Consider the following 113,358-nt stretch of genomic DNA (forward strand, 5'->3'; position numbering starts at 1 on the left):
AATCAATACATTTACAGTAATATCATACAGTGACGCGAAAAATACACATTTATAAATACACCAGCCAATACCTGGGTAAACATTACATTGTCAATCTTAAAAATAAATAATTGCTATAATATATGGGACATGTATATTAGTCTCACAACGGAAAATAACACCCTAATTTAAATACCTCTTCCCGTCTTTACTATGTCGCTTACAAAAAAAAAAAATGCCGCGCGATTCGCATTTTACTTTGTGCCGTTACTATTACCAAAGATAATTTGAAATACAGCTGGATTGTCAAGGAAAATTTTGTAATCAGTAATTTTGACGACCGGTTTGGCGTAGTGGGTAGTGACCCTGCCTACGAAGCTGATGGTCCCGGGTTCAAATCCTGGTAAGGGCATTTATTCGTGTGATGAGCATGGATATTTGTTCCTGAGTCATGGGTGTTTTCTATGTATTTAAGTATTTATAAATATTTATATATTATATATATCGTTGTCTAAGTACCCTCAACACAAGCCTTATTGAGCTTACTGTGGGACTTAGTCAATTTGTGTAATAATGTCCTATAATATTTATTTATTATTTATTATTTTAATGCCATCTTTAGACACATGATTAAAACTTTTAGAACACCATTAGACTTTGATCCTTATTCACTGATATGTGGTAAATTAGTTAAATATCCAAAAGTGGCGCCATCTAATAGATCAAAGGCCAAAGGTATGGCGACATCGTTTCGAACGATGGCTCCACAACTTTTGGCCTATGCCCGGTAAGATTTGATATTTAACCGCCACTTTTTTGATATTTAACAAATTTAACACATATCAGTGAAAGAATAAGGATCAAAGTCAAATAGTGTTCTAAAAGTTTTAATCATGTGTCGAAAAATTGTAGTATATTTACTGTGGCTACAAAATTTTCTTTGACAATCCACCACTATTTCACATTATCTTTGCTATTGCGTATGCGGCATCACCTTCTTTGTCGTATCTTCATGACTGAGGGACGTGACGAATGTGGACACTCCACCAGTGCTCTCCAAGCCGCTCTTGGGCCCGATAATGTGACTTGTCTCTCACGTTATTCTGTCCGTCTAACGCGTTGCCATACGTCCATCCCTACGTTTCCTTACCACGCGGCCAGAGATCATGAACTTATTCAGACTATTTGGTCCTGTTCTGCTCAGTACTACATGCCCCTTTGATGTTAAGTTCCTCGAGAATAGATGCATTTTTACGGCGTTCGGTCCATGAGATCCGGATCATTCTTTCAACATCACCTAATAATTTAGATCCATGCCCCGTGTGCTGGACGTCTTACGATCCCTTCGGAATTAGCAATATTTCAATCAGCGATCATAAAAAATATTTCTACTATTCGAATATTCAATTAATTTCTATCACTCGAAATTAATTCAAGCGAGTACAAAACGGTATTTGATAGAAACTTGGTCTGATTTTATATTCCTTAGCATTTGGTTAGCGTGACTGATCAAAAGCAATTCGTATATTAAAACCACGTAATTGTGGAAACGGAAACCAAATGCTACCTATTTATTAAAAGAATGCACGGTTGAAACGGTCATTAGTTGCCAACGTAGTTATTAAATATTGAATGTAATCAATCGATTATAAAATAAGTTTCTCATAGTTAAGTCGCCAAAAAGGAGTATAACAAATAATAAAGGTTTCAAGTTTCCAAGATATCCAAGGATATAGTGTGTTGACGTCGTGAAATTTGCATTTATCCATTCCGCCATTTTCATATTCAAAAACATCATTGATATATGTTAGCAACTATAAACCTTACTTGAAATCATTATGGTTACTTTTAGAAGCATTCTTCGCGTAATCACAACAACCCGTGACGCCTAAAGTATTATATCAAGTGGCATGTGTCGTTTCTGAGTTATTGGAATTTTGATCTTATTTCAATTAATCAAATTTGAAATTTAAATGACATAATCGGTCGGGAGTCGACGGCCTGCCACTTGAGTTCAAAGGTGGCAAGGTGATACAAGCACTCATAGGTTACTTTGTCCGCTTACTATAACGTGATTTTTTTATTTGCAACCATTGCGGTATAAATAAAATCAACACATGTCAGCAAATAAGTGTCAGTTCCTCTCGTAGAATCTCATAACTAATATTCTTACGAGTGCAAATCATAAGTGTTTCTTAGAAGTAAATTACAAACATCACTTATTTATAGTATTGGTTACCTTTCAATCTAGTGCGTGAAGTGAAAGTACGCAACGTCATACAGGAAAACCCCATTTTTCTTCAATGATTATGCGTTGCGTGTGCAATCGCACTTTTTTGCTATTACGAATTGCTTTCCATTTTTTCTGATTTATAATACTGTTTCTACAATGTATCCGGATTATGGTTGGGCGCCTGCTCGGCATTCGCCGTTTCGTCATCGGATTAAATAAGTAGTACATGGGCTGATTGTAAGATGACTTGTGTCGTTAGATTTTTTTGGTGAAAGTGAAAGTTGGTGATTCATTTATTTAGAAAATGTTTATAAAGTTGACGGTCGGTAATAGTATTTTAACTTAAGTATTACACAGTTATTCATTCGCAATTAATTAAAGATGAATTATTCCAACGGTTACAGATGAAATACTTTCTGATTGTTATTAACTGAACGTTTTTATAGACGAGATTTTCTGCTTTGAAATAAATTGAATGAAGCCTTTATTTAAAATAAGCCATCCTATATTATGACTCATGTAATAAAGACTTTATGATTGCTGTGATAAGATAGAAAATCAAATATCTGCCAATCACAACTAGTCTGTAGAGGGTCTGTCACCTCGTGACCGGAATAGAAAACATTAACTAATTGTTATAAGTGTTGCTTATAAGCAGGTGCTGCCCCCTACAGTTTAGCACGCTCTATTGCGCGTAGTAGGATCTGCCATCTAGTGGCTTGAATCTAAAAATAATAACATGACATTATGCTTCACGCCAATAGAGGGCTTTTGGTAGGAGGCAGCACAGGAGCCGTCAGATTTTTGGCGCAAGGTGTAAATATGATGTTTATTGTTCCGATGTAGCCCACAAGATGGCAGAACCTACTATGCACAAGAAAACACGTGACGTGTAAATGTACATGTTTATGGTTTCGATTCAGGCCACAAGATGGCAGACCCTCCAACGTGCACGGTCCCTATATCATCGTTAGGATAGTTAGGTTTCTGGGCACTTACCGCAACTCGACAACCATTGTGCCCATTTCGCGTTACAACGGAGTAGCACTACTCTGCAACCCCAGCTATCTTATAGTTGGATTCTGGACTATGATACTACTTGGGTTTGCCTAAAACTCTTGCATGTACTTAGATGAAACGTTATATAGTTGTGAATGGAACAGCTTTTAAAAGTATTAGCAATTTTTAGGTCTTATGTATTTAATGTAAGATTTAAATGTTGTTATTTCGGATAGTCGGAATGGTAAAAGGGTCCCAGTGGTAACCGATCAAGCATTTATTATTTATGTATCACGAAAATTATATAAGGTTATAACAAAGAAAACGTGTTTGCTAGGGCTTGTGGCTTTAAAATAAACATTTTACACACAGGACAGATTTCATCTTTAAATACATTATACTATTGGTAGTCCTAATTGATATGCCCCAAACATCATTCAACTTGGGCTTCTGGCCAATAATTTTCCTATATATTGACGTGAAACTTCTTCAAAATGGGTCAGTCAAGGATGGGTCACTTAAAACCCAAATGTAACGAAAAGTGTGAGCTAGTAATGTAAGTCCGGTTACGTACATCCGTGCGAGTCCGGATGCGGAGTCCGGACTCTTCATAAATATTTCACGATCTTTTGGTTATCAAAATAAATATTTAAAAGGCCGATACTATGTTTATTCTCTCTGGTACTCTCATATTTCGCTTTTACCACCGTCTCTTTGCCATTGGTCCCTTTTGCAAACACTTTTTCTCACACGAATTTCGTCAACTGTATTGTAATGTATAGCCACGAAATAGAACCAAATAAATATTTTTGTAAAACGTTTTATGTTCCTGAGTAAATCTTATGTGATTATCGTATGTGTGCGCGATTCGCTAGTATTTGATTTGTAGTGTTAAGTAGTATTTATTACCTGGCTAGCAGAAGAAAATACTTGGAAGTACATAATGTGAAATATTTTTAACAAAGTCTAAATTTTACCATAGGGACCGCTGTTAATGTTAAGCAATAACTTATCACCATATACCTTTAGACCGTCAAGTAATTTTGACTTTGATAGAAATATAATGTAGTCGCTAAGTCATGCTGACACTGTTATACCACCATGGTTATACTTATTTCTCAATAGTAATACAAAAAGGCAATTTTTTTATCAGTTGGGACAAGTGCACCCATTGAGGCAAACTACACCTGTATAGTTTTTTTTGCATTATAAAAAAGGAAAGCGATTTTGACGTTTATTTTTATTGAAAAACACTTAACAAAAAATAAGTCTCGGCAAATATGTAACAATTATATACATTATTTTGCTTCCATAACTTCCATGTGTTACTGATTTTTTAAAGGCGTTTTTCAAAAGACGTGTTTGTTTACCATTTTTCTAATGCTAAACAAACGAACTATATATACATCCGTAAATAAAGGGTTAGAGGCCTTCCCATTATGACCACGGTGTGTCTTTTGCATTATATTACCGAATGTTATTTCGAAACCAATTGGCAGATGATCAAGTTGTAACTTAACACAATAATTAGTTTGATTTCCCAACCTAACTGTTAGCAACTGTATGGCTAACAACATAAAAACGACACATTTTAAAACGTTTTTGGTAGCACAATCATTTCGTAAGTGTAGTACAAAATATAAAAGGTTTATTTTTGTAATTTAACATCGTACGATGCAAACAAAAGTCGGTTCTGGCGCTCGCCGGCCGCTGCCGCAGCCAGGCTTTCGGATAAAAATCCAATCATTAATAAATGTAAGAAGTCGTGTTGCACCATTTAGTTCATTGTATGAATTGCTTTAGATATTATCCTTATCTTCATATATTACTTGTTTATGTCAATACTTGATGAAGAACACCAGATTTAGATACCTGTGATGTCACTTCGTCATTTGTTATTACGTTGCATCACTGTGTCACTGTTTTACATATTAAAGAAAGGGATGCAACCAACGCAACATGATAAAAAACAAAGTAAATTAAACTTTAAAGTAAGTATAAACCGTGGTTGTATAATAGCTACTACTATACTAAGATTGTTTATCCAAATCAATAGACGACTTGCAATAATCAGCCTTTTAGAATAAACAAATGCATATAAATATATTTTACATGTTAGCAATAATTCCGGTTTGCGTTGGTTTTGATGTCGCGTTCGCTAGTGTAGAATGAAGTAAGCTTTTAACATGAAATATATAGATTTCGTTGTTAATTAATGTATAAATGCGATCGGTCCGGCAACTATCGACTATTTTAGAATTATGATTTGACATGTTGTAGCTGATGTGACAGCGTTTAACATACTATTCAAAAGGATATTCAAAAAACGCCCGTGCAAGTGTTATTTTAAACGTCATAATTTCATACAAGTTTGACGTTTAAAATAACACTTGCACAGTCTGTGCTATCAAAATCGCTGCCGAGTTAACTTGGTCTGACTCTAATAGTTATCAACCTTCTATTTAAGCCTAGCATTTAAAATAAAATATAATTTTATCTATGTCCATCCGATCTAGTTATTTTAGATACTTGTCGTCTAGATAACGATATAAAATGAGGAATAAAAAAACCTAAACCCTTTAAACGTCCTTGACGCACATACGAGTCAAACAGCATTGAGAGATTTTGTCTATGCAGTCAAACAAGTCAACTTTGCCATTGGATACAGAATTTGCCCGCTAACCTAAAATGATCACATAGGTGTTCGGTGCATTGCACCTTCAACACGTTTATAGCCTCGTGCGGCGCGTGCATGCGCTGTCAGCAAAACACGCGTAAAGCAACAATTTACTTTAACCCATTTTTAGTGTACCTTTAGGTTCCATCGCGGCCGGGGGCATTCATTTAATTATCATAACATTAACATTCATATAATAACATTTAATAATAACAATTAATAAACATTTTCGCTACTTTCTTTCTGACTCTTAACACTCAACGCGAACCCGAACCCGCACATGGTCCTTCGAACACCAGGACCTCGCGCGTTTTGATACTGTGGTTGAAAGTCGTGTGAGGTGAACGAACTTTTTAAAACAACGAGTGAGGGTTGCAGCGTTTGAAGGAGAGGAGTAGCAGAGTCTCAACAGCAACAGTGGTGGTATTGGCAGTAACAGAGCAGCGCTAAGAGATATTCAAGTAAGATCTTTCCTTATTTTACTTAACCTTCGTCGATCAAGATGGCTTACATTCAACGTCAAGGAGAGATTCAGCGGCTTATTGAGGCGTCTTTCTCTAACTTTAAAAAGGATAGTTCAGATAGGAAGACGAAGCTTGAATATTTTAAAACGCGTTTAGATACGTTAAACGAATTATGGAACGAGTTCCAGTTTAACCATGAACAGATAAGTATGGTAGAGAGTCGGTCTAATTCGTACTTTACTAACAGGATTTATGAGAGCGCTAAGGAAACATATTCTACTTTCCACAAGAAGCTAACAGCAGGGTATCAAGCATTGTTGGAAAAGAGCATTGAATCTAAGATCGACCTCAACCCATCAGAAGCAAACACGTCTACAACTCTCAACAAGGACCAGGCTGAAACATCTGCAAAGGATGATCAACCAGCATCCGTCACCGAAGTTGGAGGTAACAAACAGCAGAGGGGGACAGAAAGTAAGATGGACGAATTGATGCGAAAGCAACTACAAAAAGAATTAAACATTATATCCGGTCAGCTTCTAAGCGACCTTACCCTACCAATCGACAATACACAAACAAACCTTCAAAACATCTACCAAGTATTAAAAGTTAAAGCAAGAATGACTGACCAATATATGATATTTGAGATTCGCATTCCATTAATAACTCGTGATCGTTACGATCTTTATGACATTATTCCGGTCCCGCATAGCTCAGACAGAAATATGATATCCATTATCCCCATAGAAAAATACGTAGCAATGAACCTTCAAAAAGACACATACATGCCATTACAGGAAAAAGATCTCGAAGTTTGTATCATACGAGACACGTTTACCTATATGTGCCCGCTAAAGGTCCCTATATACAAAATGAACACCGACCAGGATTTGTGTATAAAGGACGAAAAGGAGAATTTAAAATGCAAAACAAGCATAGCCGCGTGCCAGAACAAGTGGATTAGTTTAACCAAGCCAAATTATTACTTATATTTTTGTTGCGATCGGTGTCAGTTTCGAACAATATGCACAGATCGAGTTACAGCACAAACATTGACACGCGCTAACATTATTTATATCGAAGAGAATTGCATTGTAAAAACAGATAACTTTGCAATTCACACGCATATGAATATGCAAAGTAAAGCAGATTTAAAATACAACATACCTACACCAGAAATCGACCCAATAAACCACATATTAAACATTACAGTCGAAAAATTCGAAAACAACAGCTTGAACTTTATGAAAAGAAACGAAGATAAAAACATACAAGAAAAAATAAAAGCGCTAAAAGAAAGTCAACTACCTGACGAAAACAACTATTCTATACATGATGTACACCACTACACTGCCATATACTGCCTTTGGATCACAATGGTCATCATGGCAATTATACTAATTTGGCGGAAAAAACGGTGCCAACGGAGGCTTCTAAGAGCTCCGCCAAACCCAACAAATCCAGAGGAAGCAGCAGCATCGGATAACATTTTCGAGAGACGCCGACCGAATCAGCCGCCGCCGCCGCCGCCCCGAGCGAGCGCGAGCGCGAGTGCAGCCTCCACGCCGTGCAGTGCACGTCGCACCAGCACCGGTGACACAACCTTTAGGGATGATAAGTGTAGTGTTAATGCGCGAAATCGCGCGAAAAGTGTCAGTGAAGGAGAAATAAATAGTGCGCGAGTGCTAACATGTCATACACGCGAGATGAGTGGAACGAAACATATGGACAGGGGAAGCTCCCCAATTTTAAGAAACATATCATTTAATGAATAACATTCTAGTTTTAAGTCGATTGTACAATCACCTTGTATCATTATTTTAACATTCTCATCTCATCTTATCGTTTGCCCCCCGCAAGATGTTCGGTGCATTGCACCTTCAACACGTTTATAGCCTCGTGCGGCGCGTGCATGCGCTGTCAGCAAAACACGCGTAAAGCAACAATTTACTTTAACCCATTTTTAGTGTACCTTTAGGTTCCATCGCGGCCGGGGGCATTCATTTAATTATCATAACATTAACATTCATATAATAACATTTAATAATAACAATTAATAAACATTTTCGCTACTTTCTTTCTGACTCTTAACACTCAACGCGAACCCGAACCCGCACAATAGGTAAATACATATGTGAATAATCCGTTCTAATAATAATCTTTTTTTTTTACGGAAACGTCCTAACGCAACGTGTCTATTTCAATCGGTCTCAGTACAAAAAGTTCTGAGGTTGACTGAAGTAGCATGGCAAATACCAACCTAGAAAATACGATGGAAAAATTTTTTCACTATATCTGTAAGTCAATGATGTATCAGAGTTCTACCTAAACAAGTTTTGCCTTATGTCGCGAGGTATGAAATAACCGAAATTGAGCTTTAATACATCAATAACTAGGTACAAATCTTTTTTGCATTTCACTTGTAGTCGTTAGTAGCCGGACTGTTTGCGTGCGAAGCCAGAAGGACGTATACGCATTTTAACGACGAACATAATATGACCTTTATGCTTAGTACGATAGTGTAGTCACTCTATACTTGTATCGTCGAATTTGAACACAATGACGCTAAGGCCGTTTTCCCTTGTCAGCAGTTAAGCTAGTCATACACACAAGGGAATGCCTGTGCAGTTTCCTATACAGCTTTATTGTGCAGTTGAACTGTACAGGCAAAACTGCGCAGGCATACCCTAGTGTGTATGGCCAGTTTTATGATATGTCTACACTTGCGTTTGTAGAATCATATGGTTACTTAACGAAACTGTCTTAATTGTGTATGATAGCGTTTAACTTTTATAGATACTTCTACAGTTAAACTCAGGGATTTTATTCCATATACTATGATTCTATTGTCCAATCTACTATACTATCTGCACTAAAATGATAATTGACATATGCATATTGGGTAGTAGATTAGTTAATCTGTTATTTAATAAAAGGACACTTAGCACGAGGAATTTCGCACATAGATCCGCTAGTTCCTATCTCTATCGCATGCGAGTAATTATATCCCTGTCCCGCTCCCACATTGTCATTGGCCGGCGGCATCATGGGCGGGACAGAGACAGGTGGGTCAATATCCGAAATTCCACATGCTAAGCTCTTTCTTTCCACATGCTGAGATATAAAGACAGAGCTTTAATTGTGCAGAGAAATGGCGGGCATGTTTTGTTCAGTGCGCAAGCGCAAGCGGTCTTAGAGTTAGTTTATAATATAACGTACGCTTAAGTCTCCATACGCGGTACCTGCAATTTCTTTTCTAACAATATACAACAATAGTAATAGATTCGTGTAAACAAATGTATGTATTTTAACGTGCTAGGTATTTATTGTTTGTATTTTCGCGTGCTCAACAATATAACAGACCTATCTCGAAATAACAATTTATTTTCGACCATATCTTTACCTATTCAAGGTTTAATTTGGTATGTCTTTGTATTACTGAGCGCGTGTTTTGTAGATCAATTCGATTTGACTGCGTCTAGGAGATTAACATAATGTAAGTAGATATTTTGCACCTTAGTTTAAGGGAAAGTAGCCTGCAGGAACATAATCAAAACTCCGTGAAAACGTAACGCCCTTAACATTGTGATTAGTATCTCAATAAAAATCTCATTTTAATATTGTCTTTGTATCCAGTAGTGGTTTAGATGGGTTTTACTATTATAATCCAATTCATTACAGGTATGCAACGGTATTCAATGATTTATAAGTACCTATTAACCCCTTTAGCGCGCATATCAGGCTATCCGCTATCTTATATATAATACTAGACCGCCATTCGCCTTGACATGCGCGTAACCAAAACGGTGCTTATTTTCGTAGTCGACATCAAGCGTCAAGTAGCAGATTTATCAGTACGGTTACTTGACACTAGATGTCACGAGTGTCGCGACTAACTGAAATTGCTCAACAATGTACAACTAATATTACAAGCGGAAGGAGTTGAAAATAGAGATCTGGGCTCCGGTTATAATATTAGCAGAAAACTGTTGACCATTAGACTTTTTGACACTCACGACTTCTAGGGTCAAGTAGCGGTAGAGCGGTACTGATTTATCAGCTACTTGACACTAGATGGCGACTGCGAAAATAAGTAGCGTTTTGGTTATGCGCATGTTAAAGGGGATTGGTGGCGCTTTAGTATTAAGTCTGATGGCTATGTTGAATATCTAAAATTATGGTGTATGTAGCGAAAAAATCTACGATATACCTAGATGGCCTTGATGCGATGTACCTATAATCATGCGCGCTGAAATAGTTAATTGTATCAAAATAGAATATCCTAAAGTGTGTAACTTTGCCCGGTTACTACTCGATATGTTTTTACCTTCTGAGGGCAATGTCACGTGACATTTTGAATTTCTGATAAAATTAAACACGGTTCTATCCTCGTATTATGGAGCTTTATTGCTATAAATAAATGATATGATGATGGTAAAAATAAGAAATTTAGGAAATTGACCTGGTCAAAGGTAGACCATATCCTCTCTTTGGCACTTCAAATTATTAATAAAAATAGGGTGCCGTGGATATTTTGTACAGAAGTACACGATAATACTAATTGACATTCGCTGGCAGATTGCGTAGAGGTGTGTGATGAATGAAATACCACATTGGCGATTGATTGACGTATTAAAACTTATCTATCTTAAGTTGACACTTCTTTGAACATCCTTGTGGCTATGATTTGTTAGCTGGCAAATAAACTCACGTAAAACGACATGTGTCGTTTCTAAGCAAAAAGTCCCATTTTGTCGCTTGCCATATCCTTATCCAGGTTATTCGTATAAAGTTACAAGCAAATCTCGTCCTTATGGTAAGCGACAAAATGGGACATTTGACTAGACTTCGACACATATTACTTAGTATATAGCATATGTTACTATACGTACATTATATACATTTAGTTTTTCGTCTATGTATCCTTTTTATATCGTATTCGTAACAAGTACCTAATGGTAAAATTTTGTAGACAAATTATTAATAGTTATATTTAAGTTTATCAAATGAATTCCTGATCAATTTGTGCAAATAATGCGAGTTATAATATAATTCATCTCTGCGTTCGGACATTATATACCGAAAACCTACGCATATAAAATGTTGGTTTAAACCTCAATACAGACACTTATAACATTTTGCACGAAGTGCACCGAAATATACTCTGGCAAGACAACTTAGTAGAGAAAAAAACGCATTTATTCGATTTGCAAGACCGAAGAGGTCCCATAAGAGCTCCGTCAACAAAGTTTTGTACGGAGCTCTAAAAAGCGCGAAATTAAAAATTTATATGGAAAATCGATCCTTTGCGCTTACATTTTTCAAATTTGTTAACTGACTAAGCTGGCTTGCCAGAGTATATCTTACACAAACTTATTCGTCACAGGAGCGTGTCATATATTTTGCACGTTTTGTCGTCCGAGAAATTGGAGGTGACGATGAGAAGGATCTGTGTAAACATGTTCAAGATGTTAGCGTCGACTATCGAAAGTGTTGTAGGCAAATAGAAAATTGTACTAATTAGTGTCGGTGTCTACTTGTTTAGTGTTTCGCGAGACAAGCTCGTAAAGGAAGTGCGAATTAAAATTAGAAAATTGCTACCTCTAAATGCCTGTAAAATGATCACATTTTGCTGTCCAATACGTGTTTCGTGATACATACCACTAATGTTAAAAGTGAAATAAACATGAAGAAGTTTTGACTCTTACTACTCAACTTTAATTATTTCGTATGATTTTAAATTTTTACCTAGAGCATGAAACGTTAGTTGAGATCTTGTATTTAATACTTGGTTTTAAAATCGGTTGTAGATATTTAATCCAATCCCACTAGCCTTTAATCACTGACTCGTTTATCGTTCTGTTATGTTACGTTGTCACTGTTTTTAGCTGTCTGTCAGGTTGTCGGGGTTTGCGACAAAAGCCTCTTCTAAAGCTTTCTAGTCTTCTCTGTTCCGAGCGGTTCTTATCTACTTTGATGGGAAATCATCCCCCCATCTCATTTTCGGGTGTCCATGACCTGTCTTGTCGTATACACCGTGTTTTTATTGAATGGGCATAATTAAAAAAAATATGTCTTTATAAAAGTAATTAAATGTTACATATAGCGTTGTTGTAACACGGGTATTTCATTTAACTCAACCAAACAATTGAAAACGGTGACATATCAATGTCATTTCGAACATCGATTGTCCGAGATAGTACTTACGTTTAGTGGCAAATGTATTAACTCGTACTAAACACTGATCCATATGTAAACACGCACTAAGGCAAGTATACACGCTCGTAGGGGCCTTATAAGGTAAAAATAAATATTGATTATCTCCGAAATGGAGTTAATTAGAGTACCGGTGTCTTTGAGAAAGCCATAGACTCAGGAACGAACCCTTGAAATTAACGGCAAAAAAACACGGTGTACAGGGAACCAATTAGTTATATTTTATATCCATTTGTTTATTTTCGATCTCCACATGTGACCTATCCACCTCCATTTTATTTTTCTTATTCTTGAATAAGATGTTTAATCTTATTTGTCTACGTACATATTCCATTATCTTGAGATCATGTAACTTTGGCCGGTCCCCATCCCTTTCAGATACTTAATCAGATAGAGTCACGCTAAGCTAACTCTGCAGCGTATTTCAGTTAGCGTAGCCTGACTAGATTATCTACTTCATATCTTTTTTTTATGATTTATAGTTTGTGAGGTACTAAGTATAATGACACGTGTTAGGTTAATCTAATGGGCAATGACCGGTTGCTTTTATGCTATGTATATGGAAATGTTTCATTACAAAAAGTATTCAAAACCATAATTTTTAATGTTGACATGCTTATGTACACTGATCAGTTCTTCAGCGTACTAAAGGTTAATTAATATTGTAGAGTATAGACGTCTCTAGCGCTTACGTCGTGTCGTTCAGTCGATGTTAGACCGGCGAGCAGCGCGGTTGTACCGCGGGTTGTTTGTGTTGGCGAACCGTTGGAAATACATTATATCGTATGATTTACTGAGGTACATACAGCACATTACAAATATGACTAACCACCCATTAGTGGGTCAGAGGGATTTTCCCTACAATCATTAGTCGATAGGTATGTCTAGGTTACGATTAAGTACCTACATATATTTATTTTAGACATGGTTTCAAGGTATCCATAATCCTTATCAAACCCTAATTGCTTAAAAGTAGGTTAATACTTACTCTTTATTATGATTTTTTACAATAACGTCTGGGCTCATTCGAATCATCTTGATGTGTAGTAAACATACCCCGAATTTTTGACTTACACTAGCCAAAAACTAGGTTAACTGTAAAAAAAGAAACTTTCTGTTTTTATTGATATTTATATTTTACAATAAATAAAGTACCCACTAGGTCAGACCGGTCGTCAAATGATACCTTTTTCAAGTCAAAATCTACATTCGAATTTGCCTCCCGGTATTGTTCAGTTCTGACACTACTTACGTAAATATGTTCTCTATATGTGAGTGTCGAGTCTCAATGTTAACTGCTACTAATATATCTCGATGACAAATACATTCCTCATTAGCATCCAAAGGGTTAAACGTTTCTAAATATGAGGCAGGTGTGAAAATATATTTTTGTTGTGTTGAAAATACCTTTGGAACATTCCAGTATTAAAATATGCGATATTTTTGTGACAGTTTGTGCTCTTGCTGGAGGTGCCCTAGTTAGGATAAAAATAAAATACAGGTTAGGTTTCAGAATGTTTATTATTTCTATTTAATTTTTTACTGGTTGTTATGCTGCGCATGGGATAATATAATACAGCATACGTCGCTTTCTGATATAAGTACCTACAAATACCATGCGTTGCAGACTTGTCATGGTCTGACTCATAAATTTTATGATTTTATGATGTCCAGTCCAGCGCGATAACAGGTATTATTTTGTTCACTGTTAAGTAACATATGGATATACTCACCCCCTTATACATAAAACTTTACAAGCCTCAATTAGTTAATCTATGTTTAGGTCCCTTTCTTACAAATACATAACTAAGGCAAAATAACACATTACCTCAAAATAATGACATTTATTAGCTTAGGTATCTATTAAGATATGTAGGTTTTATTTAGGAAGTAACTTAGTGGTGCCAATGACCGACAAGAACCAATAACCGACGTTTTTATTTTTTATTCAAGATAAATACGGGTAGGAAATCGATTACTTTGCTTTTGCATGCAACTACTTCAAGGTAGTGCCATATTAAGAAATTTGTTCTAACTTATTTGGTCATGGATAAAAAATATGATACAAGTATCGGTTATGAGTTGTTGTCGGTCATTTGTGCCATTACGTTACGTAGGTACTCGTTGTACCTGCTTTCTATTGTAAATATGGTACATACTAGTATTTGTCATTGTCAAGCTAGGTTAGTCTAACAACCCTTGTAAGAGGTGTAAGGCTTACTTAATAAGTATTTATAAACGAAATAAAGATCAAAATTCGTATTAAGAGCCCTTAATCCTTGGAGCGTTCTCCGATTTCACGAAATAACGCTCGATAGATGGCGTTGGCGCTCGGTACGCGAGCGCCGGCAACGCGACGCGCGTTTCAATGCAGACTAGAATAATCTTGATAGTTTTCAATATAATTTCAAGCAACATTAATTTTAGTGTCATATGATATCATATGGGCACTCTTTATTTTATTGTATATGCACAGTAGTATTTTTTTTTAATGTACACTACTACTAAGTGTACAGACTACAGAGTGTACTATAACCCTTGCTCTTTATTCTGTCTCTTTCACACCAATGGAAAATGAAGAAGTTACTAAATGACTGCAGGTATAAATAAAGTATATTAGTGCGATAGAGAGACAGATAGTGTTTCGTTGTCGTATCGTAAACGATTGGCATGTTGGCCACACACTTGCTTAGTGCCTAGCCAAAATACCAATCGTTTGCGTATATTAGTGCGATAGAGAGAGAGTAGTGTTTCGTTGTCGTATCGTAAACGATTGGCATGTTGGCTACGCACCCATGATACCTAGCCAAGAAGCCAATCGATTGCGCATATTAGTGCGATAGAGAGACAGATAGTGTTTCCTTGTCGTATCGTAAACGTTTGGCATGTTGGCTACGCACCCATCCTGCCCAGCCAAGATGCCAATCGTTTGTGCATATTAGTACGAGAGAGAGACAGATAGTGTTTCGTTGTCGTATCGATTGGCATGGTGGCTACGCACCCATGCTGCGTAGTCAAGATGCCAATCGTTTGCGCACATTAGTGCTATAGAGTTTCAGTGTTATTTGAAATCACGTTAGGGTTTGTATTATTATTTTTGACCCGAATGAAGTCCATCCAGGTTCTTATGATGGAGTCAGGAGTTAGTCACCAGAACTCCTAATCTACTCATTATAATTCCATCGTGCTTGGGCTCAAAAGATTTGCCCTGACGAACACCATCGATCTAGATGAGGTCCAGGGTCTCATGACGGAGTCAGGAGTTGGTCACCAGAACTCCCCAGAACTCCTAATCTACTCATCATAACTCCATCGAGTTTGGGCTCAATAGATTTACCCTGATGAGCACCATCAATCTAGATGAAGTCCAGGGTCTCATGATGGAGTCAGGAGTAGGTCACTAGAACTCCTAATCACTCATTATAATTCCATCGTATTCGAGCTCGATAAATTTGCCCTGACGAGTACCATCGATCTAAATGAAGTCCAGGGTCTCATGATGGAGTCAGGAGTTGGTCACCAGAACTCCTAATCTACTCATTATAATTCCATCGTGTTTGGGCTCAAAAGATTTGCCCTGACGAGTACCATCGATCTAGATGAAGTCCAGGGTCTCATGATGGAGTCAGGAGTTGGTCACCATAATTCCTAATCTACTCATCATAACTCCATCGTGTTTGGGCTCAATAGATTTGCCCTCACGAGCACCATCAATCTAGATGATGTTCAGGGTCTCATGATGGAGTCAGGAGTTGGTCACTAGAACTCCTAATCTACTCATTATAATTCCATCGTGTTTGGGCTCAAAAGATTTGCCCTGATGAGTATCATCGATCTAGATGAAGTCCAGGGTCTCATGATGGAGTCAGGAGTTGGTCACCAGAACTCCTAATCTACTCATTATAATTCCATCGTGTTTGGGCTCAAAAGATTTGCCCTGACGAGTACCATCGATCTAGATGAAGTCCAGGGTCTCATGATGGAGTCAGGAGTTGGTCACCATAATTCTTAATCTACTCATCATAACTCCATCGTGTTTGGGCTCAATAGATTTGCCCTCACGAGCACCATCAATCTAGATGATGTTCAGGGTCTCATGATGGAGTCAGGAGTTCGTCACTAGAACTCCTAATCTACTCATTATAATTCCATCGTGTTTGGGCTCAAAAGATTTGCCCTGACGAGTACCATCGATCTAGATGAAGTCCAGGGTCGCATGATGGAGTCAGGAGTTGGTCACCATAATTCCTAATCTACTCATCATAACTCCATCGTGTTTGGGCTCAATAGATTTGCCCTCACGAGCACCATCAATCTAGATGATGTTCAGGGTCTCATGACGGAGTCAGGAGTTGGTCACTAGAACTCCTAATCTACTCATTATAATTCCATCGTGTTTGGGCTCAAAAGATTTGCCCTGACGAGTACCATCGATCTAGATGAAGTCCAGGGTCTCATGATGGAGTCAGGAGTTGGTCACCAGAATTCGTAATCTATTTATCATAACTCCATCGTGTTTGGGCTCAATAGATTTACTCCGACAAGCACCATCAAATTACCATTATGATGAATAGATTAGGAGTTCTGGTGACCAACTTCTGACTCCATCATGAGACCCTGGACCTCATCTAGATCGATGGTGTTCATCAGGGCAAATCTATTGAGCCCAAACACGATGGAGTTATGATGAGTAGATTAGGAGTTCTGGTGACCAACTCCTGACTCCATCATGAGACCCTGGACCTCATCTAGATCGATGGTGTTCATCAGGGCAAATCTATTGAGCCCAAACACGATGGAGTTATGATGAGTAGATTAGGAGTTCTGGTAACCAGCTCCTGACTCCATCATGAGACCCTGGACCTCATCTAGATTGATGGTGCTCGTCAGGGCAACTCTATTGAACCCAAACACGATGGAGTTATGATGAGTAGATTAGGAGTTCTGGTGACCAGCTCCTGACTCCATCATGAGACCCTGGACCTCATCTAGATTGAAGGTGCTCGTCAGAGCAACTCTATTGAGCCCAAACACGATGGAGTTATGATGAGTAGAGTAGGAGTTCTGGTGACCAACTCCTGACTCCATCATGAGACCCTGGACCTCATCTAGATCGATGGTGCTCATCAGGGCAAATCTTTTGAGCCCAAACACGTTGGAATTATAATGAGTAGATTAGGAGTTCTAGTGACCAACTCCTGACTCCATCATGAGACCCTGGACTTTATCTAGATTGATGATGCTCGTCAGGGCAAATCTATTGAGCCCGAACACGATGAGGTTATGATGAGTAGTTTAGGAGTTCTGGTGACCAACTCCTGACTCCATCATGAGACCCTGGGCCTCATCTAGATCGATGGTGTTCATCAGGGCAAATCTATTGAGCCCAAACACGATGGAGTTATGATGAGTAGATTAGGAGTTCTGTTGACCAGCTCCTGACTCCATCATGAGACCCTGGACCTCATCTAGATTGATGGTGCTCGTCAGGGCAACTCTATTGAACCCAAACACGATGGAGTTATGATGAGTAGATTAGGAGTTCTGGTGACCAGCTCCTGACTCCATCATGAGACCCTGGACCTCATCTAGATTGAAGGTGCTCATCAGGGCAACTCTGTTGAGCCCAAACACGATGGAATTATAATGAGTAGATTAGGAGTTCTAGTGACCAACTCCTGACTCCATCATGAGACCCTGGACCTCATCTAGATCGATGGTGTTCGTCAGGGCAAATCTTTTGAGCCCAAACATGATGGGATTATAATTAGTAGATTAGGAGTTCTGGTGACCAACTCCTGACTCCATCATGAGAACTTGGACTTCATCCGGGTCAAAAATAATAATGCAAACCCTAACGTAATTTCAAGTGAAAATGCGTTTTTCAGAAAATCGCAGCCAAATAACACTAGACCTTACTCATAGTGTTGTGTTCCTGCCGGTGAGTAAGGTTGCCAGAGCTCAACGAGGGGCGGGAGGGGGTTAGGGTCGGCAACGCGCATGTAACTCCTCTGGAGTTGCAGGCGTACATATGCGGGCCGTATGCTTGTTTGCCACCGACTTAGTATTAAAAAAAAAGTAACACTGAAAATCCATCAATAAGCGAGTCTGTTAGGCATACTGTACAAAATGAACTTTTATTAAGATTTTCTAATCGCAGTATATAGCACTTCTCGGAACTCCGTAGCTGATTACGATCGCAACGAATGCCTGACAATCGAGCACAGGTCCGTCCTCTAAGCGCGCTCCGCGCGGACTGAGAGCGGGGCGTCGCTGCTGCGTGATTTATACGTGTTTTAAAAAAATATAAATTTACGGCAATGTAGGTCCCATAGTTACGATTTTTTTTTATAGGTTAACATAAAGTTACAGTTTGCTATAATATTATTTTTAAAGCAAAATATGCGTACAATTTGCGGTAATAAAATATAATAAAACCCTGTTTTCGCCAAAAAAATGAAGAAAACTCGGAAGGTATTTTATCAGTTTTTTCAAATGAATCTTCGATTGTTAATCATTCCAGCCCCTCGTACGAGATATGTTGAATCAAATTGTAGTCATTCATGTACCAAATGATTCTTGTTTATAGCAAAATTGAGAACCGAAACGCCACATCTCACTGCAAAATTTGGAAAAGACTCCCAAAAAACCTCATTAAAAAAGAGGTTTAAAAGAGAAAATGAAAATTTGAACTGTTGGAGCCCCTAGTTTAGGAAACGATTATTTAAGTACGTTATCAGTTTTTGAATAAATACTAATAGTTACGTCGTAATCTTGAATGAAAAAGGAAGCATTTTACAAAATACGCTCGTCTGTAGGAATAAGGACTCTTAAAACATGTGGCAAACATGTCTACCGATTTCATAATTAAAACACACAACAATATTAAAACAGGCTTAAGTAAATTGGAAGTAACAGAGCGGCTTCCAGAAAAGGACAGCACTCAGCCTGTGTTGCAGCACGTGAGTAGTTACGACACACACACACCTGCCGGGCTAGCACATGCTCTTTTTAATTTACATAGAAAAAGACGAGTAATCTATCGCGCCGCGAGATATTGTCGCGCCAATTATATGCTAGGCCTACTGTTACGACGATGATTTTCAGTGTACCTATTGTCCCATTTACATCTACAAGAAACACAAAACATCACAGAACATAAGCAGAATATTTACAACAAAATGTGCAGTGTACAATGTAATTTATTTATACGAAACCAGAGATAATGATAGATAATTACATAATACATACATAAATAATCTTATGTACGTTACTATTTACCAGACGCTTTTACCAGGAAAAAATCTTGAGGAAACCTGACTAATCCCAATAAGTTTCCCCTCTGGGTTGGAAGATCAATTGGCAGTCGCTTTCGTTAAAAACTAGGGCCTACGCCAATCTTGGGATTAATTGCCAAGCGGACCCCAAGCTCCCATGGTCGGGACAACGCGAGGAAGATGATGGTGATGACATAAATAACTATGTACATTTTGCCGTTGAAACTAGGTCCATGGGATCCCAGCGCGCACAAGTTGTCTGGTTGACGTAACTGGTGACCGAAGAGCTGGCGGCTTCTTCGCAGAACGTATCAGCATTGCAACACAATGAGGAAATGCCGCCAGCATCCTTGGCCTCACAATGCATCAAGGGCCTATTTTAGATTTAAGCTAGTTCTAGTAATCCTCTGTATACATCCATTTTGTATATTGTTATAAATAAATATATCTATAAGTATGTACATCAACAATATATACTTATAGATCCAACACGTGGTAGTGGACATGCGTTGGCACCACACTTGGCTCACTTCCTATAAATGCACCGAAGGTAATGCATATTTATTTTAGTCTGAACGAGTGGCAGAAAGATGTATTTCATAGTCGAACTAGCTAACATGCACTGCAAATAGACTTTATACATAGTATCGTTTAGTCAGCGTGCAGAAATGCCAAGGACAAATGCAGTTATTTGTTTATTTGCTTTATTAAATCTCGAATAAGTAGGTACTTGAGAAAAATGAGCTTGACTTAGCCTTAAGGCACATGGACACACACACGCACATACATAACGGTCAAATTTATAATACTTATTGCGTCAGGGGTTAAAAACTCATCATCACCATAGAAAAATAAGTAAGCATAAAGTGCTCACTCTATACATCAGTTTTCTTACCAAAACGCTTATTATCGTAGTTAATATCTAGCATCAAGTAGCGGATTTATCAGTACTGCTATTTGACAATAGATGTCGCGACGAAAGAAAAGTCTAATGCTCAACAATTTTCAGCTAATATTATAACCGGAACTCTATTTTGAACTCCGGCTTGTGATATTAGTCGTAAATTGTTAATCACTTTCCATCAGTCGCGACACTTGTAATATCTAGTACTGATCAAATCGCTACTTGACGCTAGATGTCGACTACGAAAGTAATAAGCGTTTTGGTAAATAAAAAACTGATGTATGGAGTGAGCACTCTATGCTTACTTATGTCACTTAGGTAGGTACTTACAATACAATAACCCGGGAATATCGTCAGGGAATGAAGATAATAACTTGATAATAATGTAGTAAAGCCCAGCTGCAAAAATGCATGACCGCTTTTATATGAATGAATTCCATTCCAATGTCCATGCAGTTGCAGCTCGCTGTACAATATTACTTTCATCATACCTTCATACTTCAAAAACTTTCTTTCTTAGTTGCTGGCTGGTAGAATATGTTTTACAGTTAGTATTTTCCTCGTGTTGATGTGGTGACAAATGTCCTTCACTCAGCAGCAAAGTTTTTTTAACCGTCCTGTCTTGAAACCCAATTTTGGAATCTTTCACTTCCTCGGGTATCAACATTAGCATGAAGGTTTAAACAACTTTGCTTCTTATAAAATAAATAACTATTATTAACACATGTTTTTCTTGAGAACGTTGCGACTCGACGTATTTATCTAAGAGTGCACTTGCTCCATCCTAGGTTACATGTACCTTGGATAGTGAACGAACGCACCCTCATTACGACCGAAGTATCCAACGTGTCCTATGGTCAAGTTGATTTGGACACAACGCGGGGGCAATGCAGTTACTGGCTGTAAAATGGTCACAACAACCAGCTAACCACACTGCCAACGCGGCCAGTCCATTCAGTCCAGTCCATATCTTGAAAATAGGAGAGCTGTTGTTGCTAATGTTGCCGTCGTCTTTTGGGTCGAAGTCAGCATTGCAATCAAGTTTCAGTGTGTTTAGAGTTCCAGTTGGCACAGGTAATCCGGCGACTTAAAAAATATTGGATTTTTATGGGAAATAAAAGCTTTATACAGACATTAAGTTATTATTACTATAGAGAAGCCTTACTAAACAATGAAATTGTCGCAATCCTACGACCATACCTACGACCGAATGAGATAATATTTTTCACAGAAAGTTAATGATGTCCTATTGATTAGGTGAGTTTTTGAGAATTAGGGAACAAATCAAATTATTTTTTGAAATATTTTTTGATTTGTTTTTTAAGTAGTCGAGTATTTGAGAATTCTAAATGCCTCTTTAGACATTATGATTTGTTATTTTGGAACAATAAAGAAATCTTGGAATCTAAGCGTTTTACTTTTTTTTTAACAAGCGCTAGTGTATATCATTGAGTAGAGTGTTAAAACTTACAGTGTATATGGATCGAATTCATTTTCTAACATAACCAAGTGCCACTGGTGAAATCTATTTTTCACCACTCCAGCTCGTAAAGGCTCTCTTTACACTTCAAAAACTGATTGGAAAGTTGAATTTCATCCACATGAGTGGCATCGTAAGTTGATGCAAATTTTGAGTTATTTCATTTTAACTGACTAGACTAGACTTGACTTTTAAATGATGATCTTGAATGATAAATATTTAATAGCCTTCATTTTCATTTGATTAGTAATGTCTTACAGTTAGTACTTTCCTCGAGATGGTGTGGTGAATAATGCTGTGTTAGCTACGCTCGTGTAGGTACCAATTTTGGAATTATTCCCTTGCTCACGTATCAATATTAGCAAGAGGAATTAAACAACAACTTTGCCCTGTTGTAAACCAAATAACTATTGTCTTCATGCCTATCGTTCTTTATTGTTCAGTTTACCAGTATGATGGGGCCCATATGGGGTCACAGGTACCTAAACGGAAAGTGTGTTACTTCCTTATACCCTATATTGGCTTCTCTTTCTAACAAATATTGTAGTAATAAAATTAATGACGCCATATATCCCATGACTGGAGCGAAAAACCATAGTTTTAATTGGTTAATAATATTGAAACCAATTGCAGTAGCATTCATTGAATACATAGAAAACCGAGGAAGATTTGGACATACAAGGTTTAAAGCATAAAGAAGCGGTATAAATTTTTCTCTTAAATGTCTCATGCTTGATGCCGTTAACATAGAGGGCCTACCGCGATCACGGAAATTCGCAAATTTTAGGCATCATTCTCTTTCACTCCAATTAAACCCTAATTAGAGTGACAGTTGCTTGAAATTTACAAAATTTATTTTCACGGATATAACCCAGTTTCGTGTCTTCAATTAAGGCGTGCAGTAGAACGGCGACACAAACTAGGACTTCCTGCCGAGCATGCTGCCATCCGCCAGGAGCGAAGGCCGGACCACGGACCTGAAAACAAACAAATTGCTCAGTTTGTGGAATTTATTCCTATGTCTGTGGAGCCCTTAACTAATAGATTTAGCCGGTCAAACAACTTTGTCAGTAGATAAAAACGAGAAATTCAAATTTTCTATTGGACGATAACCCTTCGCACCTACATTTTTTTAATTTTTTTTTTTCTACTGACGAAAATGGCTTGACAGACTATAATTCACCATAGAAATTAAAATAAACTATATCTGTGGTAAGCCGTCAAATGTCAAGTACTTAGTTACATCACCTATGTTTATTTCATTTCGTTTTTATCTTGCTAATTATTAATATGGTAAATAAAAAAACATTTTATATATAGATGTATAAACCAAGCACTTTCATTGGTACCAAACTCATTCATACTCTCTTGCAAACATGATGACCCCTGCTGATAATGATGAGATAGCGACACCCCTGAATAGCTTTTGGGCCTTCTAGGCTCTTCTAGCTCCATAACCCCTTGATCGAGTCAGCTCATTAATTCATGAATAAAATATAATGGTCCCAACTACACTTTTACCTAATTTCATTTAAATTGGAACAAATTTACTTAAGTTATTGAGTAACAAACTATCCTCTGATTGGTGGCAACAATGAACCCGACCAAATTACGTAGGTTATTTTTGGCATGTTGTCAGGAATGTTAAAACGTGTTTTTAATTTTGTCGCATTGCGTATGTTCTGTCCTTTACGGGCGAACCTAGCACATCTATACGATCTTACAATCTATGGGTCAAAGTTAGCTTAAGGCTGGCGTCCACTAGGCTCGCCGAGGTGAATCGAATTGCAATAATTCGCCTTCTATACATTTCTACTATGAAGGGCAAATTCAATTCAGCACGCCGCGGCTCTTCGTCAATAGACGCGTTGAGTAGCGAAAAATATTGTAACCGCAATTTCAACGGCCGAGATATAAATATAGCTACGGTACGGTAGGTAGGTACGGCCGTGTAAAGTTTGCGGTAACTAGGTTGTTAAGTCCTAACATTTGAAAATCCATTACATTTTCATCATTTACCCAGTACCATTTTGCACTATATAGTCATCTTAGTGTTAGGCATTATTCTGTCTAGCTTTTAATCTAGTCTAGTCATTTAGTTTAGACCCTATAAAGGGTGTTTATGTAGTTACCTGCAATAATTTACGGGCTGAATATATACGTCATGATGAGGAACTTTTACTATGGGACCAACCCCGAAATCGCGAAAAAAAATTGCAGGTGACTAAATAAACATCCTATATACTACTTACTTTACTCTTTGGTCACGTACAGAGCGAATATGTACCTACAGGTTTAATAAGTGTTAGAACAGTATAAACTAAACAGGTTTTAAACCCAATGCTAGAAGCTATTTTATTTTGTCTGTGGGTTTTTATTTTGTCAGTTTAAATACAAGTGAATACTTATATCATTATGCTGTCTGCGACAAATAATGTGTTTCTCTGATCAATCCTGGTAGGATTCCACTCCTAACCCAATAATAAGTTCCAGTCGAGCTGAGATAGTTAGGTATACTTATATTTATAGCACATTCATTAGCTATGATTTCCCCTGAGTTACGCGTGCCCCTCGCCATTACCAAGCCTGCAATTAAAATGCATCTGCACAACAATATTTGATGACGTCAGCAATCTTACGACTTGCTTATAGGTATATCGAAGAGAATTGATTGTAATAGAGAGAGAGGTAAAGTCTAAAAAAACGTGCCCATTAGATAAACGCTGTACTGCGCCATATATTTGCAGTTACTCAATTGTCAAACGTCAACTTTTGACAATCAGAGTTACCGCAAAATTTTTATGGAGCTGTACAGCGCCATCTCGTTTACCTGTCAAATTCGAAGCACGAAATTGTCTTAGATCTTACGCATCTTACTCAATCAATGTATCTTTGCTTATATCTGATAATAAAGAGCATGTACTGTAGGGCTAAGATGGTTGGCTCTTTATCATTTGTCACCATGCCTGTCACGTTCTAACAAGTATGTAAGTGCGAAAGTGAAGCATGACATGATAGGTGATAAAAATGCGACCATGATACCGCTGCTGGTAGTCGTGGTAATGTTAGGCAATGGTTTTTACTCCACTACCCCTAGCCGACAAGTTCATGTGATTAGGTACAGTTAGGTGTAAAAATATGACTGCACTCATCTTACTCAATAATATGTCCCTTAAAACTTATGTCGGCAAATTAAGAACTATGGAACTTTAAGAACAAGGCTGTCATTCCTATTCTGAGGTGTAGATGAGCTGAGGCGTGCGGAAATCAACTAATGGTTCAGATGGTTGGCTCCGTTGTTTCCTGCACATCTTCTCTTCTCTGTTCAGTTCCACCTCAGTGGCCTCAGTCTATGCACCTATATTTTTACACTGGTCTGTACTATAAACTCGATTGAAGAGATGCCTGATTCCTGTGAGTAGAACTTTTTATGCAGGAAGGAATCGAGGCTAAATGATTCCTACGATACTTAATTATGCGGAATCTGGTTCAAAGGTTTATGTTTCACCCACAAGATATATGTTAAGGTACAGTTCGTATTATCCACGATGACACGCAGATTTGTCAAATCTAACCTTTAATAATATGATAATCAGGGGGGCGACACTTAGAAACGTAGTTAATATTAGTAAAGATGGCGGCGGTTTCTATTAATGGCATCCGATAACCTACTTTTGCGTAAAGTTGACTACCGATTGTGCAAACTACGAGTACATCACCAGGTGTCACTATAAAATTGGTACAATTTAAAGGCATGAATACAACATTACGAAGGTTGCATATACCTCGTATGTCAAGACCTATCTTTATTCATAATGTCAAGAAGACCTAATATTATGTAGTACGCAAGTACCTACACATACGGATGCATAATATGTAGATGTGCACGCACACATACATAGCTAGTTTCGGATGCAAATCAGAGATAGCGCTTCGAGATTAGTTTCCTTAAAATGCTTCAAGAGGGCTCTCTTTTCCTATATATATATACTTACTTTACTCTTTGATGATAATACTCGTACGAGTCAAGGCATGTGTCGTCGTGAATGACACGATCACATAATTTATTTCTCTGGATGTTTAGAACTTGAGGTTGCGTTCTTATTACTACCTCTTTTAGGTTTAAAAAGGTTCTACTATTACTTGCAATAAAAGAAAAACTTTAACGTCAGTTTGTAAAGTGTCAGTAATAGTCAGTGCTTTGCATAGTACTTAAATATATATTATTATTGAATGAATATTCAACACAATAATCTCACCAAAACGCTAAATCCCGCGACCCGCGTGTTCCCTTTCTTTTTACTGTTTAGTTTCAGGTCATTTTAGGTTTACAGTGAGAAGTGTGTACGCACAACAATATGTCATGTGTAGAACGTTTTATTCTACAGCGAAAGATGTTTTTTCATCTTCTCTTAATTTAACAGCACGCGAGTGTCATATTTTAAATGATCTCCTACGTTGCGAATGGAACCTATACAGTGTTTCTAGTATACAAGCTACAGGTTAGGCTAAAATTTTTTGTCTAACTGGTGTAAGTGTACATATATTATTTTGTGTGGGCAAGAAGGATTTAAGAAGTTAGCCCCAGGGAAAAAAGGCCACAGATCGGAATAGAAGTAAGTTAATGTCTTCTCTACTCTATTCTTTACTTCGGTATTCTCCTAAAGTTAAGTATTTAGTTGGAACGCTATCTTAGCCTGCGTTGGTGTACGTCACTTGGCATCTTCCCTATAATGGAACAGGCACCAGGAATGGGCTGGTATAGACAAACCCTGGAAAATAAGTAATTATCATCAGTTTTTAAACACTGGCAACATTTTACTATAAACAAAAGTCATAGAGCTGCTTAAGTTTGATGTTTCATTATTTTAATATTAATGGCCCCATACATCTCATGACTGGAGAAAAAAAAACCATAGTTATAATTTGTTAATAATATTGAAACTAATTGCAGTATCTTTCATTATATACTTTGAAAACATAAAGGACGAATAGAACATTCAACTTTTATGCATAGCGTGGTAGTGGTGGAGGTGCCGAGAAAATATCAAAATACATAAAATTTTCTCTAGTGTCCCATGACCGATGCCGTTAACATATATCAAATAGATTTCCACTCCTCCTTAACATACCTACATATACCTATATGCTCGGTCACGAAATAGAATAAAAACTATGCAATAGTTAACGTTTTTTAAATAACATTATAGACACTGAATAGGTACCTATAGCGTGACTACGTAGAAATAATTAGTGTTAAACAAAGATACATTGATTGAGTAAGATATGCGTAAAATCTAAGACAATTTCTTGCTTCGACTTTGATAGGTAAACGAGATGGCGCTGTACAGCTTCATACATTTTGCGGTAACTCTGATTATCGTTTGACAATTCAGTGACCGCAAAACATATGGCGCAGTACAGCGCCATCTGTTTTGGATATCAAACTAAGGGGCACCTTTTTTACACTACTTCTCTATCACAATCAATTCTCTTTCGTTTTAAATGGCTGTAATGATTGCTACCTACATTTAGGTAAATATCAGCGCGCTGCATACCTAAGCAATTGCTATTTGCTAACTTAGTAGCAATTTAAGAGTTACCCGAGTCACGCGAACACAGAAGTAAGAGCGAGTTGAATGTTTCACTTTTACTCGATTTAATTTATTTATATTACATTTTCGGCACAGGACCGCTACGTTTACAATCCTATTTCGTCACCTTTTTAAATCGTCCATAATGCCATGTCGTCAGCATAAAATTCCTAAAGCGTCACCTTCCTAACTTGTCCACATTACTACTTTGACTAACAGTCCCATGTCGTCTACATTCCTATTTTGACCACAGTACCAACTCGTCAGTTGCTCGCTGTCGAGGTGGTGGCGCCTTCTATAAATAAGGCAACATCTGCACTACACTTGTCATTTACTTTTGTATTACTTTTTTCCAACTGAAAAGTTTTGTTGGCCTGTCATTTTTACTTCCACCAATACCAGCAATGTGGACCATATAGGAATGTGGACGAATCAAGGCGATCGTCAAGGTCATATCAAAACCAGTTCAACCCTGTAACAAGTTATTAAATCTGAATCGGGCTCTTGTTTGTTGTTTCCACTTAATAAAGGTAATTTTCATCACACTTGCTCAAAAAAGATGCAGGTGCCCTGCGGGAGTTATGGATTAAAAAAAAGCTATAACTCACGTTTAAATGATGTCACTAATTCGTACGAACCCAGTAGGTATAAATGAGCTTCACTTTAAAAGTACTGACGTGTTTAGAAATATTTAATTTGATTAATTTAATACCCGTTTAAAATATTGTAACACAATTTTCAATCATGGCTGAATGCCGGATGGGTATGTGCCTTCGATGCCTCAGCTGTTAAAAAAATTACAAAATGGCGGTCGAATGTTTGTAACGTCATCGTAGGTATTTAGGAACTATTTCGTTTAAAATTTAGTTTTTTCTTCGCAAGTGTGATGAAAAACATTGTGTGTAACTCGGGGGGGTAAGAATATTACACAGACCACTCATCCTAGGATATATTGTCTGTGGAATAAAAAAAAAATTGAGTCTTTAGTTCCCTCGTTTCGTTTCCAGTATTTCACTTAAGCCCCTCGTTGCACAATGAATGTTCTTGATTATGGTTTCCAACTTGTTACCATTACCTATTCTGGATTTCACTGTGGATGAATATTATAGATCTTGTCATTCACAAAGACGCCTGCCTTGACTCGTAATGTCATGTTATTAAAGGTTAGACTTGACAAATCTGCGCGACATCATGGATGACACGAACTATATAAGTATATACTATCATCATTCATAAACGCGGTTCAAGTCTCAATTAGCTATAATAGTTTGTCTTAATCTATCATTAATGTATTTGTAAGAAAAGGACAACATTAAGTAATTGAGGTATATATTTTTTATGAATAATGCGGTTAGTCTCTATTATGTATTTGTCTGCAAACAGAGTATACAGCTGATGTAGAATTCTATTTGCTGTAACCCTGTTAAATTCTGTTGTGCGGGAGCAAAGCAATTTAGTTCGTTTTAATATTTATGATTGCATATAAAGGGCTACGAGACTGAAAGTCTAGACTTATTTGAAAATGTATAACTGTCTTAAGTAGTATCTTTATATGTCTTATGTGTCTTAAGTAGTATCTTTAGTATTAAGAGAGAAGAACACCACGTGATCGCCCATACAAAAATAGAAAACGTTTTTCCACTTCTAAATATTTTCCATGATTTTTTTTAGTATTTTATTGACACAATGAAAACCTAGGCTTAAATTTTTATCCTTTTTTTTTCAAAATTGGCAATACATTTTTTTTTTTATTAAAGCGTAACCTATAAACCTAGTATATAATTATGTTGAAGCGATCGACATCAAAATCAATGTGATTTATTAAGATTTAGTTAGTGGAAAACGTTTTCTAGAAAAATTACCGTTATTTCGCTAGGATCGCAAAGCTACTCTTCCCTTTAAAAATATGTACAGTCACGGACTTTAATTGTTGAGCCATTTAGTATTTACTTTACATTGGACATTTCATACCGTTATTGACAACCAAACTAGCTTGAACCCTAAATGACTCCACAATTTTAGTCCATGACTGTACCTACGTAGGAGGGGCGGGCGCAAATCGACGTTATTATTTTAAACCGTGACATGACATTACAAACTTTTGACGTGGCCATGAAATCTCCTATTTGATCTATTTCAAATTGACATTGGCTTTGTTGAAGAGAACTTTAATTGTGATGTAAAAACTTATTATAGCAAAAAAACATATTCTTATGCGGTCATTTTTATTACGATAAAGTACCCATTTGTTACGGCACCTTAAAAATAAAATAAAACAAAAAATAACACAAACATATTTATTGTATAAAAAAACTTAACTAATAAAATACAATCATACTATTCATAAATTGTTTGAGGAATGAGAAGTGAAAGATATAAAAATATATTGATAATAACGAATATTCCAAATTAAATACAATATAGATCCACAGCGTAGGCTTCGTCATAGTTCCTACACACAAAAATAGTATCCACAAATATGCTTAGTAATATAAAAGCTAAGTATTCTAACAATTAAGCCTCGAACTGTTCCCTGCCTGACCCAAACGTTCCAAATATGCTAGCAGCATTGCTTCGCGGAATAGCTAAAGATATTTGTTGGACTAGATAAGAGCCAGCCCGGGGCTCGCAGCCCCTGTCCCTCAACCGGCGGCGTACAATCTCTCTAACCAGCTTCTTGGCCTCGACGTACCATGGCCCAGCCGGTTCGACAGCAACAGGAGCAAAGTCATACGCTGGTCCAAGATTGGCGTATTTACCATGCTTAAACTTAGCAGCTGGACAGCTAATAGGGAATATCACAATCTGAGGGTCTACCGTGAAACAAGAAAATCGAAATTCCGTTATATAACCTCTCTATCACTTGCATATGCGAGCGATGAAGAGGCAGATAACCAAATTTCGACTTTCGCATTTCCCGGTAGGCCCTTTGTAAACGATCCGCCTTGATGCATTAATGTCATATTTTATTATGTGTGAAAACTTATCAAAAAACAGTTTAAGGCACATTATTTATAACTTACTCTATGGTTTATGAAAGGTGCTAGTACTGCACTCTGGCGGCAGAACTTTGCAGTAATACTCCCTATACTTATACTCGTAGTACAGGCTGGCCCAAAAATATATTAACAAAATGTATACCTATGAAACGCGCGGCCGGCTGACTGGCCATTTTGAGTTTTATATATTAAATCTCATTACACTATGATACTGATCATACTGATGTGTCAGTGTCAAAAGTGACTTTTTTGGATTCGAGTTTGAGTTTTTATTACATCCCATTCGGTTTTCGTTGAGATTGAAGATGACGAAGACGTCTCGAGAATATTGTGTTTTGCTCATTCATGTTGTTTAAAGTGTAATATTGATCGATTATTAATATTATGCAGTGAACTATCGTGGAAGTGTGCAGCTATAAAAACTAATCTTGAAACGCGTTTAACCATGTTTTAATCAACACCCGGCAATCCATCGTGGCTTTTAGTAAAGCCCAGCTATCTCTTTACTAAAAGCAACTACCGAACAACGTCATGCTCTACGAACATTCTTAGAAGTTACCACTGAATAAAACACTTGACATTGGCAAAATCATCATAGATTTAAAGGAAGCCATATTTTAAAAGAAGAAGATTTCATTCCAATATGATACTGATATATCACTGTCGAAATTGACGTTTTTTACACGACTGCCTAATTACTTGCAACAATTTAGAAGGTCCTCAAAAGGAGATTGGAAGTTGGAACCATCTCATGTTGGAATGATTTTAAATCAGTATCACATTGTTGGAATCGGCCTGCAAAAAGTCACCGTGTATGACCTTCTTTACATCTCGTCTGCAATCAATAACTCTTTTCTAATATTAACCTTTTAACCGCCGTAGTCTGATATAATATAAGACATAAGCACAATATCCAGTTTAATCAGTTTGTCAGGCGTTCTACACTAGCCAGCTGTGGTACCATTTCACGAAACGATCGTTCAATAGACTTCGAGTACAGTACAACAACGCGTTTCGTGCAATGTTACGGCTACCGTGGCGGTGTAGTGCGTCTGGTATGTTCGCCGAGAACAGAGTAGATGACTTTTACGCTATAATGCGTAAAAGGCACTGGTCGTTTGTCGGGAGAGTGAGCGAAACGGCGAACAGTATTGTTAAAGTAGTGTATACAACCTGCTACTGTATGAGCAAGGTTTCCCCGCTGCACCTATATAATTAGTCTTAATTTTAATTGTATATTTTATTGTATTGTTGCGTTATTGTAATTTAATGGGTTAATACCTGAATAAATAACATTTTTATTTATTTATTTATTTATTAATTCGCCGCAGTCTGATAAGTAAGACAAAATTTCGTGTAACTTCGTACTGGCGGCGACACGAGCACACTCGATGAAAAATTCTAAGCGGTTAAAAGGTTAAAGAAGTATCTATCTGAAAGTTACTTGATAATTGTTTCTAATACTTAAATAACAGTAGTTGATCTTTGATTAACAACATGAGACATGAGATTCTCTCAAAATAATAACGATATTTGATGTTTTCTGCCTAAGTCAATTTGTGTAACAATTTCCTATAATGTTTTATTCTTATTTATTTATTACAATAATACCTATAATATTTTCGCTTGAAGTAATAAATTGGCTCATTTCCGATTTAATCGTATTGTTGTATTGTAACCCTTTATTGACAAAAAATATAATGTATTACCGACTTATCTCTTTCACTGCTACACTACGCTCGTAGCGCTACGACGTAGCCTGAGAGCGAAATTGGTTTGTAGTGGCGTAACGACAATGGGTCATGATCACGATTAGCGCTTTGTGGGGGGTTATTCCCACTAGTTACCATCAACTTGTTACCAGGGGTAACTACTGGGATTTTTTTTCCCGCCTTTTATCACTCTTCGGTCGGTTTGGTGGTAACTACTCAATTTTTTCCCAGTAGTTACCAACAAAATGTTTTTAGAGTTCCGCAAGAGTACCACTGGTAACAACTTGGTGGTAACTAGTGAGAATAACCCCTTTGTCCGTTTCACAGTAACAAAAACGAAAGAATGTCTTAATATACAAACATCAGATTTTAGGGGGCAAAATTAAATGACAGGTAGGCTATATCGATAAGATTAACTATCGATACTTTCCCCACAAACTAGTGACCTAAAATGCGATGTATGCCTATATTTATTCGCCCACAGCGTAGCAGTCAGGTACATCTCGGGATGTACCACAATTATTAGAATTGGAGGTCATACATAGACTGGTCCGCCTACTAACAGCACTAATCACTGGTAGAATTTATATATCATTGCTTAGGTACTCTTTGTACTTCTTTACTATAGCACTACTCTACTCTGTGAACTGCAGAGCCCGCGATCCGAACGCAACGGTCACAGCCGCACTAATATGGAAGAGTGATAGAGAGAGATGACTACGCTACGCTACGGAGCGTTAACGATTGTAACGTTGGCTATGTGCCCTGGTGCGTAACCAACGTGCCAATCGTTAACGCTCCGTAGCGAACGAAACGCAACTATCACCGTTGCACTAATATGGAAGAGTGATAGAGAGAGATGACTACGCTACGCTACGGAGCGTTAACGATTGTAACGTTGGCTATGTGGCCTGGTGCGTAACCAACGTGCCAATCGTTAACGCTCCGTAGCGAACGAAACGCAACTATCACCGTTGCACTAATATGGAAGAGTGATAGAGAGAGATTACTACGCTACGCTACGGAGCGTTAACGATTGTAACGTTGGCGTTTCTGATCCCCCCTCCATTGTGAGGGTGCCCTGGCGTTAAGCTGGGGCTGCCGGAGGGCGCCGTGGTGAATGTCATCATCGATCCCAGTGCGCCCTCATTAACGGCAAAGAGGGTGAAACGCCGGAGTGGGTTTAGTGGGTAGGGCTAAATTCTCCCCCCCTCTTCCCTGGAGAGGGGAAAGGAGTGGCGAGTCCCACACACCGTGCGTAAATGCATTCCCACTCCGTCAACAAAAAAAAAAAAAAAAAAGGGTGCCAATCACGCAGGCAGCATTTGCGCGCTGTATCGCGATGGCCAGCCTTTGCCCGAGCAAGCTGCCTGCGGGAGGGTCCCCGTTGCCTCCCTCATGTTTCCAAGGTCCCTGAGGAGCCCACGCGCACCTTTGCCCAACGGACCAAGTGTCTCGACACCAAAAGCTACGAATTTGTAGTTGGTGCCGAGACAGCTATATTTATTAGTTTTATTTTATATATGTCTACGTTGCAAATTCAAGCAATAGACAGACAGATAAAGAAATTTCGACTTTCGTTTATTAAAATATGACTTAAAATGCTTTGCGTTCACTTGGTCAACTAGAGGTATTACCTATCTGTGGTGATGGGCTAGCCTAGAGTAAAATGAGATTATAATGCAAGGCCAACATATGGCTTCGGTCAGCCTACTGCCACACTTATTTATACCGCTAAGGTTTAGCTTTTTGTTACCGTGTTGCCGTACCTAATCTTAGGTCAATCGGAATATCTGTACCTATAGTTCTATCTATATAGATCGTGTCATTCACGAAGACGCGTGCCTTGACTCATAATGTCACGTTATTAAAGGTTAGATTTGACAAATCTGCGCGTTATCGTGGCTCTATGGCAGTTCTCTAAGTCGCTTTTGGATAGGGTTAATTATGGATTGTACGCGCAAGTCGACTTTGTATACCTAATAACTACTAGATTAGATTTAGTCTTAAATACGAGTATATATTATCGACAAAAAATCACGTGACGTCACGTGATCTATTTTTCCGATACATTGTTACTTTTCGTTTGTCTGTACGAACGGTTGTCGATGTACGATTGTCCCCAGGACACAACTTTTCTGATAAAAGAGGAAAATATCAGCGTATATACTTTATTTCACGCAGCAGGCCTGCTTACTTCTACTATTAACTAACTACATAAACCATTACATGACCACGCACTCTCTACGTGTAAGGTCCACCGGGAATAGTGATGCACGCGTATTATTATTAATATCGATTGTTATGCATTATCGATCACTATTCCTAGCGCTGCTGTCATATCTCGCGCATGCCTTGATTACAAGGTTAAGATTATTGTTATTTAAATTACCTCCGCTTTACGCATAGAATCCTTTAAGAGGAAATACCAGCTGAGCCCATTCCCAGATTTGAGAATTTTAGGTAAATATCTCCGTCGCGCTGGCGGGGGCGGCTCCTAAAATTAGTGTGAAAAGGAGAACTGCGATTCTGCGTCAAAATCTCAGAAATCGAGGTTTCGATCTCGACATTTTCGTCCTCCAAAACTTAACCAATCGTAATTCAATATTCGGAAAGAAATGAGAAATAAATTATCCGGTTCTGACCGTTTCGATTTTTGAGTTTATTGATGCCGATTTTGTATGCTAGGCGCCTGTTTACGGCGCATTTTTTGGCCTTTTTAGCACTGTTTGAAGTGACCTAGTTCTTATAAAAACCGGAATAGCATAAAGCAAAGCATACAGACTTTACAGACACATGTAATGTAATATTGAACTGAACAAAAACCAGAGTGGAAAATGTCGAAAACGTTTCTAGGGAAAAATTACCACTAATGTTTTTAATTTATACCACGTCGGTGGCAAACAAGCATACGGCCCGCCCGATAGTAAGCAGTCATCGTACTCGATGGACGCCTGCAATACCAGAGATATTATATTTGCGAGCAATTTCGGCTTAAATATCGTTGAGGAAAATCAACGTTTTGTCCTACTTGTGTGTGATTGATTCTAGTCTTATAGGGTATACGATAAAACTCATTGGTTCAGTAAAAATTCTCATAATACAGACGGCAGGAGATATTCTCCCTTAGCCTAGCCTACCTAAGTCCTAAACAAATGTTGGTTTGAGTCAGTAAAAAGGTAATTATAGGTACCTACTAAATATTGGGGTATAGGCTTTAGACTTTGACCATGCTTACTTTGGACACACTCGGAATTAAGAATGCATACATATCCCTATTAGCTCCATACTTGACGTAGCACTTGGCATGAAAACTTAGCGTGTTACGACTCTACTAAGTTATAATCATTATCAAGATATTTTCAATTGAGACTTGTGCCAAAATTTGAATTTATAACTAAGTTTGAAATGAACTTGTGAGAACAGGTGAGACTAGAGTCAGTTGTTGGACAGTTTGTATTATAGGTACATACTAAAAAACAAAACAAGTGGCCTTAAACCATGTAACCTATACCCACTTATCTAAGAATTTCAGACGAACGAGTACTGCATGACATCCTTTGCTAAATTCTATTACAGTGTCTTGAGCTATATCGCTTCGGACACAAGGCCGTCCCAGAATAGTGCAACACTAGCGACAATACTTCACCTGAGTATTTCCAATCTTATCCTTAACACCTTTAGGTTCAGAATCCAATGGCAGCTGGTTAAATGGTAGGAAACGGAACGTCTAGTGCCGGTTAAAATTATCTGTAATTATTTTATGCCTATTCTTTGTAGCATTGGCAGCTGTTTGAGTGGACACACTTTGTGGTTTTTTAAAGCGATGTTCAAAGAAAGATCGGATACGACAAAAAGTAGAAATATTGCGTGTATACTCCATAGGAACCAAAGTTTACCCCATAGGCACCGCGTCATAAGTATTTTGACGTAATTTTTTTATATCAGTTCTGTAACTAACAACACTCAAAATCAATAGAAATTGGTAATTTACTTAGTATGAATACTTCCTTGAGTTTTCACACAGTAGGAAAACACCTGAATGCCTACCTAATCAGCAGTAAGTATTCTGGTTTTTTAAAACGGATACTTCCACGTTCTACAGAATTTGAATATTTTGAGCCAAATTTAATACTATTGGTACAGGATTTCACACAAGTATAGAAAAAGTAGGAAGTACTCCGTAGAAATCTGTACAGTCATATAAACATATTGTTTTTCCTTATTCTGATGAATTAAGTAGAAAAAAATGTTTGTAACCTTGAAAATTTCCATAGGTATCCGGTACTTCTTCTTTATTACATGGAACTTGACAATATCTGTTCAGTAAAACTACCCAGTTTCTACGGGTAGAGTACCTACCTATATCTACTTTTCAAAATATACCAACCAACGTGAAACCAAGGCTATGGCTACAAGGCGGCACTAAGAGTCAGCGATGACAGACTCAGATGACTTAAATGTATTGTCGCGATTATTAAGTCGATGTTTTGACCAAAATAGTACATTTCGATGCTAGTGCGGAAAGAATGACATTTTCGCACGTGTATCGAACGACGTTTTTTAATATAGTTGCGAAAAAATAAGAAAAACAACAAGTACTTCTTTAATGCATTTCTATAAGACAGAAACAATTGTAAATATAAAATATTATACTATTATTACCTAAGTATCGTTATTTACGATTATTTGTGTATCGTATATTTAAATTGTATGAAAACAATATCGAATGTGGCCTTTGGAAACTTAACAGTCTTGTAGTAAGAAAAACGCCTCTGCTTTGACAGGCGTTTCGGCAGCTATTCCGTTCCATTCAGACGGTTCCGTTAAGAACGGTTTTTCAATATTCAAAATTAAAAAATAAACTTGTTATAATGAGGAAGAGGTAAGCAATAAAATATTAAATATGCTCATACTCGTATTTATTATTTTTACCTTAACAGTAGGTTTTTATGTTGATTACAACTTTTTAAAGGAAACTAACGTTAACACTCATCAATAAGTAGTCATGAATTGGAACAAGTGGAAAAGTAAAAAGCACTAGTTCGCGAAATCCAACTTTCCGCACGCTAAACAGCTACGTAAAGTAGCTCTTTTTGAGCAACTGTAGTAAAAAATGTGTTATGCGCTGCAGTAACGGCCAATAATAGTATTTATACTTTATGCTTGAAAAATCTCAAACAAACAATGAGCCTGATGTTAACTACCTCTCATTTAGGTGGTACCTATTTAAAAACTTGTTTTGTAAAAAATAGGTACCTAGAATATCATACATTACGTTAAGACTAGCGGGTAAGTACCTACACTATGTCATAGTCATACTTGAACTACATGCATTTCCGAAATACTCATGTATCTTATATCAATGAAAGCAAAGGTTTTTAGGTCCTATTTTTATGTAGGTTTTAATGACACTGCCCCAATTAATTAATTCTGTCATTTGTTTCTTATGTGTGAAATATTACTTAAATAATTAATGAATGAACATTTTCAAGTAAATAACTATTTAATTAGCTGTTTATTAAAGCAAGTGCCAAGTCATTTACATTCATTATTTAAGTATATTTCCTTATTTATTGTGTCAAAAGGCAAAGTTATGAATGGTAATTAGAGATAAGACTGCATTACGTATTACCACTTAGCATTTAATCCTCGATAAAACAGTGATGTGATATGATACGATGTTTATTTTATGTTTTTTCTAAGATGTTAAAACAATTGGTTAATTTTATTGCTTTTGTGTTTTATTATATATTGATTCGTTTTACTGACTTTTTTAACGTATCACATTCCCTCCTTATAAATTAAATTCATAGGTCTCTTCTCTTATACTAATATCTTATAGGTATAGCCTAAACTCAGTAGCAACTGATTATATGTGGTGGCATTAAACTGCAATAATATGCTAATCTACCTAATTGTTGAAACAACCACATAGTTTCAATATTGTTCTTTAGAAAATGCTCCATAATGGACAAGTTGAATTGAACAACTACCAGAGAACCGCGAAGCCATAATTAATGCTGTCGAAAGTCAACCGAGGGAACCGGCGACACAATGCATGCCATGATTATAGTCTTTTTTATTTGCCAATGAATGAAAATTAGTCGTTTACGAGAATTCTTGTAATACTTTAACAGAATAGTGAATACTTTGTGTCATAGAGCATTTTCTCCTAATATCACTATTTTGCAAGGGTTCTAATATAGTGACTTAAAATAAAACAAAAAAATATGAAGAAAGCTGTAATAAAAAAACATCAACGAAAAACAATTTGTACAAAATAAATGCATAACAACAAGCATAAATAGAAGAAATGGAAAAGATAGAATCTTAACTATTAAAATATAATTTATAGAATCCATACACAAATAAGGTACACCAATAACAAAACAGTTAATATACGTCTCAAATAAAAATAAGCAAACATTGAAAAATTTAAGTCAAGTGACATAATTGTAAATAAAACGGTCACGTAGGCCTAAATTAAACAATTACTTTAAAAAAATAATTATAACATTAAAATAAAGTATCACATACGAGTAAACATAATAGAAACGGAAGATAGGAAATAAAATAATATCACTTAAAAGTTCGTAACATAACAGCGTTGCAGTTCCGTTTGGCAGGTCAGAAGCGTCGCATACCGCGCCGGGGTGTCGTACCAGATAGTGCATTTACAGTTTCAACTTTGCCAAAACGCAAACTTGTCGCGTGCTGTGCAAACGCACTCCTGGCACGACCCCCGGGGCGAACAAAACGTCGATATCGATTCACGAACGCTGTGGCGCATCACTAGACCGTCTTTGCACTACGAACGGAACGTCTATGCCGTTTTCACTATAGTCCACATACGTATTTATAGTGAGTGAGTTTTTTGTTAATAAAGCGTGTTAGATATATGAGCGCATGCGTTAGTATGGCCCTCACATTAAGATGTGCATGTGCGTTGTTGTGTAACACCGCGCAATAAACTCGTGTAACCATTAAGGAAGCTAATAAGTAATTCCTAGTGCTACGTCTGAGTGTCACCCGTCGACAGACAAGGCCGAATAGATAACGTGGAAAGCATTGGAATTATATTTGTAATAATATTAATTTTCTTCATTGCGATGCTATTTATAATTAAATTAGTAATGAGCTTGGTTTTTACAACGCCTATTAGTGGCCAAAAACCGACCTAAAAATAGAATTTATTTATAAGTAGCTATGTTGTAATTACTGAAAGTTTGTGTTAATATTATATTTACATTTTTTTGTAATTTGTATTTGTTTTACCCTCTTACTTTTTACCTATCTATATAATACTTTTAACTGGTCGGTTATTCATTTGAAAATTATATTATTTTGATGGTTCAAATAAAAAATGGACTTAACCGCAGTCTAATGTTAGAGGAATATTTTAATTATATACTAAACTAATAAACATGTTTTTTTTAATAAAGTGCGTTCGCAGCATGTTTTAAAAATACGCACATTTTGTAAAGACAAAAACAAAACATTTCTCACGTCATCTCTCACGAACGTCCACTGTTCTTAAAATATTCAAAACGAAAGTGAGAGAAAGGTGACATTTAAATAATGCGTAATAATAAAGCCTTTCTTTTTTCATTGCCCGTTAAATGTAGTATTGTGCTTCTAAGTGAGCAAATTATGTGGTGATTTGCTGTAGACATTACTCTCAATTTGATGTTTTACTTTACATTATTATTTGATGCTTTTCATAAAACTGACCTTTTTCAGCCAGTACTCAAGGGAAAATATTGATGATAACGACTTTTACATTTAAACTTTAAAAAAGTAAAGATTGTATAAAATTTTAGGCACTAAATATACTTTTATGTAAGGTATGTTGGGGTAACTTGAAATGCGGCGTAATTTTGAAAATCGGCAATATATCTACTGAAATAAAAGCACTTTCTACTGTAGCAACGGTAAGCAAGATGCCTTGGTGGTAAGATTTGCGTTGCCAAAGTATGTAGAACTTCTGGTTTCACGCATTCGAACTTATCTCAATGCACCGTCTAAAATGTAATTCACTGAATATACATTCTTATTCTTAATATAATTTTATGTTCTATTATATCGAATGGCAAAGTTGTAAATTATCGGAACAGAGCGCTGAGAAGACAATATAGGGAAAACGTTTAAAATTACCATCTGAGATCATGATGAAGGCTCGGTCGTTACTAATATAGCTATAAATACGTAACTACAGCAAATTAACTCATGTCATCATTGAGTGCCTAGTCATTAAACGTGGCTGCATAGATCAAGGTACAGCTGTGTACAGATAAATTGTTTAGTAAGATTGAATGCACTTTATACACGTATCAGGCAGTGAGCGATCTTTAGAAATGTTACGAAATGTGGACAAAGTTGCGTTTTGTTACTATCACGCGGGTTTGCACCCCTTATACCTTGTTTTAACTTTTAAAATATTAGACCAAGATTAGATTCTGAATATTTGATACTACTGCAAAAGGTACTTAATTGATAAGAAACATTTTATATTTAGTTTATGTTAAAAACTGTTTTTTTTAAACGGCCTTCAATATTTGATACTACTGCATTAGGTACTTAATTGATACGAAACATTTTATATCCAGTGTATGTTGATAAAAAAAAAAATTAACGGCCATCACATTTCAAGTCCATGTTTTATAAAAGTTTATTTGTATTTTTTTAATAACGAAGTTGTCATCACCTGGCTACTTATGTTTACTGACATTCAATTATGCTGGCAATGGTTCAGTAACAGACCTTCAGGCACGTGTAACTTCCTCTACATTGTATATATGCATGTCTGTGTGTGCGTATACTGGCTACATAATTCCGGGTAGGTATTTATACTATGCACACCTGAGAGCAAGTTCTATTTATGATTCTTAGTAGCTTGCAATGGGCATTGCATTAAATTAAGATCAAAATGTCAAAGGAACTAAGTGCTCGTGAGATATTAATTTGTAGAATGCTTGAAATGGACTATATTATGGCATTCATGGTCTATTAGTAAAGCTTTAAGTATGAAAATTTATTTTAGAAACATTTGTTTTAAGGTTGGGTTCAAAAAGAGGTAGGTAGTGCATTTTTTATAAATACAAGTTTATTTCGTCATACCGCTTAGTTAAAATTTAAACCACATTGCTCTATCATAAACAAAAACCTACTAGTTCAGAAAGGACTGTAATTTAGTTCAAATTATGGGCATTTGGGTCATTAGACAATCATTGTAACACGCAGTGGCCATACTCGGCTATCCTATTCTAGCCCTAAAAGCCGATGTACGTTCGTGTTTCCAAGGCTTTTAAGCCTTTTCGTTAATAGATTATATTTATCATGCTGTGGCAACATCGGAAATGACAATTAAAATCATTTAAGATTGATGAGCCTGATATCTCAATGAAGAGCTCAAATAACCGTGAAAAATGGAAAATTGCAGGACGTACGCGTGGTTTTACGACTTTAGAGTTCAGTTTTCGGTAATAGATCTGATCCAAGAACTTAAATCAGCGTGATTGTGTAAAATTTTAGATAAAGTTAGTTAACAGTTGTGGTTAGAGTTGAGTTTAGCGTGTCAGGAATGTGAAACAAAGGTGATCGCAAGTAGGTCATCCAGCGGCCTTGTGCTGCGCAGTGACTGACATAGCCCTCCATCCACGCTAGCGCTAGATTAGACTGCGGTTATGAACTAGTATGCGACAAATTTACTCCTACTATATTAACAGTCTTTGTCAATGTTAGAAAGGAATATATTTATTCATCGGACATATTGAACACTATATTTTCGAGATCTTTGGTTGCTATAATACCGTATTCATCGAGATAAGGTGGTTACACGGTTTTAATTTTCAGTATTTTGTCTTGGGCGAAGGGTATCATTTTGTTTTTGTTTGCGACGATGTTTCCGTAATTAAAAAAAAACAGTATTGTAATTGAGTCATCATTAAATTGATAAATAGATACTGTAGTAGGTAATAATCTACTACGTTTACATAATGAATTAAATTTTGATAATATCTATTCAACTCAATTTAAAACTCCATTGTGTAGGTATCCAATTGTTCTCAGTGATTATGTGAAACTATTTTTATCATTATTGTCTACTTTTTTACAGCCCTAGTCAGTTATAGTGTCTCTTCAGACTATAATGAGAGAAGTCTTCTTTATAATGTCAACGTTAAATATATGGATAAACTATTTCGCCTTAATATTATTTTCCACCTAAAATTGCAAACTATATATTTTATACACACTAACATCGACTGAACAACTTTTTATCGCAACTAATACGAGCAAACAATAAACATGCAACAAACGAGTACAGTTATATCTATCGTATCTATAATTACTATTAGAGGTTTTGAAGGTATTTGATAAAACTTAGTACAAGTCTTTTCGTGGTATATTCTCGGTTAATTTTTGCGATAGACTCCGGGGAAAGTTAAACAAGATGGGCAAAGTTACACCGTTAACGTATTTAGTACTAATGGATGTTAGGTTATGTAGGCGGTCCGATAAGCTATTGGGCGATACAGAACGCCTATGATCGCAAATGCAGTTGACGTAACGCTGCACGTCCTGTGCAACTGCGTGCATGACGACCTTATGGCGACGTGATAAGGACTATATTATCATGGTTTTGACAGTCTATTATGAGATTTGAATATTACGAGTTTTATAGAAATAGTTAAACAGCTCAACTTGCTACTCTTATTCATTATTGCTATTTTAACAGTGCACTTGTTCATTTTTGTTTTTATTACATTGACTTATATATTACTTCATAAAGGCCGGGCCTTACGGGCACTACGAAGTGGGCCAGTTTGTTGGTACGCTAATCTCGTTTGTTACACATGTTCGTTGATGCGCATGTTCGCTCACCATTATATGAACGGGCCTATCTTTACTTTTCAAACCTTTGTTTTATTAATAACAAAACAATCCATTACAAAGATGTCCCATCGACTGACTTGGTTATACGTTAGTTTTACAATTGTTTTGGTTGCGAGACAAACATTTTATACAAATTACGTTTTTGGTGGGATTTGTATTTTTTTGAATGATTAGTTAGTAGCTTAGGTATTCAAAAGTATGCCAGACCTAGTTGTAGTGTAAATGTCAGTCTTAAATTCATTCAATGATTAAGTACCTAAGTTTAATTGTGCCTACAATTTATGAATGATTTTAACTGTCACCATACCCAAGCTATGTAAAAATTCTATAAACTCGTCTATCATATTTCTCTCTAAAATAAACGTGTTCAAAATACGAATGTCTCGAAAATGTGATTGTAAATAACTTGTTTACGTCTAACGTTATGTCACGGATTGAAAGTGTTCACGTGGACGCAAGAAAGTGGCACAAGTAATAGTTAACTAGATAAGCTGACCGTCTATCGCTATTGCTTACAAAACACTTTTTTTAAATACCTATTTTTTAAGGACCGTGTGACCGGAGATCAAACTTGTACAAATTTTGCAAATGGAAATTTGTTTGTTCCTTTTCAGCCACAGAAATATAAAGAGAAGAGAATAGAAATTGAGAAAGATGATTTTAGGTATGCATTTGGAATATTAGTAGCCTTTGGCCTAGCCCTAATGGGTCTCTTGCACATTGTACAGTGGCAGTCAAAAATATATCTACACTTTTAAACCAAGTCCCATTGGATTAGGACTTACAGTACCTATATGTACCTATTTTGGACATTACTGTCCAATCTATTCGTCCTTGCGTAGATGAATATGCCTATAAGATTTAAATTGCATGAATTAAACATGAGTTTAAGCGAGGAAGCCACGGTTCGGCGCGTACTTTCCCTTTCGGCTGGTATATTACAATTACAAAACGCGAATGATAATTTGAAAGTTTCATGCTAGTGACGTGGTCGAGTCCGGGTATATCTAAACTGAAAGCACCTGTCAAACTCGCGGTTGCGACACCGCGGAAAATTATCTCACTACACGTGTGTGACAGAAAAGGGACTTGTTTTTCATGCAATTTAATAAGCGAGGAATAAATGACAGTTAGAATAAGCATGCATGTATGATTGTATGTGGGTTGCACATGATGCATAGTGCAGCTACACGTAATTATCTAGTTTAAAATAATCCCGTAGTGGGCGTTTGCGCAACACTCAATTCCAACGTTCTAGAAGCACTGACACGGTAGGTACACTGGGCACTTCACTGCTGCGCGTGTAGAAGCGTCGCGCGCGGCGGGACCACTGCGCGCTCCGTTCCACTTTTCCTTCCGGCGAGTTGGCACCGGCGCGCCTTGCATAACACGGGGTTTCGCAAAGCGTTCGGTGCAGCAAGGCTCGAAATACGCGAGCCAACGGGGCCGCTTCGTTGACGCAATGCCCACCTTCTCTGCTCCCTCCACGGCTGATTTCACGCATATCACTTTCGCCGAGCTCGCTTTCATCCATAGCGCATCCACGTTCCACTTTGTGGAGAGGGTCTGCGCGTGTGATCGCGCGATATCGCGACAGACGCATGTGATGCATCGTGAACTGGCGAACTAGGCCGATCGAACCCGCACTCTGCTATGTTTACCTACACATTTTAGTAAGCTTCTATTTGATTTGAAACAATGTGGATTTGTTTGGCGCTTTCCACGTGTTCCGCACGTGTTTACATTCTGAAGATGCATTACCGGAAACTCGTGGTATAAATTTGCATAAGATTAAAAATTTAACTAATCTCGACCTCTCTATATATGACGTAGTATAAAATGATCGATATTGCACGATTTCTTTCGCTTTCTAAGAGCCCTTAAAGAGTGGTGTCGGTTTTAAATGCGATATTGTCGCCGCGGGCCTCGGTCTAGAAATAGATGTTCCATTTTGTCGGCCAACTCATACGACACGCAAATATATCGGTGAAAAGTTACTATCAGGTTCAACTGAGAAATCGAATCGCGCAAGTTTATAAAATATGATTGGCCACAGTTTTATAAATAATCTGTGGAATTAGTTGATGAGAAGAATCTTTCATTTGAAAAATAGCCGGCCTCGTAGCTGTCACCGTTGGGAGGTGAACTAATAAATAATATTTTAACGTTTCGCGGCTCCGCGTTCGCTTCAAATGCCCAAGGCCGAGTGACTCACGTGCCCGTCTAATGCCACGAGCTAAACTGACTCAACCCAACGTCACATGGACGAAACCCTCGACGCATCACGGGAGGAAAACTGCAGGGATTCCTGATTATGACTCAACAATGAGCAATTTTAAGACAAAGCCTAAAGGCACTCCAATTGAATGAAAGTAAAAAGGGTCCATATATTCCACCTCAAACTACGAGAGTGACAATAGTTTAGGACGCTTTAGTTTGCTGTATTACCACGAAAAAAATATTGAATTGTTTGCGAATCAATAAGACAGGTATGCATCACTGCAGATATTCAGAACATTTCGCGTTACCTATTGTGGCGGTTGGTCCTGTCAATCTTGCACGTAATCGAGCCCAACAAACACATAAATAACCGGACGGATTTGCCTGTTAACCGTTTGGCTCCGTCTCGAAATAAACTAACAATTAATTAGTACCGTAATGCACCGACCTAAAAACCTTAGGTGTTATTTGCTCGCTCGCAAGGTGTATTTTCGGACTCCTGGGCTCACACGTGTGATCTACTGTCTTAGCACCTACATAACAACTCAAGGCTAGCTGTCATACGTTTAACTATCGCAATACTATTTAGTTTTACCTGAACCTTTTATAAATTTAACAATGCAGTTAAATATACCGCTTTAAACTAGAGAATGTTTGCTTAAATTCCGTACATGCACGTTAGATTTGGTAATATGGCTAGTTCGATTATTGGTGGTAACAGCAATATCCCGAACGCTCCCGGCCGCTGGCAGGCCGCCCAAGGACGTCTATGCGACCTAGGACTTACGGTCAGGGTCAGGTCGAAGCCTAAACTAGGCTAGAATTTGCTGCAATGTTCTTGAAAATTATGTACAACGAACTATCTTGGCCTATAAATTTAGGTTACAGTAACGCTAAAGCGCTTACATGTCAGAAAATCTGCCACCGCGAGGCTTCTTTTAGGAGCTCGAAATCGGTTCTCCGAAGATTGGTTCCTCCACTTTTGCTTGATTTAGGAATTTTCATGTTGTTTCTACTCAAAATCACGAGCACTTTGCAACCAATATAGGAGGTTTTCCTCCCAAGTGTCTCAAGATGGCCAAGGATCCCAAAATGATTAAACATGTTTCGTAAGTACCTATCAGCAATTATATTCCGTCATACAAAGTTTATTTAAGAGTGGGCACTTTGTATACATTTATGTATGTTTATAGAAGTGAGGAAATAAAATTTGGAAGCTATTTTCTTCTATTAGTATATATCGAAAGAGCTCATAATTCAGAGCCAAAACAAATATCAATTTCCCGAATCAAATAAAAGTGGGAGCTACAATCTCATTTGAGAGGGTCTCAAAAGTGAAAAAGAATTTTGGGCGCATTTTTAGAAGATGCCATATTAATGGTGACTTGGTAACCATAATGTCCATGTAAATAAACACGCTTAAAACAATACAAACAGTTAACGACCTATCCATAAACAACTCAAACTTTCAAATTTGCAAAAATGTTACAAAAAAAGAAGGTAATCGCATCGCGTGCCCCGCCGAGCCGTGTCGTGAATTACAATGGCCAATCGCTACGTTACGACATTTAGAAAGCCAGCCACGGTCAATGGTCTTGCGGCGAAAGTTGCAGCGTGTGGAGCGGACTTAACGTATGGCGCAATCTTGTGCGAACAGCTGTCGGTGCGATTTTTGCTTTGAGGTTTGTTGTGGGTTCAATAGCTTTTTATATGATGCGTTATAGTTTATCCCAACTTCTAGCGTCTGAAGAATTGTAATTGTCGATACGCTTTCCCATATGGTTCTTCGTTTCGTCTTATGACGTGGCCAACATATTTTGACGGCCGGAATATGTAATGCATTAAAAATGTCAAACTTTACATTTTACTAAGCCATATCAGGAGATGTCAATATCGTGCGGAATTTTGCTCCAAAGTTTAGCTTCTCGCGACCTTTCATAATTAATTTGTTTAATGACATGTCGAAGACCGACATCTTATTTTTCCGCATGATCTTTCTTAACATATTATTAGTGTGTAATTATTCAGTTATAAATGCTAATTTTTACATCCCTGATCCCTAAAACCAGAAGCATGAGAGACCCATAACCATTCGGATTCTAACTAGATGACAATCGTAGTTCATCTCGCTTTGTTTACTGTGTGGGAGTGGGATAAATAGACAGACAAGTAGTGGCCTTATACAGCTGATCAATATCTTCCTCTTCCAATTGACATATTTACGACTTTCGATCACATTGATAACGTCAAGTCTGGTTATACTCGTTCACTTGCGCTCAGTCAGATCAATCATGGTTAGGTTTCGTCAGCGGTTGTAGAGAATTTAAACCTAGACAGCCTACCTATATGAGGCAGCTATCGGTTAGAGTAGACTATATCTTGCGAGACTACAAGTACAATCATGAGAACTAGGTATTCAAATATACTTTTATTAATGACATTGATAAAAAACAAAAAACAAAAGACATTTATATTGGGATGCCGGGTCCTTCCAAAATACAATGTAACCGTGATAATGTTAAAATTAAGTAATTAAAAGCGAAATCACCTATTTAATTAAATATGATAATTTAGTACTGGGATACTTTTAATCCCAGAATTTACCTTTGATCGAAGAGGGTGGTATAATTTATTTGAAGAGGGTGAAATTGCGAGTTTATACGTAATGTTTTGAGTTGTACGCGGACGGAATTGCGGATAAATATCGTATTGAGTGGGTTTTAGATGCATGAAATTGAATAATGGTCTAGTTAAGGCCATAAGGACCCTTTCAAACGAGGACCATAAAACGCTACGGTCCATAGTCCGCCTGTCGGTTACAAAATTTATGGGTCATTCGGAGATTAAAAGGAAGCGTGAGCTGTTCGTACAAAAACTTCAATTTCGTGACCCGTTATTGACTGTTTCCTCTTCGAAAGTAGAACTTTTGTAAGTACATGTAAGTAGTTAATTGTTTGTATGTTGTTTAGACGATTTAGACGTTATCTTTTTCGATTTTTAATGAACTTTGGATATAGAGTTAAACCAAGCTAAGTTGGCAGCGATTTTGATAGCCCAGACGGTGCAAGTGTTATTAAACATCATAATCTCATAGAATTTTGACGTTTAAAATAACACTTGCACCACCTGGGTTATCAAAATCGCTGCCAACTTAGCTTGGTCTGACTATAATCATGTATCGACGGATACACAATTTTTTTATATAAGTGCACAAGTCCTCAAAAAGTGCATCGACTTCAATTACTTAATATTTGTCGTTTATTTTGCTCTTTCGCGACAACCTTACTCTCCGCTCCATTACCATTTTGCGTGAATGTACATATGTAAATTTGATATACGTCGATAAATAATAGGTATATACTATTTAAAAAATTGCGGGGATCCGTTTAAAAGCATATTCGGCATCGTGTCCTTCCTTACTATGAAAAAGAAAAAACATTTTTTTGACGCGAAACATTTTTGGCCTTTGTATGAGGGGTTGGCCGACTTGGATCATGGACAACCTGAATTTTTCTTCTACTTTTTCCTAATGCCGATACCGAATATTATGCCCTAAAACTAATCCCCGCTTACCTTATATAATTTACTTAGCCCGGGATATTAAACAATAGTATTTAATATATTAACAACCGGCCCGAGTCCGCTATCAGTATATTCAGTATGGGGCAATGTGTTTCGGTTCACAACTGTTCCTAATTTATTTTATTAGATACCAATGTAAGCAACTGACATTTCACTACTAATGAGCGCGGTAGGAGCAAAATTTTGAATTTTATTAGAAAGATTAGGTAGACATAAAAAATCAATGCCTAATGTCAGCGCAAATTTCAAATATCATACTTATAGTCTCTCAAGATCAATGCCAAATTTATTTTATAAATATTATTGTATATGTCGTTCATCAAGCTGCACGTAGGTAGATTGCTAATGTAGATTAGCAATCTAGTTCATTAAATTTCTATAAGAAAGTACCTTCTGTATGTTATTTTATGTTTTTTTTTAGTTACATATTCATTTAAATTGTATTTATTTATTTTATTATTATTTTATTTCGTTTTGAAAAGATGTGTGTCGCTAAGTTTCTTGCCGGTCCCATATTGGGATATCCTTCTACAATTTAGGAGGGATCAAAATCTTCTCGAGTCAGAGGTGTAGAATTAGGGCCGGCGTAGCTTTATTTGACGTCTATAAGCGCATTTTAATATGCCTACTTGAAAAATAAACGATCTTTATCTTTATCACGACCGAAATGATGAGCTAACGATGCAACTATACACCTAGACTAGATATTAACATCTAATTCTAAAACATCTACTATCCGATACCTTTACAATATGACGTGGCGTTACATGTGACATTTTTAAACGAGTGTATTTTAACGAACCGATTAAACAAAATATTCAATTTTGAATTTGCTCGCAGGATAATATACAATCACTGTATTTTAAACTAGTATTTTTTAGACCCGGTTCAAATGTAACTCAATCTGTCGCAATTGATAATATACTCGGAACTGGCTAGGCCTCGCCACCAGTACCAGGGGTCCAGGATGCACCTGCGCATAGGCTGCACTCCCCCCCCTACCTTCCTGACCGCCCCACTCCCCCCACCCACGAGATGACCTTCGCCGCTGCATCCCTGGCCGCACGCCAGCTGCAATATCTCACCTCGGCTCCAAAATGCGATTATTTAAAGAAATGGCATGGTTACGATTGATAAGTAATAACAATAGCTTTTAAATGACTATAAAAAATTTGCATATGTAGTCGCCATCACATATATCGGAGCGGCCGAGATGCTCAAAATATATAACACGCACTCTAACGCCTCGCCTTGACAATAGAGGCGTGTTCAGATATTTTTGAGCGCGTTGGCAGCTCTGATATATCTGATGGCGGCTGTACCAAAAGGAAATTGTTATTAGACATAAACTAAGCACAGCTGGCTTTTTCACGGCTGCAACAGCTGTTATTAAATTTTTTTGTTTATCTATGAAGTTGCTTCTTAGGTACTCACAAATTTAAGCAAGCCTCTTGGTATAGTCCTTTCTATAACATAATTTTTAAAAACCAATTTTAGAAAGTTAATGCTCCAAGGTCCTTTAATGTTTTTGAATGATCAGTTAAAAACTTGAGCTCACTTTTTCTTTCAAGCACTAGAAATCTAAGTACACCTTAATTACCATATCATAAATTGGTAATCGCGGCAAATTAACTCGGAGTAATGAAACAAATTATCACAACATCGATTGTCGACATCTAGGCTCAGGGGGAGAGATGCAGGGCGTAGGTCGCGGGGGCCTAGGGCGGATTTAGGTCTCACGTCGTCATGGCAACTCCGAGCCCTGGGAAATCCGAGACGGAATAACTAGATACGACGAAGCATTACCAAAGTCCCAGCGTCTAAGCACTTCATACTATGACACGAGAAAACTGGTTATGGCGCGCGGAATGTGAACGGTGAAAGTACGCGTCCGTTTGCGAGAAAAAGAGTTTTCCACGAGTTTCACCGTGCAACAGGTGACGTGACTAAAGGATAGCAGAGTGCGGGCGACGTGCGCGCAACCCGAGGCGCGGCGAACGACTGCGCCCATTCAGCTGCACCGAAATAACTGCTCGTTGCAGCCGGGCCGCTCGATGCAGCTCCCCGCCGCCCCCTCCCCACCCCGCTCCAGGTCACGGCTGCAGGTCGCCATGGATACTCGGGACCAGCGATCGATCCAGCTGTTGCAGCAGCCGACCTTGAGGCTTCCGAGTTATGGCCGTGAATCTGCCTGGGACTACGAGGAACTTATGAACTTTCTATCTCCCGATTCTTTCTAGATTTTTGAAAGCTGTTGTAGTTAAGCTGGAAGTGTGTAATGTACAAGTATAAGCATGGTATGCTCTCCAATATACCCACCAATTTTCTATTTCTTTTATTCATAAAAAAAAACGTGGGCCCTTAGTGGGCCATTATATACTATAAGATTAAAATTAGTTTCATGTAGTCCATAAGGTTTTGCTGCGCCCTATCAGGGTCCACGTACTGTACACCTAGCATTAAGTTGTATGTGTTTTGTACTTGGTTGCAAATAAATTGAAATTGAAATTGAAATTTTGATTTAGCGTTAAACATAAATTAACTTGGAAAAATATGAAATACCGGAACGGACCAATGCAGTGTGGTAATTTTTCTAATGTGCTCAATTGCAACAATTTAGAAGATTAATGTAATGTCTTAAGAAATCATCTTGTGTAATTAGTCTTACAGCGACTTTCTGCTAAGCCCGAATTTATTATGAATAACTTAATAAACAAAACTCATTGAGATCAGCCTACAGATTAAGTACTAATACTAATGTCGACCCTGACATGGTTAGTTTTCCCTGGCGCACACTCGCCTCTGTGCTAGTGCGCCGATAAGATAAACCTCTCAACTAGGTCTTTACTAACAATGCAACTAAATAACTATTTTGATTCAGTAATTTTAATGTACTTAACTCCCTAAATATATTTCTATCAGTTGCATCATCTACTTATGACTCTTATATATCTTGTGTTTTTTCTTTATCTCTTGCTAATAGGCATAAAAATTTATACTTGATTCATCATCATTCGTGTACACCACTTAGCCCGGTCCTGGCCTAGTCTCATCCAGAAGTGCTTCGCGATAATGATTGATTACTGCTACCCTAACTAAGCATTGCTTTAAAATATGGTGAATGGTGTCCATATATTGGAAAAGGATTAGCCTAGTGCAGTCTGAGTAAGATTATCCGCAGTATCCACGATATCGTCGTTAAGGTACGTACGTATACGTTTAAAATTGTTGGATTATAGTAGGAAGATATCTTTTTAGAGTACAAAGAGTACAGTTTTAGATGTTAAGGCAACCGTGAAACTAATATTGGACGGTAAATGCCTATAAAACATTTAAGAGGAAAATGGAGCAAATCACAAGGAATGATAACTAAATAGTTGTGTAAGTAAGTTTTGATACCTACAAGTAAGCATTGTAAAGTAATCATTTAACTCAGTACTCACCTACTAAAATAAGTTTGTATAATGTATGAGTAGACAACATTGTTAGCTTTATTTTGGAGCGCACTATTCGCCAACAAACGGTCCTTAGTTTGGCGAAAAAATATGTATACCTACCACTTAAGTTTTCTCTTGAAAAAAAAAAACACGACTAAATGACCTAGAAGTGTCCCTTTTCCTTTTATATATGTTTGTCCATTTATCAATGGATCAATTTAATCCTTCAGAGCCAAAAATGTACAGTTCAAATGATTCTGATCACCCGCCACCTTACGAAAATATAAGGTCCGGTCCACCGATGATATGTCAACACAGTTGCTGCTAGTATGTACCAACTGGGTAAAAAAAAGTAAAGATATCTATTTCACTTGCGATGTATTATAATTGGTAGCCACTCCTATCGGTTTCTTTGCGTGCGCGCAGCAGAAGAGGGCGGTTTTTCCGGTATATTTGTCGGATTAAAGTTCCGCAATTCGTGCTAACATATGAATTAGGTTTAAGCCTGTTTTCTATCCGTACGTCCAGCTTATTATGTGTTAATGTGTAATGCAATCAGTGTTAGAGCAGGTGCATGCACTTGAACGCAATGAGCGAAATAACTTCTTTAATTAATAGGGTCGATTGCTAGTTTTATTCTTGTCTTTTAATCATCAGTTTTACTCTCAATGCAACCGTTTTATTTAACATTGTCAACTGCGTAACTTCTAATGTTCTTCTTCTTGAATCGACGTGTGAATCCGATTAGAAGAAGAAGTTGTCTTGTAAGCGAAATTTCTGTAAATTCTGACAATAAAGCTTCTTTAACCGAATTATTTCATGCCAGATATTTGGAACCTTACTAAGTGAATCAAAATATTTAGAACCATAGATTACTAATATGTACTCTTAAGTTGTTTCGTATTATTATTGACTTTTAATAACTGGACCATTGTGAAAGCAAAACGCGAATAGATTTTTCTGATGCGATATTAATCCTGTGGAAAATGGCGCCGATCGCAAACTTATTGGTTAAGGTTCGTTTGTAAGTTTTCTTTACAAAAGAGATGAACCTTTTGATTACCAATGTGATTATATCACTCCTATATGGTTTATGATCTGAGAAATTTTATATAGTTTCTGCAAATGCGTCATGGAGACGGATCCCCGTGCCTACATATAATAGCTCTTATCGACTGGATGGTAAAAATCCTTTTACACACAGCGACCTTAAAAATCCGAATCTAATCAAGAAATTGGATCACGGCATATCATTAACGAGACAATAGATTACAGCAACGTTCACGCCCTTGCCCGCTACCTACATACCTCCGAAGGGCCTGCCAGATACTGCTGGCATTAGCTTGCTTTGCATTCTCCTTGCATGCTCGTACAAACCAGAATACTAAGACTTCGAGACCAGTGAGCGTAGGTTTAATAGAAGGTACACTTAGACTGGTATTAGGCCAACGTTAGCGTATGTAAGTTATAAGAATAGTATTGCTTGGCCGAGTGATGCCTGATCGACGCCAAACTTATCAAAATTTCGATTAAAGAAAGACGTATCTCAGTATAACGTTGTATGAACTAAAGGCTTGTCATTACTAAACCTAAGATATTTAGACTTGAAGGCGCCAATCGGAGACATATTTATGATAGCTAATAATATACGTACGTTGTTTTTTGGCTAGAAGTGGACACTAAAAATGGTGCTCGGGCTGGCTCAGGTCTGGGTAAGAAATTTAGCACTTTTTGGCCACAGCCCTTCAATGTAGCTATCTCGGCCAATCTCCGAAAAAAATGTCTGCAGTCCCATTTAATTAAGAATAATCTTTTTCATTAATTGTATTACATGAAAAGTAGACCGTAGACCGCAAGCATGTTTTCTCTGAAGATAGTTGATGTACAGAACTGATTTTGAAGTATACGTCAATCTCTAACAAAGAACATCATTTTTTATATACAAAACACGTAACTTATACATAGACGGAATATTAATTCTACTACAGTTTTTACAAGCTTTTATTTAACTTGCAATATAGCTATGTACATAGATAGTTACATAACTATGTATGCTTGATTGGGGGGTCGTACGGGTCAAATCTTGCAAATTAAATTTGATCTACTTCCCGGTTTCAAATAAAGCTAAAAATTAGCATGCATATGTAAATCGAGTGACAATGCAATATTATGGTACCATCGAGCTGATCTAATGATGGAGACAGGAAGCCTTAGGAAATCTGTGAGCAAAACATCGCAACCTAATTGAGTTGGAGGTTGTTAGAATTGTCTCGATAAGTACCTATTACTTGCCTGTGGATGAAAAAGTACAGTCATCGATAAATGCTTGTATTAAAAAAGGCATTTTTTGCCAAAAACTTAGTCTTAAATGTATACCTAGTCATTTCACTTAAAAGAGAGAGCACCCATGGTGAGGCTCATTTTTTTAGTGTTACTTACTCAAAATATATATTATTTTAACTTACACGAGTATATGTTTAGTTGACTTAATGATATGTACGAAGCATTAGCTTTCGAAATGTCATTACCTGAATAAGTCGATCGAAAACCTACGTGTGTGAATTACCAATGCCGTCCAAACGTTTTGTATGAGTACTGCGATGTGTTAAACATTATTTAACGATATGACGGCAGTATACACATACGTGCTTTGATAACAAAGGTGCATTTACTTGTTCCGTGTCAATGAACTATTGTACCTAAATACGAGTCATTTTAATCGTTAAGTGAGTAAGTAAATATTCTTAATTGCACCACATACAAAATAAATTCAAACAAGATTTACAATATTAATAAAGGTAGCAACAGGCGGTCTTATCGTTAAGAGGAAATACCGGCTGGGCCCCTTCTCAAATTTGAGAATTTTCGGTTAATATCTCCGTCACGCAGACGGCTCTTAAAATCAGTGCGTAAATATCACAGTAATCGAGGTTTCGTTCTCGACATTTTCCTCCTCCAAAATTTAACCAATCCTAACGAAATTTTGGAACGGATTGAGAAAGAAATAATCCGTGTTGACCGTTTTGATTTATGCGTTTATTGTTGCCAATTTTGTATGCTAGGTGTCTTTTTACGGCGCATTTATTTGCCCATTTATTGCGCTTTTTAAAGTACCTAACCTAGTTCTTACAAAAGAAGAATATAAAAAAAAAGTTTCCTCTTAATTAAAATCTGTTACGTGCTTAAATAAATCTTAATAGACTCCGCCCTTAACTTCATCCGCAAAGAAGTAGTTAGAAAAAGGGGTTAAATTAAAAAAAAATATTCTTAATGGAGCTCTACCAACATTTCGTCAGGTGACAAGCAAAACTCCCTAATTACCACCACAAGTCCATAATGAACCATATCACTACTAAAATAAGGATGATATTTGTTTAATATTTTTTTAGTAATTAGTGAGTTTTGCTTGTCACCTGACGATTTGATGAAAATATGTTCCTATATGTATGTATAACGCTGTTTTTTTGTATAGGTAACTCAAAAAGAGAGTATTAAGAGGATATATATGTCGGCGGCTGATCGTAAGATCAGGCAGATCGTGAAATTCCTAAGCATCATAACGTTAAAATCTTTATCTCGTCCCCTGAGTAGAACGCGGGGCTCCTATTTCTGGACCCTTCGGACTGGAACAATCTAACGAACCTATCCTGTCTATGTGTTTAATGTAACTTATGTAAATACCGTCAAAACATTACGATCTGCCTGATCTTACGATCGGCCGCCAACATATATGTAGAATAAGAAACGTACTTAGATACTAGGACTCTCAGCTATTTTATGACGAGTTAGCATGTACTAGATACACTCAAAATCAAATAAATAGTGACAGCCAAAGCAGCAAAATATATTGCAACAAATCCTATTTAAAGAAATCTCTTGGGTTTTGGACTATCGATTTCATTAGAATACGTCTTACTATTTCTGGTACACCAGAAATAACTAATTTATACCTACGTTTGATTTGGAATCAATTCCCCAAACCTAAATTTATTTAATACTAGTGACCCATCCAGGCTTCGCACGGGTTAACAAATTATACACTTAAACCTTCTCAAGAATCACTATAATGAAAATTCGTTTAGTAGTTTTCGAGTTTATCGCGAACATACAGACAGACACGTGGCAGGGGACTGTATTTTATAAGGGGTAGTGAATACTAATTTTTTGTTCAGAATATCGAAAAATACGTATCAGAACTACGAAGTGAAATGCCACTCAAGATGACAAACCCGCTAGCCCGCTACGTACTCATATAGCCCGAAGCTATACCAATCGGGTTTGAAAGTGAAAACGTTGAGTCGAGCAGGCTTAAGCGGCCTCTCACGCTGTACTGTGCATTTACTAAGTAACATTTTGTACAGTCACGTTCTAAAATATCGATACATATAGAAGACCAAAAATATATATACACTACCGTAAGCGTCACACAAATCCGCCGCTCTCATACAATCGAAGTTAAGCTTTCATTAAATTACATGACATGAAACTGGGCATGATTTACATAATATATATACGTGTTGTACTAGTATTCGTTGCTAATAATTATTATATACAAAGAAAACAGAGCGTATGTAAAATTAATATTTTGTATGTAAGATTTCTATTCGCTGTAATTTCTTTGTATTACAAATACTTATATTACATTGGAATTTTTTTTAATTTTTGAAACTCCGTCCGTTCGTCAATAGTACTACCCGCTATTAAGCTAAAATCCTCAATTGCCTGCGCAGTTACAGATTGTTACACAAATTATAACTGCGTCGTTAAAAGTTATGTGACAGTTTTATTAAGTAGTCTGACTGTGAATCTATTTCATGTCGTCAACGTGACAGGGCGTAAATATTGTAAAGACTTTACGAGCTGACTGGTGCAGAGTTAATGCATTGAAATATATATCAATTAATTGCATATTATAAATAAATTGTAATCTTACTCTTCTTAGGGCTCACTTCATTTGTTTTTCCAACACTTGATGATACCGAGAGTTAACCTCAGGTCGAATCTCACTTGCTCGTAAAAGTCGTAAACGGTGATATAGTACCGTAAAATGGGGTGAGTAGGGATTACTAGGGCAGTTGGGTTATGAATGGGGTGAGGAGGGATGACAGAGGGGTATGGTTTTTACAGGCTACTGCTACGTAAATTATATATTCTAATAACATATCAAGCTATTTATAATGTTCATAATCCCAAAGTGTCGATCCAACAATTTTCAAAACTCACCTTAGTAGGAAATCCCTCCTCACCCCTAATAATGGGTGAACTGGGATTTCCTACTATTTCGTATTTGAAATGGAACTACACAAAATAATAATAAAAAAACTAAAATTTAAACAACCACATTGCCACATGTTAAATAGTACATTACGATACAAGTGCGAAAAATAGGAAATTCGAAACGAGTGGCGATAAATTAAAACACGACCGAAGGGAGTGTTTTAAATCGACACGAGTTGCGAATTACCTATTCGTACATGTATCGTACAACGTTTTACAGTACATATGGCCCTTTAAATGTTCGACACAGTAACGTAATATGCTACTTCTCGCACTAGTGCTATAAAGTAGCCCCATATGTACTGTAAATAACGTTTTATCGAGATTTGAATGTCAGTTATTCGGCGCGGGAAGTATAAATAGTTATTAAGGTGGTTCGCTTTCCATACAAAAAACAATTGCGTTTTATGAAATCATTACACATTATTACTACATAAATATGTGCGCATCTATCTACTTTCGAATATACGTTTGCGCTAAATTGATAGAAAAACTTTGTTTCGTACAGATCACGCAAAAGAACGTTATATTTTTTTATCAATGTAACACCAAAATTTTTTTTTGTATGGAAAGCGAACCACCTTAAACTAAATTGCCTTCATCGAAATTTTGACGTCAACACGGATTTACCTGTTATGTCACGACAATGCGATGAGTCTGCATAATTATACGAAACGCAGGGAAGTTACCAGCGTAATAAATACTGCAAAAACAGGTAGAACGGTAAATTGCTTCGAAGCGAATGATAGGTACTTATTTTGAGACAATTTATTTCAGAATATTCATACAAATATATACTCATACAATCGTACATGTTTATATAATTGCAATTATTTCGAAGCATCATTCTTTTGATTGGTGAAAACCTAATGGAAATCCGTTCAGTAGTTTTTACGTTTATCGCGAACATACATACACACAGACGCGGCGGAGGACTTTATTTTATAAGGTGCAGTGAAGAATAAGGTATCTACAGAGGCTCAGAACATATCATAGTTCCCTATAACTTTGTATTTTTATGCGTCACTGAAGCTAGGTTCGTCTATGATCCAGTTCCAATATCTAGGTCAGTAGTTCACAGCGTGGGACCTTCGATAGATCGGGAATTTCGCGAAATTTTATAGGTCACACGCGCCCCTGGTTTCTAGAAACCTACAATATCTAGGTTTTGATGGATGGTGATGGTACAGAGGTATTTTATAACTTTGATTATTACGAGTAATATACAGGATCATTTTTATTTATCTACCTCATTTTACAATTTTCTGAAATGAATAACGCATATCCTATAAATAGGTCTATTTTACCCGAAAAAAAAATAAAATTTTCAGATCATTCATGTGAACCCGTGCCGATTTACATGCAATTTTCCCAACCGACGAAATTTTGAGTTCCTGTCTTCAACTTTTGTCTGACAAAATTTCATCACTCATTTGTATGAAAATTTCAGATGCAAGTTGCCGCGGGTTACAGTTACTTACATGAGTGACCTGTTTTTTGTCACCCTGCTGTTACCTCTATTGCTAATTACATAAGTTTAGAGATGACATGTAGGTACTGGGAATGCGACGAGCACTCGGATATCTAGGTACCGATCTACCTTATAATTCTTTTGTTCCGCGCGTTTAAAAAAAACATTATAAAATCACACAAAATCGTCATTATAGAATCACAAAAAGATCACTTTTACCTATCTGGCGTCATACTTGTAGGTATCCCTGCCGCTTACTTTTATCTGCGTCAAAGTGCCCAAAGAGCCGGTGATTTTTGCATCTTTCGAGATACCAACATAATGATTGATGCCAAACCAAATATGGCCTTAGCATGGCGTGGTGCAATCCATTTCTCAGGTGAAAGCCTCAAGTCTCATCAGGGCTCTTCTGTCTCAGGTTTAACCAGTTTTAGCGTGATCTCTGGCTAAGCGTAGTAGTTACGAATCTCAAGTTCTGGATTATATTGGTTATGAATTATACGCGCTTGTACGAATATATGAACAGGTCGTGTTGATAATATTCGCGATGTTATCGGTTTGGAAAGTGCTTGGTAATTTTATTTGTGAATTAGGGACGGGATGTACATAATTAAACGATTTTACCTTGTTGAGAACTTAATATTCGGAGGAAAACGGTTATTGTTCGTTTCCGCGATTGAGTGCGGTATGTTCTTTTGCAAACCGTTTTGCGTGTCAAGGAGTCTAGCTAAATGACAATCGTCGATAGAAAACGCCAATCGACGCGTAAATAATGTATGGAAATAAATTTAAAAGTGGAATAAAGACTGCAATGGGTGAGACTTGAACTCAGGGTCTCTTGATCGATATTCCAGCGCTCTGCCAACTGAGCCACCAAGACCTCATCCATAGCCAGCGAACCTTTCCACCACATGGGTCTAGGGGACCCTAATGACATCTACTGTAAAAGCGTTACATTTCTTAACCGGAGTTCCGAGTCATATTGGATTGGGTTTTACGACTTTGAAATTTTTATTCTAAGCTTAAGCTTATCGCAAAGGTTGCTTGTTAAAAAATTACGAGTATTTACGTGACTTTTCGTAGCATCTGTCATCCCGATACCTTTGGCGTTATTTCTTTTCGTTTGGCGTTTGTCGATATACTGTCATCTTGACAAGGCCCCGTGGCCCGGCTACCGGGAAAATCGAAGTTCGTCAATTGCGGGCATTTTTCTCACTCTCTCTACTTATGTTTTAGTGATAGTAAAAGAGAAAGAACCCTGCAATTTCGGTTTTCGCGGTAGGCTTCCTGATCAGGCGTGCGGCGTGCCTGGCTGGGTAGCGACGATAGCAGCAGATGCTGCAGCAGATATTTTTACGTGTACATGTACAGATAGCTGCAAAATTGCATGGTGAAATTATGAATGAATTCATTGATCAAGTCGCCATGCACATTTACGGCTGATGATACCTACTTAATCCCACAGGAATGTGTGTTATCGAAACGGAACCGACGCCGGACGGATGACGATCGCTAATGGAAGTAGTGGAGGAAACGTTGATACTGGATCTAATTGGTGGCCGTGCATATGTCCCAGTTGAAACTCTTAAGCGCCACTTGCACCATCCCACTAACCTGGGATTAACCGGTTAAATATCCCAGTGTCAAATTGTACTGCCAACTGTGGTAACTCCAGGTATAACCGGTTAACCCCGCGTTAGAGGGATGGTGCAAGTGGCCCTTAAGGGTTAATAGACGACTGCAGAAACCTACATATATTATATACCTTTGAATTTTCAGCTAAGTTATCAAACGATATCATGTCAAGTATTGGCTTCTTAGCTTTATCAGAACTCTTAAAAAAGCGATATTTTCCTGTAATGCCCTATTATCCCACATGCAAGTGTCAGCACATATTCATAAGTGAACCGCTTCCGTAAAACACTGCTCCTATAATTATGTAATACCACCATTGCAAATCAAACAAAAAAAAGGTGGCAGCATAATGCTCTACCGAAATAACGGAACTTTTTCTATGAAATTCCATTTCGGGAGAAAACGGTTTCCACTAACTAAATTTAACAAATCACTTGGATTTTAATGTCGATCGCTTCAGCATAATTTATTCTAGGTATATAGGATTCGCTTTTTATGTATTGCAAATTTTGAAAAAAGGAAACCCTTATAAAACTAGTTTTTCATTGTATCAATAACATACTAAAAAATCATGGAGAATGGAAAATATTAAGGAGTGGAATAACATTTTCTATGGACGAACGTGGTATACTTCCCTCTTAAGTACCTAACTGGAAATCTAGGAAGATACTTTTTGCCGAGCTCGTAAAGAAAGAAGACATAAACATGTCGCTCGTTAAAATATGTTGATGACGTTGATAAAATCAACATAGGTATTGATTTCCACGTACCGTGTAAAAAATTAAAACAAGTTGGTACACAGATATTTAACACTTTCTCGTTCAATGAGCGTGTTTTAATAAGAACGTGATATTTGTTTATAATGTTATATGCAGTTATGCCTTTTTTAATGATGATGGTAGCGTGAGATGCGCGTGCGAACGAACGGCTGAGAGATCTTGGAAAACATTTGGATTTCAATTTCTCTTACTTTAAGAGAATGTAATACCTAGGTTTGATTTGATGCTTCATAAAACTTGACTATTTCTAATGCGCTTGGCCCTATCTTAGACTAATTGTTGGATAGACTCATTACATATTGATCGCTAGTTTTTGCATGACAATAAACTTTGTTTTTTTTTTTTTCTCTTCTGGCTTTTACTCCCTGCCAATTTGCACAGGGTGAATTCGCCAATGTCGGTGTTGACTTTCACAGGTGAAGAAGAATGTTCGGTATAATATTTAGAACTTGTGGAAGAATGTGGTGAACTTTATTTTATTATTGTTAGTTTTTTTGGACTGGGTCAATTGCATTGTCATTGGTTTATAACCTAATATGCGCATAGTATACTTACATATTAATATACATACATAATCATTAAACAAAATATATGATATGACATAAAGAATAACATGACAATATATCAAAACATGAAATATGTCCGTTCTGTTATAATATGAATATTCAAAAACGTTATTAAAAAAAACGACAATATACCGATATAAAGAAAACATCTAAGGATCTTCTTACAGTCAGTATCATTTTTTCAGCAATTATGATGGCAAGTAAAGCCTGTCAAGATTATATTAACACCGTGGGCCCATATAACCCAACAGATTCCTGATTGTCATTTTTTTGTGTTTTCTGCACACGACACGTTATTTCTTATTATCTCTTGGCGAAAAAAGACATGGCAACGAATAAGTAAAGTTTATTTATTTCGATTTATTTAAGTACAGATACATTTTGCGAGTTTCCTTTAAAACTTTAATGTCTGTCAGTAGGTTATGACTAAACCAAGTCACATAACAAATTATCATTATCTCTAAAACAAGACCGATTTCAGAGAACTTTATAGTCAGACCAAGATAAATTGGCAGCGATTTTGACAGCCCAGACAGTGCAAGTGTTATTTTAAACGTCAAACTTCTATGTAATTATGACGTTTAACACTTGCACAGGCTGGGCTATCAAAATCGCTGCTAACTAAGCTTGGTCTGACTTTATGAATAAAAATATATAAATAAAAAATAGCAATAAAATATATGAATATGAATATGACATTTTAGCCTCTTAAATGCGGTGAGATTAGCTCAGGAACGGGACAAGTGGCGTACTGGAAGAGAGGCCTCTATGCTCAGCAGTGGGCGATAAAGGGCTGATATGATGATGATGAAATGCGGTCAAGAGTACACCTTTAAAATATGGGTGGGCTTTTAAATACGCTGAATAAACATACAGTTGAACCTGATATAGAATCGCTACAGGCTAAAAATAAATATACGCAATAATATGCGTACGTCATGTTGTAAGTAAAGCCTGACCAGTAATATATGACTCACTCTATACTTGAAAATAACAGCGCCCTATTAACAATGATCATATATTTCTGGTCGGGCTTTATAGTCAAATAAAATGTCAATGCCAGAAATGTCAGCGACTAATGTCAAACATTGTTCATTAGACTGCTACTTTCTGGCGTTTTAGTCGTTAAATTATTTATAAAGGCGAAATCTTTTCTTCTGTTGTCAAAGAGTCTCCTTGCCAGTAAAATAAGTTGTTCGAATAAGTATTTCTTCCATCACTTTTCTCCCCATATCCACTATTCTCCTTTCTCTTCTGAAGAAAATTACTGAAGTACTATGAAGACACTTGCCAACTTTTTCTCTTCGTCAGTACGTGGACGAACTAAGGAACAACTGAGATACCACCAGCTGTGTTCACTCACCGAAATCACGAGAGAGCACAGCGTGGCACCCGGTCGTTCGATAGTCCCTTCTTCTTTCTTCTGTTTTCTTCTGTATGCTCTTCTCTTTCTTTCTCTTATTCTACATCATAATGTCTCGTACGTTGATGACTGTTTCTGCACTTGACATTATGTTATGATCCTTTATTTATGTAGCTATCTATAGCATCGGTTAAAGTGCCCAAACTAATTTGATAGATATTCTTACATTTCCCGTTCCGTCGCGCGAGAATAATGTTTTGCAAGTTGCGGAAAGTTTCGAAAAAGTTGCTTGTGTCCTCTGAAAATTCAAGACACATAGATTATATGATTCGCGTAAGCGACTTTACGCAAATGTATTGGAAAACAATAAAAAATAACCATTTACATTAACCCTTATTGACCGCTAAAGACGCGAACTGACGCATGCGAATACAGCCCAATATTAACCTTCGTGCATTCCGACAAGGTTTACGATTCTCGATGACGCGCCGCACACGATAGGCCGGACGTTCAAAGGGTTAAAGTAAATAAATTTGAGAAGTAAGCGGGTCTATGGAGATTTACACCTACAGACTTACAAAGTTATAAGTGTTTGCGACAATTCAAAAATAGAAGGTTAATTTAATAAACAACAAAGGTTCTCAAGTTTTGAACTACATCAATTCCCGCCATCTGTGTTTCTCTGCGTGAACTAAATAACATCTTGGCAGAACTAACAACGTGTGTTGTTTATTATTGCGAGGCGTTCCGCGCCAAGTGATTGTTTAGTTTCTTTACGGTAGATGGCTCTGTTTCGAATATAGATTAAAAGCTGAAAAAGTGGACTTTGCCTACGCAATCGTATGCAGAATTTATATGAAAATATAGATCAAAATTTAATTTATAAATGTTAATTTGTTTTAATGTATTTTTATTACTTAAATATTATTTTTCCTACTAAATTAATGTGCTATTTTTTCAAGAAATATTTACAATAATTTCACGCGACAGCTACGGCATATAAAAATGAACTGTCATAGGGATCATCATTCGCAAAAGGTATAGTTCAAGTTTATTACTTATAAAAAAATAATTATTATGAAAAAACAACAAACCCGCCTGCTGACTAAAAAGAGGAAAACAAGCCCCACAAGAATATTATAGTCATTTTGATTGTTGGTTGTTAAGTTCACCATTTAGCAGAATGTTACTTTAGGTAGGTATTTTCTTTGGTGGCGGTCAAGTTGGTCCCCGCCTGCGATACTTACCATAAACTCCATAATATTCTTGTGGGGCTTGTTTTCCTCTTTTAGTGTGCAGTCGGGTTTTTTGTTTTTTTATAACTTTTTTTTATTACTTTTTAGTTGTTTTTATTTAACGAAAATTTTGTACAACATAATAATGTAAGTACCATTTGAAAGTTCTACGACGACGACCAGATTCAAGGTGGTTCCTTGCAGTTTATACCTGACGATCCTAACAAAACGAGGGTGGGGGATCCAAAAAAAATATCCTATATCACTCCCGTGATCAAAACGAATCTAGTCGGGTAAATAAGCAATCCAAGGGCACTTGTTTAGTCTAATAAACGATTATAGATTTCAAATGTTGGCAACAGATGTCACTGACCATTAAGCCTTAGGGCCGGTACAGACGGACTGCAACTCGACTGCAACTTGTATGGGAACTGCACGTCGACGTTGCAGTTGGAGTGCAGTCGGCATGCAGTTCCCATACAAGTTGCAGTCGAGTTGCAGTCCGTCTGTACCGGGCCTTAAATTAGTGTAACAAAACCACAAAAAAAACTAATAAGAAAAAAAATAATGAACTAAAGTTTAATATACACCCAGGAACTTGATTAGGTACTACACGATTACAATTACACATCTACCACATAATTTCAAGAATTTTTAATATGTACTCGGTTCGGTTTCTATAAACAAATGGTTTAAATTAGGTATGTACGGTATTTAGGTTTTATTTATATAGGGTAATATTTTCTTGTAGATGAATATTCGTACATGAATTCCACGCAACAATAAAAACTATTAACATTAATGGAATACTTTAACCTACTTTAAATTAAATATAATATTATTGCACTTAACATGCTTGCTTGTTACCGACGAGAATGCAATTTCTCAACAGTCCCTACAATAAAGATGACACATAAGACTAATCCAGTTCTTTCAGTCTCCCCCCCCCCCCTCCCTCCCCCACACACACCACTCATGCCCGATACATGCTAAATACTAGATTCATGAGTTGTATGAAGCGATCTTTTTAATCGATAACATATTCACGGACGAAAAAGGCATCGATCGAACATATCAGTTAAAAGCGCAAATAAAAGGGATAATATTTTATTTTAATCTTTTTGAAGTTTATTTTTATTATCAAGCATTGGACTTGTTCAGCCAGTCCAGTATAAATATAATCGCACGTAGATATAAAAACCGTAAACGTTTTATCTGATTTATAATATATATGATATTAATAAAAAAACTTAGTGGTCTGACGATGACGACGCATGCCTTATACGTCCTTTTAGTTTTATGTTCCAAGGCCGACACGTGTACAATTGCAATTCATTTAACATAATATGTGGGTGTGTTCATAAGTGGTACATATAACATATAATGTATCGATGAGATAATTGCTATCTACATAATTATAGATAAATAATATGTATATGTATGGGCAATAAAAATAAGTGCTTGTTGAGTACACTGCCTAGGGATTGCAGAACCGGTACTGTTTTAAAGAACCGGGATTTTAGGTGCTGGTGAAAAATGGAACCGGAATTTCCCGGGATTTCCCGGTACTTTCGGAACTGCTCTAATTATTTCATTATTTTAAATATAATGACAGTATTTTGCGATTTGACCACTTCTAGAATTATAATTTAATAATAACAGTTTCTTTTACTGCGTATATAATTACACATAAACAAGGCAAAAAAGATAATTAAAAAAAAATAAAAATATTATTTTAACAATATAATGTTTTACTAAAATCAGTCTAGAACTAAAATAATCAACTTTAACTTACATAAACCAAAAAAAGAACCATTTGCAATCATTCTTAACCTTACTGGTATATTAGTTAGTACTACTCGACGAACTGAAAACTAAAAATACGTGGGATACCTCATTAGATTCGTAATGATATGTAGAAAAATGTATTTGAAGCGTTTGTTAGCACACGAAAAATATCAAAGTTATTAACAAAAACCGGCCAAGAGCATGTCGGGCCACGCTCAGTGTAGGGTTCCGTAGTTACTCTTCCGTCACAATAAGCTAAACTGGAGCTTAAAGTATAGTAAATTGTTAACCAAGGGATGAAACGGTACCTTTCACCCTAGTTAAACAAATAGGCTTTGCATAATCAGTACCTAATTAAAGTAAGTCTTTTTACTATGAAGGGAAAACTTTTTGCGATAACTCAAAAACAGCTAAACTGATCATGTCCGCTATAGTTTTCATTTAATGTCTTTCTTAAGCTCTACTTCCACGAATTTTTTCATATTTTTTGGACCTATGGTTCAAAAGTTAGAGGGGGGGGGGACACATTTTTTTTTTCTTTCGGAGCGATTATCTCCGAATATATTCACTTTATCAAAAAATGTTTCTTGAAAACCCCTATTAGTTTTGAAAGACCTTTCCAACGATACCCCACACTCTAGGGTTGAAGCGAAAAAAAAAATTCACCCCCACTTTACGTGTAGGGGAGGTACCCTAAAAAAAATTAAATTTTTAGATTTTTTTGTACGACTTTGTCGGGTTTATTGATTTATATATCCATGCCAAATTTCAGCTTTCTAGCACTAACGACCACGGAGCAAAGCCTCGGACAGACAGACAGACAGACAGACAGACAGACAGACAGACAGACAGACAGACAGACAGACAGACAGACAGACAGACAGACAGACAGACGGACATGGCGAAACTATAAGGGTTCCGTTTTATGCCATTTGGCTACGGAACCCTAAAAAGGGGGAATAAAGTAGTAATTTTTTATTTCCCCAATATCTCAAAAAGAATTAATATCTAAGAAATCAACATTAATATTATAAAATAAGAGGATATTTCGAATAGAAAAAGTCCACACTTGCAGAACTGTATCATTATTATTTGTACTTTTTATTCAACGCTGAAAATAGGTATTGGTAGGCTGAATGTAAGATTATAGGGTGCGAGGTCTATTATAATATTAATTTTGATTTCTTAAATATTGACTAATAAATCTACTACTCGACGTTAGATGTCGACTACGACATAACTAACGTTTTGGAAAGAAAACTGATGTATGGAGTTACCACTCTTTATTTATATTTCTCTATTTTAAATCTCATACGAAAAGCGGTGGCTTTATCACAATATAATCGTCACTCAATACGTCTGTCTTAGGTGAGCCAGTCACGATGGCAATACACTCTCTCTAAAATTGAATAATCTCTAACTTAGATTTTTCAGCATATAACAGTTATGTGTATTATTTAGCACCCCAAACCTTTTTGGGCAAAACAGGGGAAACGTATGTGTATATTATTTAGCACCCCAAATCTTTTCGGGCAAAAAGGGGAAACAATCTGTACACCTCATATACACGGTGGTTGTTATGAACATCACCCTCTAAAACCCCGACAAAGTGTTTCATGTAACATTAACACAGGTAACGTGACTATTTTTAGGCCTTAACTCGTTGTATTAAGGTTTACAATAGGTCAGTATCGATGATGTCAGGGGTCAGGAATCGGTAAGTGAACAGGGGGTGTAATGTAAGGGTGAGTTTGTAACAACGCTTTTTGTTCTTATAGTGCCGAATGCTGCCATTTACCTTTAAATGTAAGGGATCGGGGGTAGAATATTATGTATTTTTTTGGTGATAATATATGCGACTGTACTCCTATTCGTAGTCGCTTATTGCCACGGCTCATGGGAGCCTGAGATCCGCTTGGCAACTAATCCCGAGTACTGACGTAGGCACAAATTTTTACGAAAGCGATTGTCATCTGACCTTTCAACTCAGAGGGGAACCTAGGGTTTATGGGATTAGTTCGGTTTCCTCACGAAGTTTTCCTTCACCGAAAAGCGAAAAACTCATTGGTATGAACCGGGGTTTGAATCCACGACCACCGGATTGAAAATCGCGCGCTCTTTCCGCTAGGCTACCAACGCTTTCGAAGTTTTGAGATGCGTAGCCAACATGCCAATCGTTTACACTCCGTAGCGAACGAAAAGCAACTGTAATTGTCGCAGTGATAGAGAGAGATGGCTACGCTACGCTACGGAGCGTTAACGTATGGCATTTTGGCTAAGCACCCTGAAATCGCAAAGAAAGATCTATGCTACCAGTGCAGGATTTTTTATGATTTCTGAATCATTGCTCTAGTAAAAGTTGATTAGAGCCATCAGTATAATCGCGAACATACAAGGTGCCCACCAGGAACTCAAGATATTTAAATAACCACGCATTTCTGAGGCCAATAGAAGGAAAAAAAGTTATAAGAGGTTAGATAAATTTAAGAAAAAAAAAATTTTTTTTTCGAATCTTTGTATGTAGGTATTTGTATATAAAAATGTAAATCTATTTGTAAAACTGTAACTCAAAAAGAAATGGAACTTTTTTTGTAAAACCTACTTTTTGCAAAGTGTTACTTGTCTCTTTTTGACATCTATCAAAAAGGATATTTGTAAGGATAGTTGTTTGTAAGGGTATTTGGTTGGACTAGGTCCCATATTGGCAACATCACCATCAGAAAGACGTCTTACACTATGTAACAATAAAAAGATGTTTTTTTTTTGTAAGTGGCTTTAACTTTAATTAGGCGAATTCCCAAAAAGTTTATAGGACACTAGTCTTTAAATATGATCAGGAATATACTGTTAAAATATAGTCTCGTAATGCACACGGGCACTGTGTACATTATATCTTGTGTCACCTAAAAAATTACACCGAGTATTATATCTCTTGCCTATAGCCAGGTAAATAAAATGGACCTTTACTGTTCGGTATATGTTTAACTAGTAAATAATCGATATAGGCACTAGATAAAATGAAATTTTACGTACAATAATCACTACATATTATAAAACAAAGTCCCCCGCCGCGTCTGGCTGTATCTTCGGCATAAACTCAAAACTACTGAACGGATTTTCATGTGGTGGTCACCCATAAATAGGGATTCTTGAGGAAGATTTAGGTGTATAATTTGTTAAGGTTTTATGTTACCCGTGCAAAGCCGGGACAGGTCGCTAGTAAGCAATTCACCGAGTCCTAATTTTATAACTTACTAGTAAATTCAAGTATATGTTGATAGTTAAGACCTACAAACCCATACTATATTTTGTACTACATATATCAAAGAATAAGAATAAGAATTTTTATTGCCACATATTACAGGTATAAAGCAAAAAGTAAAAATAAAACATTACATAATAAAGAAGAAGAAAAAGAATTATAATAATTTATACATATGAATAACGCAGAAATATTGGGCAAAGGGTTCCAGTCTCAGCGTGTGCTGGGCCGAGATGCCCGGCGCTGGTTTTCAGACCGTGGAGTCAAAGTGGATTCATTGAACATACTACAGTCAGGCCAAAATAAGTTGGCAGCAATTTTGACAGCCTAGACAGTGCAGTTGTTAATTTAAACGTCAAATTTCTATGAAATTATGACGATGACGTTTACGTAGCACTTGCATAGGCTTGGCTATCACAATTGCTGCCAACTTAGCTTGATCTGACTCTAAATGTATGTGAATTTATATAATAGTGCCTATTACCACTCCAAGTGCCCTTGTTATATTTTGTACTGGGCAGGCTGGTAAATTTATACTGCACTGCGGCAAAATGAGGCAATTTTTATTACCTGTAAAATACTCGTAACTAAACCTCATGGTTCCTAGCAAAATGTATCTTCGGAGGTTTTTGATTTTACTTCCCTGTCATCCAATGTTGTCAACGACAATGTAATTTCTTTGTCTGTGTTATATGCAAGGAGTTAATTTCAGTTGTCGAATTACCCGCTAGATGTCGCTGTACCGTACGTGGGAAAATCCTAGTTCGCGCTGTTATTTTTTTTCCGGGAAACATGACCTCTGGCCGGTACTTGGTATTGTCAAGCTCTTACAATAGAAGAGTCGAGTCTTTATTCGATGAATGGTCAATAAGAGTGCTTATAGTTTGAGGCCTTTTGGGAACAGGTGAACCTGTCTCGTTCGGATTTAATACCCTGTATATTTAGTGACATGATAGCATATATTAGGTACTCACCTATTAAACTCATATTTGAGTGTAGGTTGCATGAGTGCAGGTTGCTCTCTACTCCCCAGAGTTCAGTTGTATAATCTGAAACATGAAAAAACTAATTATTTAAAGTCACCAGACACGAAAACACTAAATAGCCCTCCTTTTTGGCTTTGCAGTCGGGTTATAGGCCATTTATAAAAGTACACACGTTTTTTTTCAGATTTTGAAACTCTAGGTTATTTCTACTCAGAATCACGAATTCCAATAGGTAGGTCCCAAAATTTCCTTCCATATCGCTGCCAACAAAGTCTATGAAAATTAGTAACGTGGTGGAAATAATCATCTTGGGACAATTTTTTACCTATTAGGATCGAATAGGCTTGTAAATCTGAGTGGAAGCAAAGAAAATAGAGTATAGAGGCGTATTGTTAAAGTAAATTTTTTGGTCAACTAAAGGGTGTAGCAGGATAGCCTAGGAAAAATTGCCCCCAGCGATTTTGGGCCGAAACTGTAATCAAACGATGCCTTTTGGGGAGGTTATACTCTGCACAAAGTTTCATCCCTCTGTTACCCCCTGGGGGTGAAAAACACCCGATTAACCCCAAAACTGTTTTAATTATTTTTTCCTAAACTATGAAAGTGACGAATTTCAAATTTCGTACAAATATTAATAAGACTAAAAGCTATGTGCTAAAAAAATATTAACCCCCTAACCATTGAAATTCTTGTAAAAAAAAACAAAAATAAAAAAAGAATCAACCTGTATATCAAGTTTGGCTCATGGTACCACACCATTTTTTTTTTCAAAAATGAACCAGTTTATATTCTATATGATACAAAAGTTTCATGGACCTACTCCAGAAGGAACATTGCGAAATTAATATGTATTGGCTCTTTGGTGCGTACTATTCATTGAACTCCCACTAAGAGCCTTGCATTATTAATAAACAATGGCTTGCGATCGGACCGCTGGCGCTGCTCGTGCCCGATTTGAAAAAGGTGGGGATAAAGAAGTATGAATCAAACTCATTTGTATTTATAAAAACATTTTTAGGGTTCCGTAGTCAACTAGGAACCCTTATAGTTTCGCCATGTCCGCCTGCCTGTCTGTCTGTCTGTCTGTCCGAGGCTTTGCTCCGTGATCGTTAGTGCTAGAATGCTGAAATTTGGCATGGATATATAAACCAATAAAGCCGACAAAGTCGTACAATAAAATCTAAAAATTTAATTTTTTTGAGGGTACCTCCCCTACACGTAAAGTGGGGGTGAATTTTTGTTTTTTGCTTCAATCCTACAGTGTGGGGTATCGTTGGAAAGGTATTTCAAAACTAATAGGGGTCTTCAACAAACATTTTTTAATTAAGTGAATATATTCGGAGATAATCGCTCCGAAAGAAAAAAAAAATGTGTCCCCCCCCCCCCTCTAACTTTTGAACCATAGGTCCAAAAAAAATTAAAAAAATCGTGGAAGTAGAGCTTAAGAAAGACATTAAATGAAAACTATAGCGGACATGATCAGTTTAGCTGTTTTTAAGTTATCGCAAAAAGTTTCCCCTTCATAGTAAAAAGACATACTTTAATTAGGTACTGATTATGCAAATTTGCCTATTTGTTTAACCCTTTACCAGGCCAAGGGATATATTTCACCCACATCTTATATCGGTTACCGTAGTCAGGTTTTAACTCCAAACCACCTACAAAATATTTTGTCAATCCCTGAAAATATTATTTTATGATCTTCATTCACAACACGCTTCTAAATTGCGTAATATATCTTTGGCAGCCGTTTAAATTCACTTGAACGCTAATTTCAGTAAACTACGGATAAATTCGAACACTTTTCATAATTTCTATGAAACAGAAGTACATAGGTCGAACAATTTTTTGATATTTTGTAGATTTTGAGTGTTGAAAGCTAATGTAATCGGAAACATTGCTAAATATTCATGCATTATTGTGTATGACCAGAATTAGGATGTGGGTTGACATTATCCCATGGCCTTATTAGAGTTTAACTGTGTGGGAGCTATATTTCCCATGGCCCGGTAAATTGTCTTGTCATGTCATAAAAACTCACGTAAGTAAGTGATTTTTTTTCAGTGATTGATATAATGTTTCGTAGGAGATTTGGAGTTAAACCTTGACTATTATAACCGATATAAGATGTGGGTGGAATATATCCCTTGGCCTGATCAAGAATATAATAAGACAAAATCTAGTATGACAGTTCATTACTTGGACAGGCGATGGGATAACCTTAACCCACATTTTTATTTCTGGTTTAAAGGAAGATCTCCGACGTTCATAAATACATTTTTTACAAGGCGTTCAATACGGTTGCAACAGCATATAAAGTACGTATTAAGACACGCTGGTTCTTCGGGGCCTGGTAAAGGGTTAACTCACGTGAAAGGTACCGTTTCATCCCTTGGTTAACAATTTACTATACTTTAAGCTCCAGTTTAGCTTATTGTGACGGAAGAGTAACTACGGAACCCTACACTGCGCGTGGCCCGACATGCTCTTGGCCGGTTTTTTTAATTTATTTTGTTTTCGGGTCCGAGACGTTGCGTATTAAGCATGATACGAGTATAATGATTAGTAGCTACGAAATAGTACGTTTATTTTAATTTCGCAATGTTCCTTCTGGAGTAGGTCCATGAAACTTTTATATAATATAGAATATAAATTGGTACATTTTTGAAAAAAAAAATGGTGTGTGTACCTTGAGCCAAACTTGAGATCCATGTACAAATGAGTTTGATTCATACTTCTTTATCCCCACCTTTTTCAAATCGGGCACGAGCAGCGGTCCGATCGCAAGCCATTGTTTATAAATAATAACTCCCACTAAGAGCCTTGCTTAGTGGAGTTCAATGAATAGTACGCACCAAAGAGCCAATACATATTAATTTCGCAATGTTCCTTCTGGAGTAGGTCTATGAAACTTTTGTATCATGTAGAATATAAACTGGTTCATTTTTGAAAAAAAAAAATGGTGTGGTACCATGAGCCAAACTTGATATACAGGTTGATTCTTTTTTTATTTTTGTTTTTTTTACAAGAATTTCAATGGTTAGGGGGTTAATATTTTTTTAGCACATAGCTTTTAGTCTTATTAATATTTGTACGAAATTTGAAATTCGTCACTTTCATAGTTTAGGAAAAAATAATTAAAACAGTTTTGGGGTTAATCGGGTTTTTTTTACCCCCAGGGGGTAACAGAGGGATGAAACTTTGTGCAGAGTATAACCTCCCCAAAAGGCATCGTTTGATTACAGTTTCGCCCCAAAATCGCTGGGGGCAATTTTTCCTAGGCTATCCTGCTACACCCTTTACTGCCATCTTTCGACTCAAGAATAAAATATATGGCTATTTTACCCATGTTCTTTTACTGATATCACTGATATATGTAGTAGTATTCGGTAATGTAATGTAACATTCTAATAGTCATAGTAAGCCTCATTTTTGTTCTCCACTATACAATCAAAATTTCGACTTCGACATAAAATACATCTCAACTTTGAACCTAATGCCTTAACAATTGAAGTCTATATTTCTGCAGATCGTTCTTAATGGATGGTAGACATAATAGCTCGTTGTTAGTGGACATCCTTGAGGGCTGTAGTGCGGAAAACAAGAGCGTTCTTTCAATCGCTTCCCGAGCGCGGGTGAATCGAAGGTTCCACCAAACCACTAAAAGTGTATTGTTCGTAAGTATACCCGTCGGCGGCTGATTGTAAGATTAGGCAGATCGTAATGTTCCTATGTAATGTTTTGACGGTAGTCACATGAAACCAATAGATAGATAGGGTATGTTCGTTAGATTGCTTCGGATGTCCGAAGGGCAAACTGTTCAGAAATATGAGCAGGGCTCCGTCGATTCCGAAGATAAAAAATTCACGATATGTCTAGGAATTTCATGATCTGCCGCCGACATACCTAACCCATTATTTCGGATTATGAGTAGAGTCGGATCAAGTTATTTCTGCATCGCATTTGCAATGACAAAGTGTAGCATTCTGAGCATTCCTGATGTCAGATTTATATAAAAATATGCCATTTATAATGCAATTCCCTAACTTTGCTGTATAAAATAGGTGCAAGGTTAGCTCATACGGACTTTAAATTGGCCTGCGCTCGCACATCCAATGCGAACACGAGCCTGACTCAGTGTCATTCATAAAGTTTGCTGGGCGCGTCATTTCATCCGACTCAGGGCTATAACCGCGAATACCGAAGTTCACAAATCGCGGGCATCTTTTTCTGTCACTCTAATTACACCTTAATTAGAGTAAAAGAGAAAGATGCTCGCAACTTGCGAAGTTCGGTGTTCGCGGTAGGCCCTCAGAATATAAGTGAAGGGTCCGTGCAGGGGAAAACGATGACAGTGAATAGTCTATAATACAAGTGTTAAAAGTGTGAAAGAGCTTTGAATTTAAACTTCTCGATTTTTTTTAAGCGCGTTTATTATTATAATAATAGAAAATACTATAAACAATTATCAAAAGGTACTCATTTTTTTATCTTTTACTGATCGAGTATAATCTCCTATCTATATTCACTGGTTCTAATAGTGAATACCGTCAATATAAGTAATAGATTTTTTTTTTTAATTATGATATTTATTTATTTTACCTTGACATGCCTATTAATGAATGAAAATACATACTAAAATATATCTAAACATAAAACTAATTAAAAACTATACCTAAATATATCAGTAATAATTTATATTTATCTACATACTAGCCGCTTATAAGTCAATTTTGACACCTGACATTTGTGGCCCAATTTGAAGAATGAGATACGATAACGATAAGTTCTCGTTTAGATAATTTCTCAGTTAGATATCGTTTGTATGTCGTATAATAGACAGAAGCAGCTCGATTCGGGCAACCAATGTCACTTTGATAGAAATATCGTAGATAAATCTTATTGGGATCACAGCGGAATCGAAATAAACGTCAATTTTGACATGTCGTTTAGTTATCGATCTTCTAAAGATCTTACCAAGATCTTAAACGTGTCTTAATCATTCTTCGAATCGGCCCGTTGATTTCTCTTTGCCGAAGTGCCGAACGAAGTAGCATTTCAAATTCTCTTGATAGGAAATCGAAAAAAAAATACCCCAAAAATAGGATTGGCGTCTGTCAAAGGTTTTACCTGTCTCTAATTTTGTCCTGTGTGTTCTGGCTTAGGTACTGAGCTAGCACTACTTTACTATTATAACTACTCTATGGCTAGCACCCAGGCCATAACAAAATAATAATAAGAATTTGACACTATTCGTAGGATTGACAGGTAAAACCTATACTGATGCCATCTGTAAATACTTCGGTCCCTCATTAAACCCTTTAAGTTATTTTTTAACCAACGTATGTAAACAACTAAAAATAACCCCAAAACTTAACTACATTCAACCTCCAAAAGGCTACGAAGCCCCAGTCCAACGTCCCGTGTCAATCTTCGAAACTTAAAATTAAGTTCCCAGCTAAAATCAGTCTAAAAATAACCTCAGGCAGGGGCGCAAAACCTAGCGAGGCTTTACGTCATCTACCCACGCCTGGAGGGAGGGAACCAGGACGCATGCGCTTCCGCCTACACGAAATGTCAAAGGGCGTCCAGGGCTCGCGAACCTAGATCCTCTGTAGCCGTGTATTGGATTTATCTGGGTCGTGCCTGGTGACCTATGCATGCTATTAAAGCAAAGGTTATAGGTTGATGCGGAATTTATTTGAAAAATCACCGGTTCAGATACAGTACTTAATATGCGCGCATTCTTTATTTGTATGTTCTCAAAAAATAAAAATATAGACGTATACTTATTTATTCTTATTCTCAAAATGGTTAATCTAGTTAATGCACTTAACGATGATAATTTGGCCCACAAATACGTTAGCAGAGTTTTAAGGAACATTTTTCTTTCATACATGTCTTTTATAAAATGTCAGTAAGAATTAACTAAAACAATATTTGTTTTACAAGGGGGCAAAGTTGTTGTTTAACCGCTCTTACCAATATTGATACCCGAGTAAGCAAAATATTGCAAAGGTTCGAAAAGGGGAATCTTGAGCGTTGTGAGGGTTTGATTGAAGGCATGAGGGTAAAACAAATTTTACAAGTAAAATACAAAATTGTTCACCACACCAACGCGAGAAAATACTAAATTTAAAATATCAAACAAAATCAAACCAAATGCGTTCATTTGGTTAAATATTTATCATTACAAATCATCATTTAAAAGCCAGGTAAAGTAAGGAAACAACTTAAAATTTGCATCAGATTACTTTGCCACACATGTGGATAAAATGCAACTTTCTCATCCCATAATTGAGTAGTTAAGACAAGAGAACCTTTACCAGCTGGTGTGGTGACATATTATCTTCAAAATATTCCCCTTTAGCTTTGATACTCATAAAGAAACGTTTATTTAAAAAAAAAACTTATTTTAGCGACAACCTGTATAACTTTTTCAGCGCTAGTCACGACAGATTGTTAGTATGTACATCTCTGCTAAGAGCATTTGCTACATACCGGGAAAACTATGCTACAGGCAACGACGTAACACTATAAGCGTAGTATCAATCAATACAAATCAAAATGTCTTTATTGGTGTAGAATATGGTACAAACAAGATCTTATAGCTAAATTGTACAAGTATATTCAGCTCGCATGTACTCGTAAGCATGAAAATTATTTACAAATCTATCAGTTTATATACAAATCTAGGTCTAGGGGTTGCGATCCTTGCTCCGGATCGTACAGTCAGCAGCAGTAGTAGCGGATGAAACAACGCGCCAAAAGTATCTGATATTCCGGATAACTTTTCCAAATATGGATAAATCTTTAAAATTTACGTTCAACAGTATATCTTTTACCGTCCTTATTGTTCTACATATAGAACCTTCACATTTTGTTAAGCTGTTACAGAATGGTAGATAATTTTGAAACCTTGTTTGATCCGCTAATTTTGATGCTGACTGTACCCGGTCCAACAGATCTCCCTGGCAATTCAACGAGGCAACGCTGCCAGTGGGGCAGTTTGGGCCAGCTTGGGCACCACTAGCTTAATTTTAGTGGTTAAGATTGTTGCGGATTACATCAGTTGTTAATGGTGATGAAGCCTGTAGCTGATATGTTTTCTGTCCACTCGACGAATCCTGCTTTGCGGATCACGAACTATGGATTGACGACTTGTTTGTACTTATTTTGTTTGATTATTTAAATATTAATTTTACCTTTGCAAATCTTCACAAAAATAATGAGTTAAGTAACTAGACTTGTCAGTCCGGATTCGCAGTAAGATGGAGTTCTTCTAATGTTTGGCCATATCTTCCTGTCAAAAGTAGTTGAGTCTGTACATAGACTATTTAATTATCAAGTCGTTAAAATTCGTGTTCAGATATTATTGAGCACCTTGGCTGCTCCGATATGTTTGAAGGCAACAGTTCAAAACGGATCAATGTTTCTATGGATTGTTTATAAACGATTTTACCAACAAGTAAAGTAAATAAGAATCTTTACATTATTTTATGGTCAATATTCTATAGGTAAAGGTATGTACTTATTTGCCTTTTAAGTTTATTACCTGTATATTTGTTAGTTATAAGGATAATTCCTGCAATTTTTAAAACAAGGAATAATTATTGCGGTTAACCACCTCCTGTACAAATTATATAATGTTAAAAACAGGACAAGTGCGAGTTGGACTCACCCACCGAGGGTTCCGTGCCTACAAAGTTAACGTAGGTACATATTTAATTTTTTTGCGAATTTCGGGTTATAATAGTAATAGTAGTAGTTAATTTATAGTTTTAGATTTCCCTGTGCTTGTATTATAAGATGTTATTATTACTCAAATTTCATAGTTCTAGGTCAACGGGAAGTACTCTATACATTTTGATTCCCTTGAGAGAGTCTAAATATACGTTTTTTTACTCGTCGAATACCAAACTATAATTGTGTACTTTTCATGTATGGGCTCCCACTCAACTATAAGATACCATCGTTATATAGGTACCACCACGTGACAGGGACAACATAATAGTATTGATACTGTTTTATTAACCCTTGGAGTGGTAGGTCGACTCCCGAGCTCCCGAACGAGTATGCCATTTAAATTTCATTTGATCAATTGAAATAAAATCAAAATTCCAAAAACTCAAAAACGTCATATGCCACTTGAAGAGATATGTTGTCTCTGAGATACAATGTTATATGGCAGAGGCTAAGCAAAGGGTGAATCACAAAACGGGAGGAAACCTTGAGACAGTGACTCAAACGCGGCACCTATAACTGAATATACCTAATATAGGTGATGCGGCAAGCTTTATCCTGACCTCTGACGTCACCGAATCATGGATAGGGATTTTCCAATGCATTGATACATCTTCCCCTTCCACTGAAGGAAAAGTGGGGGCCTAGCCAAGATGTGAATTGTTGATAGAAAATGCCAATCGGAACTTGGATAATGTAAGGAAATAGTCATGTGACTTTTCGTAGCTTACGATTGTCATCTTGGCTAGGCCCCCGAATCAGTAAACCTACTAAATATTAAAGTAAATTAGTTAAGAGTACAAATTAAGTAAATTAATATGAATAACAGACAATCATACGTCCATCTCATTTTGCTGCAAAAGTCCATCGTGTACGTGTCCGATTGAATGCAAAACATATTATGTGTCTGTTTTAACACGTTTCATAAAAACCCAGGTGTTGTAAGGTGTGGTTCGGATTTAGTAGCCCTTTATTTAATCTCTAAGTACTCTTTATTATTGGCGTGTAGGTAGATCTGCTACAAATACATCGACGGTTTTAATCATTTAGAAATACCGGTCGACATGGAGCGGTAGGCTGCAAAGAGCGGCGCAGCGCCCAAGTTTCCAGAAGGCGCCACGAAAAAACATCCAAAAATGTTGTGTTTGGCCCAGGGCGCAAAATATTAGAATACGCCTCTGGAGGCGGAACTCACAGTAGGTACCTAAAAGGTGAAATAATAAAGTTCATTCGTACTAATTTATGGACTATTGCATCGGTTTCACTCATACTCCTACTCGTATGTCACATACCATACTAAAGCATTCCCCTTTTAGTAAATGTAATATTTCCTACAGGAATCACACAAAAAATAAAGGGTAACATAGCTGGCGCGATATGAAAACAAACATTTTCTGGTATTGTAAATGTCGAAGGATCCTCCCATATAAACACATTTTTCTATCACACACCAAAGAGATGTGTACTCGTAGTCGTAGACGGATATTGACCAAATTATTAATATGTACTGATTTCATGCAAAAATGGATTTCAAACATTGTTAAATTCACCTAAAAGTTTTGGCAGTTACGCTAAGCCTATCGAGTTTCTAGTTTTATAGGTCATCAGGTGAAACAGGCCACTCGGGTAACAGGTCAACCTCGGGATATAAACTAATTTCACGCCGCTGACCCACTTCCGAAATCTACACAATTTTGTTCTGTACAATATTAATGCTCGTGTCGTGTCGCGGAACTGGACAGCTGTCAAATTCTCCGGGAGAGTTTCTGAAGAATCTTATTACATCGTTTTTAAGCATGCCATGTTTTTTTTGTATTTATTCCGAGCTAAATTTGATCCATGGGGCACTTGTCTTATGGATTCACATTTGACTTAGAATATGCGAATGAATCACATTCCTAAGGTATAGGTAATTTATTAATTTATTTTTATTTATTTATAATCCATTTTAACGGGAGTTAATCGCGTATTATTAAGCTTTAAAATTTCCTGTCGACGTTTTGAGGACTGCAGCCCCATGGTATCGTAGAAAGATTGGCTAAAGTTGACATCAACATCTAGCTGCGCAAGTTTTTTGGCACTTGGTCTCGCTTCTCAACTTGGACGTTTTGCACACTAGGGATGTCACTCGGTCGACACACAACACTAACGACATTTGATTTTTCAACCGACGATATTCCCCCGATATAAAAATAAATAATAATATGCCCAAATTGTGAAAGTTTGACTCAGTGAGGAGGTTAAGTAGAGGAATATCATCTGATCGTTCTACCTAGCAACAATAATTTTCTCTGACGTTGTCGACTTTCGGTCTAGGGGGTTAAACCCTACTTAAATCCATCTTGTCCATCCTGAAGGGCAGGCCTTATGCCCTTATTACTTATTAGATTACGACCAGAGTGTCCTGAACATAGCAATAGTTATACTTAGACGTACGCAGTCAATTGCTAACAATTAAAACGAGCGGCCATGAGACATCTGATACTGATTGGACTTGTGGTCGGCTGCAATAAAGGGACTAGATATGTATGCATGTGTGTGCTGAGTGGTCTAGTTTTATTATCCGACTGATTCACAGGGATGGTACCTGCGAGCTACGAGCTTTCACATTATTTATTTATTTAACTTTTGCACGAAAGAAAAACCTTACAGTACAAAAGGCGGTCTTAATGCCATTAGGCATTCTCTACCAGTCAACCTTAACACACATTTTCCTATTCGATATCGGATGTCGGATGAGCTTTGGAGAAAGACAGCTATATGCGTAAGACCCAGAGCGATTTTTGCGCTTTTGAATTTGGAACTTTCTTTTATAAGATATAAGCAGGGATCGGAACCGGTTTTTTGCAAAAACAACGAAATAACCATATATTTCGGTTTATTTTATACTCAAAATGTAGGACTCAGTTGTGTTTTTAGATAACGACTTCGTATTATTAGATTGCCCGATTAGGAATGAAATAATTAACAAAGAACGAAAAAATACCGTTTTCGTTCCCATACAAAAAATACCGGTTTCCGATCCCTGGATATAAGAGTTAATTTAATTTGTACCTACTTATTCAAGTACACCGAAATTTGCGAGGCTATGGCATCAAGTAATTTTATTTTTGCATTGCTTTTCAACAATAAACATAATATATATTAAATGCATAAATAAACATCAAAAGACATTTTATTTACATTTTACTTCTTTATAGTCGTATCCGACATCCGATCGGATCGGATCGGATAATGTGAAAAGCCTCTAATAATGGCGTAGCCACAAAATATTCGTGGCTTAATTTGGCTTTCTTTTTGCTTCATAAACCATGAACAACACTCAGTTCTAATGATAGGATCCATGAGGAATCGAGGGAACTCTTCAAATGTGAAAGGCATACATATAGTGATTTTTGTACTTTCATCAACAAATCAAGCATTTACATTTAAAAAAAAGTGCCATTTGATGAAGTGGAACTGCTGATGCTGATCAGAATGGAACTCTTCAACGACGCATAGTTCCCGCTTGGCGATTTGTCGTCTTTGTCAAGCTCGAGATCTAATGGTACGAGTAGAATCTATGAGGAATCGAGGAAACTCCTCAAATGTTATACATACTTATAATGATTTTTGGGTAAAATGTTAATATTGGGGTAGATCACGTACAAATGTATAGTTAAAAGTGGAATTCATATTCCTCTGAGTTTCCTATTAAGAGAATGTCACCTGGAAATGTATAAGCGTTAAACTTAAATTTAGCCAGTATTTTCTATAACAAGATGTATTTTTCCGCAAAGATATCCAGGACTTTTTTGTGTAGAATTTAATAAGCTTTAATGTTGTCTTGCACTATATTTACATAAAGAATGTAGATTTAGAGTAAAACGCGAATTTCTCCTGGATGGTACACATTTTCCAAGATGGCTGTGATTCCTCGAGGTCCCCAAATGTCAAATGTTGTGGGCATGAAAAAGGGGCCTTTAATTTATATACATACCAAATTTCATGACTGTTCTAGATATTTTGAGGTTGGTCTTAATCCGATTGTGCTAAACGGAATAGCTGCCGAATCGCCTGTCAAAGCAGGGGCGTTTTTTCTTACTGCCAGAATGTTTTAATTTTCCAAAGGCAACATTCGATATTGTTTTGATACAATTTAAATATACGATACACAAATAATCGTAAATAACGATACTTGGGTAATAATAGTATAATATTTTATATTTACTATTGTTTCTGTCTTATAGAAATGCATTAAAAAAGTATTACTTGTTGTTTTTCTTATTTTTTCGCAACTGTATTAAAAACGTCGTTCGATACACGTGCGGAAATGTCAATTCCTATCCTATTTATTAAATAGAACTTGTGTTTTACAATAACTGCTATCTATGTTTTTGTAATAATTATCTGGTGCTTTATTTCATGCATGGTGTGAAATAATTTATTTTAAATACAGTCGACTACCCTATTGCGGGTATCTTACCAGTCAACCATAGGGCAAATCTGAAATGTGTCAAGGTGGGTGTAGTGACAAAAAAAAAACATTTTACCTCCTTTTCTGCACAATTAGGCGTTGTATCTGACGACGCTGCATTTTTAAGTTCATTGTATCAAATCCAAAATCATAAATAATCTTTTTTTCACCTGTCTCCCTGATTGAAGACGGTTTTATCCTTAAAAAATAAAATTTTACATAGACAACGTTCTAGTGACGTCATTCACCGCGGCAGTGCAGCCGCTATTATGACGGCATCGCTATCCTACGAAACCAGAGCTTAAGGCAGTCGTGGCAAAGTTATATAGGTCAAGACCGCATTCAGCGTGTCAGTGTAACTACACCCGATAGCAATGAAAATGAGTCACATAGGGACAATTCCACCAATCACTAACCTGGGGTTAAACCTGCGGTTACCATGGTTACCAATACAATTTGACACGAGGTTAACGGTTTAACCGGTTAATCCCGTGTTATTGGGATGGTGCAAGTGGCCCTTAATACTGTATTTTACATATTATTATTTATACGTTATAATTTCGCCCTTCCTTGTATAGTTTGCAATGACGTCATACATACGTAAACAATAACTAGGTACCTAATTATATTTATACGCGAAAGAACGTGACTAGATAAGGAACATCATAACATACACTTAAGAGCATTTAAAAATAGTCAATATGTACAGACATTTCTTTACAAAGTTACCAGTTTTCTTTACACTTTAGTGTAAAATACGGCCGACAAACCTTAACAATTCAGCAGAGAAATGTCTTTGCAACAAGTTAAGTGTAAAGTCGTAAAAATGAGTTTAAAGTCGTTAAAATAAGGAATTCTGTACATTCGAGCTTTACGTATAAACTAGCTTGCCTAGACTACAATGGCATTGAATAGCGTAGGTATTGTATTTACAATTTCTCTCAACGACAGCACCCAGAAATATATTTTTTTTATAGATACGGCCCGCCTGATGGTAAGCAGTCTCCGTAGCCTTTGTACGCCTGCAACTTTTGCCGATTGAGCTCTGGCAACCTTACTCACCAGCAGTAACACAACACTTTACACTTAGTACGGTCTAGTGTTATTTGACTGCGGTTTTCTGTAAGATGGAGGCTCTGCTCTAGACCTGAAAGCAGGGACTGCATAACTGAAAAATAACGATACCTTTATATAACGGTATGACGTCATACTGGTTTAATCCGAACCATTGAAGGAGCCGAATAAATTAATTTCGCTACCGAAAAATAACGGTACCGTCTTTTTCGGGTACCTTAACCGCTTTCATAAAGGTAACCTATCAGCTTAGGCGTCGTTGCCAAGCCGCCCCCTCCTTGCGCCAACTTGGTTCCTATTGGATGAAGCTGTCTATGTAAGTGTAAGCCCGTACGCCCTTTTGATTTTATTTTATTATATCAGTTTGGCTATATAGCGGTTAAGGTATATACCGGAAAAAATACCGGTACCTTTATTTTAAACCGGTAGCCATACCTTTATATCGGAGCCGCGCGACCTAAACGGTATACCTAATGTATCGGTATCGTAATTTTATATCGCTACCATACCGTTATACCGTAACCGAAATCAGTCCCTGCCTGGAAGGGCATCCGCTGTGCTGTGCCCGAGATGACATTCACAGCGCCCATACCTCTCTTTTGGACGTAGTTTAAGTACATACCCGGGTCCAAAAGATACTCGTATATGTTACCTACTTGAATGTTCATGTCAAATTTCATGTTATTTTGAGTTTGATTAGAACGTAATTTTAATTGTATGGTGGCGGCTAGCTTCGTGTGGCTCTTAAATGATAAAATGAAGTAAATTACATAAATGCTTATGATAAAAAGAAATACACTATATATTGCTCAATAACAACGTTTAGCTTTACTTTATGTTCCGATAAACAAGAAATTAAAATAAAAGTACACAAGTAAAACAACAATATTGTGGTCTAATTACCTTGCGTTATTTAAAAGTCCTCCTGGGCACGTGTAGCACGTATCGTTGTAAATAAAAAGTGCATATTGCTGTTGCAACTGCACGTGATTGCGATTCTGTTTCATTAGGAGTTGAAACAAAATATACTATACTCAGATTTCAGATGAGTTATTTATATTATACTTTACACAATCAAGTATGCCCGTGTATTTATGTAAATAAGTTTATTCAAATTACTTTAAATTAAAATACCAATGAACAAATGATCTCTGCGTGTTTTTTAAACACATTAAATACAAACACTTGAGTGAGGTTAGTTTTTAATCCTGAATTATAAAATCTAGTTTAGTGCAACACTGGTTTTCAAAGTTTTTTTTCGTGACCCCCGTGTATATTTGGGAAATTTCGTGACCCCTTAAAGTGCTGTCGAGCCCCCTTTTTATTTTATTTCCTGTAACACAGTGGTTTTTGCTTACTTTGTATTCGGTATATTTTTAATCAGCGGAGAAAAGGACATGAAAGCCTCATTGGACATTCATTAAACAAATATCACGCGCTTTACATAGACTCGAGACTTCACAATGTGCATCGCGGATGTCACGTAGTATGTACATACTTAGTACAGTACTTTATACGGGAGTTTCCACATTCAGACCAAACGCAGTCGCTACATAACTACAAACTCATCTCTATCATACTATAGGAAAAACTACCTTATTGCAAATAACACTTGAGACTTCTCTTTTGCGCGTTTTGTGTTAAACTACAAAAAGATCATCGTAAACGCAGCTCGCAAGAACGTCCAAATTCCCATGCACTGCATATATCGTTCATCATTAATCACGCGTCATGTGTTCACAAGTCAACACCTGTACAATATCAAAAGAGCACAAGAACATTTCAAGTACCTTACTCTTACGCCCTTTTGACTTAAGTAGTGACACGTGTACATGGCCTTGTGCATGTGTGAGTGCATGCAGCGGTGTGCAGTTTGCACATGCGCGGTGGGGCACGGCCACGGCCGCGCAGACCTTGGGCCGCGTAGCAACAGCCATGCCAGCTTTTTTATTTTCGTTTTAGTCTGCGCGTTCAGAACGTTTTATGGAGTCGTAATGGCTCGAGCAGCGTGTATGACTTGTGCCAAAGACTGTTAATAATAAGTATAGTTGAAGAGATTCGCCCCCGTCTTTATACTTCATCCTTTCTTTTGGAAGTTTGGCACGGCTAAATAGAGGTGTGCCAATTTGAATAAAATAAATAAAGTTTCAAGTGAAATTATTTATTATTGATATGAATTAAAAATGGGTAAACTGACTGATAAACAACCTTGTTTACAACGCGTGAATTGTGATTTGCTACATATTACTACCACATCAGGTGCCCAAGCCCATTCAAGTTTGTATATAGCATACCTCTATAACTACCATTTCCGATGAGTTTTTGTCGATTTATTTAATAGAATATGTACATTATGGAAATATTGATTATATTCTCACGTGTCCGTTTGTCAAGGTCATAATATAAAGCAGAGTTTTTCAACCGTTTTGTGACGCATTTCTACGGGGAATAAATATACGAGTAGCATGACAAAAATATTGATTACAATAAAAAAAGGGTTAATTTATTTATCTTATAGGGAACCACAGGGTCTAAAATTAGGTCAGTAATAGCTTATTCAGTCTTGCTATTGTAGTTATTGATAACATAATTATTTAGCCCTTCGTGCATAAATTTAAGAAAAAAGAGGCAAATCGTTCATTTGAAAAAAATGGTGTACCTATTTATAAAGTAAGGAACTGGTTGGGAACTCGTGGTGATGGTTATATTCCCACAAGAAGTTAGCAAATTTACGATATTTAGGTATACCTATTGATATTCAACCAATGCAACCTGTAATTTAATACATATTCACAACGTCAGCATGCATGCGGTTAGTCAAGTCAATCTCCTTAGATATGAGTGGTATCATTTTAATTTTATCATTAAGCCATTTTATTCCTTGACGACTGGTCTGGCCTAAGTGGGACCTACCTATGAAGCCGATGGTCCTGGGTCCGAATCCCGGTAAGGGCATGTATTTGTGTTATGAGTTCTTGTGAGACTTCTTTGTATTTAAGTATTTGTATAATATATATATATCGTTGTCTGAGTACTCACAATACAAGCCTTCTTGAATTTACCGTGGGACTTAGTCAATTTGTGTAAGAATGTCCCTATAATATTTATTTATTTTATCCTTCAGATCATTTGAGAGAGCGCGCTTTTTGAAACCCCTGAAGATAAAATAAAAATATGCATGCAAATACGAAACACGTACAATTGTACATATACGTTAGCTTTTTTTGGCTTTTCGAAAATAAATGAGTTCCTTTCCTCATTTATAACCGGATCCTTTTATGGCGGCTGCATTTTATTACCAAATCACCAAAGTGCAAGCTGCATCATTAACTTTCAGGACGCACCTTTTCGGCAAGTTGAAGGTATCAAACTATCCATATAAGGCTGTGGATTAATTTAGGTACATTTAATAAAGTGAATTATTTTTGAAACTTAGTGTATAAACTCCAGCGAGAACGAAAAGACAACATACCATAAGTGTCAAAAGGGCGCATAAAACTATTTCCCAATACACAATGAGGAGCGAGTCGCAATCGCAACATGCTAAAGTTTGGGGATCGGTGTGCTACGGAAATGTTAGCTGCCTTAAATTCCCAACTTCACATGAAAAATCTGAGAAACTGCGTTTCAACGCTGTTATTTCGAATAAACATAAAAGCGAAAATAAAAAATAGTTTAAATTAAAATAAATAGCTTGAAAACTACATTCACAGTACTTTACCGCCCTAGTACGGTAACTAGCACTATACGTGTGTATGTCGATAGTTTAAAGGGCCATATGTACAGTAAAACGTTGTAGAATACACGTGGTTTCCTTCGCTCGTGTTTTAATTTATCGCCATTCGTTGCGAATTTATCACCACTCAACTCATAGGTCACTATCACTTGTTACGAGTATAACGTAACTCGCAGAAGCATGTATCTAGTTAAATACTTCTTACAATTAATACAAGGGACAATAACTAACCCTCAACTATTGTCACAAGTAGCGCTCCGTGTCCCCCGTCTCACCGCTAAAGTGCTCGCCCTCGACGCCGCGGTCTCTTCACTGTCCCACCAGCCCGAACTCGCACCAAATTGTCCTCTTCACCAAGCGCAGACGCTACTTAACGACATTTTGGCAGCGACGACCAGCTTGATATATTTGTAACAACTGAGCCCAAGCTCCTAGCTGCATCCCGTCGCTATATTGAAAGTATCGTTACCACTAGTTCCATAATTTAGCATTAAGTATATTATAGTATAATAGTGTAAAATTTTAATAACCTAAGTTATAATTGTTATTGTTTTATTCGATATGACATTTTGCTACATTCTTGATAACTTAATTTAAATTTAATTTGTGTGACATTGATATTGATTATTATTTAAAATTCTACAATTGACATCTGATTTAATTCTTTTATATACACTTCTTTTATTTGTCTTAATTCTTTTATATACACTTACGGCATTAGTGCCTAGTTATGACATTATTTATAGTATATCACATTTATTTCGGTTTAACAATGCCATCTTATTTACTTAGTTAACTTATTGAAATTTGTAAGTCTATATCTTTTTGTTTTTAGCGATTAATGCATGTTAGACTTTAAGTAATATAATGCCAATTAGCACGTAAGGTTTAGCTGTTAGTGCTGATTGAATGGAAATAAATAAATGAAATGAAATAAGTAAGTCTTCAATGCTAAGAGTTAGATAGGTATAAATGTTTACTATAATGTCTGTATATAGATAATGAAGGTATTTCTCAGTCTTTCAGTTTCAGTATTATTTGATACTCAATACGAGTATTCATTTATTATAAACTACATATTTTGTAGGAGGTAAACACCTGTCCTCTGCAATCTCGTCTTTAAATAGACCGGTTTCTTTGAACGAATTCGAAAAATGTCATATACTTATCACTAGTCAGTACGACCGAAACCGGTTTTTTTGCCGAAATCAAAACCGAAACCGAAAGTACACCGAACCTTTGGCCGAAACATGATTGTTCATCATGAAACTGAAACTTAGCTCAGTCAGACACTATCAAATATATAACTTCTGATGACGATGCAATTGAGATACGATACGAAATAGATAACAAAACGTGTTTTGTCTGAGTTATGTGTGTCTGTATATGTGTAACAAGAAACAACGCATTTTCTATCTTTGCTGTAAATTTGTAACCTAAAACTTACATTAGTGAAACCTTCCAATAGGCAAATCCCAGGTAATAACAATAAACTATGGTGCATAATCACTTATTTTATTCACTTCTATTTTCAACAATACTTTTTATAAGTCAATTGTACGTCTAAAGTTGGACACGAACTGTGAGTTCCGAGCTAGATCATCGCCTTTTATAACGTCAAATACTCGTAGCACTCCCAACTGGTTCTACCCGAATTATATTATATACCCTCAATACTGACCGACAGTGGAATAATAATCATATTGGAATAGAGGGTAGGTGAGTTGTTACATTAGGCAACCGCAAAAGGTTAAAAATACACGTTAAATATCAGAACATTCTAAAATATTGTCAATAACACTAATCATCTCATCATATGTATTCCACCTGTCCAATTTCTTGATCCAATATGTATTTGCATCTCACATTTTCCTTAATGAGAAAGTGAGACGCAATACATATTGGACCAAGAAATTGGACAGGTGGAATACCACCATAAGCAACGATATTCCATTTAATTTTGGAACGTTGGGAAATTTCGAACTTACACACACACAGTTTTTCAAGTGTCAGAAATCCCAATTGAAGGTTTGCCAGCGAGCAATGGAGCGCAGCATTCTAGGATACGTGGGCTAGTGTCACCAAGTATCCCGCAAAACAAGCTCGTACCGGGTCCTGACGGAGATGGCGGAACGACCTTCATCAGTAATTCACCGAAAACAGTACAACAATGGGAGGTGTGGAGATCAAGGGAAGAGGCCTTTGCCCAGCATCAGCAGTACATACTATAACGGGCTAAGAAAAAATTTTTTGGGTCGGTCGGTTTTACCGTAACTTCGAGATCAAAAATGTAAAGAAACGAATTGCCATTATAAAAAATCAAATCCAAGCAATGGGTAGTTTAAAATCATTGAAATAAAAATAAATAATTGTATTAATCAGAGTTATATAATATTGTATGAAGAGTTAAAAATACACAAAACATTTAGGTACTTAAACAGTAAATATACTTTTTACAAGCTTTTATTTAGTTTCACCTGTCCCGTTGTCTGTAATCGAATCTTGCAAGTTAAATTTGACACACTTCCCAGTTCCCATTGAAGCTGAAAATTTGCATACATAATTATGTAAGTCAGGTGACAATGCAATATTATGGTACCATCGAGCTGATCTGATGATGGAGACAGGAGGTAGCCACAGGAACTCTGTGATAAAACAACGCAACCTAATTGTGTTTGGGGTTTTTAGAATTGTCACGATGAGTATTAGTTGCCTGTGGAAAGAAAGGTACAGTAGGCGATAAGAGCTTGTACCAAAAATGAAATTTTTGCCAAAAACTTATTTATTATTCCGTTGTTTGTTTGTTTCAATAACATATCTGGAGTTTTAATTTATGCTACTGGCAATGGTAAGAAGTATTAAATGTTTGGTTCGTAATTATAATTATTAATGATTGTTTTTTTTTTATATTTCCAAGATGCAATATGGACATACGGCAACCGTTTTCTGACATCTGTCAAATGAATGTGCTTGCTACTTTTCGTTTGTTCTTTGTTATCGTTGCTTTTTGTTGTTAAGTTTTGGTTTTATTTTGTGTACAGTTTCTATTTGTTCGTGGGTGTTTCTTTGGAAATCAAGAACTATGGAACCTCAGCCGGGCCCTGCAAATAAAAAGGACTATCTCTCACTGCCGAAGAAAAGGCTACGCAGTCCTATGTCCGTTAATGACAATCTTATGGTGATGAATGCCTATAAATATTTCTACAAAAATTGGCCTCAAGGAGATTGGTCTTTAAGTTGTGGTTGCGTAAATCATATAATAAAGAAGGCGATAAAATGTACCAACTCGACCACCTCATTGACAATGTTACAGATAGATTTAATATTAATGTTACACATAACGATTCAGACACCACACCAGCGTCGCAAGTGACAGTGAATAAAAAGAAGTGTTTCATTTCCACCCTATATCCCTGTCATTAATTTTGCTGATTAAAATTCATACATTTGAAAAACAAGTTTGTATACTCCTGGTATGTCACTTTGACTTTGACAATTGTATGTTTACATTTTTGATCTCGACTCGAATTCGATCATCGACTTTAGGTATCCACTGCGGCGCTTATTATCTTTTCACGGCAGACGAACAAGACACGTTTTGGCAGTGATCATTGTTTATTTTTTGATCCGCACACATGTTGACGGAGTTCTGAAATGGATTGTTGCTATACCTAATTAATTATTTAATACGATAGCATTATCTGTTTACTCAACATAGTATTTATATACGTAGTAGAGAATACTCGTAATAATTTTACTAGGCTGAGCCTTACGCTTACCACCAGTTTGACACTGACATATACGCTAGTGTGTACAACTTACTTACTAAAGAGCGAGATGCATAGAAAGTAAGTTACGCAGACGTTTCACACTGCTATATATGTCTACTATATGTACTATGTGTATGTAACTTACTACGTTACTGTTTATGTTAAATTGTGTATGTTGGTGTGTGTAAATGTGGGTGTATCGGTGTGAGCATTGTGATTGTCAGGGTGTGTAGGTGTGTGTATGGTGTATATTTTTGTTTGTTCTATTTTTAGGTAAGTAAGTACTTATGTGTGACATTTCATGGGATATTTAATTATTTTTTTCGATATACCAAAAATGCGGTAAAGCCAAATAACCCCTATTCCCTTAAGGCCCCGTGGCTTCAGGTTCTTCTCTCACTCTCACTGAACGTGAGCGAGGGCTGTGCGTGCCCGGGATAGCGAATATCGTGTTTTTTAATTGATATTTTTAGTGATTTTTAACAAATATATAAATAGGTGATAAATTAATTCCATCAAAAATAATTGAGCAATTTCAGAAGCAAATTTCATATTTATGTATAGCTGTTGTGCAAAAATTGTTACAAATTTTAAGGGATCTTTTTAAACCTATGTTCGTAATTTTTTTCCATTGGGCGAAAGTTACTAAAAAAACACCTCAATACTGCTAATTATATTTTTGAAAACCATATTATGATCCGAAAAAGCGCTACATTTTTTCAAACACTGCTGACTAACCTGCTGCACCTCAAGCATATGAAAGCAATATAAATAAATAAATTGGCAGGGAAATGAAATTCCACTGAAATCGTATCAAGCTCCTAAATGCAAAGGCAATATCCGGGAAACCTGGCAATCGCTTCCGATACCATTTACATCTCGTATTGATAGCTATTGAAATGATACATTTTGGCCAATTCCACGTATCACATATGTAAATGCGGAAAGATCCCAGAAAAATATTACTTATACTTAAGACGAAAGTGGAGGACTCGCACAAAATCACCTTTTCCTACAAACGTAGTCCTCATTTTCCTCTCTGGATATTAAAAATGATAATAAATAATAATTCAGCCTGTATACGTCCCACTGCTGGGCACAGCTTCTCATGCGCGAGAGGGCTTGGGTTATAGTCCCCACGACACGCTAGCCCAATGCAGATTGGGGAATTCACATAGACCTTTGATTTCTTCGCAGATTTATGCAGGTTTCCTTATGTTTTCCTTCACCGAAAAGCTAGTGGTAAATATTAAATGATATTTCGTACATAAGTCCCGAAAAACTCATTGGTACAACAGCAACACAAGCGGCAACTACAAGCAACAAGCGGTGGTGGCGGAGTGGATATGAAGTCCGACTTACAATCCTGAGTTCGCGGGTTCAAATCCTGGCTCTGAATATTAACATTATTCAAAATATTTTGATACAATTGGTTGAATATCAACCACAGCTATATCAATACATTGTTTTTTTTTCTCTCTAGTTAGAAGCATTTAAAATTTTGCATGAAATCTGTTTATCTCTTCTAATTTTTATAATAATACAAAAATAAAAAAAAGTCAAGCGTAAGGCATACCTATGGTTAATATACATCATATTATGTAGAAATATTTTCCAAAATGTCAATATCCAGAGAGGAAAATGGGGACTACTTTTGTATGGAGAAACGGCCGTCCTCGTTCCTGTTAAGAGAATAGTGGACGACCGCTCCTCCATAAAAATGTAGTCCCCATCTTCCTTCCTAGATATTGATCGACATTATAGCCAAAAAAATTATTGTGTATTGGCCATAGCTATACGGAAAAACAAATTTCATAAAATAATTAAAAGCTCTAAAACTAATAATAACTAAAAAATCGTAAAGATTAATAAATATCTAATTCTATAAAAACATTGCGCTTGCATTTCGCTCATACTTGTCCGTACATGTTTGGTGCGAGCAAAACGCACGCAATGATGAGCATTTCTTAAAAAAAATGCAACTTTAATTAATTTTGTATTTATTCATAAATGTTGTGTTTTTTCTACTCAGAATCACGAGCTCTTTCGATCCTAATGGAATAAAAAAATGTCCCAGATTTCCCCTATTCTTTGTATGGCGGTAACAAAAAAGAAAGTTGGAAAAATTTATGGAAATTTTCTGACACTTTTTTTTTCTCTTATAAGGGTGAAAAGGTCTCGCGATCCTGACTATAAATAACACAAAAGAGGCAAAAAAGGGTCACATAACAAAAAGTGGAAAAAAAAGAAACGAGACATCATTTTGATATCATTATTTATGTCATCGTTTTTAATTGATTAGTTGTATTTATTTTTAGATTTAGATTTTAAGTTTTATAGGTTACTTAGTTATATAATTCTATTATTTGTTTGTTTTCCTTTATTATTAGTGAATAAAGTATAGCTTTTGTTCTTATCATAAGACAGACATAGATATATATTTATTAAATATTTCCTTTTATGTCAAAATGTAAATTGTAATTGGCATCAGTTGTGCACGCAACGTTTTACACTGGGCCTCCGATTCGCCGGTACTCGTGAAGTGACTCGGAAAGACATTCTAGGTGAATGGTATAACAACGAGATGACCGGATGCTTTGCGAGATAGTCGAAGGTTGCGTTCTATTTCTGGAACACGTGCTTATAATTACACATTCCTTGATTTTCAATGATGCAAATGTGTTGGAAGAACATTAAGGAAATTTTCTTTGACGACCGGTCTGGCCTCGTGCGTAGTGACCCTGCCTATGAAGCCGATGGTCATGGGTTCGAATCCCGGTAAGGGCATTTATTCGTGTGATGAACACAGATATTTGTTCCTGAGTCAAGGGTGTTTTCTATGTATGTGAGTATTTATATATGTAATTATATTTGTCTGAGTACCCACAACACAAGGCTTCTTGAGCTTACTGTAGCTGTGGGGCTTAGTCAATTTGTGTAAGAATGTCCAATATTTATTATTTAAAATATTTGACGATCCTCAATATTATATAACTTGAGACTCCGGTGCTGTTAAGATAGAGTATTCTTACGGTAGATGTCGCTATGCGCCTCCCTAAACAAAAGGAAGTAACGGAAAATTAGCACGCTTCTAGAGGTTATATTCGCATTGCCGTTCCCATCACTCCGCACCCACGTTGAGCTCTGGCAACCTTACTCACCGGCAACACTATCAGCATGAACAGCTGTTTTTTGGTTTTTGAAACATGATTTTTAATATTTTTATGCCGAAACTGAACCTCCGATTGAACACTAGTTAGTATAACATCACCCCTCTATTTCTGCTCTGCAAATACATTCTTTAGGCCGCGGACTGAATGCACGCGGCGAGCGGGGCGGCGGACAGCGCGGCAAGCGGCCGCCGATGTGCTGTCGTCCAAAAAATATTCATCAATTCTATACTTATTGCTTGTGCCGCGCGAAACACCGCTCGCGCCACCTAGCTCCGAGCGGCACGATCAAAATGTATAACACTTAAAGCCTAAGTTCTAATCTCAATTTCGAATCTTTAGAAAGGTGTAAGTATGTGCAGATTTTAAATGCTTTGAATTCGTATTTCATTGCGTGACTTGATTTTTAAATCAAATTATAACTTTTTATGAAGTTATGTCTGCATAATAAAAAGATTTATTCATGTGTTGGCATCTACCTAACAGGTAACTACCACTCAAAAATCTTACTTCTTTATGTGGTACTTGTGAAGTGATAAGTAAATACCTAACTTATTTACAATGTAACGCAATCATTGCTTAGGTAATTTTTTGAATAGTTTTGTATCTTTTGTGGCAAGATACCTTTAGTTATGATATTCAAACATCACTGTCCTCCCTCCCCTTCCCCCTACTCTCACCGCTAGATATTCTCGGAATAGAATATCCCTGTTCATATTAAAACAGTACAAAAAGGAGAAAATCTGGGGCCGTAGTCAAGATGACAATCATTTGTTGACAAACGCCAATCAAGGAAAAAAAAATATCGGGATGACAGTTGTGGTCGAAAAGCCCCGTGAACATTCCCATAGTAATTATAAGCTTCGATTGATTGGACCCGCCCCGGCTTCGCGCGGCTTACACAAAACCTTAATGTAATGAATAATGTTAATTTAATTTATCCGTATTTATAATTTAATTTAATTCATATTTTTATTTTATTTTTTGTAATTTATATAAATATTTTGATTGTTGTTTTGTGTTTTTGTATTACCTATGGATATTGTCCGAAATAAATGCTTTTTATTTTATTTATTTTAACAAATTATAAATCTAAATCTTCCTCTCTATTGATAGGTGAAAACCGCATGAAAATCCGTTGAGTAGTTTTTGAGTTTATCGCAAACATACAGACAGACGCGGCGGAGGACTTTATTTATAAAGTATAGAAATAGTAATTTAACTAAAAAAAAGCAAAAGTAAGTAAGTGGAGGAAAGCAAGCAGGAAAGCGGTCCCTGGCAAAGGCCGGGATATCGCTAGGTAGAAGAAAAAGTAATAGTAATGTAACTTATTTACAATGTCTTAAGAAATTAGTTTCGTCAAATGTTGCGAAGAAACCAATTAGGCATCAATATAAATCATTGTTTTAAAACAAATAAGTCTGTCATCTTCATTTTGCGCTCATGCCAAAAATGAGCATCTGTTCCAACAATGTTAATTTCGTTTGATTAGCTGTACGGCCCGATTCGAAGAATGATTAAGACAGGTTTTTAGATCTTTAAAATATCGATAACATGACAAAATTGACGTTTATTTCGATTCCTCTGTGATCCCGAATTAGATCTATCTACGACATTTCTAACGTCAAAGTGACATTGGTTGTCCGAGTCGAGCTACTTCTGTCAATTATACGACATACAAACGATATCTAAATGAAAACTTATCTAAACCAGAACTTATCGTTATCGTATCTCATTCTCTGAATCGGGCCGTTATTCAAGATTTATTTTGTTACTAGCTTCTGCATGCTGCCCAAAACTTCTTCAGCGTGGTATGATGATGATTGATAAAAACTATCCGGTTCATCTCCGGGCCTCAAATTATGTAAACCGCTACCTAACCTTAAAAGATAGGTTCAGAAAGCGGTTTTAAAAAATGCTACGACTTTTTTTAATCGCTTTCTTGGTCACAACACGGCTGCCTTAAATTAAATAACCAATTGCGAGGCCTTTCTCGAGGGCTTGTTTTGATTCGAATCCTGAGTTTTTGACTTTTGTTTGAATAAAAAAAATCACACTTTTTTTACCAATTATGAAATTTGTAAAAAATTGCTTCTAAAAATCGGCAATATTATGTTTAAGGAGACGTATCGATTACTTTTATGTTAATTTCAACGTAAAAAAATGCTATTAAAAACATAAACGCGTGGAGAGATAACAGACAGACAGTTATTTTCACATTTATAACATAGCGGGGATATGGTATTAGTGTCAACGGCGATTTATTGAATTATACCTTGTACCTATTTGGATATGACAATTCGAGGCAGCCGACCCTTCCATTTAAAACACGAAATTCATGTTTTTAGTTTGAGCACTTTGAGTTTTTTTTCTGTTACTGTTTTGAATTGTCTTTATCATTTGAAATTGCAAAAAATAACCCAAGCGATCATTAAAACGTCGTGAACATAGCCTATAGTATTTAACAGAAAAACTCCTTTAATGGTCGATAGCGGCGAGTATGAAAAACAAGTACCAATAGGGTAATACGAGTCGTCAGTAACGCATCAAGTTCAGCCATATTGCTGTTTCACTTAACATAAAAGCAGTAACTACAATTGAAAACTCATTCAATTTTCTACCTAATCGCATCGGAACAGCGTGTATTATTGAACGTGTTTTCAAATGGAGTTACAACACATAAGAAGCGCTACGTTTGGCGGCCATATTTGTTGGTGACCAGACGTCACGGTGACGCGCCCTCGTCAGCTGATAGTGTTGCGTTGCGATACTTGCGATGCTTATGTATGATGCAAATGCATATATAAATGCATATTTTTGGCCAAGGTCGGATTAAGAGCAAGTAGGTATAAACAGAACGGATGCCGCTGCCGAGAGAAAGACGTAAATATTGATTATTATTTTTGTTGTAGGCCCTTACATACGCATACAATATATGTACATTATATTATAATATTGTATATAAGTAGCTGTCGCGACAGTAGTATTTGCTATGGAAAGCGTTACATTGGGTATTTCGCTCGAGGATGGTGTTACTAGTCGTGATCCAGCAAAGTACAGGTTGTCGCCGATATCGCAAGTTGAAATGTCAATGGGATGACGATATTCAGCTGCAGAACTTATTATCGTTGAATGTTCTCTAGTGGAGCCACGAATCAGGATCGTAGTTCGTCTGTGGGATGCCCTCTGATTGAGTGCAGTTGGACAGTGTTGTTCGTGCTGGATGGCGTAAGATATGAGGGGTTTATGTTTTACCGTAGAGTAGCGACCCGGCCCGGCTTAACCTTATGCGCACAGGTAAACCTTAACAAATGGAGAGGTGAAAACCGCATGAAAATCCGTTCAGTTATTTTTTAGTTAATCGCGAACATACAGACGTACTTACAGACGCGGCTAGGGTCTTTGTTTCATAAGATGTTACTGATGTTAGTGATTAAGTAGAATATGCTGATGTTGATGCTGGAAATACGTTGATTTGATCAAATAAATATCAATTGTAGCGGTTCTTTGAGGATTACTATAGAGGACAGTTGATTTCAGGAAATGCCAGACACATTGGACAGTAAGATATTTCCTTATTGAACAATGTGACGCTCAGCTCAACAAAATAGAAACTAACTAGGTACTTCAATTGAGTGATCTACAGGAGTACAGGATATGTATTGCTGTTACTTACTATTCTGGTAGAACCTGCGTTCTGCATCCTGATTTAAACTATTTTGAAACACACGTTTCGTGGATTGCACTGAATAAATGTACTTTATTCGATACGTGCGCATTTGTTACACTACGGGACCGGATTTAGCTCAAAAACAAGCTAAATTCATGCACAAAGACTTTTTGGAATGTTTGTAGTGAATTACAACTGGTTTTCATTGCTTTCCTCGAATCAGTTTATTGATCAGTTCATATTTCAGCTGAGCTAAACGTGTAAACATTGACTCACGGCCACTGACTAACAACGAGAGATGCCATTGCCAAAAAGATTAGAAGCTCATTATTTGAAAGGAAACTGTCGCGAAATAACCTCTAAAGCCATAATTCCTTCCGTTCGAAATCCTTGTGTAAATGACAAAGAAGACGCCTATTTTGGATGTTGTGTTTGAAAATTCTTAAGATTGCTAAACGTTCAGCATGTGTTTTCTTTGAATAGATTTAGTAAACATTATACAAACTATAGTGCAGGGCTTCTTTGTTGCTCTCTCAACACCAAACTAAGTAAGACACTACAAGTTTGTAGCGAACAGCACAAAACTTAAATTATATTTTATGTAGTTGTCGTGCCAACTTGTGACCGCGACCGGCAAAACGTCCCACTTTGTCGCTTGCCATAAGGACGCCTTGGCATCTTGGCAGGTTATTCGTATAAAGATACAAGCATATCTCGTCCTTATGTTAAGCGACAAAGTGGGACGTTTTGCCGGCCGCGATCACATTTGTTGTAGTTAAACAAATAGAGGGAAAATATTAAAAAAAAGTGTTTGTCTTCTGTAAATTATTATTATTCTCATTATAATGCCCTTCACTATGGGTTTGAAAAGTGGTAACATTTAAATTCTGTTCAACCATATCAGATCTACAGTAATCAACGTACCTAATTGCTTTTTAAAACAGAGAAAACCATAATATTTAAAACATGCCACTCAACTCGATTGTCGTTAGACATTTTTTGATCCGTCATAGGATCTTCAAAAGAAGTAACTCTTGCAGTCAATAGTATGTTTTCAGTCGGTGTCTTCAAAATGGTATGAAGCGGCTTTGTAGGCACCCATTCGAAATATTGTTCTCACATAATGAAGTACACATACCACCTTATTTTCAGGGCCATAAGAGCGTCTTTATATATTTTTGCTCGCTTCAACGTGGAACCTAATATCGCAGGCGATCAGTTCTTTTTCTTTGTTAGACTTCGTGAAGTTAGTTTCTAAGTCTGACTAAAACGCGCTGGACTGATAATGATCTGAAAGAAGACATGCATGTTTTTGTGTATTCGGGTATTGTTATTCGCGCTCAAGCGCGGGTTCAAGGCGACGCCGCCATGTGGGAGGCCCCATGTGTATTCTGTCAGTTTTTGAGACTAGACTATATGACACACATCGATTTAGAAGACATGATGCCCTGTGTATGAGAATATTGATGTTTCGATACCATATGCTGGATCCCATCACACAGGTACCTATGTGATCATGTTTGCGATTTTCAACATGTTTTTCCTTTGCGATTTTCCATCATCTGTTTTACCTTCGGCAACATTAATCTGCGGCGGGTTTCTTGGTCAAAATACGAATTTAGGTAAGTTTTAAGTAAATTTCCAAATATCGATAGCTTAGTATAAATCTTAATAATGCGTGAGAAGTAACATAATTTTACTATTCTTTGGAAATAACGCAGGACCAAGAAGAAAGTGTCACTGCCTTGTGTCGGAGGCTAAGTCTCGGTCTATGGAGTTTGTAAGTACATATATATTTCGTCAGCTCTTCCTTTTTTTCTTTTTTTTCCTTTTATCTTTATCTAGGTCTTTAAATATTATCAGCAAATTGAACCCCGAGGGTTTTTTTTTTACGAAAACTGTACTAAAAATCGCTAAAATAGTTTCATTGGCCCATGCCCGTAATTATGTAGCCTTGGCGGAGAATGCAGAACCGGTTTTGTTAAAGACTACGATGACAACAGCCTTGTATCTTCAGATATATCTTTGAAATCTCCGGAACACTATTTCTTGGGAAACGTTAAATATCGTTATAGGAAGAAGCTCGAAAATGTTATCTGTACTTACAGTACTTACAGATAACAAAACGCTTTAACAATGATTCTAATGAATTCGTAGTGATTTAAATTCTACAGGACTACAACTTATACATGGAGAAAAATACTTACAAAGCGAAGCTCAATATTTGGCATAATCTCTACATCAACTAGCGATTATAGAAGCGGTACACGAAAGCGTCGGCTGGGATCACCCGATCACCTTGAACTGAGCGCTCGACATTTTTTGCCACTGCTCGATACAACAGGATACAGAGTGGACCCTTAGTCGCTTTGTTGATGCCCTTGGCTTAGAAATTTGGGATGCCATCTCAGAATTCCTCGGTTTTAGGGAGCTTTTAGTCTTTGGGAACTCTTTTAAATATGGTCTTGTCAAGTTGAAAATTGAGGCGTGATAAAATTGCACACTTGCAAAGATGAAGCTATAAACATCTTCTCAAGGAGATAAAACTTATATATACTTATATGTTAAGATGAGAGAAGGATAGAGATAGAGGGAGAACTACCCGAGCCGACTTGATTAAGAAGATATCAAATACAATAAAAACTGAATTAATCAATAACTTAGAAATCTTTCTACAACTAAGAATGTCAATGAAGTGGATGATTTGACATTTAAAAATGGAAAAGTTGTTTCAAAGAAGCAGCATGATATTTTTATAAAGTTTAAGTATGCGATCAATTGTACGTGGATTGAATTGTAATGAGCTATTTACCCTACAACTCTCAAAGAAGTTATTCTTAGCTCTCAGCCGTTTCTGTGAGCTGTTACTTATGGAATTGAGTTTCCTATTTGTTTCGTATCTATTAGCAATGATAAGAGAGCCTTGAGTTGAGTCACTTAGAGGACGGACACATACATACGTATTGACTGTCTAATGTAAAATACAAATATGGCCGCAATACACGTAGGTATAACATATACGAAGGCTGTAATTTTTCCTTCTATTAGATTAAATAAATATGCGATTTTAACTAAAACACTAAGGTTGTTATAACTGTACTGTTTATTGAACGAAATTGATCAGATAACCCCCCTAGATTGCAGAATAAATTAATAAGCTTCATTGGTAAGTATCGGAACGTTGAAATAAATCACCCGAAAGGAATCAAACAGTTGTTGCTTACTTACCAAGACGGATGTTTAATATGAGGAAGTGTTGCATAACAGGTGAGCGTGGCTTGGCGCGGCGTCGCGGCAACGCACGTACTGAACCGACATGTCAAATTCCAAACACACTGAGTTAACCAACTAGAGTTTTCGGGGTTTTAACAGGTGAGTTAGGGAAAAAGTGCGGCGTACGACGCGGTTCGTGAGGCACTGACGGCCGGTCGCGCCGAACGCCGGCCGCTCCTGCATTGCGGCCGTGCGGCGCGCAGCCGCAGTCGCGCGCGCATGACCTTGGCATTGAACTTGGCAATGGGCCGGCGCGGGGGCCGGGGGCCCGATGCACCAGCTGCACCGCCCCTCTCCTTCCGTCAGCACGCGAGCGCCCCAAACCTGATCCCTACGAATTTTGCCGCTCGCCCAATGAGAAACGCTCCTATGACTTCCCTTTTGTCACTGATGGATTAACTTGATTTGCTTTGCGAGCCTTGCTTTTTCCTTTGTACAGTGGATTTATTTTATGGGACTCAGTTTTGCTTTCCTGTACCTGATAAGATTGATTACTTTGTTGAATAAAGAAAAGATTTGTTTTGCAGTTCATTAGGTGCTTTCTTTCCTTGTCTAAAATAAATCCAGTCTTACTTTACTTTAACAATACAAAAAGGCTCCTTAATATTTATATTATTGTAGTTGAATAACAAGTATAACTTCTTAGTTATAAAATGGAGGCAGTCACATGTTACCGTTCGCGTGGCTGAGCTGATGTAACATTTGCGCGCAAAAACTAGTCGCCGTTTATAGACTTAGGTCACTCCACCATTTTGTTAAATTCCTAAACGAAACCGTAGCTGAAATTGATGGAGGTAATCAGATTCATGTCGTTACAAAATGAGTTATCCCGGTGATGTGGCGTACACGTGTCGGGGATGAAGCGGGAGACGTAGGGGGGATGATGAGGGCGGGGGGATGATTCGGAGATCGATGAGGCGCGCGCAGGCGGCCCCCCAGTGCTTGCGTCGCTACGACTACTGACGCTATTCTTACGTCTTTCCAAGGTTTTAACTCAGGTTATCCAGTCTATCTGCGACCTAGAGATCTGTGTCAATAATACGTAATAGCAGAGAGCTTATAATGGTTTTCCCTGAAGCGAACGCTAGCCAACAGTCGGTAGGTGCTGATAATATATCGCTGGCCTGGGAGCGATTCCGTCGAAAAACAAGTACTTCGCATTTACAGATTCCACCTTCACAGCTAGGTACAGATAGCCTTGTTTGTTATTTATTCCAGGCAGTCGTCAGGTGAAATAAACAAGGTAATTTTTCTGATAGCCAGAACAGTAAGCAACAAAAATATCACGCTCAATACTCAAGCCTTATAACCTAACGATTCGCGTGCGAATTATTTTCAGCAGCGCTTACTTCGCAACCTCTGCCGCTCGCCGTACATCAGTACCTAACTGTGAATTTCGCCGAGATGAAAACGCGTGACTGGTCGGACCGGTTTTTTGTTAATCTCAGGTATTGTATCAGAAGTTACACTTTAAGTTTATTGCGCAACTTCTGTATGAAAGTCTCGGGAATTGCGAAAGTTGGGGGATAAATGGCGAAAAAGTTTTGGGTGCTGAGCTGCCGTATATCAAAGGTCGGGGGTAATTGGCACAGGCCAAATTGGATTTGCCTCGAGGCCTAAGTTTCCAGGAAACTTTGGTAGTACGTACACTGGGAATAGGAAAACAACCGGATATTACCTAATGACGAATTACACTGGTTGCGTGTTATGACGTTCTACCTACTATGTAATCGTGCGGCCCTAACCTAACTTGACGTAGGAAATACCATCGTTAAATTGTTTTTATTAAGCAAACACAATATTTTGATATGTAAAGAATATAAGTTAACTAATTCTTTACATGAATCCCCATAATAACTCCGATCTAAAGCCCCATCTCGCGTAATGATTTTTTGTTTCAAAAAATCTGGGTTAACATTTTTTTTCTTGTGTTTTGTTGTTTTATATTAAATGATAGTAATTATTGATAAATGTTTTATAGTGTCCCACAGAGATTAGAGGCTAAATATAACGCCTGATTATATTTAGATTCCAGCAAATTTAACCATTTTTTGTCCCGAACACGTAAAAATGCCCCTCCGGAGAAATGCCCATAGGTACTTACTTGGCACTTTACTCCATCTTAGACAATAAAATATGTCCCTAAATTTTCCATTCCGGATTGTCACGTTTTCGGATGCTTTTTTAGGGTTCTGTACCCAAAAGGTAAAACAGGACCCTATTACTAAGACTCCGCTGTCCGTCCGTCTGTCACCAGGCTGTATCTCAGGAATCGTGATAGCTAGACAGTTGAAATTTTTACAGATGATGTATTTCTGTTGCAGCTATAACAACAAATACTAAAAAGTACGGAACCCTCGGTGGGCGAGTCCGACTCGCACTTGTCCGGTTTTTTATTGTGTTTGTGACACGTTGCCAACTTAATTTTCCATGCAAAATACCTACTTAATAAAACACTAAAATACAATTATAGACCATCCTAAGTCAAAACGTGCTATGTACAGTCAAGGTTATAAATATCGACACGAACAAAGTGCCAAAAATATGTATACACGTCCTTATTACCTATTCATTAAGGTAGTGTGTACATATTTTTGGCACTTTGTCCGGGTATATATTTAATACCTTGACTGTACAATACTCGTAAAATTAAAATTTGATGTACGAAAGCAAGTACCTCTAAATAAAGGTATTGTGTATTATTTAGATCAAGTACCGGCATCCACGTTTTGTATGTAAGGTCAGGGGCAGGTCACATTTAACCCTGTCAGGTTGGACATGGGTCAAATGTCGGCCATTGGTTGTAAGAAAGGGTACGTAGATATAATAAATAAATACTTGATAAAATTATATTATAGGACATTATTAAATAAGACCCACAGTAAGTTCAATAAGGCTTACGTTGTGGGTACACTGAAAAAAAAACCTGGTACTGGTAACCAGAATCTGGTTAGCTGTACTATATTGTCTTGTTGTATATGTGACGACAGGACACTTTGTAAACATAACCAGACCATTCTGGTTAAATTAAATTTGTTAACTCTATGAAGCGTATAGTAATTCATAAAGTGCAGAAATGTAATGTATACCCATACACCCTAGTAGTGGGTATAAGACTTTTAGTAAACCCAATTAGCCGGTCTGTTAATGGTTACTAAATAATACAGTAACATATACGTTCCTATCCTGTTGTTATAACAAAGTATTTGGTATGTGTAACTGAACGATTTGTGCGGTGTTCTGGTTTTATATTGTTCACGTTACCAGAACGCACTGTGCTAATGGGGCTTCTAAACGGGCCATATCTTCACTGCAATATGTGGCCAGCAACTATTGGTGTCCTCTCTCACATGTTAGAAAGGGACACCAATAGTTGCCGGCCACATATTGCAGTAAAAATATGGCCCGTTTAGAAGTCCCTTCAGCACAGTGGGTTCTGGTTACGTGAACAATATATAACCAGTACACCGCACAAATCGTAGACAATTTAAAAGTAAAATAATACGAGAAATAAAATCAAACGCTTTATTATTGGTTTTCTAAATAATGATAATTATAAAGCATCTTCAAATTATTTAAAGTATATCAAGAACAGTATGAATAAAAGGGTCTAGCAGGCTAGGTTAACATGACTGCCCCCCACGAGGGATTTGGTTATACTTTTAATGTAGTGGCTGCACCTGAGAACAAATAAATAATTAATTTAAAACATAGTTTTTCTATTTGACTTAGTAAATACGTATATATGCGTCAATCCTAATGTGCAACAACCTAGTTAGAAAAGGCAAAAGAACTGCTCAAGCTACTTGTTTTATGAATACATGAGTTATAATATCACTCTCGTCGATAAATGACATGGATAAAATGCATAGCCATCAAATGACGCCATTTTGTTACAATAAATATGTCGTCACGCGAAATAACTATAAAGGTATCAAACACAAACTAGGTAAGTACAACCACACACCACACCTCGAGTATATGGCTAAAACTATTTTACAGCGGAATTGAATACAAAGCATTCATAATTATTTATTAATAATGAATACAAGCGAGTGATGACAAACATTAATTTCGACCATAACATCAGCTTTTTACTTACTTTCGAAAATTTCCGTATATTCCTCCAGGTTCCACGTTATTAGATGGTTTCTTAGATCTTCGTCCATGCTCACAAAACAGACAAGTTTTTAAGCACACTTATACTATACACTTGTACTAGTTTACAGTTAAATTATGGACAGGATCTAAGTAAATAAAAACACCGACCGTCGCAACGAAAGACGCTGGGGCAATGGCTGTTCTGTGACTTGCGCAATTCCTTTCTCCCTCCCCCGCCACCGGCGCATACACCATGGTGTTGGCACAACTTTTTGATTCGTTCAGAATACAATGCATTATAGTAGCCATAACATAATAACTTGTAACGTGTACACTCGTATCTTTATTTTTACATATCAATAGTTAGTGTTACGATGCATATATTAAACGAGACAAACGTTTAATATTTACAACACTTGCATCTTTACATATACAACGAAATTGTAAGCAGTACTAAATTGCATTTAACTAGAATTAAACAGTGATGTTTAAAAAACAAGTTTTACACGATACAACATTTTTTGTTACTACTACCGGATTTTAGTAGGTATAACTATATTTTTAACTACTATACGTTCTGGTAGTATTGTAGAAAAATATTTTTTTCGGTGTACTTGGATTACGATACTTATATACAATAAATATTGAAATAAGTAGGTAAAAGTAAACTGTATGTAGTACATAGTAAAACGCTCATCATACAAGTAGGTAAGTGTCCTCACCAAGACTTAAACCAGGGACCATCACTTTCATAGGCGTAGGGTCACCGACTACGCCAGATAGGTCGCCGCAGTAAGTAGATTTATAATTTCAATTTTGTCATTTTATTTTAGTAGGTATTTCTCAGAAATGAAATAAATCAATTCCCGGCAGCAGCTTTTTGTAAACAGTGCCTTCGGTAATTACATTCGGCAAATGCCTACTACGAGCCCCGATGCATATGTTTTCGTCTACGAGTATACCTACTTCGTTTTTTAAAGATTAGATTTTTTCTTGTCGCAACTTTTTCTTCCGAAATGCTAAGGTTCCTATGATATCTTATATTGCGATACAATAATATGTAAACGGCACTATAATTGAGTGCATATTTACACAAATTTAATTTTGAAGGAAAATACGTTGCACACATTTTTGAGGTTATAATCTGTAAAAAAATGCGGTATAGTCAGACCATTTTTGAGGTTCTCCCGAGTGTACAAAAATAATGTTTTAGTAAAAATAATCACTAATGTTTAATACTAATACCTATTAATATAGTTTAATTATATATGGAAATATTCTACAATAACTCTAAGGGCCTGTACAGACGGACTGCAACTCGACTGCAACTTGTATGGGAACTGCATGCCGACTGCACTCCAACTGCAACATCGACGTGCAGTTCCCATACAAGTTGCAGTCGAGTTGCAGTCCGTCTGTACCGGCCCTAAGGGCCTGTTTCACAATGTCCAAGTAAGTCCTGAATAAACTAATTGCCACTTATCTGACGAATAAAGTCATCGTTGGCGTTTCACAATCTACAAAATAAGCTTAACTGGTAGATAAAGTGTTTTGCAGGAAGTTTTATTTGGCAGTTATTTAATTTGTTAATTAGCTATCCAATACTTAACTTGGACATCGTGAAACAGGCCTCAAGTACAAGATATCTCTCTAATACAAGAAATACCATTTGTACTGAAAGAAAAAATAACGATTTTTTTATTTTTCCGGGTATGGATATGACAGATGTAATAAGGGCTATTACCAAAAGGAAAGAAACATGGCTTTGCCAATGTACTGCAATACACAGACTTTAAAATTAATATTGTCTGCCATGTGGACAATATAGGGCGCGTTTTTTCCTAGACTTTATTCTTTTCCCACCACCTACTTACTCATAAAACATGCAATATAATTATAAAGTACTAAGTACTCACAACGTGCTGGCAAGTATTTTAATAAAAAATAAAGGTCATAGCAACGGAATTACAAGGCGCAGGGTACTTTGTATAATTATGTAGATTAGCTCGGTTTAGTCGTGTATTAATAAAAGGTCACTATGTACAAAAAAAAATACGTTTTGTACGTGTCTCGTCAGTACCCCTAGTGTAAATTTATTCGATATCGTAACGTGACGTAACTCAAAAACCGCTGAACGGACTTTCACGCGGTTTCCACTGATCAATAGAGTGATTAAATTTAATAAAAAAAATATAGTATTAGAGCTACGACGAAATTCAAATAATAGTCACACCAGGCTTCGTAGCCAACGTGCCAATCGTTAACGCTCCGTCACTCACCATATTAGTGTGACAGTGGCTACGCAGGCTGAACAAAGATATTCTATACTTTCGAGTCTTTTCATTCCTAATTATTATTCCTACTTATTTTTATCCCAACATCTATAACTTTTCCGAGATAATTGAAAATGTGAGAATAGATATCCAGCCCCCTCCTATGACGTCGACAAGAAACCAAACCTCCCCAGTCATATGATCACCCTCGCTAATAGGTACATCCCTTAATCCTCACGAACCACCGTCCCTTTTCCCCCGCACTTGAAAGAGAGGGAGGCGGTTTCCGAGTTTTCCGATGACGTCCGCCCGGGCGTGGTGGCCTTGGGCGGTGTTCTGAACGCTTACCGAGGCGATGATTCAGGCTAGCCAGTATGTGTGGTTTTAGGAGTTGTTGTAGGGCTCGAGGTCGGAGGTTAGGTTGGTTCGCAGTTCGCTAGTGTGTTGTAGGCTTTAGTAATGCTTGGCCTTGAGTGGTAGAATCGATAGGCGCGCGCTCAGCTGGGCCCGGCGGCGGCGAAGTACGCGTGGTAATGAATCGGTACTTTGTTTTGGAATTCCGATACCCGGGCAAGCGTGGGAGGTTCTATTTGTCTTGTTTCGGTGTTTTTACCCGACTATAGCAAAAAGGTCTATGTCGCTTTTTACGTATTTATTTAATTGATAATCCGATCCTAAAAGGAGGTTTTTATAACAAATAAACCTAGTTGGGTTAAATAGTGGCTCTTGCAAAAATAATATGACATACTTTATTATACGTTAGATGTCATATACTAAAGTAAAAGTAACAAAGGCAAAGCCCTTCAGTGGCGGAAACCAGATTCAAACCGTCTTGTCGTCGTGCGGCTAATGGTGCACCCACATTGGCTGTTATAAAATATTATATTACATTGTGTGACAGGGACAACGTAATAAGTCACTTTCAATACTATTATGTTGTCCCTGCCACACGATGTTTTTAACATTTTATCTACACACATATCATAAACCCTCTACGATGCCTTCAAAATCCGTAAATAATAATGGCCAACATTACGATAAACTGTTTTGTTACAACAAATTTCTTATCTGTGATAATGTTGTAATTGCTTCATAACTACATCAAAATCGATTTGGTTATGACATTCAAATTTAGAACATCTCTGCAGAAAAGCAATTCGATTTGTCCTCTATTCTAATATCAGCCGAGATGCCTTTTTGTTCGAAATGAAATGTAAATTGCATACAATTTTAAGATATCTCGCATGTTAGTTTGTTGTCTGTCGCATGTGTCGCATTGAATGATACGGAAATAGGCCCCCCGACTCTAGTTTGTCTCTGAATTAAAAAAAAACTACGAATGCGTGACATTCGTGAAAAAAGTTTTCATTTACCGCCATTTGACGTACAGTTTATCTTTTAATTAGTTTTAAGTATAAAATGAATATGTTTTGTTGTTTTGAAGTAACTATAGCAAAAGTTTCGTGTAAAATGGGCGATAAGAATATTTCGGTGACGCCACCACATATCCGCGAGTTCGGCCAAGAGAGCAACGATATCCCAACGTTGGCTGTAATTTGGGTTAGTTAATATATCATAAAAAGTTTATAATATGTGTAGATAAAATAGTGTACTCGTATGTAACTTACATAATTAGGCATTAAAACACTCGTGTGATTATTTTAAGAAACTTACTTCGTTTCTTATACCCACACTCGTGTATTTTAATGCCTTTTATTATGTAGCAGTCACATAAACTACTATTATAATAACCAACGTGGGAGCCACATAACACTGACCCTGGACCTCTACCGACTAGCTCATCCCAATTTCTCGACGATATGCCATCTTAGAAAGACAAGGCGTCTTTTAACAACTTTAAGTCAAGGTAATAAATATCGACACGAACAAAGTGCCAAAAATATGTACACACTACTTTAATGTATATGCAATAAGGTCGTGTATACATATTTTTGGCACTTTGTCCGTGTCGATATTTAATACCTTGAATGTACCTCATATAGGAATCCCCTTTAATAATTTATTCATTTTCTGCCTGGATCTGGCAGACTTTGTTTAAAATTTCCCATAATTTCTCCGAAATCACGTACGTTCCTTCAAATATACATGATATATGAAGCCGAGGATCGCTCGAGGACAAGACTTGTCTATATTTAGACGGTTTTTATAAGCAGTTTTAAAACAGAGCGCGATGTCTTGCAAAAAATGACGATAAAAAAGTAAACCTTTGGATGCTAATTGAGATATACTATTGACAAATCAGAAATTGTTATTTAAGAAACTTTACCGTCAAATAAGATAATATTAATATATAAGGTGTAACAAAAATAATCGGGATCCGTTTAAGGGCTTATTCGGTACTTCTAGGTAATTAGGAAAAACAAGAAAAAAAAATTGACTCAAAAATTTTCTTTCTTTTTTTTCGACCAGCCCTCCATACAAAGGCCTACATTTTTGTGTCAAAAAAGTTATTCTTCTATCTTTTCCAAATCAGAACACGATACTAAATGTGCTTAAAAAGATCCCCACTATTTTTGTTACACCCTGCAATCTGCATATTTGGCAGGTACACATATACATTGACGACCTGTCTGGCCGTCCCGGGTTCAAATCCTGGTAAGGGCATTTATTCGTGTGATGAGCATGGATATTTGTTCCTGAGTCATGGATATATATATATATATATATCGTTGTCTATAAGTACCCGCAACACAAGCCTTATTGAGCTTACTGTGGGACTTAGTCAATTTGTGTAATAATGTCCTATAATATATTACTAGCTTTAGCCCACGACTAACACTGCCTAGCTCCGCGAATAAACTACCCCATATCCTTCCCCGGGCCTGAAACGATCTCCATATCTATACCATAAGAGAGAAGAATAGCTTTTCGAATACGAAATAACGGTAATTTTTCCATGAAATTCCATTTTGGGAGAAAACGGTTTCCACTAACTAAATCTTCACAAAGGCGAGAGTAAACAAGGTCGGCGTACCGAAGGGGAGTATCCCGGGTCCTCTGCTCTTTTTACTGTACATCAACGACCTACCGAATGCGATACATGTTGAATGCATACTCTTTGCGGACGACCTATTGGTCGTCATACTATGTAGTGATGATAAAACCTACAATAGTGACATAAATAAAACAATCGCTGATGTAATAAACTGGTTGTATAGGAACAATCTTCAAGTAAATATATCGAAAACCACATTTGTTCAGTTTATAAACAGAAATGGCAAAAAGCAACAACTGTTATGTTTGTTTGCTCACTGCTCAGATACGGCGTTCTCCTCTGGGGAAATTCAAGCCATGAAAGACGCGTACTTTTAGCACAAAAACAGTGCGTCAGGGCGATCTGTAACGCAGACGTCTTAACATCTTGTAGGCCGCTATTTAGGGGCCTGAATTTATTGACTGTGCCATGTATTTATATATACATATATGAAGTTTGATTATTCGTCAAGAATCACCCAGAATTCTTCAAAAATTAGACAAGACATATGCAACTTTCTTACAAGGTACCCAAATCGCCTTGCTGGTCCTGGCCGTAAGACACAATTGTACAGCAATAACGCATACTGTAAGTCCATTGACATTTTTAATCGCCTACACGATGACATTAAAGATTTGCCTATTAATTTATTTAAGCGTAGACTTAAGAACTGGCTCATTCAAGAATGTTATTACTCTGTTGAAGAATATTTCGATTACTTTCGACATCATACTTGACACTTTATGGTACAATTAGTTATTGAATCTGTATTGTAGTTATGACATATTAGTAATATAACATAATTGTAATTTTGAAAATTTTGACATTTTAGTAATACGTTAGATTTAAGTGCATTAGAATATTAGATTTAAGTACTCTAAATGCGTACCGTTGCATGTTTTTTTTATATATATATTTAGGTATTATTATAATAATTTTGCATGCCAGTTTCTGGTGGAATGTGTGTGACGACTATATATTTTAAACATCTTTTGTACCACATTTTAAAGCGAAATAAAGATATTTGTATTTGCAAATCACTTTGATTTTGATGTCGATCGCTTCAGCATAATATATTCTAGGTTAACTAGGTATTCTAGGTTAACTAGGTATTCTAGGTTTCGCTTTTTTGGAAAAAAAAAACTTTTTTGTTTTGCAAATTTTGAAAAAAAAGGAACACCTTTAAACCTAGTTTTTCATTGTGTCAATAACAAACTAAAAATCTTGGAGATTAGAAAATATTTAGAAATGAAAAAACGTTTTCTCTTTTTCACGTGGTGTTGTGTTGTCATGATGGTGGTGTTTTTTGATCACGTGGTATACTTCCCTCTTAACCTTTTAACCGCCGTAGACTGATATATAAAGACATACAATATCCAGCTCATTTCGCCGTCTGATAAATAAAACAAAACGCGGTGTAACTTCGTATACCGGCGGCGACACGAGCACGGTCGGTGAAAAATTCTAAGCGGTTAAAAGGTGAAGAATCTGTAGGGCTAAGATGGTCGGCTCTTTATTATTTGTCACCATGTCTGTCACGTTCTAACAAGTATGTAAGTGCGAAAGTGACGGGCAAAGTGACAGGCGATAAAAATGGAACCATGCTGCCACCACTGAATTACTTTTTTGGGATACGTAAGTACAGACTGTAATTGAGCCATTTAGAGTTCAAGCTAATTTGGTTGTCAATACTAACGGTATGAAATGTCCAATGTAAAGTAAACCGTAAATGGGTCAACAATTGTCCGTGACTGTATGTCCAATGTAAAGTAAACCGTAAATGGGTCAACAATTGTCCGTGACTGTATGTCCAATGTAAAGTAAACCGTAAATGGGTCAACAATTGTCCGTGACTGTATGTCCAATGTTAAGTAAACCGTAAATGGGTCAATAATTGTCCGTGACTGTACATCGACAAGGTGACTGAGAAATCTCGAAACAACGATTTTCTTAATGAATCCTAGCTAGATCGAGACATCATATTCATATGACATATCGCCCCACTTAAGTACAGCTAGAGTCCGACACAGAGGGACGGGACGAGCCAGAGACTCAGAGACGCGACA

The 113,358-nt window shown here is 36.8% G+C and overlaps 3 long non-coding RNA genes across 3 annotated transcripts; all 3 read right to left on the reverse strand.

The window, feature by feature from the left end:
• Nucleotides 1-21,687: 21,687 nt before the first annotated feature.
• Nucleotides 21,688-103,730, reverse strand: LOC133528062 (uncharacterized). The gene is made up of 3 exons (XR_009800944.1): nt 101,879-103,730; nt 71,020-71,094; nt 21,688-23,206 (listed from the first exon to the last, which is right to left on the reverse strand). It is a non-coding gene; the product is annotated as an uncharacterized LOC133528062 (long non-coding RNA).
• Nucleotides 99,461-101,864, reverse strand: LOC133528063 (uncharacterized). The gene is made up of 2 exons (XR_009800945.1): nt 100,858-101,864; nt 99,461-99,940 (listed from the first exon to the last, which is right to left on the reverse strand). It is a non-coding gene; the product is annotated as an uncharacterized LOC133528063 (long non-coding RNA).
• Nucleotides 103,731-105,434: 1,704 nt separating the features above from the next.
• Nucleotides 105,435-106,200, reverse strand: LOC133528535 (uncharacterized). The gene is made up of 2 exons (XR_009801008.1): nt 106,026-106,200; nt 105,435-105,603 (listed from the first exon to the last, which is right to left on the reverse strand). It is a non-coding gene; the product is annotated as an uncharacterized LOC133528535 (long non-coding RNA).
• Nucleotides 106,201-113,358: the final 7,158 nt, after the last annotated feature.

This window comes from Cydia pomonella, chromosome 19 (genome assembly GCF_033807575.1).
Source record: "Cydia pomonella isolate Wapato2018A chromosome 19, ilCydPomo1, whole genome shotgun sequence".
NCBI classification, from domain to species: Eukaryota; Metazoa; Arthropoda; class Insecta; order Lepidoptera; family Tortricidae; genus Cydia; species Cydia pomonella.